Below are 130,193 nucleotides of genomic sequence, written 5' to 3'. Positions count from 1 at the left end.
CTTACAACCTTCCTTCAACATTTGAACTGCTCACTGGACTGCTAAACTATTGGATGATTGATGGTATAGAGCTGTCCTTACATGATGACTACCAAGCACCTTCAAGAAATACTCAAAATCCCAGCTGGTAAACGATGGCCTGTTATCTGTGACCAACACTTCCAGGAGTCTGCGTATTGCAAAAGATGCAGACAGGTTTTCCATCGTGTTTGACAACTGAACTCTATGCACGTCCAGCCACTTTGAGTGGGCGTCCACAATGACTAAGAACATTGAACCCACGAAAGGACCTGCATAGTCAACATGTAACTGAGTCCAGTATTTACCTGGCCATTCCAATGTATGTTGGGGACCTGATGGTAATTCTTGTTGTTGCTGGCACTCTGGGGACTGTCCCACCAACGCAGTTATGTCAGCATCCAATCCTGGCCACCAGACATAAGTTCTCACCAACATCTTCATCTTGGAAACCCTTGGATGATCCTGGTGAAGTGATTGCTTGGATAATCACTCTTGCTTCCCATAATAATATGCCAGCCTCCACTGTGATTTGGTCTCTCTGGTCCAGAAAGGCTTCTATATCTGGTGCCTCAGGGAAAGTTGGGTTCTCCCTAACCTGCACAATCTGGACTCTTGAGCATGACCAATCCATCTCACCTGCACATCTTTGGACTGTAGGAGGACACCCGTGTAGACATGGGGAGAACATGCAAACTCTACACAGACCATTGCCCAAGGCTGGAATCAAGCCTGGGCTCCTGGCACCGTGAGGCAGCAGTGCTGACCACTGAACCACTGTGTTGCCCCTCTATAAAATCTGTAGCTGACTTACTTAAGTGGAGACATGGCTTTACAAAGACTGCAGTAATGAAGGTTCAAAGAAATTGCTTTGGCGTTAGAGCTAAACGAGATGAAAAACCATTCCACGAACTCTGAAAGCCTGTAAAAGAACAGATATATCATCCCAAGGATGACTGGAGCCTAAAGACATTCTTTGGTTTCAATATATCTGGGAGTTCGCTGGGATGAAAGTGGGAAAGTGATTAAGCAAAAAAACAGGAGCAGTCCTTGGCAGTAACTAATAGTTCAGTACGGACGAGAGTGTAGTGAAGAAAGCTCACAATCAGTATTTACTTAATGCATCTGAGAAAGATTATAGCTTCGCTAAATTCAGTCACATCTCTGTGAAACTAGCTGCTTTCCAAAAGCTTAATTTCTGCTGACAGATAGGTGCTCAAAGGAGACCACATAGAATCCCTACAGTATGGAAACAGGCCCTTTGGCCCAACAAGTCCACACAGACTCTCCGCAGAGTGACCCACCCAGACCCATTCCCCTACCACGCTACATTTCTCATGACTACTGAACCTAAGCTACACATCCCTGAACACTATGGGCAATTTAGCATGGCCAATTCGCCTAACCCGCACATCTTTGGATTGTGAGAGGAAACCAGAGTACCCAGAGGAAATACATACAGACACGGGGAGAATATGCAAACTCCACACAGACACTCACCCAAGGCTGGAATCGACCCTGGATCTTTGGCACTGTGAGTCAGCAATGCTAACTACTGAGCCACCATGCCACCTGTGCAACTTAGCCTTGGAAGAAAAGATTGAAATATCAAGATATGGGCAGTTTGAAGCAGAAAGGGTGGGAGGGGGTTCTGAAGCCAGATCTTGATGTGAAGAATTCAAATCCCTTGTAAAAGTGACAAAGTCTTAATGAGATTTGGTGACCCACAGGGTCTGTCTTGACTGCACCAGCCAGTAAAGTGCAGTCTGTGGCGTGTTTAACCACCATTTGTTTATTAACATATTGTTACCCCATGTTAATGCTGGATGTTAAGAGTATTGCAAATTGTTTTATTGTTCTAACATTGTGTGATAAAGTTAGTTTTGTTTGTTCAGACCAGTGGAATCTTGTGAGTTTTATCCTCTAAGCATGTCCAATTTTGTCTACTTCATATGAAATTAAAGTTATCAGCCCAGAGACAAACTCTAACATAAATTGGGTGATCTCCTCAGAGGTTCTAACAATATTCCATTGCATTCGTAACTTGTGCTTGTAGACAGTAAGCAGGCTTTTATTACTTAGGAGGTGAGCTATTTTCTGCCGAGTTTCCACCCTCTGGCCTGTTCTTATTCTCATAGTTTTTGGGTGAAGCCAATGTTTTCTATCTAATGAAGCATAGCAAATCTCTCAAGGAAAGCCTGTTGGATTATCATTCAGTAATCAAAGGAAACCACAATTACCTTGTTCACAAAGATGTGGCTTCAAGTCTGGCTTGTGGTAAACATACCAAGGAAAGCATACCAAATGCCTTCTTCACTATCCTATCTATCTGAAACTCCACGTTCAATGAACAATGAACCTGCACTCCAAGGTCTCTTTGTTCAGCAACACTCCCCAGGACCTTACCATTAAGTGTATAAGTCCTGCCCTCGTTTGCCTTTCAAAAATACTGCATCTCATGTTTAGCCAAATTAGCATGACTTAACTTTCACATCAGAAACACACTGACGTGACATGGTCCACTTCCCACAGTCATCACCTGTTCAACTGCATGAGATAACCCATTTGCAACAACTAGTTCTATATTAAGGGCCATGTTGTATCTTATGTCAACAAGCCCAAAGAACCATTCTCTCTGACTATTCATGGTGTTCCATTGAAAACTAGCATGGGCTTTCACTTCTCAGGCTGGGATTCAAACCCAGTTTATAGGGAAATTGGAGGTTCGTATGCATGTAGAGTGAGACAAATAGATGGAGAAATCTTTAATGCTATCAGTCCACATTTAACCCAAAACTAGCATTGTAAAGTAAAATGGGTATCAAGGCCTACCAGAGAGCAAGTTGTCTGCTGGTTGGAAGCATACCTGACACATAGGAAAGTCATTGTGGTTGTTGGAGGTCAGTCCAGGACATCTTTGCAGGAGTTCCTCACGATAATGTCCTCAACCCAATCACCTTCAGCTGCCTAATCAATGACCTTCCCTTCTTCACAAGCTCAGAAGTGGGAATGTTTGCTGATGATTGTCCAATGTTCACCACCATTCACAATTCCTCAAATACTGAAGCAGTCTATGTTAAAATACAACAAGATCTCAGCAATATCCAGGCTTGGGCTGATAACATTTGTTCTACATAAATGGCAGGCAATGACCATTACCAATAAGAGACAATCTAACCACCATCCCCTTTGACATTCAGTGGTGTTATCATCACTGAATCCCCCACTATCAACATCCTTGGAGTTATCATTGACCAGAAGCTCAACTGCACTCACCATATAAACACAGTGGCTACAAGAGCAGGTCAGAGGCTAGGAATACTGCAATGAGTAACTCACTCCAAGAGCAAGTCCACCATCTACAGTGTGATGGAATATTCCAACTTGCTTGGATGGGTGCAGCCCCAACGACACTCAAGAAGCTTGACATCATCCAGGATAATGCAGCTCACTTGATTGGCAGCCCCTCCTTCCACCACCAATGCTCAGTAGCAGCAGTGTATACTATCTTCAAGAGGCACTGCAGAAATTCACATAAGAACCTTAGACAGCACCTTCCAAACCTGCAACCACTTCCATCTAGAAAAACAAAGACAGCAGATATATAGGAACACTACCACAGGCAAGTTCCCCTGCAACTCATTCCCATCCTGACTTGGAAAAATATTCAGAAGTCACACGACACCAGGTTATAGTCCAACAAGTTTATTTGGAATTACAAGCTTTTGGAGTGCTGCTCCTTTATCAGGTGAAGTCTGACCAAAGAGCAGCGCTCTGAAAGCTTGAAAAATGTTGCCAGTCCTTCCATAATGCCAAGTCAAAGTCCTGGGATTCACTCCGTAATTGTGGAGCTACCAACAGCACATAGACCAAGGTGGTTCAAAATGACACAACCACCTTCTCAAAGACAAGACGAAGGGGCAATGAATGCTGGCCAGCCAGCAATGCCCATGTCCTACAAGTGAATTGAAAAAAGTTAATTAGAAAGCTCATTGTACCATCCAATCTAACTGTGAACTTTGATGTAGAACAGACCATCAGTCTGGAGAAGTTACCCATCTAGATTGGCTATCTGCTGAAATGCATTAACCCCTTTTGATAGCCACCCAAACTCCTTTCAGTGCTGATGTACAGTAGCCGCAGTGAGTATCATTGACACTGTAGCAACTCACCAAGGCACCTTCAACAGCACTTCCAAAGCCTAGAAATCCAAGGGCATGGGAATACTAACTCTTGCAAATTCCCCAACCTGACTTGGAGCTGTTGCACTATTTATTCACTATTTATTCAAATTTCTGGGACTCACTTTTCAACAGCACTATGGATGTACCTAAGCATAAAGACTGCAGTGATTTAAGAAGACAGGATCATCTTCAGGGCAATTAGGGCTGGACTAGAAAGACTGGCCTAGTCTCATGAACATGAACAACAAGAAGAAAATTACATTTCACTGCGTCCTCCAAATATTTTTCAATCATTCTATTTCGGATAATAGCAGCTTGAAAATCAGGCAAATTGATTCCTGTGCCAATGCTGTATTGATACTCTGCCTTGTGACTTGTGAGTTGACACTGGATTTGTGTGCTCGATTATATGAAAACAATTGACACAGAATTAAATGGTGCAAAGTGTAACATAACAGCAATTGGTAATGTTTATGACAGGCTGTTGACTGGTTGCTTCCCAGTGAAGTACACCAATCTTTCAGGGAAAACCAGATGGCTGACACTCAGCAAAAATCATAACAATCCTTTTGCAAAGTTGTGGGTTCAAGTCTGGCTTCAGGAACTTCTGCACACAATCTATTTTTTTTTCGAGGAGATGTTAAACGACTGTGTGATCAACTCAGCATGAGACTTCCAACCCCATCTGAGAGAAGAGGATCTAGCTCCTAACTTTTCCAGCTCTCCCCATTCTCAATGGCGTCACCTGGAGAGGTGGTTACTTAGATTAGATTAGATTATTTACAGCTTAGATTATTTTAGATTACTTACAGTGTGGAAACAGGCCCTTCAGCCCAACAAGTCCACACCGCCCCGCCGAAGCGTAACCCACCCATACCCCTACATCTACATCTACCCCTTACCTAACACTACGGGCAATTTAGCATGGCCAATTCACCTGACCTGCACATCTTTGGACTGTGGGAGGAAACCGGAGCACCCGGAGGAAACCCATGCAGACACGGGGAGAACGTGCAAACTCCACACAGTCAGTCGCCTGAGGCGGGAATTGAACCCGGGTCTCTGGTGCTGTGAGGCAGCAGTGCAAACCACTGTGCCACCGTGAAGTGAGGTGGTGGGGGCATTGTTTCACTGCAGTCAGTCTGGCACTCCCCTGTGAGGAAAGAGGCAAGATGGTACGATAGGAGGGGCAGAGAGAGGAAACAAGGAAGGTTAGGCAGTGAGAGTAGCCTCTGTTTGACACAGGATGCCAGCCCAGGGCTCACTTTGGCATTGCCACCCTGCCATCCCTACTGTTGGAAAATGCAAGGAGTGGGAGGAGGTGGTACACCATTAAATAGCCACAGGAGGGCTTTGACTGATCCAAGAGCTGGCAGGCTCCAACGTCACTGGTAACTGTAACCACTGCACCACTGCCGAGCAAGACAGGCAACTGGCGTGGTACCCCTAATTTGCTGCCCAATTCTGTGCCTGCCACTCAATGCCTGCTAGCCCCCTGCTCCTGGGAACAGGGCAAAATAAAATTCTCAACTGGACTTCGAAAAGCAAAAGAAAACAAATTTCCCAGAAAGTAATTGGTAGCAAATTTCCCAGAATTGTTGGTCGAACAAGATGCGACCTACACTGTTGTGAAGCTTTATTGAATATAAAATAATGAATTTTAAAAAATTAATAAAAAGTATAACTATATACAGTGTCTGGATGGAGAGGGCATCATGTCCGGGCCCGAACAGACGCAGGCTCCAGCTCCAGTTCCTTTCACACCTGTTTATTATCCAGTTATGATGCCCTGTACTCTATTCCCTATGTTCTACTTATACTCCCTCCTCCCTATACAGTTAGAAGGGCAAGCCTACAGATAAGATCAAGTAAAATAGCATTTGTGCAAGTCCCTGTTAAATTTCCCAAGAAACAAATTCCTTCAGAATGAATACTCTGGCAACACTCACTATATCATAATGAGGGGTGACCATTTAATGAATAAAGCCAAATATTCCTCTTACAGGAAACAGAGAAGAATAAAGAGGCAAGAAACAACAGAGAGGTGACACCAAGTGTGCCCTGAAGGAGCCCTAGCCAGACAGGAATCAATGGGATTCACAGGTCAAACTCTCCACTAGCCCATATTGCACCAAGCCGCAGCATTGTGTGGTATGGTGGCTCAGTGGTTAGCACTGCTGTCTCACAGTGCCAGCAGCTTGGGTTTGATTCCACCCTTGGGCAACTGTCTGTGTGGAATTTGTACATTCCTCCTGTGTCTGCATGGATTCCCTCTGGGTGTAGTGGCTTCTCCCCATAGTCTAAAGATGTTCAGGTTAGATGGATTGGCCATGCTAAATTGCCCATAGTGTCCAGGGATGTGCAGGTTGGGTGGGTTAGCCATGGAAATACAAGGAAGGGGTGGATCTAGGTGGGATGCTCATAGGAGGGCTAGTGTGGACTTGATGAACTGAGTGGCCTGCTTCCATGCTGAAGATATTCTATGATTCTAGAACTTGCTTGTGAGTAGTTAGAATTCACAGCAACTGAGGATGTCAATGCTTATTACTTTCTATGGTTAAGCCTGAGATGAATGAAGTTTGGGACATTTACAGAATTAACAGGTATGGGAACAGGGTGAGAAAGTGGAGTTGTTGTAAAACACCAGGCATAATCTTGTTGATTGACAGGACCTATACAGTCCATACCTACTCTTACGAGAAGGATAACGGAAAATAAACAGAAGGAAGAACAACAGTGAGATTAATACCACAGGGCAGCGATTGATCCAGGTTGCATTGGAGGTACTGTCGCTCTCAAAGATTTCCTCTCACACAGAAAACTAACAGCATGACAAACAGCACAAGTTTTCCTACATTGCTCAGGAGACCAAAAATAAATTCAGAAAATATTCCAGCACCAAAAATACACTCCAAAAATAACCAGTTTGTCATAGAGTGGCAATCTACATTAGAAATCCAATATTTCAGGAAGGAACTGAAACTGAGAAAGCATCACTGTTGATATTGATTAGTAGAAGCAAAAGCAACTCTTAGCGATAACACACACTTATATTTCTCTAGTAAACATTCCACTGTCAATCATGAGCTTCATCATACCCAGTCAACCTGCCCTCTGCAGGCACTCCCTGGTATAACAGCCATTGGTTGTAAGTTTGCTCGCTGAGCTGGCAGATTTGTTTTCAGACATTTCGTCACCATAATAGGTAACATCATCAGTGAGCCTCCGGTGAAGTGCTGGTGGTATGTCTCGTTTTCAATTTATGTGCCTTGGTCTCTTAAGTTGGGTGATGTCATTTCTGCTTCTTTTTCTCAGAGAATGGTAGATGGGGTCCAAATCGATGTGTTTCTTGGTGGCGTTCCAGTTAGAATCCCAGACTCTAGCTGCATCATTCAAAGGGCCACAACACACTGCAGCGCCCAGGAACTGCAACCAGCAGAAGAAAAATACCTACACGGCATATTCAAGAAGAATGGGTACCCAATAAATACAGACTGCCGATTTTCTCAACAACAAACCCAAACAATGCCACGTTACCATTCATCAAAGCCACCTCTGAAATGACTTCCAGACTACTCAGACCCTTTGGCATCATGGTAACTCACAAACCTATCAACACACTTAAATAGCTACTGATGAACCTAAAAGACCCCATACAAGCAACCAGCAAAACAGATGTCATTTACAAAATACCATGCAAGGACTGTAACATTGGACAGACAGGCAGGAAACTAGCCACCAGGACAGATGAACACCAACTAGTCACAAAAAGACATCACCCACTATCACTAGTATCTTTATATACAGATGAAGAAGGTCACCACTTCAACTGGGCCAACACATCCATCCTAGGACAAGCTAAACAGAGACATCCATGGGAATTCCATGTATTCTGGGTAGTCTAATCAGAACCGGAATCAATATCGCCCACCTTAAGAGACCAAGACACATAAATAGAAAGTGGGACACAACACCAGTGCTTCACCGGAGGCTCACTGATGATGTTACCTTGCATGGTGACAAAACATCCCAGGGATTATCCCAGTTGTTGATGGCATCACCACCATAAATGTGCACAGTATCTGAGACTACGTGGCAAGTTTGTCACCCCAACAAGGAGTGACCTTCCTAGCAGAAGGATGTTGTGAAACTTGAAACAGCCGCCATGACCCAATGACCCTCCATCAAAGTCAAATTTTGAGGGACCGGTCAACAGAAAGGGTGGGAGGGGAGGGTGCAGGTGGTGTGCATTGAGAACTAACCCCTGCCCTTGCCTCACAATAGCCATTCTGTGAACAACCCTCCCAATGACTTTCCATTAAACAGCCAAGTCCTGTGCCTCTCATTCCATCAGCAGCCACAGCCTTCCCAGTGGCACTACTGAGCAGCCAAGCAGCCAGTCTAATTCGCCAACATCTCTCAATAGGCAAGACCTTTAGCCTAGGGATAAACTCAGTAGGAGCCTCACCACTGCCTGGTTGGACTACCCTGTAAAGATTAGATTCGATTCTCTACAGTTTGAAAACAGGCTCTTCGGCCCAACAAGTCCACACCGACCCTCCAAAGAGTAACCCACCTAGACCCATTGCCCTCCCCGATATTTACCCCTGATTAATGCACTTAACACTACGGGCAATTTAGCAAGGCCAATTCACCTGACCTGCACATCTTTGGATTGGACTGTGGGAGGAAACCGAAGCACCCAGAGGAAGCCCACGCAGACTTAGGGAGAATGTGCAAATTCCACACAGTCGCCCGAGGTGGGAATCAAACCCGGGTCCCTGGCACTGTGAGGCAGCAGTGCTAACCACTGAGCCACCATGCCACCCATTTGTGTTCAAAAACATGAAGGTTTTGATGATTGGACTATTTTGTAATGAGGCAGTGAGAGTTGTATGTCTCACCAACTCTCTGGTTAGCAGATGAGACCCCAAAATAGAATCCCTACACTGCGGAAGCTGGCCATTTGGCCCATTGAGTCCACGCTGAATCTCCAAAAAGCATCCCACCCAGAAACCCCTCCCCTCCGCCCCCCCCCACCAACATCCTATCCCTGCATTTCCCATGTCTAATCTGTCTAGCCTGCACATCTTTGGATTGTGAGAGGAAACCAGAGCAGTTGGAGGAAACCTACGCAGACAAATTGGAGAACGTGCAAACTTTGCATAGGCCTCCAAAGCTGGAATTGAATTTGAGTCCACGGCACTATGAGGCAGTAGTGCTACCCCCCCACCCATGTTACTGGGCCGCATTAATACCACAAAATTCCACCCAGCTAAGCCTAAACCCCTCAATGTATCTGATGAAATAAGCAAATTGCAAAATATTTGCTGAATTACATACATTTAGAGGGAAAACCAACAAGCTATAATTGGTAACGACTGATAACTAAATGACAATTGAATTACCAGGAAGGGAGAGATAACTGGGAGACGAAGCTCTTCATTTTTATACATGTTCTGGCACAGTCAGCAAGGTGTCCAGCGATGGGTCGGAAAGTCTCAGATTTTCCTGCAAACAAAATATACCCAGCGATCATCACAACCAAGCACCTGTTTTTAGCAGTAATTTAATAGAACTTGTAAACGGGATGAGTTAGGAGAAAAGGCAACTTGTCTGAGGGTGGTTGGTTATTCAGTGTGGAAGGATGTCGCCTGATTGTGGAAATGAGGCAGGAGTGGACCTTTCTATTGAAAGAATTTTGAAAGCAGTTTGAGAAGAGATTTACTCAAAAGCAGCCATGCCCAGACTGACAGATTTAAACTTGGATCCTGACAAATTTAACAGCAGGTGGAGAGATGTCTGACTTTAGGTTAGGTAGGGCTTCGAAACCACACCACAGTCAGGGAGTGGAGAAAAGAGGCAGAGTGATCAAAGACTGGCTGGGATGTATGGAGGGGATGAGGTGGGAAGGTCAATTGTTGGCAGCCTAAGGGATTCATGACACCTCCATTGGGGTAGAGGGAGCATGTTTTGGAGGCCACGATGGATTGATAGGGCAGGGTGTTCAGACAAGCAGTGCTATGAGATCAGGTGATGCCTTGGGTTATAGGTATAAGATAAGAGACTGCAGGCATCAAAATGCAAACTTACAAAATGACATCCTGGTTAGGAATGAAACATTACTGACCTGAAACATTAACTTTCTTTCTGTCTCCACAGAAGCTGCCAGACCTACTGATTTCCAGCAAGTTATTCCAACCTTCACATTATTTCCCTCTTTTGCTGATAGATTTTTGTCATGCAAGGGCATTCAGGGTTAGGGGAATAGGGCAGGTTTGTGGATTTAAGTGGCAGACCAACCATGACACAACTGAATAGCAGAATCAGATCAAAACTAACATGATTAAGGGAATCTGTCAATGGAAAACACAAATGATATTTTTTGTGTGTATATCCACCTTCAGGATGTTGTGGGATTTTAGCCTCAACCTTCTGTTGTTTTTAACAGCATTACCAGTTTCTACACATACACTGCATTCCTTCTAGAATCTCACGGAAAGTTCAAACATTCAATTTCAAGTGTGTTTCATGTTTCAAAATGGTCATTTGTAAGCCCTGCAATATTACCAGACATTTCTGAAAATGTCTTAAACAACCTCTTACCACTCAGGAAAGTGCTGGGGACGATTGTGTGGTGGTGGACAAACTGATAAGAAGAAGTCTAGAGTTTACCTTAAGATAAAAAAAATCTTAGGCTTTTGAGATTTTGGTGTTGATACATGATGTTCTACAGTTCTAAGACAAAAAGGAAATCTGGTTTTATTTTCCATTCATTGGGTGTGGGCATCACTGGCTAGGCCATCCCTAATTGCCCAGGAGTAGGAGATAGCGAGGCGCTTTTTGAAACTGCTGGGATGCAGTGACACATACCCACAATCCTTTTCAAGAGGAGGTTCTAAATGTTTGACAGAGTGACAGTGAAGAAGCAGTGAAATAGTTCCAAATCACCTCATAGTTACCTCATATTGCTTGATGGCTTTACCATTCAGGACGTATTGAGGTGTCGGCTGTGGCTCTGTGGATAGCACTGACAGTGTGTCAGACCCGTTCTAGGGTTTTAGCGCAGAATCTAAGCTTATGCTCCAGTGCAATACTGACCTAGGCTTCATTTGACCTCTCATATGTTAAAGATCTCGCAGCACTATTCACAATGCAAATGGAAACCCAGCGGTAATGTAGATTAGTGGATAAACTTTGAATGGTTATGGAAGGTGAAAGATGGGATGGGAGAGCATTAGTGTAATTGAGGTTGGAGTAACGAAGACAGATTGCAATGTACTTTAGAAAAAGAGCATTTGTGTGGAAGAAAGGATTTTAAAAAGTGAGATCGAGAAAAGAAAGCCATTTATAAAGTGGGATGAAATAGAGTTTGAAATGATTAAATTGTGTAGATAAAGACATGGATAGGGACTGAATGAGAAAAAAGGGAGAAAGCAAAAGGAAGGAGGTAAAATTCTCCTTTGAATTTGTTATTTGAGCCTTTATTTTGTGTTAATGTTATATGGGTGTTTGTGCCTCCGTGTGACCGTAGAAATTAGCTTCCCCAGGAAGACCGTCAGTGCCCTATGACCTTGGGCAGTTGAAGGGTTGCAGTTGTTGCCTGCTGTAATTCAGCATGAGGCCTTTCCACCTCAGAAAGGCAACAGCCGGTGTTGCTCATGCAGCTGGGTGCAGCACAGCAGCTGGTGCAGACTGGGGGCCGGGTGTGAATGTGGGACCGGGAGTATTGACAGAATGTTTCATCAGCTGTCATTGTAAGGCTTTGCCATGCGAGGTGAATCATGTAAACAGCTGCAGGAAACTTCAGAAAGAAACAAAGAATACATTCAATGCCAAGCCCCTGTGCAATGGAGGAATGCATCATTCGGAATACTTATAGCACTACAGTGGTGCAGAGAGGTTTTCTCTAAAGGAGTATAGCTAACAATGCACCCAGAAAAATTGAAATACTTGTGGAACTGGTGCTTTCTTCTTGAGATTTCATTCAGTAAAATCTTTATTCCTTATTCCTCTCCATAGCTGTGGTGGCTCTGTTCTAGCTGACAGTATCTCCATACTCTCTGTCATGGTGGTTATTGGAAGCTCAGAAGGGGAATGTCACAAGGCTGTTTTGCCATGAAAATTCTCTGGGAAGATAGGGAGGAGATGGCCAAGCCTTCGGCCTTGATCTTTGAGTCGTCATTGTCTACAGGTTTAGTACCAGTGAACTGGAGGGTTGCAACTGTTGTGCCCTTTTTTCAAGAAGGGAGGTAGAGGTGACTCAGGTAATTATAGACCAGTGAGCCTTACATCTGTTGTAGGAAAAGTTTTGGAAAGGATTATAAGAGGTAGGATTTATAATCATCTGGCGAGCAGCAATTTGATTGGAAATAGTCAACATGGAATCGTCAAGGGCAGGTCGTGTCCCACAAACCTCATTGAGTTTTTGAGAAAGGGACCAAGCATGTAGATGAGGGTAGGGCAGTTGACGTGGTATACATGGACTTCAGAAAAGCCCTTGATAAAGTTCCACATGGTAGGCTGTTGGAGAAAATGCAGAGGCCTGGGATTGAGGGTGATTTCGCAGTTTGGATTAGAAACTGGTTTTCTGCAAGAAGGCAGCAAGTGGTAGTTGATGGAATATATTCAGCCTGGAGTCCGGTTACTAGTGGTGTGCCACAAGGATCTGTTTTGGGACCACTGCTGTTTGTCATTTTTATAAATGACTCAGATGCAGGCATAGGTGAATGGGTCAGTAAGTTTGCAGATGATACTAAAGGCGGTGGAGTGGTGGACAGTGTGGAAGAATGTTGCAGGTTGCCGGTGGACATGGATAAACTGCAGAATTGGGCTGAAAGGTGGCAAATGGAGTTTAATGCAGCTAAATGTGAGGTGATTCACTTTGGGAAGAATAACAGGAAGGCAGAATACTGGGTCAATGGAAAGATTCTTGGTAGTGTGGATATGCAGAGGGATCTTGGTGTCCATGTACATAGATCCCTGAAAGTTGCCACCCAGGTTGATAGTGCTGTTAAGAAGGCATACAGTGTGTTAGGTTTTATTCATAGAGGGATTGAGTTCTGGAACTGTGATGTCAAGTTGCAACTGCACAAAATGCTAGTGCAGCCTCACCTGGAATATTGTGTGCAATTCTGGTCGCCCTATTACAGCAAGGATGTGGAAGCATTGGAAAAGGTGCAGAGGAAATTTACCTGGATGTTGCCTGGTCTGGAGTGAAGGTCTTATGAGGAAAGGCTGAGGGACATTGGACAGAAAAAGGCTAAGAGTGGATTTAATAGAGACATACAAGATGATCAGAGGATTAGATAAGATAAACAGTGGAAGTCTTTTTCCTAGGATGATGATATCTGCTTGTATGAAGGGTGATAGTGTTAAGACAGATGTCAAAGCATGTTCTTTACTCAGAGAGTGGTAAGGGTGTGGAATGACTTGCCTGCCAATGTAGTTAACTCAACCACATTAGGAGCATTTGAATTGTCCTTGGGTAAGCATATGGATGAAAATGGGATAGTGTTGGGTGATGGGCTTAAATTAGTTCACAGGTCGGCACAACATCGAGAGTTGAAGAGCCTGTTCTGCATTGTACTGTTCTATGTTCTATGAGAGCCATCACAGCTCAGTCTAGTCCTTCCTTCAGCTGCCAACAGCAGGGGCATGGCCTAGTGATCTAGATGACAGATCCCACCTGATATTACCCTGTACCACCCTGGGATTCTGGAGTCAATTGTACAGGCCTCATGCCCAATACAGATGAGGCCATCAAGTTCAGGACTATCCTGGTTTACTGATACCATTCACTATCAGTCACAGTGTATCCATCTCAGTGGTTACAGCTTCTAGTCCCAGCCCAGAGACTATAGCCCACATGTTCAGCAGAGACACCTGTGCAGTAATGAAGGAGGGCCGCACTGTTGGATGAAATGAGAGGCCCTGTCTACTTTCCCAGTTGAGCATGAAAGATCCCACAGTGCCAAACCAAACAGGACAGGTATGTTTTTCCTTGTGTCTTAGCCAAAACATAACCCTCATCCAGCATCGCTAACATAGAGGTCGTAATGGGACCTCGCCATGGGTAAATTGCCAGTGATAGTTTCTACTAAGCAACTGTGATGATAACTCAGCAAATGACTTCATTGATGGTGAAGTTTTTCCAGGCATTCAGAGTTGTGAAAGATGCTTGTTTTGTTTCACATTTACCCAAATCCAGAATTCAAGAGCATAGGTTTAAGGTGAGAGGAGAAGGATTTAAAAGAGACCTAAGGGGCAACCTTTTCACACAGAGAGTGGTGCGTGTATGGAATGAGCTGCCAGAGGAAGTGGTGGAGGCTGGTACAATTACAACATTTAAAAGGCATCTGAATGGGTATATGAATAGGAACGGTTTGAAGGGATATAGGCCAAGTGCTGACAAATGGGACCAGATTAATTTAGGATATCTAGTCAGCATGGACGAGTTAGATCAAAGGGTCTGTTTCCATGCTGTACAACTCTATGACTCTAATAATAAACTGGTGAAGCCTGCACTCTGTTACTAAAATCTTTAATCTAAAGTTCTGCTAGACATGGTATGTAGAGAGTTACAAAATGAAAACAGGTTCACAAGCCACATTGCTGCTTATTTCCTGTATGAGTCATTGGCCTAGACCAGTGGATTATTACATCCTAGTTCCTCCTTTTTATTCTGAAATGTTGATCTGAGAGAGGAAGCTTTTCTCCATGGCTAGCACAGTGGCATTGGAACTGCACAGAAATTGTGAAGGTATAGCTAGGGAAACCATTGCCAACATGTCTGTGCCTTTAACACACATAGCTGCAAGTCCTCTCCATTCCCAGCCTCATAGGGGCAACACAATGGCTGAGTGGTTAACGCTGCCTGCCTCACAGCACCAGGGACCAGGGTTCAATTCCAACCTTGGGTGACTGCCTGTGTGGAGTTTGTACATTCTCCCCATGTCTGCGTGGGTTTCCTCCTGGTGCCCCAGATTCCTCCCACAATCCATAGATGTGCAGGTTAATTGGCCAGGCTAAACTGCTTAGGTTAGGTGCGTTGGTCAGGGGTAAATGTAGGGGAACGGGTCTGGCTGGGTTACTCTTCAGAGCGTCAGTGTGGATGTATTGGGCCGAAGGGTCTGCTTCCACACTGTAGGGATTCTATACTAGGATCATTCGCTGCTGGGTTGCTGATTCTCGCTTGACCTCAGCACTCAGACATGATTCCATGGAGAAGAAATTCCGTTTGGGAAATGTAACACCAGTTTTAAAGAGACACAGCTGCAGCAGATTCAGCAGCAAACACAGAAGTGTCTGGGAACTGCATCCAGATCCTACGTATGTGTGTTCCATAAAATAACTGCTTTCATTGTGTCTGGGCAGCTTACTGAAAGGCTGAATTAATTAATCCTATTCCTTGGCCTTTTGCTTTGCATAGTCCCAAAACATTGTTCATTTAACTTACTCATACAGTCCCTTCTGAAAGCTCTTATTCAGATTACTTCCTACAGATTCCAGATCAAATCAACATGTCTCGTAAAATCACTTTGGTTTCTCTCTCATTCTTTTGCCAATTCTCCTAAATCAGTCTCGTCTGGCTCCTGAATCCATCACCAAGTGAAAAAGTTTCTCTCCTTTTACTCTATCAAGATGCCCTGCCCCAAAGAAATCTTGAACATCTCCTTTAAATCTCGCCGAAAGATCGTTGCTCCGGGGAGAAAAACACAATCCCTGTGTGGCAGCAGGCCATTCAGCCCGTCGAGGTCACACTGCCCCTCCGAAGAGCATCCAACACTGACCCCAACCCCATCCTTGTAACTCTGCATTTTCCCATGGCCAATCTACCCAGCCTAACCATCCCTGAACACTATGGGGCAATTTAGTAAGGCCAATTCACCTAGCATCTTTGGATTGTGGGAGGAAACCGGAACACCCGGAGGAAACCCACGCAGACTCAGGGAGAATGTGCAAACTCCACACAGTCAGTTGCTCGAGGCGGGAATCAAACCTGGGTCCCTGGTGCTGTGAGGCAGTAGTGCTAACCACTGAGCCACCATAATAATCTGAATAGTTTGAATAATCTGGTGTAGGTGTGGAATGTTTTGAAATCTGTCCATTAATTTGCTTCCCCATGATGACCCATCCCTGTGTCTTCTCTGGCTGATATCTGGGGGCTATTGTGACAGGAAATGTCAGTTAGCTCCTCATGCATAAGACGAAAGACAGAATTACTTTAATTTATAAATCTACTTGCACAACCACGGAACATCTCAAACAACTTGTTTTAAGTGTACAACACAGCAGTGTGTTCAACACAAGGGCTATATTGACAAGAAGCTGAAGATGTCTTTCCAAAGGGTGTGTGCCTCATGGTCGAGATCACATGACTACGGCAGAGGAGGACAGACATTTGTACCTGATTGCATTTCAATCCAAACAGCGGCTGACTGCCAATGAAGTTATTTTGAGGGAGAAACATTGTTAAAGTTTAGGAAACATGGTAGTCCCTTTGTACACAATGAGGTCCTTCCCCAACACCAAATAATGACCAGATAGTGTCTTGTAATACTGTTGTTGGTGTGATAAATAATAGGACCCTGGGCAGAACACCCATGCTTAAGGTTGTCTACTGCCATGGAATCTCTCACATACAACTGAGAGGGCAGAAGGGGGCCCCAGTTTAACATCTCACCAGAAACACTTCCAGTGGAAGTACACACAACCTTCTGATTTGTATTCAAATGTCAGCTTGGGTTAGGTACTCAAGTCTCTCGGCTTGGATCCAATAGTTTTCTGCCTAATGGTGCCAGGGCTACCCGCTGAGCCCTGGCAGAGCCTATGTCCATGGCAGTTGGGTGCCAGTCTGAAGACACTGCTGACTGCCTCAACTGGAAAGTAATCCTAGGCAACCCGGCCTCACCTCCAATATTCCATGGACACGGCACTCTGCAAACTGGTGTGGTTTGTGGGGTTGCATGCTGCTATTCTGAGGCAGTGGAGGCTCCTGGGCGGCTGAATCCTTGTCTTCCTCCATATCATCATCAGCGTTCTTCCTCCTGAACTGCCTCATTCTGCAGGAAGGGAAGGAGGAAACACGCCTCACTCTGGAAGGATGTTGGCATCACTAAGGCATTGCCAAACCCACCCATATCTTGGGAACGCCTCGGCTGGCACTGCCCCATGGATGGCATGGAGGAGGAGACAGTTTCAGTGGCACTCTGCTCTTTGGTGGGAAGCCTGCAAGTAGATACATAGCAGAGGAGTAAGGTCTGGTGCTGTTGAGAGGTTCATTATGGGTTGTACCACAATAGAGAAGAAGGAGCAGATGTGGCAGAGTGAGAGTGCGGAAAGGCAGCATTGGATATGTTGAGAGAGCCATGTAATCTTGTAGAGAGAGACAGAGAGTAGGAGACATTGTTCACTAGAGGGGACAGCAAAGGGTTCCTTGTGGGAGTTTTAAGAGGATTTGTTGACCCCTGGGGAAGACGGGAAAGACACGAGAGAGATGTACGGTTTATCACTAACATGCACATGGCAGATGGATCTCTGCTCTGCATGGGGTAAGGAAATGGGGGAGCTGGGAAGATCAGAAGTGATGCCACCTTCCTCTACACCAATTCTGAGCAATTATCTCAATTACTCTGAAGTTTATTGTTCTGCCCTCAAAACCCTCAACAACAGCATAATAAAAATGTCCCATGGCACCTCACCAATGTTCCCAATAAAAACTGACATTGAGCCACATTCAGGGATATCAAGGAAGCTGAGAAAAAGCTTGGGTCCAAGCAAAACGTTTCAAGGGGTGCCTTCAGTGAAGACAGTGAGTTAGAAACACAAAGAAGTTTAGGGAGAGAATTGCAGTGTTCAGGAACCAGGTATCTGAAGAGACATTCACTGGAGACAGAGGGATTAAAATCATTAATGTCAAAAAATAGGGCTAGAATTGGAAAAGTGGACAGGGTTGGGAGGCTGGAGGCAGGAAAACAGAGAGATCGTTGGGGGGTTTGAATGAAAGAATGAGAATTTTAAGGTTGGAAGTGGCTGACATGGGCTTGATATAGTGCTAGTTTGATGGGTGAATGGGTCTGGTTGCCAGTTGTATGGGGAACAGAGGAGGGTTTGAAGGGGTGAAGGTGGATTTTGTCCTGCTACCCTCTGGGCATAGATGGCATTTGAATGTCCATGATCCTGTCTGACTGCAATAAAAGGAATGGTAAGGCATACAGGGAGAAGTTAAATAGCCAAGAAATGTTTTGGCCTTACCTCCTTGTCTCCACCTGCTGAGAGATTTTCAATGCTTATGCCAATGGATATGAAAATAAACGTACCCAAGACTCCTATTTATGTCACACTCTCTAGAGGCTAGTGGTTGATGTACGTCTTTTTTTAAAGAGGCAACAATGATGTAAATCACCTCAAGGAACTTCTAGGTCAGGTCCTTGCTTCAATCATTTATCCACCTTACAGCCTGTGATTAAAAGATATTTCATTTCTCTGTCCTAATGATCAACTTTATGCCCAATATCCCAGAGCCCTCAATCATTGGAAATGACTTGGTTTCAACTACTTCCCAGATACAAACAGTCCTTATCAAGTCATGACGCAATCTGCTCCAGCCCTCGCTGGTACTTAGGATTCTGGGACAATTGAGCAACCTGCATTTTCCCCTGAAAGGAGACTTTTACCATGTAACTCTCGCATTGTTGCAGCCCAGTGACCTCATGAATAGATCGTGGCAAGCTGACTTACACATCCCATTCATGACATCATTGCCTTATGAGGGAATGTTCTCTGTAAAACCTGTAAACTATCTACTTCCAAACTGACCATTGCCAGGAACACAGCGTGATTAAAATGGATGACTGCAAAATCCCAGTAAGTGCATAAGCATCAGATGAAATGTTGAGAAAAGTCACCTGCCATTTATGCTCGACAAAATAAATGCCAAGTGCATCTGGTTGACCTTCTGACAGCCGACAATGCAATGATGATAAAACTGAAAGCTGATTCTAGCATCATTCTCCAACACTTAGCCCTGGTGCTGACCAGTATCCATAGATCAATTAATCATCCAATGATGGAAAGAAATCAGGATTGGGTGTGATAGATCCCTTAGTTGAACAGCTCAATGTTGTAAAGTGTGATGCTGGAAAAGCACGGCAGGTCAGGCTGCATCTGAGGAGCAGGAGAGTCGACATCTCAAGAATAAGACCTTCATCAGGAATGTTGAGGGGGAAGGGGGCTGAGAGATAACTAGGGGTGGTCGAGGTGGGGCTGAGGGGAAGGTAGCTGGGAAGGCAATAGGTATATGCAGGTGGGAGGTGATTGTGATAGGTCAGTGGAGAGGGTGGTACAGATAGATGGAAGGTAGATGGACAGGTAGGACAGGTTAAGAGTGCGGTGTCGAGTTGGAGGGTTGGTCTGGGATGAGGTGGAGGGAGGGGAGATTTGGAAACTAGTGAAGTTGATGTCACTGCTGTGTGGTTGAAGGGTCCTAAGCGGAAGATGAGGCGTGCTTTCTCCAGGCATCGGGTGACTTGGATTTGGCAGTGGAGGAGGCCCAGGACTTGAATGTTCTTGGCAGAGTGGGAGGGGAGTTGACCATGGGGTAGTGGGATTGTTTGATGTGTGTGTCCCAGAAATGTTCTCTGGAAAACTCTGTGAGTTGGCATCCTGTCTCCACGATGTAGAGGAGACCACATCGAGAGCAACGGACACAGTAGATGAGGTGGATGGATGTGCAGGAAAAACTCTGCCGGATGTGGAAGCATCCTTTGGGGCACTGAATGGAGGTGAGGGGGAAGGTGTGGGCGCCGGTTTTACACCTCATGTGGTGGCAAAGGATGGTGCCAGGGGTGGAGGGTGGGTTGGTGGTGAGGCGTGGAACTCACAAGAGAGTCATGGAGGAAATAATCTCTGCAGAATGCTGATAGGGGTGGGGTGGGAAATATATCTCTGGTGTTGGGGTTTGACTGTAGGTGGTGGAAATGGCAGACAATGATGCGTTGTATCTGGAGATTGATTGGGTGGAAGGTGAGGACGAGAATGCTCTATCCTTGTTGCGGTTGGAGGGGTTGGGTTCAAGGGCGGAGGTGTAGGAACTGGAGGTGATGTGCTGTAGGACATTGTTGATCACATGGGAGGGAGAATTATGGTCCTGGAAATTGGAGGGCACCTGGGATGTCCTGGAGTGGAATTGCTCCTCCTGGGAGCAGAAATACCAGAAGTGGAGGAATTGGGAGTAAGGGAACATGTTTTTACAGGAGAGTTGGGGGGAGAAGGTGTAGTCCAGGTAGCTGTGGGAGTCGATGGGTTTGAAATTTGTGTCCATGTGGAGTTGGTCACTGGAAATGGAGACGGAGAGGTCCAGGAAGGGGAGGGGAGGTGTCCGAGGTGGTCCATGTGAACTTAAGGTCAGGGTGGAAGGTGTGGGTGAAGTTGATGAACTGTTCAATCTCCTAGTGGGAGCACGAGGCGGCACCGATGCAGTCATCAATGTAGCGGAGGAAAAGATGGGGGATGGTACTGGTGTAAACTGCGGAAGATAGACTGTTCCACGTACCTGACGAAGAGCAGGCATAGCTGGGGCCCGTGCGGGTGCCCATGGCTACCCCTTTGGTCTGAATGACCCATGTAGAAAGGATCAGTGATGTAGAAAAGGGTGGCCCAGTGCAGGGCCAGTATTTTAGCAGGGTCCAGGGACTCAAGAGAGTTCAGAAGAATTCTATTATGATTTTTGTTCTGTTATGAATTTACTGTATTTTAGAAGAAACAAATTCAGGAGGTCAAGTTACGGCTATACAGGATATTGGTTAGGCCACTGTTGGAATATTTTATGCAATTCTGGTCTCCTTCCTATCGGAAAGATGTTGTGAAACTTGAAAGGGTTCAGAAAAGATTTACAAGCATGTTGCCAGGGTTGGAGGATCTGAGCTACAGGAAGAGGCTGAACAGGCTGGGGCTGTTTTCCCTGGAGCGTCGGAGGCTGAGGGGTGACCTTATAGAGGTTTACAAAATTATGAGGGGCATGGATAGGATAAATAGGCAAAGTCTTTTCCCTGGGGTCGGGGAGTCCAGAACTAGAGGGCATAGGTTTAGGGTGAGAGGGGAAAGATATAAAAGAGACCTAAGGGGCAACTTTTTCACACAGAGGGTGGTACGTGTATGGAATGACCTGCCAGAGGATGTGGTGGAGGCTGGTACAATTGCAACATTTAAAAGGCATTTGGATGGGTATATGAATAGGAAGGGTTTAGAGGGATATGGGCCGGATGCTGGCAGGTGGGACTAGATTGGGTTGGGATGTCTGGTCAGTGTGGACAGGTTGGACTGAAGGGTCTGTTTCCATGCTGTACATCTCTATGACTCTATTCGGGGCTATGTTACGAATGTAAGAGGTTTTAGGAACAAACAAGGCCTTTCATGTAAACAAACACATTTCACTTCAATGAATTACCTCTAGCTTCCCATTTCTCACTGTATATTAAACCTTTTCCTTTCCACAGTTTCTCTGTTCCCCTGAAGCTGCAGATGACCTGGTTTCTCTGCCCCCATTGGCATTTGTGAATAGCAGTGAGGAGGTGGGCACTGATTCCCTCCTTACTGCCAGCCATCTCCAGGAAAGATTGGCTCGTCCCCTCCTCTCCCTCCGGAGGTTCCCCCACTGTTGACCTATTTGGGCTTCAGTTTGGACCTTCAACAAGGAGAACGCAGGGTGCCATCGCTGAATCTGTTTATTCTTGCCACCTAGAATGCCAATGTCGCACATTGCTATCAGGGAGCAAGGTCTGCCTTTATATAGTGCCTGTCATGATCAGGGACAAAAAACTGCTTTGTAACCAACAGAGCGTTTTCACAGTCTTATTGTTGTGAGTACTGAGTTAGCTGTTCCTTTTAACTAGTTAATGTCACTTCCCAGAGCTTACCATCAATCTCCATGGGGTGGACCCTCAGACAAGTACAGAATGTTAGAGGCAATGGAAGTCTATCAGGCCTGTGTTCTCTCCTCCACCAACAGAAGGGTACAAAACCATTATTGAGAATTGAGTAGGCTGCAACCTCTCCAGTCTAGGCATTTAAATCTGGAAATATCGATTGTTTGGGATTGGTTTTGAGCACTCCCACAGTAGTCCAAGGTGTGAGTTGGTGAATGTGACTTCCTTCATGGCCATTCTAATGGTCCTGCTCCGACTATGGTGAAGAGTAACAGTCCTTGGCTCATTTGGGCCTAAGGGTGGCCAAAGTGGAAGACCAGCCCATCTCACGCACAACCCCACGGCCCACTGGGAAGGCCAGTCAAATTTATTGACAAAAATCCCACAAGACTTGGCAGGGGTGTGGGGGGGGGGGGGGTGGTTGGTGGTGGTGGGTGGATAAGGAGAAAGATTTTAAAAAGACACAAGGGTCATTGTTTTACACCGAGGGTGGTTTGCATGTGGAATGAACTTCCTGAGGAAGTCATGGATGTGAGAACAGTTACAATGTTTAAAATACACTTTGGTAAATACATTAATAGGAAAGGTTTGAAGGGATATGGGCCAGAGGCAGGTAGGTGGGACTAGTTTAGTTTGGGATTATGTTCAGCAACGACTGGTTGGACCAAAGAGTCTGTTTCTGTGCTATGTAACTCCATGATTCTATAAGCTTGGTCTCTGTCAGGATGGCCAATATGCCAGCAGAGGGCAGAGACTGTTATTTGGCCATGTAAGGGGTTCAATTGGTCTGCAAACAGGTGGCTCTTGTGCCATTTTTCCAGCCAATGGCAAGATGGCAAGGCTGCAGGAACACATTGGGTGAAGACACCCCCTCCAGCCTGACAACATACGTTTCACGCATTTCCCTATCTCCTAACCTGTCCCCAAAAGGCTTGTAAACTTCTGCTATTTGTGGCTAACACTAAGGAAGCTACTAGAGGCACCAAGAGACTGTAATTCCAGAGTTTAATATGCACACAGCCGAAGACCCGCCATTCACAGACCAAAGGAAGTCGAGTCAAGAGGCCGGTGTTGGTGGAACACAGAGGGTCATCCGAGTACCTAATGGGTGGACTTTTTTTTGGTGAATGCAATGCTAGACTGTTGCATTAACCTTAGCAAAAGCACAAAAGATTGCACCAATAACAACAAGTTATATTTTACATCACCTCTAATGTAGTAAATGTCCAAAGCTCCTGCTCAGAAATGATACAAAGCAAAGTGTAACACACCAAGACCCATTGGACAATATTAGGACAAATGACCAAAACAAGATAGGGCCTTTAGGGGGGTAGCGGAACAGAGGGACCTTGGAGTTCAGGTGCACAGTTCTCTGAACATGGAATCACAGATAGACAGGGCAAGGAAGAAGGATTTGGGCACACAGGCCTTCATCAGTCAGGACATTGAGTATAGAAGTTGGGAAGTTATGTTGCAGTTGTACAGGATGTTGGTGAGGCCACACTTGAGTATTGTGTTCAGTTTTTATCATCTTGCTATAGGAAGGATGTTATTAAACTGCGGCACAGTGGCACAGTGGTTAGCACTGCTGCCTCACAGCGCCAGAGATCAGGGTTCAATTCCCGCCTCAGGGGACTGTGTGGAGTTTGCACGTTCTCCCCGTGTCTGTGTGGGGTTCCTCCGGGTGCTCCAGTTTCCTCCCACAGTCCAAAGATGTGCAGGTCAGGTGAATTGGCCATGCGAAATTGCCCATAGTGTTAGGTTAGGGGTATGGGTGGGTTGCGCTTCGGCTGGGCGGTGTGGACTTGTTGGGCTGAAGGGCCTGTTTCCACACTGTAAGTAATCTAATCTAATCTAAAAAACTGGAAAGAGTGCAGAAAAAATTTACAAGAATGTTACCTGGGCTCAATAGTCTGAGTTATAGGGAGAGGTTGGACAAGTTAGGATTTTTTTGTTTAGAGCGTAGAAGACTGAGGGGCGACCTTATAGAAGGGTATAAGATCATGAGAGACATGGATAGGGCGAATGTACTCAGTTTTTTCCCAGGATTGGGGAATCAAGGATGAGGGGGCATCAGTTTAAGGTTAATGGGGAAAGAATAAAAGGGAACCTGAGGGGCAACATTTTTTACACAGAGACTGGTACACATATGGAACGAGCTACCAGCAGAAGTATTTGAGGCCGGTACATTATCAACATTTACAAGGAATTTGGATAAATACATGGATAGGAAAGGATTAGAAGGATATAGGTCAAGTGCAGGGAAGTAGTGCTAGCGTGGACGGACTTTTTGGTCGGCATATACCAGTTTAGTCAAAGGACTTGTCTCTGTGCCATAGGACTCTATGACTCAGATCAGTAAGTTTTGAAGCATTAATTCTTGGCAGAGGTCAAGAATCTGAGAGTTGTAGAGAGGGAGATCCAAGGCTAATTGCCAGATAGGAGGAAATGCGACATGGTGGAGTGAATAAAATTGGGGATACTCAAGAGGCCAGAATTGGAGGGATGGCTAGAGTGAGTTTTATGGGACAATTTGTGTTTATATCACACATTTAATCTAAGAACTATCCCCCCTGCACCTTGCAAGCGTGTTATCAAACAACAAAATAATTTCGGAAAGAGTCCAAGAAGCTTTGAGGAAAGAGTTGAGTTTTAAGAAGTTCCAAACAAAGTCAGTGAGGCAGACAGCTTGAGGGAGGGATTTCCAGAACTTGAGGCCTTGATGTTGGAAGGTTAGGCTGAATGGCACCTTGGTGTCCTATTGATGGGTCAGTTGGCCTCTCTCTTTGCTGGTGGATGTTGTGGAGAATAATGGAGTATAATGATTAATGTAAATGGTTAGCAACCTAATGCATAGGAAAAGGGTATCACATGATAACATAAAGGGCTGAAGTAAAAAAGGAGATATAACATGTGAACTTGGACATGATTCATTGAACATTAGAATATCTGGCAAGATATAACAGGAGAAACAACTGAGCATCATAGAAGTAGGTTTTAATATCTTTATATTAGAAGCGTAGGTTGTGTCAGATAGAGACTGCCACATCCGGATTCTGCAGGTCAAAGCTAACAAAGCAGTTACGTGGTCAGTCTAAATTGCAGGCTTGAGTAAAGAATTATGTGTACAAGCATGGGTACAATGTGGCTGTTTAAGCCGCTATTATTCTGGGAAAGTTGTGATGTGCAAAATTATCATATTTTAGGCCTCCATCTGACAGAGAAAATGATGTCTGTGATGTAACATTGCCATCTATTGGTGGAGCAGTATATGACGCGTAAGAAGAGCAGGATAATTATTCTGTGTATTTTCAATGCTTTTTGTTCTGCAGTCTTTAAAAGATCTGAATGAAGCTAGGCCTGAAGTGTGACTTCTTGCATTTTCTTTCTTGTGTTTTACAGCTAATGACATCATTATTGTGTTGCGGTCAGATTTAATTTCAGCAACTTGGCTAAGATTTTTGCTTGACATATAGGTATGTAGTTTTAAAATCTTTAGTTCACAATGGTAGAAACTGTTCGGCTGTGATGGACATCTTCTGGATTCTTCCATACACACAGCCTTCTTTTAAGTTATTGAAAAGGAAGTTCTGATATCACCAAATGATTCGACTGGTAAAATTTCAACCTACGTTGTGGTTCTTGTACCTAAACTAAATGTGACTGGATTTCTTTCTCAATCCCTCCCAATTGCATTTAGGTTATCCAGAATAATCATCATTTCACCTGACCTGAAATACTTCAGAATAATATTGATGTTAGAACAGAGCATTTTTGGGCTTTTATCGGAAATGATCTTGTGTTGGAAGATCAACCTGGCTCACTTTTCTTTTATCCCCTTGTGAGGCCTGAATGTCACTGGCTGGTCAGCATTTCTTATTGCTCCTCCCTCGTTGCCCTTTGTAAGGTGATGGTGAGCTGCCGTCTTGAACCAAGACAGCCCGCCTGTTGTGGATTCACCCTCAATACTCAAAGGGAGGGAATTCCAGGATTTTGACGTCGCGATGTGATAGATTTCCAATTCAGGATGATGAGTGGCTTGGAGTGGAACCTTCAGATGTTGCCACGTTTCTGCTGCACTTGTCCTTCCAGGTGGAAGTTGTCCTGGGTTTGGAAGGTGCTGTCTGGGGATCTTTGGTGAATTTCTGCAACGCATCTTGCACGCACTGCTGCTACTGAGTGTCAGTGGTGGAGGGAGTGGATGTGGTGTCAATCACACGGGCTGCTTTGTCCTGGATGCTGGATAAGCTTCTTGAGTGCTGCTTGAGCTGCACTCATCCAGACAAGTGACGAATATTCCCAGTATGGCCTGCTTGAGGGATTGGAATGCTCAACTTCTTGCTTCTTTACTTTTCTAATTTGCTCCTGAGATCCTGTACCTCGGCACCTTTCTACATAAGATGGTGGTGTCAGTGGTGACTTGTAAACTTTTCACTGTGCTCGTTTGAGTACACGTGACAATAAACCTAATTCTAATTCTAATCCTAATGGATGTAGGTTTGCTCACTGAGTTGGAAGGTTCATTTCCAGATGTTTGTCACCCTATTAGGTAACATCTTTTTTTCCTTAGGCCTAGGATGGATGTGTTCCAGCCAAACAAAGACATGCATGAGAATTCCTAGAAGCATGGCATTCCAACCGGAACTCTATCAACAAACACATCGAGTTAGACCCCATCTACTACCCCTGAAAGAGAGAAAGTGACCTCACCACAGGAAATGACATCCCCAACCAAAGAAACCCAACATATAAATAGAAAGCAGGAATTATGAGCAGTGCTTTGCCTGAGGCCCACTGAAGATGTCACCTAGTAGGGTGACGAAACATCTGGAATTGAACCTTCCAGCTCAGTGGGTAAACCTACATCCAGAACCTCAACCTGAGCTACAAAACTTCTCAAAACTCTCTAATCCTAATGCTCCCAACTTGTGTCTTGTAGATGTTGGACAGGCTTTGGGATGAGTTACTCACTGTAGTATTCCTACCCTCTGACCTGCTCTTGTAGCCACTGCGTTTACGGAACAGAATATCCTTTATTGTCATGAGTACTCAAGTACAGAAGTACAGTGAAAAGCTTTTACAATGACTGCCTCTTATGGTGCCATCTCAGGTACCAGTACCTCGATACAAATCTGAGATAGAAAAGAGGAATGAAAAATAAAAGTAATTGCATTACTTTGCAGTGTTTATAGAATAAGTTAGAAATAAGGCTCCGTTAAAGGATTGACATTACAGTCACATTCAAAAAAATTCAAACAAACATTACATTGCAGTAGCTCAGCGCAGGGCCCACCCCACGTGGACTGACCGCCCGTATCAGAGCCCAGTCCAACAACCATCCCCACTCCTCTCCGAGCCTCCAGTCTGCTCCGCACAGGCTCTCGGCTGCTCCAAGGTAAGTTTCCTCTCGGACCGCTTCCCCAGCAAAAGCCACAACTGCGGGATTCACCTCTGGGACTTGCCAGTTTCTCCACTCAAGGTGGGCAGAGAAAAGAAAAGGAAACGAAAGAGAAAGAACAGGCAGATCAGTGGAGCTCTGTTGGAGGGTCTTATTCTGCCACCATGTTGCCAGAATGGGGCGAGTCCAGTTGAGTTTCTGATCAATGGTAAGCCCAAGGATGTTAATAGTGGGCGATTCAGTGACGGTAACACCATTGAATGTTAAGGTGTGGTGTGTAGAGTGTTTCTTACTGGCGATGGTCATTGCCTGGCATTTGCGTGGTGCGAATGTTGTTTGCCACTTGTCAGCCAAAGCCTGGATATTGTCCAGATCTTACTGCATTTAAACATGGACTGCTTCAATATCTGAGAGGTTGCAAAAGGTGTTCAATATTTTGCAATCATCGACAAACATCCCCACTTCTGTCCTTATGATGGAGGGAAGAAGCAGCTGAAGGTGGTTGGGCCTAGGGCACAATGCTGAGGAACTCCTGCAGAGATGTCCTGGAGCTGAGATGACTGACCCCCAACAAAGACAACCAACCTCCTTTCTATCAGATATGACTCCAATCAGCAGGGAGTTTGCCCCCAATACCTATTAACCTGAGTTTTGCTAGGGCTCCTTGATGCTACACTCTGTTAAATGTGGCCTTGATGTTGAGAGCTGTTACTAATCGTTAAGATTAAAAAGCTTTCCTGTAACTCTGCTGTCAAGATTATGTAGGGCACGAGGCAGAAATGTATAACTGAGTTGACAATCTGCTTTCTCAAGTCAACAGCACACAACTTATGTTCCTCACTCCTGAATTAACTATCCCTCTGTTACCTTCCCAGTTTCACTCCAACTGGGCTCACTCACACAAGGAAATTCAATTGACAGCACCAGTGTAGAACAAGCGGGCAGATTTTTGTATCTCAGTTCAATCATTACAGAAGATGCTAAATGCAGCACTAAGAGAATCAGAGGAATTGAAATAGCAAGATAAGCTTTCCACCGAATGAGTTAGATTTAACAATGGAGAGGAGAATCCAATGTACAAGAAAACACTTGCTTAAATATTGTATTTGATCAATGTTTCACTGGGGCTATGGAATTGAGTGTGCAAGCAATCAACTGACCAAAAGACCCAAAGCCTTTGCAATGTACGGATATGGAAGAACGCTCAGGATATCTTGGAAAGAGAGAGTAAACATTGACAAGTCCAAAGACGTGCAGGTTGGGCGAATTAGTAAAGGTTAATTTGCCCATAGTGCCCAGTGATGTGTAGGTTAGGCGAATCAGTCATGGGAAATGCAGGATTACAGGGATAGAGTAGGTGGGTGGGGTTGATTTTGGAGGGCCAGTGTGGACTCAATGGACAGAATGGCCTGCATCCACACTGTAGGGATTCTATGACTCTATGATCCTGGGAAGGATGGAATCCAGAAAACGTACAAGAAACATCATGAAGAGTGGACAATTGCGTGATTTTGACCATGTGATTCAGTACATACATGGAGCACTGCTTTGAAGAGCCACATCAGTACTAAAAGGAGCTGAGGAAGACATGGAATTTCTAGGACGAGCTCCCTCATGGGCAATCAGGAGGCAATGGGAATTGATTACAGCTCAGCAATATGGCTCTGAACACTCAGCAAAGGGAACGAACCTGAAAATAAACTTAGGGATGACCAAGAAAAAACATTCCATATTGATCCAGAAAGGGGTTGTTTGTCTGAAGCTGTGGCAGAGACATGTTGTTAGGCCAAAATAGTATGAATTTCTTCTGTGATTGACTGTGTTAGATTGATTTTGGAATTATATTTTATTCCCCAGCACAGATACCTATCTCCTTAAGTAACAGAGACAGACAGAAATGAAAAGATGAACCAAATACCCATCAATTATCTTCTAATTGAATAATGGGATAGGTTCCTGCAACTGGGTGGTCCTGTGCCCACTCCTATGTCCCTAAAAGGAAGTACGTCTGTAACTGAGATTCAACAATGTATTTGAGTAATTCTGTTAAGTATTTTGGATAAAAGATTTTCAGGAAAGACAGGGAAGGATGAGGAGGGGGAGACTATGTCCCAGGAGGATCATGGAGTGAATCTCTTTCTCGAGACAACACAGCACTGGTAGACAATTGATTGTCCACTCACCAGAAAAGATATAGGGGAGCAAATCTGCAAGGATATTACAGAGAACTTTCGTGGAGTGACAATGCAGGATTGTAATTATCTGAACGTGGACCAAGATGGACTGAGATGGGAAAGGCGTGTGTGATGCACTAACATGGACTGAGTAAAATTGGACTGAATGATGTGCTAGGAGAAAGTGAGGACTGCAGATGCTGGAGATCAGAGCTGAAAATGTGTTGCTGGAAAAGCGCAGCAGGTCAGGCAGCATCCAAGGAACAGGAGAATCGACGTTTCGGGCATGAGCCCTTCTTCAGGAAGGTTTCCTGAAGAAGGGCTCATGCCCGAAACGTCGATTCTCCTGCTTAAACAAAGCACCGAGGACCGAATTGGGGCTGGTCTCTTCAGGAGATGAATGGATACACTTCACACGGTCTGTTTTAGATTAGATGACTTACAGCGTGGAAACAGGCCCTTCGGCCCAACAGCTCCACACCGACCCTCCGAAGAGCGACTCACCCAGACCCATTCCCCTACATCTAACACTACAGACAACTTAGCACGGCCAATTCCCCTAACCTGCACATTTTTGGACTGTGGGAGGAAACCGGAGCACCCGGGGAGAATGTGCAAACTCCACACAGACAGTTGCCTGAGGCGGGAATTGAACTCTGGTGCTATGAGGCAGCAGTGCTAGCCACCGTGCCACCGTGCCCCCTATGTTGTCTTCAGGATGGGAACTAAACCTAAATGGGGATTGTCATCTTCAGAAAACGGATACACAATAGGATGGGATTGAGAAAATAAATGGAGTAAAATAAACTTCAACATGTTAGATTTTATCACAATCTTCCTCTCATTTTTAAAGAGGAAAGCTAATTACAAAACCTGTCTTTCATTGACACTTGTTTCTGTAGAGGTTGCACTGTACCTGATCTTTTCTTGCAGTGTCTCCTGATCTGCAAATTCTCCGGCGTGCAATTAAGTTCCTTTTTGTACACCAGAAGCACATTGAGTCCTGGTAACAGATAGGGCAGTCCCATTGTACAGGAATCACATCTGATCTACTTCTAGCTGGTGAATGCCATCCCTTTACCGAACTCTGCAACAGTTTGCTTAGCTGAAACTTCCCAACATCACTAATTGTGATGCCATATCTGTAGTCACACAACACTGACTGTGCCATCATTATTTCTGTGAATGCACACTGTATACAGTCCTGTGTGAATTATACATGAGTGTACAATCCTTAAGCCAGTGCCATTTCACTGTAAAAAAATTACTCCTGTTGCTCCACTTCCAAAACCAAATTCGCCTGTGAATAAAGTAATTGAGGCATAAACAGATGGGACAGTAATATGGTCTCATTTAGCTCAGTTAACCATTCACTATGCTTCCTTCACTTACATTCATGGTTGGTATATTGAGCATTTATTTTTCATCTAAATCCACCCTGGGATAAGTTCAAGACTTGTTGTACTATCCCTAGTTGAACTCAAAAGTGTCCATCACCTATAGTAGTAGAACTCCTTACCTCCCTTAACCTCTATCCTTCCTTAAACCTGCAGGAATTTGAACCCAAGCTGGTCCTCACCAAAAGATAGCTTAATGATTTGCCTCAAATTCCTTCTAGCTTCATTTGGCCTGAATGGTGACATATCTTTGTAAATAAGGAAACAGTTCTATCTTTCTGGCTGAAGAACGGTATTAGGTAAGACTGGGAACCAGTCACTTAACTTCCCAATTGAATAAGAAATGGCATTGTGGTTAAGGCTATGAACTTAGCTCGGAAATAAAATGATATTATCTCTTTTTTTCATAGAAAATAGCTACAGAAATAGGTCGTTCAACACTTCAATCCTACTTTGCCAGTCAATATGACCACATTGGATTATGCAATGTTCTCACTTTCTCACCAATCCCTCTCACCCTAAGAACTATGTAGAAATATAGGAATGTGGAAAACATGTGCAAGAGTAGGCCATTCAGCCCTTTGAGCCAGCACCACCATTCAATATGATTATGGCTGATCATGCAATCTCAGTATCCCATTCCCACTTTCTCTCCATCCCCCCCCCAGTTCTAGACTTGCCCAACATTGGAACATTCTTCCCACATCTAGCCTGTCCAGTCCCATCAGGACTTTATGTGTTTCTATGAGATATCTCCGTCATTCTTCCAAATTTCCAGTGCGTACAAGCTCAGTCAATCCAGTCTTTCTTCATACGTCAGTCCTGCCATCCCAGGAATCAGTCTGATGACCCCCTCGCTGGACTCCCTCGATAGCAAGGACTCAGACTAAGAGACCAATACTGCACACAATACTCGAGGTGTGGCCTCACCAAGGCCCCGTAGAAGTGTAGCAAGATATCTAACTCATTCTTAAAAACCTTAAATGTTTTGGCCTCTGCCAATTTCGGTGGCAGAGAATTCCACAGGCTCAGCATTCTTTGGATGGAGAAGTTTCCCCTCACCTCTGTCCTAAATGGCCTATCCTCTATCCTTAGGCTGTGACTGTCACCCCTGGTCATCAGGAACATCAGTTTTGTCTTTACTCTGACTAGTCCTGTTAGAATCTTATAGAATCTTATTCTTCTAAATTCCTGTGAATATGGTCCTAATCAATTCAGGCTCTCTTCGATGTCAGTGCTTTCATCCCAGAATGGGATACGTACGTGAACACATGTGGTTACCCCAACACCCAAAAAAGAATTTTACATTTTCTTGCTAGCCCACATGTGTTACTTTTTTTTTGCTCTACCCCTCAAGTCCCTGTTGTTCGTGGATGAGAATAGATACCATCGAATTTTGATGCAACCAACTGAGCCATGTCGAAGCATCCATGAGAAAACACTTCCAGTATTGGGAGACAGGAACTGAGCTCACAGCACTTGGATAGAAGCTCACTTTATTAATAATCTGCCACTGTGGGAGATTTCTCCTTAATTTTATGAGGTCCCCATGGTTTTAGGAGGGTTTTTGATTGAGCCATAGAGACTCAATCTTTGCCAGCTACTCAGAAACTCAGTAGCATGAGGTGGAAATTGGGAAATTCAATGACTTGTTCTGAGTCTTACCTCATACCATTCTCCAGCCAGGGACATAGACGTCAGGCTCACCAGTCTATACTTCCTTGGCTTGTCCTTATCACCTTTCTTTAATAATGGCACCATATCAGCCAACCTCTGGTTTTCCAGCACCTCACTTGTGGCTATCGCTGATACAAGTATCTCAGCAAGGAGGCCAGCAATCACTTCCCCAGCTTCCCTCAAAGTTCTGGGATACGCCTGTTTGGATTCTGACAATTTACTTAGCTGTTTCCACACTGTAGGGAATCTAATCTTATGCATTTTAAGACATCCAGCACCTCCTCTTGTGTAATATGAATACTTTTCAAGATATCACTATTTATTTCCCCAAGTTCTACACACTAATGCAAAATACTTGTTTTGTATCTCCCCTATCTCCTATGGTTTCACACATAGATGGGCTTGTTGATCTTTAAGGGGCCCTATTCTCTCCCTAGTTACTCTTTTGTCCTTAATGTATTTATAGAATCTCTTTGGATTTTCCTTAAGCCTAGTTGCCAAAGCTATCTCACGTCCCCTTTTTGTCCTCCTAATTTCCCTCTTAGGCATATTCCTATTGCCTCTATACTCCTCTAGGGATTCGCTCGATCCCAGGTGTCTATACCTTACATTAGTCTCCTTTTTCTTGATTTCTCCAATCATCCAGCATTCCCTGCACCTACCAGCCTTGCCCTTTGCACTCGTAGCAACATACTGTCTCTGAACTCTCATTTTTGTGGGCCTCCAAGTTTCCATCTATTCCTTTACCTATGAATAGCCTCTCCCAATCAACTTGTGAAAGTTCCTGCCTAGTACCGTCAAAATTGGCCTCACTTCAATTTGGAAATCTAACTTGAGATCAGGCCTATCCTTTTCCATAAATATTTAAAAATTACGTTCACTGGTCCCAGAGTGCTCCCGCACTGCTGCCTCAGTCACCTGCCCTGCCTTATTTCCTCTGAGAAGGTCACATTTTGCTCCTTCTCTGGTAGGTACATCCACATACTGAATAAGAAACTTTTCTTGAACACTTTCAACAAGTTTTTCTCCATCCAAGCCTTTAACACTATGGCAGTCCCCAGTCTATGTTTGGAAAGTTAAAATCCCCTACCATTATAATCCTATTATTCTTACAGATGTCTGAGTTCTCTTTACACATTTGCTTCTCAATTTCCTGCTAATGATTGGGGGGGACGTAGAGTACAATCTCAATCAAGTGATCATCCCTTTATTATTTCACAGTTCTACCCATATGACTTTACTGGACATTGTCCAGGACATTATCCTCCCTCAGTACAGCCGCAATATTATCCTTAACGAGAAATGCTACTCCCTCTCCTCTCTTGCCCCACCCCCCCACCCTTTCTATCTTTCATATACATCTAAACACTGGAACATTTAACTGCCAGGCTTGTCCATCCTGGAGCCATGTTTTGTAATGGCTATGATATTCCAATCCCATGTTCTCAACCATTCTCTGAGTTCATCTGCCTTACATGAGAGGCCTCTTGCATTGAAATAAACACAGTTTAATTTATCAGTCTTATTTATCTCGTTTTCTGCCATGCTGACATGCCTTGACTACTTAACTTGCTCTTTTTCTCTACTGTATCAGCCTTAGACTTATATCTTTTCTCATTATCTCTTTGGGTTTGCCCACCTTACTAGTTTAAAGCCTGTTGAGCAGGTCTAGCAAATCTCCCTGCCAAGATATTGATCCACTTCCAACTCCTTTTATAGGTCATTTCTAGCCAGAAGAGTCAACCAAAGATCCAAAACTGTAAATCCCTGCCCTCGCTCCTCAGCCATGCATTCATCTGCTCTATCGTCCTATTCCTACCCTCTCTTGCTCATAACACCAGGAGTTATCCAGATGTTACTACCCTTGAGGACCTACATTTTAATTGTCTGCCTAACTTCCTATATCCTCTCTGCTGAACCTCATCCTTTTTTCTTCCTGTGTCATTGGTTCAACATGTATGACAACCTTCATAGAACCATAGAGTCCCTACAGTGTGGAAACAAGTCATTTGGCCCAACAAGTCCACACTGACCCTCTGAAGAGTAACCCACACATCCCTGAACACTACGGGCAATTTAGCATGGCCAATCCACCTAACCCGCACATCTTTGAATTGTGGGAGCAAACCAAGGCACCCAGAGGAAATCCACACCGACATAGGGAGAATGTGCAAACTTCACACAGACAGTCGTCCGAGGTGGGAATCGAACCCAGGTCCCTGGCACTCTGAGGCAGCAGTGCTAACCACTGAGCCACTCAGCCATCGTGCCACCCCTCTCGAAACATCCCACCAAGACACACCCCACTACCCTGTAACCCTGTATTCCCCATTGCTAACCCACTCAGCCTGGACACTGTTGGCAACTTAGCATGGCCAGTCCAGCTAACCTGCATATCTTTTGGCTGTGGGAGGAAACCAGAGCACCCAGAGGAAACCCATGAGACACGGGAGGACGTGCAAACTCCACACAGATAGCTGCCCAAGGCTGGAATCGAACCTGGATCCTTAGCGCTGTGAAGCAGCAGTGCTAACCACAGCCTTCTGCTGGTTACTCTTTCCATTGAGAATGTTCTGCACCCTCTCCTAGACATTCTCGACCCTGGCAATGGGAGGCAACACACCATTCTGATGTCTCGCTCTTGGTACAGAAAAGTCGATCTGTGCTGATTAGAGAGTCCCCAATCACAATCAAACACTTGGAACCTAACAAATCCCTTACTATAACAGAGCCAGCCTCAGTACCATAAACCTGGCTGTCAGTGCTATCTTGCCCTGTGAAGCTATCATCCTCTACAGTTACTTACCTGTTTGAGATGGGGATAGCCACAGAAGACTCCTGCACTATCTGCCTACCTCTCCTACCTTTCCTAATGGTAAACCATATACCTGACTATATCTGCAGTTTTTCTACTTTCCTGAAACTGCCATCCATCATACCCCCCGGCTCCTGTAAATTCCTCATTGTCTAACTGTTGCTCCAGCCCGTCAGTGCTATCCAGTAGGATTCACATCCAAACACACATTGTGCAAGGATAATCTCCAGGAACACTGAAATTCTCCCTAATCTCTCACATCTGACAGAAAGAGCACATCACTCTACTAAAAACCACCTCTGTTCCTTAAAACAATTACAGTCATAGAGTCATCGAGATGTACAGCACGGAAATAAATCCTCCAGTCCAACTCGTTCATGCCGACCAGATATCCTAACCTAATCTAGTCCCATTTGCCAGCACTTGGCCTGTGTCCCTTGAAACCCTTCCTATTCATATACCCATCCAGATGCCTTTTAAATGTTGTAATTGTACCAGCCTCCACCACTTCTTCTGGCAGCTCATTCCATACATGCACCACCATCTGCGTGAAAAAATGTCCCTTAGGTCCCTTTTAAATTTTTCCCCTCTCACCCCAAAACTATGCCCTCTAGTTCTGGATTCCCCCACCCTAGGGAAAAGACCTTGTCTATTTATCCTATCCATGCCCGTCATGATTTTATAAACCTCTATAAGGTCACCCCTCAGCTTCTGGTGCTCCAGGCAAGACAGCCCCAGCCTATTCAGTTCAAATCCTCCAACCCTGGCAACATCCTTGTAATTTTTTCAGAATACTTTTAAGTTTCACAACATCCTTCCAATAGGAGGGAGACCACAATTGCACAATGTCCTCTACAGCTGCAACATGACCTCCCAACACCTGTAATCAATGCTCTGACCAAGAAGGGAAACCAAATGCTTTCCTCTCTCTCTTACCTACCTGCGACTCCACTTTCAAGGAACAAAGAACCTACACTCCAAGGACTCTTTGTTCAGCAACACTCCCTGAAACCTTACAATTAAGTGTATAAGTCCTGCCCTGATTTGACTTTCCAAAATTCAGCACCTCGCATTTATCTAAATTAAACTCCATCGGCCACTCTTCAGCCCATTGGCCCATCTGATCAAGATCCCATTTTAACCTGAGGTAACCTTCGTCACTGTCCATGATACCTCCAATTTTGGTGTCATCTGCAAACTCCATAACTACACCTCCTATATTCAAATCCAAATCATTCATATAAATGACGAAAAGCAGGGGACCCAGCACTGATCCTTGTAGCACACCACTCATCACAGCCTCTGGTTTGGAAATCAACCCTCCACCACCACTCTCTGTTTTTTCATGGATGGTTCCCTCTCATGCTTAGAAAGCAATTTTTTGTTACAAGCGGATTGAAAATTTATTGACGAATGTCAAAATCCCACTGTTTCTGCAAAGTATGTAAAGAACTGGAATCCTGAGGGACAGGTATTTGGAAAGGCAAGGATTGATTAGGGATAGTCATCATGGCTTTGTGCGTGGGAAATCATGTCTCACAAACTTGATTGAGTTATTTGAAGAAGTGACAAAGAAGATTGATGAGGGCAGAGCAGTAGATGTAATCTATATGGACTTCAGTAAGGCGTTTGACAAGCTTCCCCATGGGAGACTGATTAGCAAGGTTAGATTTCACGGAATACAGGAAGAACTAGCCATTTGGATACAGAACTGGCTCAAAGGTAGAAGACAAAGGGTAGTGGTGGAGGGTTGTTTTTCAGACTGGAGGCCTGTGACCAGTGGAGTGCCACAAGGAGCGGTGTTGGGTCCTCTGCTTTTTGTCATTTACATAAATGATTTGGATGCAAGCATAAGAGGTACAGTTAGTAAGTTTGCAGATGACACCAAAATTGGAGGTGTAGTGGACAGCGAAGAGGGTTACCTCAGATTACAACAGGATCAGGACCAGATGGGCCAATGGGCTGAGAAGTGGCAGATGGAGTTTAATTCAAATAAATGTGAGGTGCTGCATTTTAGGAAAGCAAATCTTAGCAGGATTTATACACTTAATGGTAAGGTCCTAGGGAGTGCTGCTGAACAAAGAGACCTTGGAGTGCAGGTTCGTAGCTCCTTGAAAGTGAGGTCACAGGTTGATAGGATAGTGAAGAAGGTATTTGGTATACTTTCCTTTATTAGTCAGAATATTGAGTACAGGAGTTGGGAGGTCATGTTGTGGCTGTACAGGACATTGGTTAGGCCACTGTTGGAGTATTATGTGCAATTCTGGTCTCCTTCCTATTGGAAAGATGTTGTGAAACTTGAAAGGATTCAGAAAAGATTTACAAGGATGTTGCCAGGGTTGGAGGATTTGAGCTACAGGGAGAGGCTGAACAGGCTGGGGCTGTTTTCCCTGGAACATCGGTGGTTGAGGGGTGACCTTATAGAGGTTTACAAAATTATGAGGGGCATGGATAGGATAAATAGGCAAAGTCTTTTCCCTGGGGTCGGGGAGTCCAGAACTAGAGGGGCATAGGTTTAGAGTGAGAGGGGAAAGATAGAAAAGATACCTAAGGGGCAACTTTTTCACGCAGAGGGTGATACTTGTGTGGAATGAGCTGCCAGAGGAAGTGGTGGAGGCTGCTACAATTGCAACATTTAAGAGGCATTTAGATGGATATATGAATAGGAAGGGTTTGGAGGGATATGGGCCGGGTGCTGGCAGGTGGGACTAGTTTGGGTTGGGATATCTGGTTGGCATGGACGGGTTGGACCGAAGGGTCTGTTTCCATGCTGCACATCTCTATGACTCTAGAATTGTTTTCCACTTGTAGATAATTTATTAATGAAGTAAATATATATGATCTGCGGAGTCTGTAAAGAACTGTTGTAGATAATTTATTAATGAAGTTAAAAAATGTATACACCAGTGTACAGTACATGATAGTTTTAGGATTATACAGCTTTCTGCCGAGAGGAGGCGATAGCCAGGGAGAGAGGGACAGTCAGCCATTGTTTGTGCACCACCTTGCTGACATGCGCAGTGCGCTGGTGAAGGAGGAGGCGAGTGACGGTTGGTGAGTGCGCATGTGTGGGAAAGGGCGCGGAGTTTAAACGACGGGAGCGGTTGTTGGCGCTATCGACAGAAGCGGGTGAGGGTGAGTGAGCGAGCTCGGTCACCGGGAGGGGGAAGGACGGGGGCCGAAGAGGTGCTCGTTAACCGGGGCTGGTGGGGGAATCGCTGCTTTGCTTGTATTTCTTCTGGAGCGCGGCGGTTCGCTCGTGTCACGGCTTTTAATATGTTTGTTTTTTAAAAAAGTGTTTCCATTTCTGACAGTTGCCGAATCCTCGCCACCTTTTTTCCAGATAAAGGAAGTCCTGCTTATTGTATTTTTTTTTGTTGAAGTGCGGAATATGGTAAACGACTACCCCTTCCCCAAAAACATGATCAATCACGTTCTGAGGGAGAAACTCTGCAACAGAACATTAAGGCAGACGGCCAAAAACTTACTCCTTTCAGGGCAATTATTTTTGTTTAATCCTTAACCTTCTGTTGTTGTGATTTTCCTTTCCTTAACCTCCCTCTCTTTTTCTTCCCCCCCCCCCCCCCACCCCAAAAAAAAACGAAATTCTGCTGGAAACTGCATTTCTCATCTGGATGGAATTTGCCCAGTGGGAAGTTTGCCAGCTCCCACCCAGTTTGCACATTCCTGCATCAGCCAATCTGCTCGTTAGGCTCTGGGACAGGTTAAAATTAACAGCAACTGTCAGGCTGCTGTGGCCACTGTGCAATAATCTTTGCAGTCTTCAAAGGGTTTGTTTTTTGCACTTTCTTTTCAGTGACTGCAGTTCCAAGTGGCTTATGACTTTCATTATGCTCCTCTGTTCTCATTTTTCTGTGTTGTGACTGAGGCTTCAACCTGGCTGTGGAGCTGTTACAGTTTAGTTTCATCCTGTAATCTGACTTCTTGGTACACACTTGCAGCATGTATGATTAGGGACATTCCCCCCTACACAAGCTATGGGGTTGGTGTAATATGTTTATGGGTAGAGCACTTTTTAACATCTAGAAAAGAGGTAATAGAATAGTTGATGTCAGTGATTTCATTCTGCTTTTGAGACCCTTTATTTAAACTGCTAACTACTTGAGTGACTTGCTTCACCATTTCAATGGACACTTAAGAATTAACTCCAGATTCACAGTATTGTGGTTATCTGTAAGTCAGTCCAGGTGAGAGATCCTTCCCAAAAGATCATTAATAAACCATGTTAATTTTGACAATTGTTGAAATATTTTGGTCATTGTTAGACTTTCAGTTCCAGACTTTGAAAATTAAAATTGACTTTCTGCCATGGCTGAATTTGAATCCAGGTCTCTGAAGTATTAGTCAGAGATGTACAGCATGGGAACAGACCCTTTGGTCCAACCCACCCATGCTGACCAGATATCCCAACCCAATTTAATCCTACTTGTTTGTTTTAGAGCCAATATTCCTTTCATCATATCCCAAGGGTCTGTTTTTTTTCCACTTGTTTACCACATTGACAGCCTTCCAGTAAAAGGACGACTCTAACTGCAGCATTGTATATATTCAGTGTTCTCTGGGTGAAAATTTCCAAAATTAAAAGTCCCTAATTAGAAATTCCTCATCTGTTCTACAATATTATACTCTGTCTACCAACTTTTTGCCCATTCACTTTATCTGTCTACAGATGTTTAGCAGACTCTGTCACTTTCATAACTTGCTTTGCTATTTATCTTTATAATAGAAGCAAATTTGGCTGTAATAGAACAGTTGCCAACACTCATCATTAATAAAGATTGCAAATAGTTGGGTCTCAAATGTGGTTCCCTATGGAACCCCTGTCATTACAGTTTATCAAACAGAAAGTGATCAGTTTGTTTTTCTGACTAATTTGTCAGAAAGCATGTATGGCGAATTCTTGGGTACAGCTTTATCCACCCTTGATAAATCTTCAGAGGACTGTACTTCAGGCAATATTTCACTTTCGCATGAGCAGGATCAGCATGGATTTGTTTTCTGTAGGTACTACTACTGTTGCTAGTAGATGTTTGTATTTTTTTTTCAATGACTGCTAAGTTAACCGGCTTATAGTTTATCTGAATGATTCATTTGAGTATAGTTAAGCCTGAAATTAACAGGTCTCTTTGGGAATTTCAGAAAATCCATAGGTAAGGAATCTTAGATGGACTGGATGTGAAAGACCAGCTATCATTTTAGCAAATGGCAGAACAGTTGACCTAATGCTGCTTCTATTTTATTTTTGTTTTATAATTGACACCACATAACTTAATTTTCTTTGTGGTCTTGCTGTGTGCAAATGCTGTTGGATTTTCAGAAGTAATTAGTGATTTTATGTTGGTTTTTTGCGACATTGCTTTTGTTCTTTGTCTGTGGTGTTCACTACAACAGTGGAAAATGTTTTATTACTTTCATTGATTGGAAAACACCAAGTCAGCATAAGACTTGGAATGGGTATAAATCTTTAACATCCTCTCTTTCAAACCATTTAGAGTCATAGAGATGTACCGCATGGAAACAGACCCTTCTGTCCAACCTGTCCATACCAACCAGATATCCCAGCCCAATCTAGTCCCACCTGCCAGCACCCGGCCCATATCCCTCCAAACTCTTCCTATTCATATACTCATTCAAATGCCTCTTAAATGTTGCAATTGTACCAGCCTCCACCACATCTGGCAGCTCATTCCATACACACCACCCTCTGCATGAAAACATTGCCCCTTGGGTGTCTTTTATATCTTTCCCCCTCACCCTAAACCTATGCCCTCTAGTTCTGGACTCCCCGACTCCAGGGAAAAGACTTTGTCTATTTATCCTATCCATGCCCCTCATAATTGTGTAAACTTCAGTCTCTGCTCCAGGGAAAACAGCCCCAGCCTGTTCAGCCTCTCCCTGTAGCTCAGATCCTCCAACCCTGGCAACATCCTTGTAAATCTTTTCTGAGCCCTTTCAAGTTTCACAACATCTTTCTGATGGGAAGGAGACCAGAATTGCACGCAATATTCCAACAGTGGCCCAACCAATGTCCTGTACAGCCGCAACATGACCTCCCAACTCCTGTACTCAATACTCTGACCAATAAAGGAAAGTGTACCAAACGCCTTCCTCACTATCCTATCTCCCTTCGACTCCACTTTCAAGGAGCTATGAACCTGCACTCCAAGGTCTCTGTTCAGCAACACTCCCTAGGACCTTACCATTAAGTGTATACGTCCTGAGAAGATTTGCTTTCCCAAAATGCAGCATCTCGCATTTATCTGAATTAAACTCCATCTGTCACTTCTCAGCTCATTGGCCCATCTAGTCCTGATTCTGTTGTAATCTGAGGTAACCCTCTTTGCTGTCCACTACACCTCCAATTTTGGTGTCATCTGCAAACTTACTAACTGTATCTCTTATGCTCGCATCCAAATCATTTATGTAAATGACAAAAAAAAAGGGCCCAGCACCGATCCTTGTTGCACTCCACTGGTCACAGGCCTCCAGTCTGAAAAGCTACACTTAAATGCATTGTAATAGTTTGAAAAAAAAACAGGCCGTTTGAATACTAGGGCTTTTAGAAGAATAAATGTTGACCAGGACAATGGGATAAATTTCTGATTTTCAAAACAATGCCATAGTGCCTGTTTACATCTTCCTGAGAGAGCAGATGTTACTCCATGTAACGATTCATCTGAAAGGCAGTGCCTGTGTCCAACAGTGCAACTATTTATTTATGTCTCAAGTGCTAGGCAATAACCACCTCCAGCAAGAGACTGTCTAGCCATTGCCACATAACATTCAAAGGTGTTATCACACCTGAATCCCTCATCAACATCCTGAGTGTTGCCAGTACCCAGGAGCTACATGCTGGCTACAAGTGTGTCAGAAGCTAGGAATTCTGCAGCAAGTAATTCCCCTCTGTCTTCCCAAAACATGTCCACCACCCACAATCTACAGAGTTATGATGGAATAATATTTGCTTGTCAAGATGAGTACAACTCTCAGCACCACATGATGCTTTGTTTTGGATTATGTCAAGCTGCCTGCTTGATTTGAACTACCATTTTCAATATTGATTTCCTTCATCAATGGCAGTGGTGGTTACCATCTAGTGAAACTCTCTCTTCAGGGTTTCTTTTGACAACACCTTGCAAACCGGAGGCCTCTATCACCGAGAAGAGTAAGTGTAGCACATGCAAGGACATGAATGCCACCGCCTGCAAGTTCCTCTGCAAACTGCACACCGTTCTGATTTTGAACTGTTCCTTCATCATCACCAGGTCTAAATTGCTTTCTAATAGCATTGTAAGTAAGTCTCTACCCAGAGGTCTGCAGCTATTTAGGAAGGCAGCTTATAAGCATCTCCAAGGCAGTTAGGGATGGTCAATTTTTGCATCCCATGAATAATTTTTAAAAAGCCTTCAGTGCCACAGAAGGTCAATATAGATAGTCATGCTCAATCATCTAGTGTGGGGCTTATACCCACAAACTTTAGATTCAGGTGTCAATACTACCAAGTCAGTCATAACTGACTTGAAGGAAGACTGTTCTAGAGGTTTTGAAACTTTATTGCTGATGGATATTTGTAAATACAGTAGCTGTAAAAAGGATGTTTCCCTTGGTCCAGAACAATGGGAATAGTCTCAGGATAAAAGCTGAGCCATTTAGGACTGAGATAAGGAAGAACCTCTTCGCTTAAAGAACAGTGAACCTTTGGAATGCTTTACCGGAAAAACTGAAAACTCACTAAGTTTGAGAGATTTATAGGTTTCTACTTGTTAAAGACATCCAGGCATATGGGAGTAGGGAGTTGCTGTAGATGATCAGTCATGACTCTATGGTGTACTAGACTCCGGACTGAAGGGGACACTGGCTCCTAACACCTTTATAGATGGTTATACACTTGACACCTGTTTTTAAAATCTATGCTCTTGCATTTTGATACAAATTGTCAAAAGGTGTAAGCAGTGCTTGTTGCTACTAGAACCCAACCTGTTTGCTGTTTTGAACCTCATCACCACAACATCCTTTTTCCCCTTGGTCTAATTGGGGAAAGATTGCTCCAATCTCTTGGGTATAAATACAACAGTTCATTATTTATTTGCTGCTTCATTGTCTTTTAGGTTACAGACAGCAAATTGTCCAAAAGAGAAGGCTAAAGGAGGAAATGTCTCTTCACAGTGTGGAAGCAATGCTGCGAGGCCCTTTAAAACGCCTGAGACAGCAGCCTTCTGACAGTAATGGAAGTGACAATGGTGAGTTCATGTTAAACTACTAGCGGTTCCTCCCTGAAATTGCTCCCATTCATAAAACTGTACAGCACGGAAACACACCCTTTTGGTCTAACTCGTCCATGCTGACCAGATATCCTAAATTAATCTAGTTCCATTTGGCCCATATCCCCCTCGGCCCCTCCTATTCATACATCCGTACAGGTGCCTTTTAAATCTTGTAACTGTATCTGCCTCCACCACTACTTCTGGCAGATCATTCTATACACGTGCCACCCTCTGTGTAGAAAACGCCACCCCTTGGGTTGCTTTTAAATCTTTCTTTGCTCACCTTAAACCTATTCCTCTAAAGTTTTGGACTCTCCCACCCTGGGGAAAAGATTTGATGCTTCTGAGCTGTCCAAATTGGATGGAGAGAACCTTCTTGTGTGTTTTTGTCCACTCTCTCTTTGTGTGATGGAATTTATTTTACTCTACTGACATGGTGGGTCAGGTTGTCATTCAAAATTGAAATTTGTTTGGAATGTGAAAGAGCTGGTGTTTACAATATTCTGCATCCTCTTGAGGCACCACATACTGTTGTGGAGAAAATATAGAGAATCACTAGGAGACGCAGAGAATTCTTCAAGAAGTAGGTCTTTTATTTGCAATCAAAAAACCATGACACTGAAAGCAATTTCTTGAATGCCCACGAACCTCTAGGTCTGTGGATTTTTATATTTTTTTAAATCATGTTTCTGTTAGCTTATCAGCATGTCCAACTATATTAATCAAAGTACCTCACTCTAGCTACGCAATAAATCAGTGATGTTAATTCTCACTATCTCTTTAGAATAACATTAAGTAGAATGTACAACTAATGTCACGATTAGATATTTATTGCTAACTCTCTGCTACAGTGATCTTCTATTCCAGACTAACCTGTCTGGAATATGATAGATATTTTGCTATTCCATCTGTTACAATAGTCTCCTGAATCAAGCTGACTCTAACTACTAATTAGATATTTTAATGTCGTGTCCCAAATATTTATCGTCCCAATCCTGTCATGATAACACTTAACAGAGGAACTTGCTTTATGACTTGTTATCTCATCTCGCCATAGTGACCTTTCAGCCTTAACTGTATGCTGCTAATTGGTGTAAGAACATTCCACTCTTCTTATCCCATCCTGCCTTCTACAGATTGCCAGTGGTCTTCATGCTTTAACCCTTCCCATGCTTTAGTGTTCCTTATTTTCCATAATACTTGTGGAATTCTTCTGGGACTTTTTAAAGGAATTGTGTGTTTGTATAGGATACAGCAGTTGCTGGTTCATTCTAGACTCGTTGACGAGATTAGATTGTCACCATTCTACCTGCATGGGGTCCAGAATGAGGACTGCTTGAAGTAGTTTATAGCCACCAATCCTACTTTACCTGTACTTTGCCTGAGACCTATTTAATGATTGGTAGACAATACGCCATGTAGAGTCTTTAGAACAGGTACTGTTCTTAATATGGTTTATTGTATGATAGCAACAACTATAACTACTTTACAAGTCAGGCAATTTTAATGAGGATTATCTGAAGTTGTACTGAATACATCTGGTCTGTATAAAGGTGAGTGTAGGACTCTGAGCTCCAGAAATATCAATATTTCTGTCTGTCGGTGGAGACTATGTAATATTAGATCTATTATTACTTACCTGTTTTCTCTCCTGTAGTACATGCCCACTAATTAAGCTTATTAGTATACATTAGCACTCACTTGTCTAAAAGTTTATTGCTCCAGAACTGCAATCAATATTCTTGAAATCCAAGCACTTGCCACCTTTGCTACTTATCAAGTCACATTTTACACATGAGCCTGCTTATGGGTTGCTTAGTTGTAACTTGCAGCATAGATGTGTTACAATACTGTGGTTATAATAAGACCTAGTCCTCTTCTGCAGAAATAAAATTTTGATATTTTGTTTTCCAGCCTTCCAAAGTGATCAAAAAGATGTTTTGGTGATGAGCTGAATTTTCTAAACCAAAACATTTAATCTCTGCCAAGAGCCTTTCCTTGCTCCCTTTTCTGGATGCTTGCATTTCCCAACTTGACTTTTTATTCTAGGTCTAAATTTTCTGCTTGTACAAAAACTCCTTGATGGCTACACTACTTCCTTGCTTGTAAATATATTTAAATAAGTTATTTCATTCTCCTAACGTGTATCTCTGGTCAAATAGTTCATCCATGTGGCATATTCTAGTCCTTTCATAATCATTCAATTTCAAACAGTCCAGGCATCCCTGGATTTCCAAGTTAAATGCAGTAGGACAAAGCCGATCCACCTCAACAATCTGGTCTCATCAGCAAAGTGAAAGACGTCTGTCATACTACCAAGTGCCATTTACTCAGCCAATGACTTATTGACTGACATCTGTTTGGTCAGTGTCCTAGGCTGGCCAGCATCTTTACTGTAGACCTTGCCTACGGTCAGAAGTAAGGATATTTGTTGAATGCTGTGTTTGGTACTAACAATTCCTTGGGCAATGAGGCAGATTTTTGCACGTGTAGCAATAGCTAGGCAGCATTCAAACTTGGGCTAATATGTGGCAATTAACATCAACAAAAGAGTAAGCTACTTTTACTTGACATTCAACAACATTATCATAGTTGAATGTCCCACCATGAACATCCTAGGGTCCCATTCAATTGCATTAGCAAGTCATTCCTATAAATAGTGGTTGGAAGCCCTATAATAGGTTGGATGTTTGGCAAATACCAGTGTGCCCCCCCCAAAACCCCTCCACCCCCCACAAAACCCCCTCCACTAAGCCTGTTTACCACCTACAAGACACTAATTTGGAGTATGACAAAATATTCTCCACTGCCTGGATGAGTGCTTTTCCAGCAACATTGACTTCAAGACCAACCAACTCAAAGCAGGCCACTTGATTGTCACATGAACCACTGGTGCACAATAGCAGCAGTGTGCACTACTAACCACAAGATTCACTGCAGCAACTTGTCAAGGCACTTTTGATAGCAATTTCCATATTTACAACTTTTTTACCATTAGAACTAGCATGGAGCTCCAACACTTGCAACTCTTCCTTCAAATTGCATGTATCGTGACTTTAAGGTACACTTTTATTCCTTCATTATCAGGTGGTTAGAATCCTGGAATGGTCTGTATCAGATCACAATTGCCTCTTAAGCTACATCTAATCAAAGGCTGGTTTGCTATCATTTGCTTGGATAACTGGGGATAGAAAATGTTGGCCTTGCCAGCAAATCTCATATTTGTTTTAATTTTTTTTTGTGTATGTGGTGAGACCAGCATCTACAGTTGAACTGAATGACTTGCTGGGCTATGTCAGGGGATATTTCAGTCAACCACGTTGCTGTGGATCTGGCTCTCATAGGCCAAATAAGATATGAATAGATATAATCCTGTACCAGATATTGGTTAATTCCAACAACAGTCCAGTAGTTTCCTGATACTTAATGAGACATTTTCCTGTTTTTATTATTTTAGCTTAAATTGCGCAAGTTAAAATTTGTCACGTCATGGTATTTAGTAAATGTGCTGTGATCCAACTTGAATAAATCAGAGGTGCAAAAACAGATTGCCTGTGGTTTTGATGTCCAATATTTATCCTTTTTGGTTGTATTGCTCTCTACTTTACAATGTGACGTGTGCAATTTCCTACAAGCTACCACATTTATTGAGACTAACTCTTCCAAACTAGTGCCCTTCTTGCTATTTTAACAAATAACATTAATAGTTGACCAAAGATGAAATTTGTATTTATTTTAAGTTTTTCCACAAGTAATTTTATTATTTTGAGATTAAGTATATTCTGTGATTCATTAATAGAATTCTGATTTACAGTGCTACCACAAGCCTCTCTAAAGAGGCAGAAATCTTCCTTGGATGAAGAAAGAGAAAACATAAATCCTATGGACTCTGCTTTTACTTCCTCCAAGACATTTCGAGCCCTAGAGCAAGAGATCAAACCAGACACTCCTGTGGTTCCATCAGTAAAATCAAGGCTTCACAGACTTGCTGCAGAGAGGAAAGCTTGGGATTCTGATGGTATGATTTTTTTCTCGCATTATGATTCAAGTTTCCATGCTGTTTTTAAACTTAGTACAACCAGCTGATAGGGACATCACTGTAAGCAATAGCAGCCTTCTTGTAGCTTATGTAGCTGTGGTAGTGGGAAGTCTGGTTCTTCCTGGAGGCCAGTGGCTGCAACTTATTGTACCTGTAGCTGAAACAGCTGGGATGAACCGATAGCATAGAAACTAGGAATTTGAAATTTATGTAGCTTAATTCTGCATCATTATCTCACTGAATGAATTGCTTTTGTTATTTTTTAATTATTGGTTCACTTGCACTATTCCCTTGTGCATAACTGTCCCACACAAGCATTTAAATACTTTGGGAATCTAAACTTTACTGCTTGTACAAATTTGTTAGGGTGGCATTCTATCTTTACCTACACGTTAAATTCAAAATAAACAATGCTTAATGACACACAGGCACCAGTTAAAATTCTGAGATTAATATTTCCAGATCTATAAAGCAAATTATGGCAGCATCTGTCGAGAGAAATCTGAGTTAATGTTTTCTGGTCAAGCGACCTTTCTTCATAATGCTCAGTAAGGAATGAGAATGCTTTCAGTAATTAATGTTCTACCTCTTTAGAATTTTCTTCTGATATGCAAGTGTCTTTGAAAAATGGGCTGGTCCGTCCAGAAGCAACTGGATCTTGGAAGGATGAATTAGCCAGACCTGCTATTAAGAAGGTATATGAAGCTGCTCATGATCTGAGCCCTGACAAGAATGCTACTTTTGTATTGATCATACATGCCATGAAGAAGGAAGATTTTAGAACTTAAAATCACTTTTTTTTTTTTTTTTTGGCATTGTTTTGAATGCTTTCACCTACATCCTGTTCATTCTCATCAAACTGAGCCTTAAGCATATCTTTCTTGTTGTTTTCTTGGTGACGTGGTCCTGTGAAGTGTACTCAATGTCAGAAGTTAGTGATATTGTCTGAATGGTCTTATTTAACAGGGTTGAATCAGAGTGCTGGCTGTCAACAAAGTTCAATTTTCCTGACCTTTTTTTTTAAACTGCTCTTTTTGTCCAGTTATAGATGACAACTATACACTGAGCTGATCTCCAAAATGAATTTTGCGTTTCTCACTGCAAAGTTTACGCCAACATTTTCTACTGAAGGCTGAGTAGACCAACAAATGGGGGCAGCAAGGCTGTGTTGCAGTTATTAAACTAGTGTAAAGAAAATCTAAAGTGGAACTGCAGATGTTATGTATATCTCGATGGGGATTATTGCTGCTTTCACAGCATAGAACGTATATACATCTCAATTGTTCCCTCTGATCAAATCTTTCAATGCTGAAGACTTTTTTCATTTTGTCAAATTGCTGCAATGTTCTAGATCAACAGTTATTCCCATCTTTTCATCTATGTTCATATGCTGGCAGACTCTATCTATCTATCTATAAATGTGTTCAAAGTTAGAAATTACACAATCCCAAGTTATAGTCCAATAGTGCTGTTTAAAATCGTAAGCTTTTGGAGCACTGCTCTTTTTGTTAAGTGAAGTGGAGGGAGGTGCACCGGCACAGAATATATAGGCGGAAAGATAAGATAAATTCAGAAAATGGAGTGTTAACCAATAAGCACGTAGTGCGACAGGCTGAATAACAATGATGGGTTAACATATGAGCTGATTAATTAAAGCAGAGGGATAACTACAAATCAAAATTTAGATGATGTTAGAGACATTCCAAACAGCTAGAATAACAAGAGTCTCATAACGAGGGGCTCACAAAGTAACAGGTAGAGAGAGAATTAAGGTAACTGTCAAAACAGACCAGTAAGAATATTGTACAAGCACCGTACAGCATGTAGCATGACATGAACCAGCGATCACTGTTGAAGCCGTCCTTCAGTAAAGAGCTTGGCTATTTTCTGCTCGGCTGTTCTGCGTTGTTGTGTATCTTGAAGGACGCCTTCGAGGATGCTTACCTGAAGACCTAAGGCTGAATGTCCTTGATCACTGAAGTGTTACTCGACTGGGAACGAACATTCCCGCCTGGCAATCATTGCAGTGTCTGTTCATCCGTTGTCATAGCACCTGAATGGTCTCCTTGAGGTACCATGCCTTAGGACATCCTTTCCTGCAGTGTATGAGTTGGGAAAACATTGCCTGGGTTGCATGAGTATATATTATGTACCTGGTGGGTGGTTTTCCCACGTATGATGGTAGTACCCATGTCGTCCTGACATGTCTTGGAAAGTTTGCCATGGCAGTGTTGTAGTTGGTGTTCCCCTGAAGGCTGGGTAGCTCCACATAACAAGGGTGTTGTGATATTAACTGTGTAATAATTTAGTGTAACAGTTAGACGCTCAACTGGATAATGTTGGATAGAAATACAATTTAATTATTAAATTAACTCACTAGGCCACTTCAGAGGTGGTTAAATATCTAAATATTAATGATGAACAAAGGGGCAGATTTTGTACTGTCAAATGCACGTGGCTCATTAATATTTGTTAATGTTGTCAAATTTGAAACCATTTTCTGGAGGCAAAGCAGAAATTCTGCTCCTATGTCTTACCTTATTAATCCAGGCAATTGGAATTTTTGTTTCATAATACAACCATTACACTGCTGTATTGATATAATAATGAGACTCTTTGTGCATTTATACTATGGTGTTTCTCTAGTAAGCAAGTGGAAAACACCAGAATTCAATGTTTGAGATCTGTTGGAACTTGCAAATCTCTGTTAGAGAGCATTAGCCATGCTCCAAACTGTGCTATTCCTCACCAGCAGTCCTCCAATGAATTGAGTCTCCTTCATCCCTAATTTTACACGTTTTCTCCTTGAGCAGCACACTCATGTCAGTAATTTTTTTTTCTAGTCCCTACTGCTGGAATCTAGTATGGGCTGCAACTATGCATATCACTAAGATCCTAGAACCAATTCCTTGTTACATTAACGGTGGAGACATCCTCCTCTTCAGGAGGATAAAATTTAAGTTCGACTTGAAAGGATTGACAAGGATTGGAGGGTTTGAGCTAAGGAGAGGCTGGTTTGGTTGGGGTGCTTTTCCCTGGAGTGTCATAGGCTGAGGGGTGCCCTTTATAGAGGTTTGTAAAATCATGAGGGGCATGGAAAGGGTGAATAGCCAAGGTCTTCCCCTCAGGATAGGGGAGTCCAAAACTAGAGGGCATAGGTTTAAGGTGAAAAGGGAAAGATTACAAAAGGATCTGAGGGGCACCATTTTCACGCAGAGGGTGGTATGTGTATGCAATGAGCTGCCAAAGGAAGTGATGGGGGGGGGGGGGGGGGGGGGGGCTAGTACAATTTCAACTCTTAAAAGGATGGGTACATTAATAGGAAAGGTTTAAAGGGATATGGTAAATTGAACTAGATCAGTTTAAATATCTAGTCAGCAGGGATCATTTGTACTGAAGGGTCTGTTTCCCGGCTGTATAAATAACTAAGTTCTGACTGTCAGGTAAAACCTATTGAAAAATGATGCCATATGATTAAGATCCAGTGAGATCCACATCAATTTAAATACCTTGTTCTCTCTCCAGATACCTAGATGATTGCTAATCACTTGAAAGGTACTGAGCATAGTGTCTGAAAATTGTTCATCAAAGGGCAAAGACTGATCTTATTGGGACTGACTATTAATCCTTTCCTAATAAAATTTCATATGAGATGTCTTTTTGTGAGGGAGGAATCTGAGGTTGCTACAGGAGAGTTTCAGTATTTTTTTTTAAATTTCTGATCTATGCTTAATAGCTGACTTGTGTGTTACTTGCGTGTTGCATCATCCAACTTGGACCCCACAGTGAACAGCACTTGCTATATAAATTTTCCATTTTCTGTTGGAGCAGGCCAGACAGGAGACTGAAACAAGAACTAACTTGAGTTGCACAAAAGAGAAAACTATAACGATTTCTAGTAAGTGTAATCTGTATTAGTCTTTAATTCATGTGGTGATAGTTACTAATAATATGCACAATCAAAAGTACTCTGGTGTGACTGGGTAACTTTCTGAAACTATTGTAAACTAACTTATGTCAAATGCCAACATTAAGAAGGCAGTAGTTCTGCAATACGTCAAAATTGGTGTGAAAGGTATTGAATACTATGATTAACTTCCTATTACTCCCTTGCATTAATTCTTTTCCCTTGCTCACATGCTTGATCATTGTTTCCCTTCCTTTCAGAATGTTTTTCTTTTTGCCATCTGTTTTCTCTCCATTTTGCCTTGCATTTTCATTCTATTTTTGCTACCTTCCCATTTGTGAATTTCAGTTTTTGTAACATTTTTTAATATGCACAGTACATTACAGACCGGCATTACTGCAGTATTTGAGGATTGCTTTTATGTGATTTTAAGTCTTGCATTTTCAGTTTAAATCCAATATAAAAAAATGCAGATTTTGAGCATAGAAGTTAGGTGTGAAGAACATTAAACTATATAACTTTTCAATATTTCACAAGTCACCAATACATTTTGAAGGTTATTGTATTGAAACTATGTTGGCATTCTACCTTTTTTTTTCTCCTTGCTATTTCCTCTCTTTCTCTTTCTTTTCTTTGGCCCAGTGTTAATGTAAAATAGCATTTGAACTGTTTTGTTTTATTACCATTATTAAACTGTAAAAGTACTTGTACATTTATCCAAAATGCTCGGGACCAGCTGGCTTTCAACAGTCAGAATTTTTTGAATTTCAGAATAAGTTGCAATTTGGTGAAATTTTAAATCTTTCTGAAGAACAGACTACTTGTGAGTAAAACTGGCCCTGAAACAAAATTGAGGTCTGCCAGTGCTGGGCCACAGCCCCATATGTCATGAGTGACATGCATTGAGTGGGTGTGGACTTGGGTTAACTGTTTGCATGCCAAACTACCACCTTAAGGGGGGGCGGGGGGGGGATCTTCACAAAAAAAAAATCAGACTTTGGAGCTTTCCGAATTTTGGATAAAGGGTTGTCTACCTGTATCAGTCAAGCAATGCTCCGGATGTTCTGCTTGCAAATCTAATTATTACTTACTGAGAGGTACTCTCCCCAGTGAAGTATTCCACAAACTCTGAGAAGTGGCGACATTCAGTGGGTCAGAGCTCCTAAACAGAAACGTGAACTTTTTCTTATTAATATTCTGTCTAATTGGTCAAGACTGTGGTTTAAGCAAAAAAAAAACTAGGTAGATTCTTGGAATAAGAAATATGATTATGGTTGATCTGATCCTCCACTCCACTTTCCTGCCGTATGCCCAGAACTGTTAATTCCCTTAACAATTTAAAACTTTGTCCACCTCCGTATTGAATATGCTTAATGACCAAACCTATGTAGCATTCTGCAGTCCTGTCCTCCTGAAGAAATTGTTCCTCATTTCTGTCTTGGGTGGACAATCTCTTGTTGAATATCATTGGCAACACTTCAAAAAACATTATTTTTAGCATGAATAATTTGAGTTGAAGACATTTTAGAAATGTAACTGTAAACTTGTGAAGTTCTAGCTTTGGATTGTCACTTAACAGTTCAAAGAATGCAGATAAATTTCCTCTACTTGCGGCTGCTGATTTTTCTTTACTCCATGATTTATTCACTTCAAATTTGTCTAATTGTAATTGATACTATGGCTTGCTTACTTAAAAATGCAATAGGTGTTGTTGTGCAATCTGTTCGAGAGAAATTTGAAGAATTGAGTCATGAGAAACCGAACCAGGAGGAAAGGGGGAGCTGCTCTAAGATAACTGAAACAACCCAAAGTACAAAAGCCATCCAGGAAATGCTGCTTCAGAAGTCTACTGCCAGTGCATCTCATGTCATTTGGATAAAAAAGGTAAATTGCAGACAGCATTTTTTTTGAAATTGGGGACATGATGAACAGATGATAAATAGGAGCAGGAGTAAAGTGTTCACCTTAAACCTGCTCTGCCAGACTTTCTGAAACACTAATGTGGCTATTACATGTGTGTTATGATTGCCTTTGATAACTTTTACGGGTCAGGGTCAAACTGTGCAGGAATATTGTTGGAATTAGTACAGGTGAAATAGTCAAAGATGTGTATTTTTAGCAAGATTTTTGAAGTGGAGGAATAAAGCCAAGCAAATTGCATTGATTTGGATGAGTGGCTAGAAGATGGGTCATCAATAGCTGAAGAAAAAGGATTGCATATTGAACTAGAATTAGTGATTTGGGTATGAACAAGCCGATGGAACAGTGAGTGTTGCAGAATTGGGGTGAAGAGTTTTATACATGTGTTGAAGAATTGGGATTTGGCGTAGGTCAGCAAAGTTAGGGGTATTGATTGAATGCCAATTTGTATTGGAACCTTTTTTTTAAGTGAGGTACAGAATGGTTCAAAATGCTCAGTCAAATTGCGTTAAGGAAGAGGGTATTGGGAGATTTTTCTTAGTGGGGGTAAAATGAGAAATAACAGAAGGCTTCCGTTTACCCAGCGATGAAACATCTTTTAATAGTGAAGTTTAAGTTGGAGCTGTAAGGTCATAGATGCCCTTGGTAAGAGTGGTGGGTGTGTGGTAGAGTCAGAGACATTAGGAACATTTTAAGTGACTGCTGTCCAAGCATATGGGCAGCAGTAAGTTGAGGGGTGTTGAGGTAAGGTTGATCTTGCATTAAAATAAATGCTGAGAACTACATTGTGCTGAAGGGCCTATACTGGGCTGTACTATTTTGTTCTATTCTAGAATCTAATGTGACAATTTGAGCATGCACAAACTGAGGACTTGATTGTGTTTTTAAGACCGTATCATAGCCATAGGTTTAACTGTAATGAAGGCAAAAATGAGTATTGCTAAGTTTCAATTAACTATTGCTAAATTGAAATATGCAAAATGTTGGCATCTTTGACCAGAGTGATTCTAATTTTGTAGATAAAATAGAAGCCTGATTGCAAGGATCACTCCACATGGAATGGGTAATGTGGTGCCTTCTGGAATTTAGGATCTGGGGCTTAAAGGTCAAAGCAGCCAAAGTTCAATTTTTTAAAAATGGCTTTTTGAGGTTCTACATCATAGACTGGTCAGAAAAGTAAAAGACCACAGAATTCCAGGGAAAATGACAATTTTTGGATTCAAAGTTGAGGCAGAAAACAGATTATTGTTTGCATGTCTTTGTAAATGGAAGAACATTTTCCATGGGGCTTAGACCATTGACTAAAGTTTGGAGATGAGTTTTTTTTTAAAAAGTTGGGGCTGTGGTTAAATGCTGTTTGTAGGAAAGTTTCAATTAACTAGTCAGAGGTGAAACAGTGGCATAAGCAGTTCTCACCAGGCAGGAAGGCAAGCGAATAAATGGTAGGGTACTAGAGTGTAGAGGACCAGAGATGCCTGGTAATGAATATCCACAGATACCTGCAGATAGGTGATAAAGACAGACTGGGTGTGTGTTTTAATTGAAACATAGCATAGTATGACTGACGACATAATATTAGCACTTTGTGACCTCTTGAATACTGAAACAGTCCATTCTAAATGCAACAAGAACCAGAAAATATCTAGGTTTGGACAGGCAACAAGTAAATAACAACGCTCTCACCCCATAAGTGCAGGTAATGACCATCTCCATCAAGAGCAAATCTCATCGTTGCCCTATGATGTTTGGCATCACCATCACTGAATTCCTCACCATTAATATCTTGGCAGTTACCATTGACCAGAAACTGAGTGGACTAGACCAGAATATATAGGAGGTTACTCCCTGCAAGATTCCTAATGCTCCTCCTGACTTTCCAAAGCCTAAGCACCATCTGAGATGCGACTCAGTAATGTGATAGAATCACATCACTTGCCTGGATGAGTGTAGATCCAATAACACTCAGGATGGTCAAAACCATCCAGGACAAAGAAGCCTGCTTGATCAGCATCCCATCCATAAACTTTCAGTCCCCCCTCCAAAAACTCAATAACAGCAATGCACTGCAGAAATTCACCAAAGATCGTTGAAGTACACTATCTTCAAACCTATGATTGGTACCATCTAGATGGACCAAGACATCAGGGCAGCATGGTGGCTCAGTAGCAATGCTGCCTTAGTGCCAGGGACCTGGGCTCAATTCCAGCCTTTGGCAACTGTGCAAACTCCCACCATTTCCGTGTGGGTTTCCTCTGGGTGCTCTGGTTTCCTCCCACAGTCCAAAGATGTGCAGGTGAGGGTGAATTGGCCATGCTAAATTGCTCCATAGTGTTCAGGGTTGTATAGGTTAGGTGCATTAGTCATGGGTAAATGTAGATTAATAGGGTAGGGGTCTGGGTGGAATACTCTTTGGGGAGTCAGTGTGGTCTTGTTGGGACAAATGGTCTGTTTCCACACAAGGGATTCTGAGATACTTTGCAACATCAATACTGCAAGATCCCTCTCCAAATCTCTAACTTTCCAATTTGCGATCTATTGTCATTCCTTCAGTGTTGTTGAATCATAAAGCCTGGTACTCCCCATCCTAGTGGAATTGTAAGTGTACCTACCCCAAAATTCTTCAGCTGTTCAAGAGGCAGCTCTCATCACCTTGGGAGCAACTTGAGGTGGTTTATGTTGACTGAAATAGCCGGTGGTGGCCACATCCTGTGGAGTTTTTTAAAAGTTGTAAAATTATATTGGCACTATATAAGACCCATGTTATGCCGCAACTAGAATATATGTGCAGTTCTGGCCAGCACACTATACGAAAGTTGTGGATATCTGAGATTGATAGAACATTGCCTGAACTGGAGAATTTTGGTTAAAGAAAAATTGGATAGGCTTGCTACTACTTTTCTGTAGAACCGTGGAATCAGGATAGATTCAATTGAAGCTGAAAGAGGTTGTAAATGTCACTGCAGTGTTTTTCAACTAAGAATGGAGACTAGAATGGGAGCTAGGGATGGGTGAGAGGAGCTTCAGGATTAGAAGCAGATGTAGGGGAAAGCATTTGTGAGCCCGAAAGCAAATCACATTGACCTGGAACTCTGTATTAAATGGATATGTTAACACTACTTTATCAATGTTTAAACAAAGTAAGTCAATATTCAACAGAGCTTTGTATGAAATAGACAGGTCTAAATGGTGCTAATAGGAAAACAATATTCTTCGGTCGAGGAGCGCACAACTAGGGAGCATAGACTAGAGGCATGTGGTTTAGAGAAGTTTCGAGGAGATATGTGTTTACCCAGAGTAGAGATGTCGAGCTCACTGTCTGAAAGATGGACACCATTAAAAATGCATACCGTTTAAACTGTAATTGAATATTCAATTGAAATGCAGTAACCTGTAAGGCTACAGGCAAGGACCTAGAAAAATGAGATGAGGTTGGTGGCCACTTGAATCTGGTGCAGATATGTTGGGCTGAAGGGCCTTTTGCTGTAAATGTCAATGACTCTTTGAAATGATGTGAAGATGCTGGTGTTGGATTTGGGTGGACAAAGTCAGAAATCTGTCAACACCAAGTTATTGTCCAATAGGTTTATTTGAAAGTACAAGCTTTTAGTGCGCTGTTCCTTTGTCATATCCATTCACTGAAATGAATTAATCATTCCTGAAGAGACGTCAATGATCATGGAAATGTGAATAAAGTGTTGCAATATAAACATCGTTCATAATGGAAAGCTGGTTGCTAACCTTCCACATGAAGCATTGAATACATCAGTTGGACCACCTCAGTAAAAACTTCAAAAGTGAGTGTGTACTCTTGGAATGTCATGCTTCCAAGTTCCATCACATTACATTTGTGTTTAAATATGGTAGATTTTAGGGTGCTGAAATTTGAGGATTTTGGTTTCTAGTATTGACTCCTTTAGTAAGGTGAAAGGCACCTACTCTCTGCCCCTCCTGACAGCTGTGCCCACCCCCAGCTTCCTTTCACCTCTTTTGTTTCCAATGCTTGAGACTGTCACTGTTTTTGCAACAGTCCAATTGTATGCTTGAAGCATTTATGCTTTTTTTCCTTTGTTGCTTTCAAACATTGAACATTTGGGTGAATAGGTTGTTGTGCTATCCTATCCTTTAGTTTTGTGAAGGTCCATATTGTAAGTGGAAATGTCTGTATTAATAATGATCCCTGTAAATACTGAGGAAACCCTGCAGTCTTGAAGAGGTTAAGTGAATTACTACTTTTGCCAGCAGACATGTGATCTGGTAACTTGTTTTCTTGCTGAGCTTTCCAGTGGTGATGTCAGGAAACGACAAACTTGAAAATGCAGCTGTTGACATGTGGAAGGTTTGGAAACTGAAACACTCCTCTTCTCTCCACTATTTTCCACCCCCCCCCCCCCCCCACCCCAACAACATAGCTCCTGGCGAATGTTAGGAAGCTGAGCAAAACAAATGTCACCATTGAAATCACCCAGGTACTGTTTTATTCTAAGTAGTGAAAGCTACTGTAAGTGTACTCTAATTATATCTTTGTATCTAAATCTAGAGCACTGCTACTCAAGGTCACTCTTTCCATTCAGTGATCAATTCTATTTTTTTTTTGTTTTGCAGAATAATTTCCTTGGCACAATTCTGTATGCTTTTCCATCTATCACTTCTGATTCTGTGGAATAAGTGTGGCTGACTCCTATGAACTTTGTTATTGAGGAATGAGGATGAAATTCTTTATTCAAGTGCTATGTCAGCAAAATGTAGCATACAATGCAAATTTTTACTAAGTTATGCAAACTGTGAACTAAACATGCTACAGCCATCCGGATTAGACTATGGGATATGTTGTCATTTGGATCATGGTGAAGTAATTGTTCAGAATATTTAATTACATATGGTTTGTATTCATGTTTAAGGCTATTTAGATAGGAACAGCTGGTCAGGAGTGGGCTGGGTGTTCATGTTCTGGATTAGTGGTGCTGGAAGAGCACAGCAGTTCAGGCAGTATCCGAGGAGCAGTGAAATCGACATTTCGGGCAAAAGCCCTTCATCAGGAATAGGTTCATGTGCCAAGCATAACTGCTTAGACCAAGAAATCTCGCATACAGTCCAGTCATCTCTGCATCTATCTACTAATTGACACTTTTTTAGCTCTGAAATCATGTTGGATGAGGTAAACAATAGCCAGTTTATCGTACTGAAAACTGATTATAACCATAGATATGCAAAACTAAAGTCAAATTCCTTTGAGCATGCATGAATGCACTTTCAAATTGAACTTCATCTTGACAAAGGTATTGTTGAACACCATGGCAGGGTGTGCTGCTTTAGAAGCTTGGTATTTCCAATAATCTTGCGCTTTATGATGTCTCGTTTTTAAAATATATTTCCAAATTAAACCTGACAAAACTGGACATATCTTTCCAACTTACCCTGGGTTTGTTTTAATTCCAAGATTGAGGTTTGCTAACCATCAATTGAGGAGAAGAAAAATTTCTGATCTGTGATTAACTTCCTGTGTGATTAGCAGGTTGACTGAATGTTCTGCTTTTGCATCTCTAGGAGCGGGAGCTGGAGCTTGCGATGCTTCGAGGTAAGACTGAAGGAAACAATCCCTGGGTGGAAAAGAAGGCATTCAAATCAAGCACAGGACCAGAGGAATCCACTAGGGTAAAGCGGAACATTATTTCTCCCCTCTCAAATCACTTGGATAACACCATCTTGCAGAAAACTTGGCTTTCAGTTTAAAGATAGCTGATATCTCCTCTCTTCACCTTATATAGTCAGAATTAGTTTCTGGCATGGTAAAAACAATGACTGCAGATGCTAGAAACCAAATTCTGGATTAGTGGTGCTGGAAGAGCACAGCAGTTCAGGCTGCATTCAAGTAGCTTAGAAATCGACGTTTCGGGCAGAAGCCCTTCATCAGGAATAGGGCTTTTGCCCGAAAAGTCAATTTCGAAGCTTGGATGCTGCCTGAACTGCTGTGCTCTTCCAGCACCACTAATCCAGAATCAGTTTCTGGCATAACTGTCTTGAGTTGTGACCATTTTAATGAGTGCAATTTTGGCTCTGAGATATTTACTTGGAATAAATATTTTCTAAAATAGATTTTAAAAATGTTTTTCCTCTTCATACTGTCTCTGATAAATCAAGTTGAATTCCTGTTAACTTTAAAAATTTTAGATTTCCGAGATTATGAAAATCAAATCTTCCAACAACCAGATTGTGGCTATATCTAGTACTGACAAGAATCCTAGTGCTTTGGGCAGGAAAAACCTTTATTTAAAATGAGCAAGTTTTTTTTTGAAAAAGTAATTCACATTGTTTGTGCAAGTTTTTTTTCCTCGATTCTAATATCTAGGCTTTTTTAAACCAAGTGCTGCTTCTCCATTTCCAAAATCTAAGACCCACTGAAGAGCCCACCTGATATTACTGGGCAAGCCAGATCTCTGGCAGAAATTTGCTTAATTTTTTTTATAAGGAGTCATCTCTCACTGAAGCATAAGAACTGCGTATTAAAGACTTGGTTTTTAAGCAGTAAAACAGAAGTGTGTTTCTGGAAAAAAGAGAACCGAATGATTCAAGCTTTATACATAACACAGTTAAGGATTGCAAAATTCATGACAAAAATATAATCCCATTCATTCCAAAACATACTTTTTGATATCAAAGCTTTATCGTGCTCACACTAAGGGAATCTCATTCTGTGTCTCCTTATGTTTAATTTAACTGCGACTTCAACACCCAATCTGGGAAATCTGAGAGCCTCTCCTGAAGCCTTCATACAACTGAGTTTTTAAACTTTCTCAATTTCAAATGACACCTTAAGGGTTTTATCCATATACTTGTGGTGTACAGCTATTACTAAAGTCCTTACTCCTGAGATAATTACTTTATTAACAATTTAAACTAGCCCCTCCATTTTTCAGGAACAAAAGCATTAAATGTCCATCTTCAGTTAAGTACTCTGCCTTCAATAAGGGAATGTCTTCAAGTTGATGCTAGTTTATAGCGGTTGGGTGGATGCATTTGGTTCATCTGACTTTTGGGTTTTTAAGCACTCATTAAAACATTGAACTTGCTATTAATAATTGGACTACACAAATAAGCAGATTTGCAGGAAAAAGGTTCCTGCGTATTTTACATGGTGATAAATGCATTTTAATTTGGAAGTGAGCTGCATCTTGCTTGGTGAGGGTTTACCATAGAAAATACGCCAACACTTAATGCAGTGGAAGTGATATTGAGTGTGCTGAGTATGGCTTGTTGCAGGAAGCATCTAGGAAAACGTGCATAGGAACGAAGATCAGGGCAGGTCTGGGCCACGTCAGCATGCCAGTGGCAGAAGGGAACTCTGAGCAACTTCCAGATACCAATGAAATAGTCCCAGTAAGTTGATTTATGGATTTGAAAACTAGGTTGGAAATTATGCTTGTAATTGAAAACTATACCATTTTATTGATGCACCAATATTGAGACTAGCTGCTTTTGGGGTGTAATTTTAATTACTGACTGCATCTGCATGTTTGGTGCAAGTTGGTCATTTAAACTATCACTTCACTAAAGCAGAAATTTGTCATTGCTTTTAAGACTTGATTGAAACCTTTAAATTGTGCTGAATTAATAAGGGCTTTTTTTTCCCAGCCATGGTTATCAAGCAATTATCCTGATATTTTAAAATCTCCTTGTTTTTTGTAAGATGATTATATTAATTGATTTGCATATCATTTGTTTTGACCACCTAGTGGTGATTATGTAGATCAGCAGTAGATAAAAAGAATACCTTGCCACATGCGTACACAACTTGAAAGGGTGCAGATTAATTGATTCTGAATCAATGTTATTGTGCAGTTACAAATCTTGAACTTTCATTAATCCAGTTTGTAGCTGTGAACCTTCATTATGATAAAAGAAGCAGTAGTCTCCTAATATCCCAGTTCAACATCAATTTATGTAGTAACTTGAGTGTTCTTAACTGGGCTTCAAACTGATGGGTGAAATCACTACTTTATTTGCCCGAAACATTGGATTACAACCATGATTTGTTTTTTTTTCTTCTTCTAGCGTGTCCTGTGTTCTGTTGTAATTCTTTAATCGTGTTTTTTTTAAACAAATATGCCTTCACTAGCTGTCTCGTTTTGGCACTGGTTGCAGCATTTTTTGTGTCTATCTATTTTGTGAGCTTTGAAGGCCCAAAGGACAAAGAACAAAATATAAATATGCAAAAAAATGAACACTCTTGGAAAGGAGAGGAGTGTGAATCTACTTTGTGCATGCTTTAGACTTTGATTGTGTTAATCAGTTAAAAGCAGATGTTACTCCGACCTGGATTGCCTGGAGGTTATGAATTTTGATTCTGTAATCTTGCACTGCTTGTCACTGACAATGCTTTCATTCTTTTACAAATTCACCTTGTCAGATGCATCTTTTGAGATGCTAAATTGAACACCAATCTGTCCTTCAGGTGGGTCTCAGAACGGGGAGTTCCAACTCGTAGTCTAGCCTCAATTTACATATTGACTGCAGTTCAAGTAAAATATCTAGTTCCTTGTCTTTTTTTTTGTGTGTGAGACTCCTTTTTTGTAATGCACAAATTGACTAAGCATTTCTCTACACCATGACTCTCTACTCTTCAATAAAGTGGTGTCCTGTGGACATTAATATGGGGAACAAAAACTTTAGATTTTGATTCCCTGCTTAGATATGCCAATTTAGTTTCTGTAGTGAATTTTTAACTGCCTGCATCAGGTTCCCAAAAGTGTTTCATTCTCTACATGATCCAGGAGCAGCTGACGGGGAGTACAAAAGCTCAAGAGAATGCTATTGGTGACAAAAACACTATTACATATTCAGAACACAATGAAATGTATGAAGAGGTACTGCACATTACTGAAGGTAAAGGTCTGAATACTATGCATTCTTATCAATTATTGTCAGTAATAAGCTCCAGTCACAATTGTTCAATATACTGCTTGTAAGCTACTTGTTAAGAACTAATTCCTTATGCTGCTTTCATATTGCAAGAATATTTACCATCGCGAGGCCTCTGTCTTGCTACTTTGTGCTGTTAACATTGAGCTTCAAACTGAGATTTCATTCTATTGAGTGTTTTTTTTTAACCTTAGCTCAGATTTTTTTTTTGTCCTGAAATTTGGATTGGTGTTGGGAAGGTCATTGAAGATAAAGGACCTGAGTTTTCAGGTAGCAGTGTTCTTGTATATAAGCAAGGCTCTGCTTCTTTTACTGTTTTGAGTTAAATACACAACAGGAATGGAGCTAGATAGTCATATCTTTATTCTTCCTTCTCACTTTTACATTCCATCATAGAAAAATTTACGACTGACAGATGTGCATTGATAAAGTTCATAGTGATCGACCAAAGTGGAGAGAACTGATGTGTTATTGATTAATTTCAACACTGGTGTACTGTCTTAAAGCTGCAGGAAATGCAAAATTTATAACGAAAGATGCTGATAGATTTGCATGTATTCAATAATGTGCAACAATCGCGAAATATCTTCCCAAATTTAGATGATTGCAAGGTAGAAGCACCTTTGGATTGGTCGACTCCTCTCAGGAAGGTTACTTTTGCATTAGAACCGCAAACTATTCCATCGCCAGAGTATGTAGAAACTGAGAGCAATGAAAATGAGAAGTGCATCTCTGAGACGGGTATGAGAATTTTGTAATGCCCCTTGATTGTCAAGTTTTGTATAAATTTAAATACTGATTTGCAGTTGGACGAATGGACAGAAAGCTTGTCCCTGTTTTTTGTGTTGTTTGCAAATGAGAACTGTAGTGAGTTATCAAGAATTGCCCCTCCTAATTCTACCAATAACAAAGAAAAGCAGTTTGATTCCTCCCTTCTAGCTTGTCCTAGAGCAGTGTTAGCTATGTTCGGAATGGGTGGGTGGAGGCAGAAGAGGGAAAGTGGATGATTTTGATTTAATGAAGCAAACCTTTTCCTGAGCATAGTGTAGCATGTGTATACTTGTCTCTTTTGATTACAATCCTACTCCAGAAACACATTGCGGAATAAGTAGTGTAACCAACAAGTTGAGTTCAGTATGGTATTAATTGAATCTTTGGGAAATAAGTGACTTAAACTTGTTCTGGCAATTCCCACACTTCCTGAATATCTATGTTTGATATCATATTGGTATAAAAAGTTATTTAAATTAGGTTAATATTGAAGGCAGTCAAAAGTCACATGACACCAGGTTCTAGTCCAACAGGTTTCTTTGAAATTTCAAGCTTTTGGAGTACTGCTCCTTCCACATCAGGTGAAGTGGAGGGAAGCACACCCTCCACTTCTCCTGATGAGAGCAGCGCTCCAAAAGCTTGTGATTACAAAGAACCTGGTGGACTAGAACCTTGTGTTGTGTGACTTCTAACTTAAGATGAAATGTCACTGGACTACGTTGACAAAGAGGAGTTCAGTCATCCTGTGCTGATTGGCACACCATTCTGGCACTTTACCCTTTAAGTAGTTAGAAGTCAAGTTTACAGCCTCTGAACTTTTTTAAGAAGCCTCATGAATGCATGTCTGCTTTGCTTGAAATATGGTATGACTAATTTCCTAGAGTCCGACTGCTGCTAACAGTGCTGATTTTAAAATGATTGGGCTCGAACCACTTTCATTGTGCATGTCTTTGTTTGACTTCACTTTAAAAACAACAAACTTTTTGCTACTTTGAAAATAACTTTCCAATTTTGCAGAAATTAGCAAACAAAAGCCAGTCTCCATCTTTAGGAGCAAATTACTGTAAATGCTGGAATCTGTATTGAAAACAAAGTGCTGGAAGTTGCAGCAGATCAGGCAGCATCCATGGAGATGAGCAGGTTAACATTTTGAGTATAGGTGAGTCATCGTGACTCGATGTTAGTCTGCTGTGTCTCCATGGATACTGCCTGACTGGCTATGATTTCCAGCACTTTTTGTTTTCTCCATTTTTACTTTCTAGTCGGCATTTGCATAAGTCGGACCTTGTTTCATTGTTGCTGTCTATCTTCAAACTAGAATCAAGCTCCCAGGAAGAACTGAACAACTCTGAACTAATTGATAAGCTGTTTGAAGGTGTGCTTGATGCAGACAGGATGGAAGAAGGAATTGAACCTGAGGCTAAAGAACCAGCAGAAGCAGAATTGAAAACCTCTAAAGCTGAGGATCACAATGAGGAAGTGAAGTCTGAAGCTGAAGCAGAGTTGAACAACTCCAAAGCTGTGGATCAGTGTGATGAGATAAAGTCTAACGCTGAGGCAGAAGATCAAAAAGAGAATGATGAGCTGACTTTACCAAGCATCTCAGTATTGTCTCCTCTTGCTAAATCCATCAAGTTGGATGCTGCATCTCCTCTTGTGAGTGTGCTCTCCTGGATTTTCAATGGTGGTTATTCTGTTCAATAGAAGTCAAATCCAAATTTTTTGAAGTATATTTTAGCATGGTTGAGAAGGGATATGAGATTGTTAGATCACTGTACTATACAGTTTGTTTGCCAAGCTGGTAATTCACTAGAATAGGTACTGGATGTGGAAAGCTCCAACAGATATGGGAGTAAGCAATTCGGCCTGATTTACTATATAATACGATTATGGCTAATTGAATTGTTCAAAGTCTTTTACCTAGACTGTCCCCATAATACTTTAAACCATTAGTTTAATTATTAATACCTTAGGTATACTCAAAGACGAGCTTCCACAATCCTCTGGGGTAGAAAATTCCAAAACATTCACAACCTTCTAAGTAAATCAAATTCTTTTAATCCAAGATAGCACCCCCCTTATTGTTTAAATTGTGCCTGCTGGTTTTAGACTTCGCAATCAGTTGAAACATTTTATCTGCATCTGCCATGTGTAACCCTCAAGTATTTTGTAGATCGTCTCACTCTTTGAAACTCTAGAGAGCATAGGTATAGTTTTCCCAATCACTCTCCATAGGATAGTCCTGGGAACAAGCCAAGTGAAGCTTTGTGCTCCCTCTGTGGTGATATTACCCTTCCTGAGTTGAGGAAACCATGTAAGGTCTAACCAAACTTCTACTCAATTGAAGCAAGGCTTCACTGCTCATGTGCTCAAATCCTCTTGCAAGAAAGGCTGATGGAATGTTAGCCTTTGTTATGACAACGAGCCAGCCATATCAAATGAGCCACCCTGTCCCTATATTTGCTATACCATAAATTTACAGCATTTGATCACACTCTAAATAGCCCCAATGGCTCTAACCAGAGTTTTTGAAGAACTGGTGTCAGATGCCAAGTTTGTAATTTAAACTAAAATTAACTTCTTATTCCAGCAGCATTAACTGAGCAAAGTTAAACAACAAGGTGGTCTAATGATTGAAAACCAATCTTTGATTCTAACCTCTGGTCTCATGTGGACAGAAACAACTAAGTAATAAATTAGAAGAAAAATTGAGATATGTAACAAGCCAGTTCACTCAAGTGGTTTCCATGATGCATAGTATTACAGACACATGGGATTGTGTCTTGATTTCTGAAGACATCAACCAATGCAAATAGATTTCAGTAGGCTGAGGAATATTCGCTTAATTCTTACAGCTGAGATTCTAGTCTCGGAACTTTTGGTATTGGGAGGTTAACCAGAGAGCAATCAAACTTCGGTTCTGTGGCTTTAGCAACCACAATCCTGACCAAAAAGAACTAATTCAAACTTCAGTACCTCCTTTATTTTCCTCATTTTTCCGTTAGACTGGTATTGGCTTTCCTGTGATTGCCCCTGTTAATGTCTGCCAATGCTTGTGCATAACCAATCTCCAGGGCTGAAATGTCTATAAGCATTCTTTGAGCCAGAATCAACTTGCAGTGGACTTACAGGACTGGTCCTATAAACAAGTTTTTTTTAATATAAATGAAAACAAACTGCTGCTCTTAGTCCAAAAATAATCTTTTAATTCATAGCTTACTCTTTCAACTAAAACTGGTTTTAATTTTTAAAAACTGCACTGGTTATAGTACCGTTCTAATAGCATGCTGCAGCTGCAGGTCAGTCTTGACACATTGCATCGAGACTTGGCTACCACTTCCCATTTTGAAGGACTGTTTTGCAGGTTTGTTCCTTTTTACCATTGTGGATAATCTCATTTTTCTACATTTATATTCCATCTGCCAAGTTCTTGCCCATTCTTTAAGCTTGTCTAAATCCTCTTCCTCAACACCCATACCCGTTTAACTTTACTTTATCTGTAAATTTGAAGTACAGATAATGGTTTTTATTAACTGGCACATGTGGGACCTGGGGTGTGTCGGTTGATCAAATATTCCAGTTGATTGTCAGATCCATATGTTCAATGTAAAAGTGCAGTAATAGAAACGCAGTGCAGAGGGTATACGCACCACTGTTATACTTTAATTAAAGCATAAACCACTTGATGCAACTTTGTAAATAAACTTCGTCTTCTCATCCACACCCTCAGCTGGCTACTCAGACATCATGGAGATTGTGATAATATGGTAAACTTCTGGTATTTGATGAACAATTTTTTTTTTTTGCCAGTTTATCAAGAGTGCCAGTTTAAGGTACTGGTTAAAATAAACTTTGGTGAATTAGCTCTGGTTCACCCATTTGAACAGCTGGGATCCAAATACCGATCCTTGTGGTACATCACTCATCCCAGCCTGCCAATGCAAGACTGACCCGTTCATACCAATCTGTTCTCTGACTGTTAGCTAATACTTTAATCTACGACAGCACATTATTTCCTATTCTATGTGCTTTAATTTTGCTAACCAACATCCTATCTATCTCAGTCTTAAGTACACTCCATGACCTGGTCTCCACAACCTTCTGTAGAAGTGAATTCCATAGATTCACCACTCTGGCTGAAGAGGCTTATCCTTTATCAATGTTCTTAAAGTTTTCTCTTTATTCTAAGGCTATGCTCCCTGATCCTAATCTTTCCTACCAATGAAAGTCTCTTCCCCACATCTATTCTATCCAGGCCATTCAGTATTCTGTATGTTTCAATTAAACCCCCTTGCTGCCGTCTCCTAAGCTCAATTGAGTGCAGACCTAACATCCTTAAAACGTTCCTCATGTGTTAAGCTTTTAATTCCTGGAACCATTTTTGTGAACCTGCTCCAGGGCCAATACGTCCTTCCTGAGGTATGAGGCCCAGTACTGCGCACAATGCTCCAAATGTGGTCTGACCAGAGTCTTGGAACCTCGAAGTGCATCCCTGCTTTTGTATTCATATCTCCTCAAAATAAATGCCATATTTGCATTTGCCTTCCTAAGTACTGACTGAACCTGCAAGTTTATCTTGAGAGAATCCTGGACTGGAACTCCCAAGCCTCTTTGCACTTCAGACTTATGAATTTTCTTCCCATTTAGAAACTAGTCCATGTCTCTCTTCTTATCAAAATGCATGACCTCATACTTTCCCACATTGTACTCCATCTGCTGCTACTTTGCCCCCACTCCTAATCTGTCCAATCCTTCTGCAGCCTCTCTGTCTCAATGCTACCTTCTATGTATCTTTGTATCATCTGCAAACTTAGTCAGAATGCCCTCCATTCCCTCATCTAGATTGTTAATGTATAAAGTGAAAAGTTGTGGTCCCAATACTGAGACTTGTGGACCACTTGTCACCAGCTGCCATCCTGAGAAGGACCCATTTATCCCCACTTTCTGCTTTCTACCAGACAGCCAAGCTTCTATTCATGCTAGCACCTTGCCTCTGATACCATGAGCTCTTGCCTTACTCTGTAGTTTTCTGTGCGACAACCTGTCAAAGGCTGCCTTAAAGTCCAGGTCGATAACATCCAATGGTTCTCCTAGCTCTCTGCTCATTACTTTCTCAAAGAATTCAAGCAGATTTGTCAGACGTGACCTCTCCTTGATGAAACCATGCTGACTTTGTCCTATTTTACCACTTACTTCCAAGTATTCAGAAATCTCCTCCACAATAGACTCAAGGATCTTGCCCACAACAGAGGTTAGCCAAAAGGTCTGTAATTTTGTCTTTTGCCTTACTCCCTTTTTTAAACATGGGAAGCACATTAGCGTTTTTCCAGTCCTCGGGGGCCCTCCCTGATTCTAGCAATTCCTGAAAGATCACCACTAACGCCTTCGCTATATCTCCAGCTATCTCCCTTCGACTCCTGAGGTGTAGTCTGTCTGGTCCAGGTGACTCATCCATCTTTACGTCATTCAGTTTTTCTAGCACCTTCTCCTTGGTGATGGACTCAGCTCTGCCCTCTCTTGAATTTTTGGGATATTATTCATGTCTTCTACTGTGAAGACTGATGCAAATTAAGTCAGTTCCTCAGCCATTTTTTGTTCCTCACTACTATCTCTCCAGCGTAATTTTCCAGTGCCCAATGTCCACTTTTGCCTTTGATACCTCTAAACAAGCTCACGTATTATTGGCTAGCTTATCCTCCTATTTAATCTTCTCCATTCTTATTTCTTTTAACCTCTGGTCTTTGTAAGCTTCCCAATCCTCTGATTTCCTACTGCCCTTCCCCAAATTATGCTTTCTCTTTGCTTTTATGCTATCCCTGACTTCCCTTGTCAGCCATGGTTGCCTCATTCCTCCTGTTCCATGCAGCTTTTCTTTCAGGATGATTCTCTGCCTCTGAATTTTTCCCAGAAACCCCTACCATTGCTGTTCTGTTGTCTTTCTTGCTAGGCTCCTCTCCCAGTCAATTCCCACCCAGTTCTTCCCTCATGCCTCCGTAGTTGCCTTTATTCAGCTGTAATACCTTGCATCTGATTCGATCTTCTCCCTCTCAAATTACAGTGTAAATTCAATGCTATTATGATCACTGCTTCCTAAAAACTGTCGATCCAGATCATGCTTCAACTGGAGTTGGTTTTAGCTTTCTGTGCCTGTATAAACCATCTTTAGTAATGACATTTGCATTTTATTTCTTAATTCTTGACAAATATTTGCTCCAACCATCTTCCTAATAAGAGGGGTTTCATGAAACTCATTACATCTCTCCAACCTCCACTTTCTGACCCTGAGCCATGTCACTAACATAGTTAACAAAAAATTATTAAACTTTAATGAGCAATGTGTTAAAAATCTTAAGCCCAACCCATAAATGTTGTCTATCTGGGATGAGCTTTTAAAAGTTCAGAAATAGCTTACTTTCTGGTAATCTTAATTTTGAAAAGGAAACTGAACTCTAGGAAACAGTCAACAACAAATAAAATAGGAATGGGGAAGTGTCTTTCACATTTTTAAAGAATGGGTAAGGGGGACACAGCATTACTGCTTGACAGTGTCCACTTTTTATTAAAATAACGCTTGAGGGAGCAGGAAGCAAGGAGCAGTTGCCTATTGAACTGGATTATTAATGTAAAGTAGATTAGTCATTTTTTTTTAAATCAGTAAGCTTTTTTAATATATATATATTTTTTTAAAAAATAATTTCACCCTGGGCAGAAAAGTCTACTATAGTTCAACCATTTGTAAAAACGTTAGCCTTCGTGATGTGCTGTCAGGCTGCTTGTAGGTATATTCATTGACTTGGCCATTGATCCTGTTAGTTGAGTCTGTAAATTCAATAGTTGTTGGTTTTACATAATTTTAATATGCCTTTGACAATGCCCAATAAGTTGGGATACTCTCTTGTAACATGTCTTGAGCTTTTTTTTCTTGTATCTGGTAGGCTGCAGTAGTTGCATCACTAAATAATGGTCTGACTGAATCCTGCTGCTCACTCTATTCGTCACTCAAACTTAATACTCCTGGGCAGGACCAAGATCCAGCTGGAAGTCTTCTACGAGCAGTGGAAAATGCACCATTATACAGGTAACTTTATCCCTATGAACACTTGATTATTGATGTATCCTGATGAACAGCAATTTCAAAGGTTGAGCCCTTAAAATGTTTAATTTTTTTTTGTAACCGTTCCTGTTTTCAAAAAGGAATTGTGCAAGAAATCTCTTGATCTAGGTTGGTACCTGTTTGGTCAAGTTTTAAGAGTGATTTAGATTCCTTTTTAAAACTCATTTTGGACTTTGGTTGCTTCTTTTCAAAGTCATTTGGTTGTGCATAAGAACAGGATTAGGCCCCTGAGCCTGTTCTGCCATCCTTTTGCATTCGGGCTGACTGTATCTCAACTCCATCTACCCACTGTAGTTCCACATCATGTGAAACCCTTGAGCAAACATTCTATCACTTGGATTTAATTATTGGAGTCAGTATATTTTTGAGGGTGATTTTAGAATCCTATCATCCATTGTGGAAAGAGGAATTATGTTCCTGTTAGTGAAAGGTAAGGCTGGTAAGATTAGGAAACAATGGATGAATAAAGATATTGAGGTTCTAGTCAAGAATAAAATGGATCTCTTGAAGAGTATAAAGAGTATAGTGGCATTCTTAAGAGGGAAATCAGAAAGGCCAAGTGGGGATAGGGGACTGCCTTGGCAAATAAGGTTAAAGTTGATCCAAAGAGATTCTGCAAATAATTGAGTTAGCGAGCCACTGGAGGCAGAGTAGGGCCCCTTTAAAGGTCAATGAGGGCCAGCTTTGTGTTGAGCCTCAGGAGATGGGAGAGATGTGAAATGAATATTTTACATCAGTTTTTACGGTGGAGAAAGAAATGGAGGCGAGACAACTCTGGGGAAATAAATATTGATGTTTTGAAAACCGTTCACATTACAGAAGATGAAGTGCTGACTATTTCACTAACAGGTGGATAAATCTCCAGGACCCAATCAAATGTATCTCAGGATGTTGTAGGAAGTTAAGGAGGCAATTGTGGGGCCCCTAGCAGAAGTACTTGTAACATCTTTAACCATGGGTGAGGTGCAGGAGGACCTGAGGGTGGCTCATGTTGTGCCTTTAAGAAGAGATGTAAGGTGAAGCCTGGGAACTATAGACCGGTGAGTCTGACACCAATGGTGGGTAAGTCTTTGGGGATTCTGAAAAGTAGGAATTACATGTATTTGCAGAGGCAAGGCATGCAAGAAAAATTGTCAAACTTTTTTGAAGTAACCAAAAATATTGAGCGCAGAGCAGTAGGCATTGTTTACTTGGATTTTAGTCAAGCCTTTGATAAGGTTCAACATGGGAGACTAATTAGATCTAATTTACTAGGTCGATCACATGGGATTCGGATGAACTTTCCATTTGGATGCAAAATTAGCTTTACAGTAGAAGAGAATGGTCGCAGGTTTCTTTTTGTTGGACTACATATCTGTAATAGTGGTGTTCCACCAGGATTGCTACTGGGTTCACTTTTGTGTGTCATTTCTATATAGAGTCATAGTTGTACAGCACAAAAACAGATCCTTTTGGTCCAACTTGTCCATGCTGACCCGATATCCTAAATAAATTAATCAGTGCCGTTAACCAGTATTTGGCTCGTATCGCGCACTCAACCCTTTCTTTTCATACACCCATCCAGATGTCTTTTAAATGTTGTAGTTGTACCAGCCTCCTCCACTCTCTCTCTGGCAGCTCATTCTACGCATACATCACCCTCTGCATGAAAAGGTTGCCACTTAGGTGCCTTTTAAATCTTGTCACTCTCTCGTTTTAAACCTATGCCCCCTAGTTTTGAACTTTTTTTTTTCCCTGCACCCCCCACCACTACCATGGGGAAAAAGACCTTAGCGATTGATCCTATCCATTCCCCTCATGATTTTTATAAACCTCTACATGGTCACCCCTCGACGTCCAAAGATCTAGGGAAAATGGCCCCAGACTATATCAACTTCTCCCTTCCAACCTCCCAACCCCCCAACCCTGGCAACATCATTGTAAAGCTTTTCTGAACCCTTTCAAGTTTAACAATAGCTCTCCTATAGCAAGGAGACCAGAATTGAACACCGTATTCCAAAAGTGACCTAACCAATGTTCTGTGCAGCTACAACATCCCAACTCCTATTAATGCACTAACCAATAAAAGCAAGCATACCAAATGCCACCTTCATTACCCTGTCTATCTATGACTCCTTTTAAGGAAATATACACCTACACCCGAAAGGCTTAGGGTGAGAATGTAGAAGGTATGGTTAGTAAGCTTGTGGATGGCATCAAAATTGACAGTAATTGTTGTGGTTCTGTTCGCCGAGCTGGGAATTTGTGTTGCAGGTGTTTCGTCCCCTGTCTCGGTGACATCCTCAGTGCTTGGGACCCTCTGCTAAAGCGCTTCTGTGATCTTTCCTCCGGCATTTGTAGTGGTTTGAATCTGCCGCTTCCGGTTGTCAGTTCCACCTGTCCGTTGCGTGGCCGGTATATTGGGTCCAAGTCGATGTGCTTATTGATTGATTGAATCTGAATCTGTGGATGAGTGCCATGCCTCTAGGAATTCCCTGGCTGTTCCCTATTTGGCTTGTCCTATAATAGTGTTGTCCCAGTCGAATTCATGTTGCTTGTCATCTGCGTGTGTGGCTACTCAGGATAGCTGGTCGTGTCTTTCATGGCTAGTTGGTGTTCATGGATGCGGATTGTTAGCTATCTTCCTGTTTGTCCTATGTAGTGTTTTGTGCAGATATGTGGATGACACCTTTTGTAATCATTAAAAACACAGAAATAGAGAATACATACACCAGATCATCAACGCCACACTCGCAGGAATCCGATTCACTAGAGAGGAAGAAAAGGACAACCAACTCCCATTCCTAGACATGATGGTATGGAGAATTCACCACAAAGATATACAGGAAAGCCACACACAGACCAAGAACTGAACTACGAAGGCAACCACCCCAACACACACAAAAGAAGTTGCATCAAGACACTATTCGAAAGGGCCACAACACACTGCAGTACACCAGAACTGCAAAAAGAGGAAGAAGAACACCTCTACAATGTATTCGCCGAAAACGGATACCTGCGCAATTTCATCAACAGATGCCTAAGGGAAAGACAACGGAACGAGGACATGCCACAACCCAAAGGACTAGCCACACAACCATACATCAAGAGCATTTCCAAACTGATAGCCAGACTACTGCGACCACTAGGACTCCTAACAGCACACAAACCAACAGCCACTCTCAGACGACAACTCACCAGAACGAAGGACCTGATACCCAGCATGAGCAAAACCAATGTAGTGTACAAAATCCCATGCAAGGACTGCACATGAAGGGAAAATGAAGAAATAAGGAGGCCTTTATAAAATTCATTCACAGGATGAGGTTATCACTGGCTAGGCCAGCATTCATTGCCCATCCCTAATTGCCTGGGCAGGCACCTGAGATTCAACCACATTGCAATGGATCTGGAGTCACATGTAGGCCAGACTGGGTCAGCAAAATGCTATTGGCATTTATTGCAAGCTCCAGGGCAGCCATTGCTGCCTCTGAGCACTCAGTTCACTGGGAGATTGTTATAAATTTGTGAAGCCCTGTCCTGAACCATCAAACCAGCAAAAGTTTCTTTTCCCACCTATCAATTTCAATCAAACCACCTCCTAACTATATACAAGCCAGGGAATTGAAACCAATGCAACTGTTTAAGCTCTCATCTAATGTGAAGAGCCAGAACATTTGGAAGTGAGGTAACTATGGGCAGATTGAGATTAAATAAAAATGACCCAGTTTTGATCAGAGGTCCCTTTATTTTTCCCCTGAGGTTTAACAAATTAAATACCTTCCAAAAGTCATACAAATTGCATCCTTAGACATTCCCCTGACGACTGCTTCACTTAGTCATTTAGGTTTGTTGGATGTAATCCACTGAGATTGTGGATTAAAGGCTCCTTATGTAGTGTTATTATTTGAGAGCTTGGATTTTAAAGAGGAATAATGGGTTTTTGATTTTTGTTTTCTGACCATGTAATCTTTTTAAGAGGTCAGAAAATAAGTTTTTGAACAAAAGTGCTAAAGACAAACATTTCCAAGAAATCAAAATTTTGGCAAAATGACTGGCAAGCCCCCATGGAGATAATTGCTAAGATCTTTGCTGACTTGAGTTTGCGATCCAGCTGAAGAATTATTTGGACAGAAACCAGTTCAAAGTGGAGCAATTTTTAGCAGCCAAACAGTCAGTACTAGGAAAAGAAATTCCTGAGTTGCTTTGACGGCTGTGGAAGTTTTGAGAAAAAAACTCCCTACAAGGCTGCTAATGTTCATAGGTTTAAGGAGCCCATGTCCAATAGTATCGGAATTCAAGTTGTTTTAACTGAGTTTTTACTAACCTTTTCCCAACAGATGTTCATCTAAAGGGTCTGTAATTTGCTGTATTTTCATTCTCTTTTAAAAAGTGGCAATTTGCAAATGTAAATCAAAAAGGGTAATTCCTGTGGTTAAAAACAATAACTGCAGATGCTGGAAACCAAATACTGGATTAGTGGTGCTGGAAGAGCACAGCAGTTCAGGCAGCATCCAACGAGCAGCGAAATCGACGTTTCGGGCAAAAGCCCTTCATCAGGAATACCAATAGTTGAAGACTGTAGCTGAAGTATTTGCAATTTTCTCATGACTTTAAAAACCTGATGTGGAAAACCATTGTGCCTTGGTATTTGTCATCTTCTCGTACTATTATTTTGATTTGAGTTCTGATTTCTTTCTTGCACTCACTTTCATGAGTTGCAGTCCTTTGATTCCTTTCTAATTTTGGGAGTCATCTACAGGCCCCCAAACAGTAGTCTGGATGTCGGATGTAAGTTGAATCAGGAGTTGAAATTGGTCTGTCGCAAAGATGTTACTACAGTTGTTAAGGGGGATTTTAACATGCAGGTAGACTGGGAGAATCAGGATGGTATCGGACCTCAAGAAAGAGACTTTGTGGAGTGCCTCCGAGATGGATTCTTAGAGCAACTGGTGCTAGAGCCGACCAGGAAGAAGGCAATTCTGGATCTGGTATTGTGTAATGAACCAGAATTGGTCAGACACCTCTAAGTGAAGGAGCCATTGGGAAGTAGTGACCATAATACATTAAGCTTCAATCTGCAATTTGAGAGGGAGAGGGTACAGTCGGAGGTGACAGTACTTCTGTTGAATAAAGGGAACTTTAGAGCTATGAGGGAGGAGCTGGCCAAAGTTCAATGATGCAATACCTTAGCAAGAATAAATGTGGAGGAACAATGGCGGATATTTCTGTGTATAATGCAGAAGTTGCAGGATCAGTTCATTTCTAAAAGGAAGAAAGATCCCAGGAGGAGGCATGGGTGGCCGTGGCTGACGAGGGAAGTTAAGAAACATATAAAGTTAAAAGAGGAAAAAGTATAACATAGCAAAGATAAGTGGGAAAACTGAGGACTGGGAAGCTTTTAAAGAACAGAGGATTACTAAGAAGGAAATACGCAGAGGAAAAATGAGGTACCAAGGTAAACTGGCCAATAATATAAAGGAGGATAGTAAAAGCTTTAAGTATGTGCAAGGCAAAAAAATGGTTAGGACTAAAATTGGGCTCTTGAAGACAAACAGGGGAATATACTATAGGGAACAAAGAAATGGCAGAAGAATTAAATGGGTACTTCAGATCTGTGTTCACTGGGGAAGACACAAGCAATCTGCCTGAGGTAACAGTGACTGAAGGACCTGAACTGAAGGGAATCTGTATTTGCCAGGAATTGATGTTGAAGAGACTGTTCGGTCTGAAGGTTGATAAGTCTCCGGGGCCTGATGGTCTACATCCCAGGGTACTGGCTTGGGAAATCATGGATGCGTTGGTGTTTATTTTCCAGAGTTCGATAGATTTGGGGTCGGTTCCTGAGGATTGGAGGGTGGCTAATGTTATACCACTTTTTAAGAAAGGTGGGAGAGAGAAAGCAGGAAATTATAGACCAGTTAATCTGACCTCCGTGGTGGGAAAGATGCTGGAGTCTATTATAAAGGATGAAATTACGGCACATCTGGATAGTAGTAACAGGATAGGACAGTGTCAGCATGGATTTATGAAGGGGAAATCATGCTTGACTAATCTTCTTGAATTTTTTTGAGGGTGTAACTCTGAAGATGGACGAGGGAGATCCAGTAGATGTAGTGTACCTGGACTTTCAGAAAGCTTTTGATAAAGTCTCACACAGGAGGTTAGTGAGTAAAATTAGGGCGTGTGGTATTGGGGGCAAAGTACTAGATTGGATTGAAAATTGGTTGGCTGATAGGAAACAAAGAGTAGTGATAAACGGTGCCATTTCGGAATGGCAGGGTACCGCAGCGATCCGTGCTGGGACTGCAGCTTTTTACAATATATGTAAATGATATAGAAAATGGTATCAGCAATAACATTAGCAAATTTTGCTGATGATACAAAGCTGGGTGGCAGGGTGAAATGTGATGAGGATGTCAGGAGATTACAGGGTGACCTGGACAAGTTAGGTGAGTGGGCAGATGCATGGCAGATGCAGTTTAATGTGGATATATGTATGGTTATCCACTTTGGTGGCAAGAACAGGAAGGCAGGTTACTACCTCAATGGAATCAATTTAGGTAAAGGGGCATTACCGAGAGATCTGGGTGTTCTTGTACACCAGTCAATGAAGGCAAGCATGCAGGTACAGCAGGTAGTGAAGAAGGCTAATAGCATGCTGGCCTTCATAACAAGAGGGATTGAGTATAGAAGCAAAGAGGTTCTTCTGCAGCTGTACAGGGCCCTGGTGAGACCACACCTGGAGTACTGTGTGCGGTTCTGGTCTCCAAATTTGAGGAAAGACATTCTGGCTATTGAGGGAGTGCAGCGTAGGTTCACGAGGTCAATTCCTGGAATGGCGGGATTACCTGACACGGAAAGACTGGAGCGACTGGGCTTGTATACCCTTGAGTTTAGAAGGCTGAGAGGGGATCTTATTGTGACATAAGATTATTAAAGAATTGGACATTCTGGAGGCAGGAAACATGTTTCCGCTGATGGGTGAGTGCCGAACCAGAGGACACAGCTTAAAAATAAGGAGTAGGCCATTTAGGACAGAGATGAGGAGAACCTTCTTCACCCAGAGAGTGGTGGATGTGTGGAATGCTCTGCCCCAGAAGGCAGTGGAGGCCCAGTCTCTGGATTCATTTAAGAAAGAGTTGGATAGAGCTCTCAAAGATAGTGGAATCAAGGATTATTGAGATTAGGCAGGAAGAGGATACTGATTAGGAATGATCAGCTATGATCATTATTGAATGGCGGTGCAGGCTAGAAGGGCTGAATGGCCTACTCCTGTACCTATTGTCTATTGTTAGAATATCAGGTGCATAATCTTCCTTGACTGAAGAGTAATACAAATAGTTAAGATTTCCAATATTCATTTTGATATTACCACATGTTATCCTTTAATTTCCATTTAGAAAATGATTGAAAGAATTCTACAGCGCAGCTCTTTGGCCTTCGATGCTGTGCCAACCTGTGAAACCAATCTGAAGCCCATCTAACCTACACCATTCCATTCTTGTCCCTATGCCTATCCAATGACCATTTAAATGCCCTTAAGGCAGCCGAGTCTACTATTTCAGGCAATGCGTTCTACGCCCCTATTACTGAGTAAAGAAACTATCTGACATCTGTCCTATATCTACCATCCCTCAGTTTAAAGCTATGTCCCCCGAGCTAGCCATCGCCATCTGAGGAAAAAGGCTGTCACTGTCCACCTTATCTAACCCTCTGATCTTGTGTCTCAATTAAGTCACCTCTCGATCATCTTCTCTAACGTAAACAGCCTCCAGTCCCTCAGCCTTTCCTCATAAGACCTTCCTGCCATGCCAGGCAACATCCTAGTAAAACTCCTCTGAACCCTTTCCATAGCTTCTACATCCTTCCTATAATGCGGTAATCAGAACTGTACACAATACTCCTAGTGCAGCCACAGCAGGGTTTTGTACAGCTGCAGCATGACCTCATGGTTGCAAAACTCAATCCCTCTACCAATAAAAGCTAATGCATCGTATGCTGCCTTAACAACCTTTATCAATCTGGGTGGCAACTTTCAGTGATCTATGTACCAGGACACTGAGATCTACACTACTATGAATCACCTCACACTTTTCTGCATTTAAACCCCATTTGCCACCTCTCAACCCAACTCTGCAGCTTATCGATGTCCCTCTGTAATCTGCAACATCCTTCGTCACTATCCACAACTCTAGCAACCTTTTGTGTCATCTGCAAATTTACTAACCCATCTTCTATGCCCCCATCCAGGTCATTTATAAAAATGACAAACAGTAGTGGACCCAAAACACATCCTTGCGGTACACCACTAGTAAGTGAGCTCCAGGATGACTATTTCCCATCAACCACCACCTTCTGTCATCTTTCAGCTGGCCAACTTCTGCTCCAAACCGCTAAATTGCCCTCAATCCCATGCCTGTGCAATAACCTACTGTGGGGAACCTTGCCAAACACCTTACTGAAATCCATGTATGCCACGTCAATTGCTTTACCTTCATCCACCTGTTTGACCTTCTCAAAGAATTCAATATGGTTGATGCATGATCTACCTTTCACAAAACCGTGTTGACTATCCCTGATCAACTTATTCCTTTTCTAAATGATACATCCTATTTCTTATAACCCTTTCCAACACTCTGCCCACCGCCGAAGTAAGGTTCACCTGTCTCTACTCCCCCTCTTAATGTGCCTTGACGTTTTCCTGTTTCTGCAGCTTCCACTATCCTTTTTGTCTTTTTCATTCTTTTATTTTTCTCCCATTGTCTGAATTTGCACCTTTTTATGCTTTTCCTTTAGCTTGTTACCTTAACTATTTTGTCAAAGCTGACTTGTTTTGGCCTGTAAAGCATTTGCAACTTGGCATTATATATTCTTTCTCTCTTTAATAAACAAATCTAGTCTGTATATAGTTTTACCTGAAGTTTTGATCAGTTTATTGTCACTAGATTCTATTTCATCCTGTTAAAATTATCATTACCAAAATCATCTGGTGTATTTTAGCTAAGTTTCTCATTTCAAAGCCTTAACACTATGAAATTTGAACCTTTTTATTTGAAATTCGAATTCTGTCTACTGTCTTTCCAGTGTCAAAGCCTGTCTTGTTGCCTTCAAATCTAACGACAAACGTATTAAAATAACAACATTAAAATGAGAAATTGGAGCAAATTTTTTTGAAAATTCACTGCTGCATCCTCAGCATTTGTAAATTTACTTGGCTGCTGTTTAAACTAGTTTTTAAACTATGGTGGAGCTGTTTGACCGTGGCTTTAATAGAATAATTGGTTTGTTTTATTGATGTCCCTGGCAGCTTGCCTGAGGTTAAGCTGCCTCATCTGCAGTTACTTTGCTTGTGTTGTTTTTGAACAGAAGTGTTGCGTTAGGAAGCTTCCCATAGCTGGCACAGCTTCCATGCTCACTTGAAAAATTCTAGTCACAGCCTCCACTTCCTTTTGATTTCCCTCTGTTTTGAGAATCATGTCACTGAGACACCGGTGCCTTATTCAAAGCTACTGTTTACTATCATTTTAAAATTCATGTATAAATGTGCTTTCTGTGCTATCTAAGTACTGAAACCATCCAAACCTGAGTGAGTAATCCGTTTTCTCTCCAGTATTGACTTGTATCGAACTCAACGGCGTAGTGCTCGACTGCAAGGAAAGAAAAATGAAGGAGCCAATAAAGATGATAAGCAAAAATCAGTAGAAGGATCTTGGTTGGCAGCACAGCAAGTGACCACAAAAGAGAAAGTAAAGGTGTGGAGCAAGCTATTAAAACTTATGTTTCCAAAGGTTTTGTAAAATGCAGGAAAATTTATAAATGATTTTTTTTAAATGAACTTTTATTGCAAATGTTTTCAGTTTTACTTCATTAATTAAAAATATCAAAGGTAAAGTCTTGGAAACCAGGAAAATCTTTTTCTGACATTTTGAATATTGCTGTGTAGTATCGCTGTCTCACCATCTAAACGCCTTACTTAGGATATTGTGCTGCACCCTGTTGGAGTACCAATAATTAGACTTTACTGCCACATTGAGCTCATCTTCTGTTATAATTGAATTAAAAGGGCAATGAGGCATCTGGAACCTTTTGGTTCAGGACTACTGGTCCTGTTGTTCAATTTGATTCAAAGACTGGTAATGACAGCAATGGAAAAAACAGTTTCAAATTCCTTACAGAAAGGATGACAAATCTGGAAAGGGAAAGTAGTTTTTAAGTGCTTTTAATGTCTTCAGAGCAGTTCACTACGTAAAGAAATGAAACTGCTTTGTTTAAATTGTTCCTTTTGAGGCTGGAGAGCTGATTGGCATCACGTTTACAGTTCTTGGGTATCTAAAGCAGTCCTTGTCCATTTTAAAAACTTACTAGAAGCCAATTTAAAGTGCAAGTCTTGCATGTTCTTTAAAAATAGCAGTTATAGTATGAAACTATTTGCACAAAAAAGCAGTTGCAAAATTATACTTTTAAACTTCCAGATACTTAATGATGAGATTATCAAATTGAACAGCATCATGCATCAGGCCAGCCAGGCACTAAATTGCTGTACAGATGAAGAGCATGGCAAAGGCTCACGAGAGGAAGCAGAAGCAGAGCGTCACCTACTTATTGCTTGTGAGTAATAAGGGGATAGTGGGAAACCAACACTAGCAGAAGTGTGATTATAGGAGGTTACACTCTCCATAGTTTGGAACTAACCAGTGGTGGAATGACTTGATGTTTTAATGACCTGCAATAATAAGCTTCTACCTGATCGTGACAGAAATTGAGTCAATCACTCCTATTTTGATGCAAACCTTTTTTTGTTTGGTGACTGTTTTTTGAATTGATTACCTCAATGTCCATGCTACCAATTTGCGTCACATTAACTATGGTTGTTGCCGACAAGGCCACCATTTGTTGCCTGTCCCTAATTGTCTTGACAAAGTGATTAGTGAAATTCTGCAGTCAATAGTGCAGATCAACCCACAGTGCTGTTAGCTCGTCTACTATTCTCGATTACTCTGCAGGTCAAATGTTGTGTTATCTGAAACTTGCCTTTGTAATCCAGCTTTGTCTCCAGGGGTAAAGGATCCTAGTTTGTGCCAACGCCTATTGTTTTCAGTCAACCATGATGTGGGAGAATCCTCAGTTGAGGAAAAAGAGGATGTCTGAGGCATTCCAATGGAAGGTAGCATCATAAGAACAAACTGGAATGGAACCGTTGCAGGAAGCAGGGGATTCACACTTCTAACAATGGGTTTCTCTTGACCAGGTTTCTCTCCAAAACTCACCTGACAGTCTTGACGGATTTTATTTTAAAATTATCCTATAAAGCACTTTGAGTAATTTTACACTTGGAGATGTTTATATGAAAATTGCTGTTAACGATGTAAATTGGTTAAACTTGTAATGATTGTATTAATTTCATCTATGTCATTTAAGTGGAAATTCACATGGTATTGCACCGTCAATAAATATTTTTGTCCTTTTTTCTATTTTTAAAGCTGAGAAGCGTACTGCTTTGCTGACTGAACTCAACACTCTGAAAGTAGAGGGCAATGCTGGATCCCCGGGCAGGCCAACAAAGTCGACGCAAGAGCTTGAGCCATGTCGAGGCACCATCTCCATCTCTGAGCTCCGCCTTCCTTTGAAAGCTGAATTTGTATGTTCAGCCCTACATAATCAAGGTAGGGGAAGCTCAAGGTGGGCACATTATTACTGTGAAGAACCTGTTGCTCATGTCTTTGTTTAAATATTTGTGCATTGTCAGAGATGGGGCTCTAGGATCTATAACCAATGATGCAGAACTTCCTAGGTGGACAACTATTGTGCTGTTTTGTCAGTGCTTGAAGATGACGACAATTTGTATAATAAAATCCGTGAATAAACAACCGTAGCTTGTTTACTATTCTCGATTTACTCTACAGGTCAAATGTTGTGAGATTAAATTTGCCTTTGTAATCCAGCTTTGTCCCCAGAGGTATAAAACCCTAGTTTGAAAACAATAGATATTGCTACAATCATCAAACTACTGCCCTTTGACAGCAGTGGCCTCTCAGTCGTTAGAGTTAAGCTCTAAACTGAACCAAGTTCTCCATGTAACCAGAAACGAACAAAGTTGGGTGTATTTTGTATATAACACTTGGAGCAACGTTTGTGTGGAAAAGTCCACACCAATGGAGGTGTAATGTTTGTAATCTTCAACATTTGTCTCAACTTTTAAACTATTGACTGTAGCTCCAGTAAATGAGTGAGCCAAAAAATGCAATCAAAATTGGAAACACTGATTGTTAGAAAAGCTAGAGCAAATGTTATCTCAAGCTTAAACTCAAAACATTTTCCTTTTCCTTAAACCCATGGAATGCCCATCCTTTTGCAAAGTAATTTCTGTTTTGTTAATTGGCTAACTCCAGTGTGCTGTTTCTAAAACTTCTATTTTCCCGCCACATCAAAGCTGTCAGAATCATCATGACCTGTAACAGCACAGCTCTAATCACAGATTAAAATTCAAGTGAAATAAAAATTAAACAAGAAAAGGCACACTGCATTACAAAAACGGAAAAATGAACCTTCAGAACTACTTTCCTGTATCTCTAAACTGAGTGAATTGTGCAGTCAATATGTGACTCATACCTTTAAATTTTTGCTTGTATTAAGAAAAATATAAACCAAACATCCTAAAGCCATTGAATATATTTCAACAGGCAGAAGTTAATCACTTTTAAAAATAGAGACTGCAACTGTAATGCACAAAAAGTGGTCGTTACTGCAACTCTTCCTTGCTCTCCATGTGAACAAGATGATCTAACAATATTTACTCTACCCCTCACTATCCTTTATTCTCTTTCCTTCATGCCATTCCTACCTCCACTTCTCCAGCCAATATTCACTGTTTATGCCTCAACCACAAAAGCTGATTTCAATTTTGTACCAATGGCTCCTCCATTGTAGATCCTTCCTTCATTCGGTGGCTCCTCTTTTTGCTTCTATCTCCTCCCTCAATCAATGTCCTAATCCCTTCTAATTTTAAACACTTTCTGACATCTTGTTTAGTTGTGGTGGGGATTGGCTGTACATGGAAGCTCCCTTTTTTCCTGTCTTGTATTTCTACTATCTTTTCCCACATTGTACCTCCGTGAATATTTATACCTGATCTGAAGCTTCAATATCCTAAAGTTACATACACCTGTGAGCTCTGCATTTTCCCCATCTTCCGTGCTTGTCTGTCTTGGAAGAAACCTGAGATTTAGTCAACCATGTTCACCCCTTTTGAAGTTTATGGTAGCTATTTATGACCAGTTTATTTTTATAAACTGATGTTATAATATCATCATTTTAGACACTAATTCATTTAAAAAAGAAATTCATAGCACCCATTCTAGGCTGTCATTACCCAAAGTAACTTGTTAACAACCATTTTAAAAGGACAGTTTAGTAGACTGGGCCCCAGACCAACGCTTAAATCTCATTATGTGCATTTCTTCCATAAACATCAAATATTGTTGTATTTATTGATTTTTGTCGCAGGGCAGTAACTTGTGATGGACTACATCAATGTTTTGTTTCCAAAGTTTGTAGTAGATGCTGGTGTAATGTTAACTATTCTTAGTGCAGGAATTGAAATAATTCCTCAAGCTGGTGAGGTCAAAACACTAACATTTTTAAGATGTTACCTGATTGAAATAAATGCTAGTGTACTTGGTTTAGTGCATTAGTGTTCTGCTGGCAGCAGAATATCAGGTTAATGAAATGCAGATGGTCAGAGCCCACTGTTTAAGATTTGAAAAAAATCTAAGTTTGTTTTACAGCATTAAGATCAAAGCAGCTAAGGTTAGGGTTGATACGAACTGATACACGATTAAGACTTTCAGTTCCAGCCAGGAAAAGACAGCTTATATTAGGTTAACATTCGCTCTCGCTTCTGCAAAGCAGGCAAAATACTTTTTTCTTGAAATAAGACAGCATTAAAAGATTTGGCTAATTGTATACTAGATAAAATATATTTTTTAACCTTGGTCTTAATGATTAAAATCTAACCCACCATTCTCCCAGTTATGATCAACTACAAAATAAACTTCCTGTAATGAAATACTAGTTGACAATCTTCTACAGACACAGGATGCTGCGGTAAGGTGTACTCTTTGGATTGAAGCTGAGTTCAGTCATACTTCATATCGGTATGAGAGAGTTTGATACGCTATAACTGAACTCTGGGAAAACTTTCATTGCCAAACATTGGTGTCCTTCAATTTAAGTACTAGAAAAAAATGCAAGAAGGGACTTTTTCATTCAAATAATATCTGGAATGTAAACTATTTAAAAAATAATTAATTGTGTTGGAATGTTCCATACAGTTGGATGCAGAGCTGAAAATATCAGGAACTTTGTGTCAATTATCTTTTACCTTCATTTGCATTTTCTTGTTCTTCAGGAAAACCAAGTCACTATTTCTTACTGATGATCCGATATGGTCCACATAACATTGTGACGACTCCACTAGCAACAGCAGAAGATGCTCAACATGGTGATACCATTACTTTCCCAACCACCATCACACTGTGAGTTATCATCTCTTATGGACTACTGTTTCTGGAAATAATTTCAAAATTTAGGAAAATATCAACTAATTGCATTTGTTAAACTATTAAATAAATGATGCAGCCATCTAAGCCAGTCATTTTCCAACCTAGATATCAGAAGTGCGTGGTTTGATGCAATTTCAGCACAGGGAACAAGTGTTCGACCCATCAAAACTGTCATGTCACTTTTTAAACTGGAGCTCTCTGGTCTGAACCCTAATTTAATCTTCCTTTTTAAGTCTCTGCCTAAAGGATAATTTTAAGTTTCTGTCTAAATTGCAACATCTAGAAAACCAAATGATCATAAAGATCTTCTGCAGTTCCCAACTTCTTTTGACATCCTGTTATCTTTCTAATGAATATATCCTGACTGGAACAGACTGGTCTATGAAAGTAAATATTTATTCACCACTAAAATCTTAAGCTTTTTTAGTTTTTTTCCTGAAGCTATGGGAGGTAGGGCAGCTACATATTTTCAGCGCATCACAAATATAGCTTGTTAGATTTTATTTTTGTTTAACAGTTTTTTGCTGTATCCTTTCCAGAGCTTTGGTATGTTTCCAACAGTAGGGTGAACAGCACTAGGCATAGTATGCCAGCTATGACCTATCTAATGTCCTCTACAACTTGAAGTTGTTTCCTTTTATATAGTCTCTCTGGTATAAAGCCCAGAATCCATTTGTGTTTAATATCCTGCTTTACCTGTCAAGAGGAAGTGAAATAAATGCCAAAGATTCCTTGTATGACACTGTTTGCCTTAAAACCACAGTAGTACGCTCGACAAAATAAAATAACCTAAATCATAAAAAAAATAACTGATCTTGATCTTGCAATCTCTAGGCGTGATATTCATTACAAATTTGAAATTGATGTGGAAGTGTACAGCCTGGTAAGTTAATCTTCAACTTCTTTCATGTTTTGTTTTTAAAACTATTCCCTTTTCACAATTGCAGACCATTTTAATTTTGTTTTGTTCTTGCAGGCTCAGACGGCAAATGTAGCCACCTCTGAGAAGCGGAGAGTATCAAGATCTAAGGTGATTTGGTAATGTGCTTTTAAAGCATGTAATCTGATCTGCTAACTTGCGTGTGCAGTTGATTTTGATTTTTCTTCCACGATACTTTATGCTTTAATTTCTATTTGACAATCACTATTGGATTTGCTATTTCAAGTCTTGAGGTTGAAAGGTGAATGCTATCACTAAACTCTAGTATATCATCGGTCACTTCGCTGGCCTATCCACATCCTTCTGTAAATTTCGTCTCCAACATTTCCTGTTCCTCCACCTATCTGTCATCAGGGGAAGTGATGGCCCAGTGGTATTATAGCTAGAATATTAATCCAGAGATCCAGGTAACATTGTGGGGACCTGTGTTCAAATCAAATAGTTGAATTCAAAAAATGAACCTTCCAGCTCAGCGAGCAAACCTATATCCAGAATCTCAACCTGAACTACAAATCTTCTCCAAACCTTGCTCAATAAAGTTCTGCAATGAGTAAACTAATGACCGTGAAACTATTGTCAATCATTGGGAAAATCTACTTCATTATCCTTTTTCGGGAAGGAAACTACCATCAACTTAAAAAACCTTGCCAACAATGCCCTTGATTCCTTTCTGCAGACGGTTAATGTATTACACGATTAGTAACTCTAGTCCTAATGCTGACCCCTGCGGAACTCCGCTAGTCACTGGCTGCTATCCTGAAAGACCCCTTTTCCCACCTGCTTTCTGCCAGTCAGCCAATCCTCTCCAGCCAATACAATGTTGTCATGCCCCTAATACCAACAGCTTTTCATGGCTAATTGGTGCTCGTGTATCCTGATGGCTAGTTTCCTGCCCCATCTGTCCAATGTAGTGTTTGTTGCTGTCCTTGCAGGGTATTTTGTAAATAGTTTTTCTAGCTGTTGGTATAGGGTCCTTTAGGTTAGAGTAGTCAGGTAATCATCGCCAATGTCTTTGACATATGGTAATGTGGCTAGAGTCTCTGGGCATATTGTCATCTTGCTTGGTTTGTTGTTTAAGAATCAGCGGACTATATTCATTGGTTACCAGTTGTTCTTTAATACACTGCATAGGTATTTTCCTTCTGCTCTTAGTTCCTGTGTGAGGCCTGTATTAAATTTGTCCTGATGAGGTCTGTTTGTGGGTTGCTCCTGTAGTTAAGTATCTGGCTGCTTTCCTTTAGATGCTGGTCTGCAGTTCTCCACTCCACTCCATTCCATTCCACTGTCCCATCTAGGAAGGGGAGTCTGTTCTCTTCTCTTCCTCTGTAGTGAAACTTGTGCCAGTAAGGGTGTTGGTAATATTTGTAGGTTTCCTCTAATTTGTTCCATTTCATGTTAACAAAAGTATCATCCACAGAGTGGACCCAAAGCTTGGGTTGGATCGCGGGCAGGGCTGTTTGTTCTTAGTCATTGCTTCCAAGAATCCTAATTATTGATCCCATGGGTGGCCAGAGACTCTAGCTACGTTACCATACATCAAAGACATCTGAGATGACAACCAGACTACTCCAACCCTTTGGCATCAAGGTAGCTCACAAACCTACCAACACTGAAACAGCTACTGATAAACCTAAAGGACTCTGTACCAACAACCAGCAAAATAGATGTCATTTACAAAATACCATGCAAGGACTGTAACAAACACTACATCAGACAGGCAGGAAACTAGTCACCAAAAGACATGACCAGCTACCACTAGAATCCTTTTCATACAGATGAAGGACACCACTTTGACTGGGACAACACATCCTTCCTAGGACAGGCTAAACAGACGTGCTCGGCAATACCCGGAGGCCTAGCATTCTAACCAGAACTCTTATCAATAAACACGTCGACTTGTACCCCATTTACCAGCCTCTGAGAAAAAGAACCAGAAATGATATCTCCCACCTTAAAAGACTCATGAATAGAAAGTGGGACGCAACGCCAGTGCTTCGCTGGAGGCTCACTGTCACCATGCTAGGTAACAAAATGTCTTGAGAACCAGTCTACCAGTTCAGTGAGCAAGCTTACAACCTGAACTACAAATCTTCTCAAATTGCAAACTATCTTCCCATTCTGCCTTTGTTCTCATACTAACAGTGCAATTCTTTGGTCAGGTGCCAAAGTCTACTACTTTGCCCACTCCATCACAACAAGACAAACCCAGTGTATGGGATTTTACCACAATCCACTTATTCCCCATTAATGGGGAATAAATAAAAAATTATAGTTATAAAATTTAACTTTTTTAATACAACAATTTTAAAAAAAAAGTAAATAATGCATTCTGTGTGTGTGTGGCACATGTGAGAGCACGAGTAAGCATTGGCTTATTGCTTTGGATAATTCAACTGGGTTGAATGGTGGAAAGTTATCCAAATTTTAATTGTGCTTTATAGCACTACTTTAATGAAAATACACGGCTGCAGTGATATCAAATTTCTCTTGTCCTGCGTCTTACTTTCTTTTCTTCTTGCTAATGATCCGTATGTTAAAAGCAATGAAGGATTAATCTTGCTTTTGTACTACTGCACAGGTCATAACTCCAAAGAAATTGCTGAACTCCATTACTGTAAGTGTTTTCTTTTTAAGCGATGGTCTGAAATGCTGCAAATATTAGGTTACCACTATTAATTGTACTTGGCCAAATAGCTCCTAGACCAGTTTGGCAATCTTGCAGTTGATTTAAGAGCCATATTTAAATTGGGTTGAGATGTCATGATGTGCATTGAAAGGAGCTTTGTGAGTGATTGCACAGGAATCTAATTGAGATTTGTTTTTAGGATATACAAGAAGAAAATAGATCACTTGTTCTTTTTTTATTTCCCCTTTTCAGAAATCAAGCCTACAGTCGCCTGGTGAGTTAATACAAACCTCCTTTTCACTTTTTTTTATCAAGAACCCTTTTTAAAGAAAAATGTCAAGCATATTACTTATAGTGTACTACCAGATGCTGAATGTGGCTTTTGTGCTGCTACTCGCACAACAGCTGTTGTCTTTCTGGAGGCACCCTAATTGTCAAGTAAGGTTTACACACAAGAATACATATCTGTTGTGGTTCTGTTTGCCAAGCTGGGAATTTGTGTTGCAGACGTTTCGTCCCCTGTCTAGGTGACATCCTCAGTGCTTGGGAGGTTCCTGTGAAGCGCTTCTGTGATCTTTCCTCCGACATTTGTAGTGGTTTGAATCTACCGATTCCGGTTGTCAGTTCTAGCTGTCCGTTGCAGTGGTCGGTATATTGGGTCCAGGTCGATGTGCTTATTGATTTGATTCTGTTGTGCGCTTATCAGATTCAATCAATAAGCGCATCCATCTGGATCCAATATGCCGACCACTGCAACGGACAGCTGGAACTGACTACTGGAAGCGGCAGATTCAAACCACTACAAATGTCGGAGGAAAGATCACAGAAGCGCTTCATCAGAGGCTCCCAAGCACTGAGGATGTCACCTAGACGGAACGAAACGTCTGCAACACAAATTCCCAGCTTGGCAAACAGAACCACAACAATGAGCACCCGAGCTACAAATCTTCTTTCAAAATTAGAATACATATTTATTCAAATCCAAATTTAGAAGCACGCACACGAAAGGGGCAGTTCTCCTCTTCTGCCATTTTTCTGCTTTCTGTTCTAACTTTGCACATTTTGTTCCTATAAAATAAGTCTAATTCCCTTATGCCTTGATTGAATTTGTCTTCTCCACATTTGGTCAGTCCATTTAAACCTGAACTACTGTGAAAGAAGTTTTTCTCATGTTGGCGTACTTCTGGAGGACGTTCATGAGAATATGTATGGAGAAGTTATTTAAGTGGAACTGGGAATTAGGAAAGGGATCACGTTATTGGGATTGTACTATAAACCCCTCAATAGTAAGTACGAAATTGAGAAACCAATTTGTAAGAACATCTGTTATTTGTAAGAACAATAGGGTGGTTATGGTAGGGGATTTTAACTTTCCAAACATAGACTGGCACTGCCATAGTGTTAAGGGTTTAGTTGGAGAGGAATTTGTGTGTACAAAATTTTGATGTAGATGTACCTACTAGAGAAGGTGCAAAACTTGACCTTCTCTTAGGAAATGAGGCAGGGCAAGTGACTGAGATGGTGGGAGCACTTTGGGGGCCAGTGATCATAATTATATCAGTTTTAAAATAGTGATGGCAACCAACGAAAACATCATGAAGCTAGTGGACCTGTGCCTCACCACCCACTTCACCTTCAACATAATCTACAAACAAACCAACGGCACACCCATGGGATCGCCGCGATCAGGATTCATAGCAGAAGCGGTAATGCAATGACTAGAACAAACAGCCCGACCAACCATCAAATCAAAAATCTGGGTCCGCTACATAGATGGCACCTTTTGTCATCACAAAACAAGATAGAGACCTTTAACATCATCAACAACACCCTCATAAAGTTCACAGAGGAAGAAACCGACAACAACCTCGCATTCCTGGACATCAGTCAAAAGAACGGACAACGGAGAACTACAAACCTGCGTATACAGAAAACCGACAAACACTGACCAAATACTTAACTACACCAGCAACCATCCCAACACACACACAAAGCTGTATCAGAACACTGTTCCAACGAGCCACATCACACTGCAGCACAGACAAACTTCGGAAAACCGAGGAGGACCACCTATACAATGTATTCAAGAAGAACGAATACTCAAAAAATACAGTCCGCAGATTCCTCAAGAACAAACCACAACAAGCAGACCAGACACAGCCAGAAACCCTAACCATCTTACCATATATCAAAGAAGTTTCCGAAATGACAGCCAGACTACTAAGACCCCTCTGAATCCTAGTAGCACACAAACCCACCAACACTAACAAACTTAAAAGACCCAGTACATCCAATGGACAAAACCAACGTCATCTACAAAATTCCATGCAAGGACTGCCAGAAACACTACGTAGGACAAACAAGAAGAAAGTTAGCCACCAGGATACACGAACACCAGCTAGCCACAAAAATGCATGACCCTCTCTCCCTCCTAGCCATACACACAGGAAAAAAACCACCATTTCGACTGGGACAACACATCTATCTGGGACAGGCTAAGCAAAGACCTGCCAGAGAATTCCTAGAGGCCTGGCACACCAACCACAACACCATAAACAAACATACAGATCTAGATACCATCTATCAACCCCTCAGAAAACGAACAGGAAATGACATCACCACAAACCCCAGGAACCCTGTCCAGGACAAACATATAAATAGAAAGTGGGAGACAACAACTTCGCTTCACCTGGAGGTCGCCACTGATGTTACCTAGCCAGGTAATGAAACATCTGGATATCAAACCTACAGCTCAGCAAGCAAACCTACACCCTAAACCTCAACCTGAGCTACAAACCTTGCAAAAAAGACTGGAGGTTGGCTAAAGTGGTGCCACTATTTAAGAAGGGTGGTTCGGCAAAGCCAGGGAACTATAGACTGGTGAGCCTGGCGTTGATGGGCAGGTTGTTGAAGGGAATCCTGAAGGTCAGGATTTACATGGATTTGGATTGGTATGGACTGATTAGAGATTGTCAACATGGCTTTGTGCATGGGAAATCATGTCTCTCAAACTTGATTGAAGTAACAAAGAGGATCGATGAGGACAGAGTGGTGAATGAGATCTATATGGACTTTAGTAAGGCATTTGACAAGGTTCCCTGTGAAAGACTGGTTAGCAATGTTATTTCTCATGGAATACAGGGAGAACTGGTTCGAAGGTAGAAGACAGAGGGTGGTAGTGAAGGGTTGCTTTTCTGACTGGAGGCCTGTCTGGTGTACCACAATGATAGGTGCTGGGTGCACTGCTTTTGGTCACCTTATATAAATGATTTTATATGTGATCACAGACAGACATAGTAAGTTTGCAGATTACACCAAAATTGGAGATGTAGTGGACAATGAAGAAGTTTACCTCAGTGCAACGGGATCTTTATCAGAATGGCCGGTGGGCCAAGGAGTGGCAGATGGAATTCAATTTACATAAATGTGAGATGCTGCTTTTTGGAAAGGTAAGTCTGAGCAGGATTTATACACCTTTTTTAATAGTAAGGTCCTGGGGCATGTTGCTGAACAAATACCTTGGAGTGCAAGTTCAAAGCTCCTTGAAAGTAGAGTCACAGGTAGATAGGATAGTGAAGGAGGTGTTCGGTATGCTTTTCTTTTAATGGTCAGAGCATTGAGTATAGGAGTTGAGCAGTCATGTTGCAATTGTATAGGACATTGGTTAGACCATTGTTGGAATATTGCATGCAATTCTGGTCTCCCTCCTATAGGAGAAAATTGAAAAGATTCAGAAACTATTTACAAGAATATTGCCAGGGTTGGGGAGTTTGAGCTGTCAGGGCAGGTTGAACAGGCTGGGGCTGTTTGCTCTGGAGCATTAGGAGCTGAGGGGTGATCTTTGAGACTTATAAAATCGTCAGAGACATTGATAGGATAAACAGGCCAAGTATTTTCCCTGGGGTGGGCAAGTCCAGAACTTGAGGGCATAGATTTAGGATGAGGGGGGAAAGATTTAAAAAACACCTAAGGGTCAACTTTTTCACGCAGAGGCCAGTGACCTATGGAATGAGCTCCAAATGAAGTGGTGGAAGCTGGTACAATTGCAATATTTTGAAAAGCATCTAGATGAGTATGTGAATAAGAAGGGTTCCGAGGGATATGGGCCAACTGCTGGCAAATGGGATTAGATTAATTTTGCATATGAGTGGCATGGGCAAGTTGGACCAAAGTGTCTGTACATCTCTCTGACTCTGTCACTGCTGTTTTTGTCAGTCAGTTTAAATCTGTGCCCCCTCCTTCTCCATTCCTTGTGGGGAAATGTTTTCTCTGTCCAGGCAGCTCAGGATTTCAAAGCTCCTTTCTGACTTCCAGGAAGAGAGTCCCAAACGATGTTCATAACTAACTGGTTCCAAGGATGAATAATTTCATTCTCCTAGATCTTTTCTGCATCCTGCCCAACACCTTCAAATGCTTTAGTGTGGTGCCTGCAAATGACTGAGGCTCCAAATCAAACTAATATCTTGTACATTGTTCTCTTCACCATTTAGAGTGCTCTCAAGGTCTGTATCATAAACATTTTGGAATGATGCACCAATGTCTTTTAATGTATATGGCAAAGCAAGATTCTTTTGTTTTGCTGTAGACCTCCACTGAGGTTTTGAGCTGGGATTCAATTTGGCATGGTGAATCTTTAGCTGTATTAATGGGGTGTGCCACTGTAGCTTTCATAAGTATAATACTTCAATTTAGTGTGTTTTAAATAAAATTAGAAAAAATACAACCAATTTGGTATTCCCATTAACTAATGAAAATGTACCCATTATACTAATGTTAAAAAAAAGTTTTAGTCTTTTGGCTTAATGAATGCAACAAATTTCCATCCTTTATGGCTTTCTGATAATTTGCTTGTATGTATGTGCTCTTGAATGGGGAGTCCCTCCAATCCAATTCCCTAGACCTTGATAGATGTGAACTTGGAGTCTATGCCAGAACATGTACTACAGGACTTTTAAAAACTATAATAGTAATGTAACATAACCCAAGATGAAATAAATTCTTTGACCTCCTGACTGGGTTCTGAACTTTACATGAACAGTGATTTCCCTGACCCCCCCCCCCCCCCCCCCAATCTAAAGCCATGTTATCCACTTAAATTGTCAGGTGCAATAACAGGAGGAGTGGGAGTCAGTCATTCACTCCCATAAGTCTGTCGTACCTTGAAATTGGATCATGGCTAGTCCATAGCCATATATTCAGCTTGGTTCCAAATTGTTTGAATAATGTTTGATTTTATACTTTGCAGCTGCCAGTCCTGCTGTTAGTAATTCTGTACGCAGCAGTAAATTTGTATTGGTTGGGTCACATAAAATCACCTTGGCATCCTTGGGAAAAGACAAGTTTCCACTTGACAAAGTAAGTCTTGGAATTTTAATAAATTGTTCATAGTCTATCTAATTGCTTCTAAAGTTTGTGATGATGTGGTGGCAGACTAATGGTGAACTTTAGCTTCCACTTGAAGTTAACTCTAATCCGTTCATCCACAGAATGGTTGCAGCACAGAAGGAGGCTATTTAATGTGCCAAATCTGAGCAGGCTCATGTAAGGAGTAGTTCCCTTGTTTTCTACTCCTCCTCACCCTGCGCGCACACTCTCTTGTTTTCAAATGATCCAAATGCTCTTGGATGCATCAGTTGAAACTGTCTCCACCATATCTTCTCAGGCAGTGTCTTTCTAATTGTGAAAAGGTTTCTCCTTTTTGCTGCTATGGCTTCTCTTGCCAATTACCTAAAGCCTCCTCTCTGGTTCTTGATCCATCCTTCCACCAGGAAAAGCTTCTACCTATTGATTGATTGATTTTGGTTGAATACCTCTATCTAGTATTCTCCAGAATAGCCTTCCTCAAAAGATACCATAGTTGAGAACTATTTGCCCTAACAAATCAATGCAGGTTTTCCAAATGATCATTAATTTTGTCCCTTTTATGGAAGTTACTGGACTCTGCAGGATAATTTGACTGGTTTGTAGTTGCTGGACTTATCTTCTACATCACGTTTTTAAACAAGACTGTTGTTACAATTCCCCAATTCTGACACCATGCCTGAGTCTATTATGCTGGAAAATTAACATCAATGCACTGCAGTGAATTCAGTAGGTCAAAAACAATCGACTGGAGCTAAGGAACAAAAAGGTGCATTTACAACTCTCTTCCTTTCATATCCTTCGATGAATCTTATCTTATCTGGCCCTGGTGCCTTAACAACTTTTTAAGTATAGGTAGTCTTTCCAATAACCCCTTTCTATTAATTTTTAAACCACTGCGTCTCTACTGCTTTTTTTCACCATGACTTTGACAGCATTTTCCCTGAAAAACCAGTTCAGAGTATTAATTTGCTTTTAATTAAGCCATGCCCTTGCCTCAGTACAAAATTCCCCTTTTTGGGCTGTCTATATTTTAGCCTGATTGTTGGTTACATTACATTACATTTTGGTGTCTGTCAGGAGTGCTCTTTTTTTTTTCTCTAATCTCCATCTCATCATCCAGCGAGTTCAGGATTTGTTTGTCTACCTTTTTCCCCTTTGTGGAAATATCTGTTGACTATCTAAAAAGCAGAAACCTCTAAATGCAGCCCATTGTTCAGTTATGATTTTTCTGCCTCCCTTTGGACCTGAACTCAGATAAATTTAGAATCATTGGTCTAGTAATCATTGAGCTCCTTTTTATTGGACTACTGTCCCAGTCTGTGTTTAGAAATTCAAGTTCCCAAAAATTTTATAAATTGCAAGATTGCTATTCTATGTTTCTTCCCCCCCCCCCCCCCCCCCACTATTTTAAATCTAAAGACTACACCAAGAAATGTAATTGCGTCATTTTTGTTCCTTGGCTTTAACCCAATTGATTTCTGTTCTTTACCCTTCTGGGACATCTTTTTCCAGCATAGCAATGTTCTCCTTAATCCGTTACCCCCTCCCTTTCTTTCTTTTTTTTTGGCCTTTTCTTTTTCTCCTGAACACCTTGTATCCAGGTCCCGCTGCTGCCTCTCTCTGAGCCAGGTTTCCATTATCGCCACAACATCATTATTTCCTTGTAGCTCAACCTGAGCTACAAATCTTCTCAAAACTCGCTATTATTTCCTTGTGCCTATCTATACACTCAGCTCCTCAATCTTATTTCTCACATTATGTGGATTCACATAATTTTCACAATAATCCTGTTTGAGACTTTTACTTTCTCCCTTTATTCTGATCCTCCCTTTTATCATTTTCTTCTCCGTATTTCAGTTTATTTTTGTTTCTTACTCATCTTTTCAAACTCCAGTAGGGCCTGGTCTGCACTCTTTTCTCCTGTGCTCTCTGGAGTTCAGAAGAACAAAAGGTGAACTTATTGAAATATCCAAATTTCTGAATTGGGCTTGATACACAGAAGCTATCTCATGGCTGTGGAGTCTAAAATGTGGGGCACAACTTTTAACCCCAAAGGATTTCATAGCCTTCAATTTACCCAAAAATGGAGCAAAGATGTGCAGATTTGGTGTTGCAGAGAATCGCGGGATATTAGGCCAGGCGGGAGAGTGAGTTCAATGCAAAGATTGCCTGTTTTGTCACTCAATGAAATTGCAGCCACAATTTGGTGCGACTACACTTGTTTAATCTATGTGCTTTCCTGCAAAAGGAGATATTCTCTCAAACCTTCTCATGATTTATGAGGTGACTTCTGTGAAATGAACTTTGCCAATTTTGTCTGTTCTCACTTCATTTTAATGTTGAATCTTTGGACTTTTGAATAGTGAACTGGACTGTTGAGGTAGAGGAAGGTAATGAGGGTCTTGAAGATACAATGTACTTATTGTACTGAGGGCACAGTAATCTAATTGAACATTGTGAAATATTCATTCAAAGAATGGCACAAAGTTTGTGAACTCCCAACACTTGTTACTTGTGCCACCTTGTGAACAAGTGTCAGCTGCAATTTCCTCTTCAGTAAACAGAATACAGTACTGAACAGGTAGTGGTTCTGATTAACTGGCATTTTTACAAATGTTTTGATGATGTGTACCTATACCTTTTTTGTGGTGGGATTATGGTTTTTGAAGTGCAGTCTACAACATGCCAACGCAGTGATTAAACACCACTGCTCATACTGAGTTGTTTGACTGCTTGAAATCTTGGTCATTTTTGGATTAAAGTAATTGAATGAAACAATAGATTACCAGGAGTTTGTTCTTGAATCACATTTAGGCTGCATAAAATACTCTCTCGACATTTTTGAGACTTCACTGATGACTTTATTCCTAAGAAATGGAGTATTTTGAAATAACAACTAGGCTTCACCTGAATGTTCAGGTTTTTTTGTGCTCCACATCTATAATCATATCCCTACAGTGTGGAAACAGGCCAATTTGGCACAGCAGGTCCACACTTACACTCTGAAGAGTAACCCACCCAGAGCCATTACTCTCTATTTACCTCTGACTAATGCACCTAACCCACACGTTCCTGATCTTTGTATAAAGGAGATCGTGTTGAACAAGGTAAGTAGTTTCATTCATGGTACAGTGTGAATTTGGACTTAAAGCACTAATTAAGTAGGATTCATAAGCGGTTTAAATTTGTTCAGTATTCCCATTTTCTGAACATGATCCAATTTATGGAATTTAACTCCCAAATTTAGAATTGGGAGCTAACAATGTTCTGAGCACATGAAAAAAATGAAACATTTAAGTAAAAGTGAAATTTTGGTCCTACAATTGCTTTGTTCCTGGTGAAAATGACCCCTGTCCATAAGCCACTGTTCATCATGGAAGCATAGGCAATTAGCTTCAGGACATACCCACTGCTCAGCCTAATCACACAACAATTGTTTTTGAGTTGTAGGTCGATCAATGAAGTTTCCAGAATCTGTTATTTTAATACTTAAACTTAAATATGTATTAATTTTAACTTGTTTTTACTGTAGATGAAGTTTGATGGAAAAGTCAGGCAACTACTTGGAGATGAGTTTCAGGACAAGGTTTATATAGTTCACTAATGCCTCTATAAAACTAAATCATTTCTCAGCTTTAGTTTGGAACTAGAAAACAGTACTTCTGCAATGTCCAGTTGGAAATGGATGCTCTTGAGTTACATTATTTCTTTGAGTGAAGAAATCTTTGCTCCAGAGATTGATTCAAGCAAGTACTGCAGTGGTGGTTAAACCAGTCAAAAGTTTGCAGAACTTTTCATGTTGTTACGTGTTACATAAGAACGCAAAATCTAGGAGCAGGTACAGGCCATCTGACCCCTAGAACCTGCTCTGTTATTTCAATAAGATAATGGCTGATGTTTTCATGGCCTCGGCTCCATTTAACTGTGCTCTCACAGTAATCCTTAATTCATTCTTTGTTCAATAAAATATTGACCTTAGCTGTAAAACATTACTGAAGTAGTATCAATTACTTCCCTGGGCAAGGAATTCCATAAATTTATGACCCTCTGGGTGAAGACTTTTCTTCCCAGTTCAGTCCTAAATCTGCTCCCCCTAATTTTGAAGCAATGCCCTCTTGTCCTAGTTTCACCTGCCAGTGGAAAAATCCTCTCTGCCTATCTTGTCTATTCCCTTCATAATTTTATATCTTTTCTATAAGATTCTAACTCCACCCCTCCAATTCTTCTAAATTCCAATGAATATAATCCCAGTCTACTCAGTCTCTCATCATAAGTCATCAACCTAGTGAACCTCCTCAGCACCCCCTCCAGTGCCAGTACATCCTTTCTCAAGTAAGGAGACCAAATCTGCGCACACTACTCCAGGTGTGGCCTCAACAGCATCCTGTACAGCAGCAATATAATCTCCCTGCTTTTAAACTCCATCCTTTTTAGCAAAGGAAGCCAAATCCAATTCTTGTACCTTCAAATTACCTGTTGTACCTGCAGACCAACCTTCTGTGATTCATGCACAAGGACACCCAGGTTCCTCTGCATAGCAGCATGCTGCAACTTTTTACCATTCAAGTCGGGGTTTTTTTTTTTGTTTACTGGTTCTCCTACCAAAAGGGGTGACTTCACATTAACATTGTACTCCCATCTGCCTGACCATTGGCCACTCACTTAAAATATGTTTTTCTGCAAAATTTCAGCCCTCTGCACACTTTGTCTGCCATTCATCTTAATGTCACCTGCAAACTTAGACATGCTACACTTGGCCCCCCAACTCCAAATCATCTACATTAAATTGATGTGATTGCATTTTGAAGTTTGGTATGTGTTCCACGCAACCATATTCTCTAGTCCAAACTACAGCTTTATGTAGTTTAATTAGTTGATGCATAAGGCTCGCTGACTTTTTTAACTTTTAGCTTGCTCTTTGCATGGTTCTGCCTATTAGTGCTTAACATTATAACAAACTTTGTAGTGTAGAAATGCTTGCTGCAGGCACATCTTAAATTATCTATTGGCTTTCTAATTCTTGATGCTCATGGGGATAAGCTTTACAAATTTGTAAGTTTTGCCAATTTGAATCCCTGCTCTGCATTTATAACTATCACACCTGATTTACTAGAATAAAGTTTTATTATTATTATTATTATTATTATTATTATTATTATTATTATTATTATTATTATTATTATTATTATTATCCTAGTATCTGGAACTTCTCCTGTGAAATTATTTCCTTGGTAGTATTAATGCATTTTTCTTTTTGACCAACTTTAGGTTCCTTTCCTATCTCCTCTTGAAGGTGCCATCTATCTGAAACTCCAGTGCCATTTTCACTCCTCGGCTCAGCATTCCGGATTCTTGGTATTTGTCCCTTTTTCTTTTGTCATACAATTGGTTCTTAGCGATTGAATTATGTGATAATTATCTTCCTCGTGCATATCATTTGTGCACAGAACTTGCACAACTTAGTTGCATTGTTGGCCAAACACTTGTACTAATGTACATAAATAGGTTTTCAAAAACTTTCTATTTGACCTCAATATTCTGGCTAGGTTAAGAATTCTGGTTCTGTTTTTGCAGACTATGTTTGAGGATGTGAGTGGATTTGGTGCATGGCACCGTCGCTGGTTTGTATTGTCTGGCAATATCCTTTCCTATTGGACCTATCCCAACGAAGAGAAGCACAAGGTAAATTAACAATATGCAATTTCACGATTTGACTTCATTATACAAATGGACATATTTTGCTTAAACTTTTGTAGCCAATTACAAGCTTATGTATTTAAAAAATTTATGTTCTGCTGAAAGCTAACACTTAATATGTGGGTTCCTGGTTTACTCACATCAGCTTTTATCAAGTTAGTTGAATCTGTCTGTTAAAACCTGCAGACAAAATTTAAATGTTGTGGCTAAGATTCTAATTTGAATTTTAGTATTGTCTATACTCGAGTTAACATGGAAACTAGCAGTAGGTCATTTGACCCTTCAAGCCTGCTCCACCATTCAATTCAACTGTTTTATATCAATGCCATATTCCTGCTTCCTGTCCACATCCCTTGATGCTTTTTCAAATCTAAATGTTATCTTGCTCTTTCTTGAACAAAGTCAGTGACTTGACCTTTTACAACCTATTGCGACAGAATTTCACAGGTTCACTACCCTTTTGAGTGAAGAAATATTTCCTTATCCCAGTCCTAAATGGCATTCTCCATATCCTAAGACTTTGAGCTGCACTTTAGCAAAGGTTACAGTCAAAGTACTAGAACTGCACAATAACTTGTCCATTTTGAAATTCTTAACACACACTCCATGACAATCCGTACATCCAACCATGGAGGTAATTGTTGTACAGCGTGGTCTCCTCTTCTTATCTGTACATTCCAAACTAGTTGGATGGGAAGTGATCCATACAGGATCCCCAGCAGATTTAAATTTCAAGTCCACTGACCCCAAGGGTAATTGTAGATTGTTAGAAGCAAAATTGTGCAGATTTTGGAAATTTGGAATGGAAACAAGAAATACTCAGCTGGTCTAGCAACATCTGTGAAGAGTGGAGTTAATTTATTGCATCAAATGAGTTGTTAACACTAATGATTGGTTCCCTCTGATATGAACCAATGCTACACTTTTCTGTAAGGAATTGATTTGTGATTTTCTACATCTTGTGTTAATGAAAGATGTCGGTCACATTTCCTATACATTGTCCATAATTTTAAGTGCTAGTGCTTGTCAAGACATTTGCATTTAGAGAAAACCTACAAATGGTACAATATGTATCTTTTCACTAAAACTTTGTCTAAAATACTATTGAAGGACAGACTAAGTTTTATTGCCTGCAGTCCCAACTCAAATTTCACTTTTTTTTTTAACAACACTATTTATATCATTTCTTTTTATGCATGATATGATTTTATTTCAGAAAGCCTGGTGGTGACTAGGTTCTGACCACTTTCAAAACCTAGTGTTAATGCACTAACTCTTCTTTGTTCAGAAGCCTATTGGGTATATTGACTTGGCCAGCTGCAGTAAAGACAAGGTTGAACCTGCCAGCCGGGAATTCTGTTCCCGGCCCAAAACATTTGAGCTGATTACAATACGACCACAGAAGGAATCCGATTCTGACACACTTGTTGTTCAGTGTAGAAACAAAATGTGCTTTACCAAGTAAGTCTCATTTAATCTGTTACTTTCAAATAGATTTGAAAATGTGGATTAAGCTTCTTCATTTAAGTGTGTCGATGTGCTTGTTTATCCCCACTTCTCTTGGTGGTAGAGTAGGGGCCAACTCTTCCAAATTCTGACCGCTTTCAAGTTACTGTCCTTAAATTGATCTGGTTATTAGTAAGAGTCAGATGTACAGCATGGAAACAGATCCTTCCGTCTGACTCATCCTCCAATGCTCCAGGGAAAATAGCCCTAGCCTAGTCAACCTCTCCCTAAAGCTCAAATCCTTCAACCCTGGCAACATTGTTGTAAATCTTTTCTGAACCCTTTTCTGTTGATGTCTCTTCAATCACCAAGTCCTTTAACATTGGCACATGGTTAAGTGATTAGGCTTCTGCCATTGGTTTCTGATTTTTCAACTCTGCAATGTTGTTTGTTAATAGAAGAAAAAGAGACTTTTCATATTGCATGTCTTCAACATCTTTGAATTACTTTTGGCTAATAGTTTGGCTTGGGTGATAGCATGCTGGTTTGAGTTGGATGATGCGTTCAGATTTGAGCAGCATAATGTAGGCTATCACTCCATTGTTCGACGGTTCCATCTTTTTAAACTCAAATTTTAAACTGAGGCCTCCCCTGACCTCTGGTAATACTTGATGGTGTAATGAGTTCTTTGGGTGCCAAAGGAAAACATTTTTGCCCCTCAACTGATGCTACCAAGTAAAAATTGTAAAATTGCTATTTAACCTCCAAACCAAAAACTATTTGAAATTGGTTGTAAAATCTTTAGGGAATTCTGATTGACATATTATAAACGCAAAATATTTTACTTGTCTTATTTATTAATTTAGTGATACTTAGATGCAGTCAAATGCCACAATTATTTTGTATGCTCATCTCATCTGTTTTTTTTTGCTGGTTTTGATTGTTAACCCAAGACCTTAGAATTGTCTGCTCTTTAAAACAATCCTTTCAACTAATTAACCATTCATTTGAGACTGAAGCAGACTGTTCAGCACTTGGAGTGAAGTTTCAATTTGTAACAGTCTGACCATTTTACTAAAGCAAAACATTGTGCATGCTGGAAATAGGCTAAGTATTTACAGTATTTTCTGTCATTACTGTAAAAGTACATCAATGGGAAGTTATCAAGTATCACTCATGCAAACTATATAATCTATTGAGCATCAAGTGAACCAATGCCAAATTCTACATGGCTGTTGCTATACCATTTTGAAGGCACAAGAACCGGAAATTTAAGGTGTTCTTGATACAAACAGTCTATATACAATTAAATGGTTTTAATCATAAAATTTTTAATACATCTGATTTCAGCAAACATCAAACTGGGAAAAAGTGATTGTTAATGTTATACTTGTCAATTATTTTGTAGGAATTGGCTGTCAGCTGACACACAAGAAGAGAGAAACCTGTGGATGGAAAAACTTAATCAGGTTCTGCTCAATCTCAGAACCTGGCAACTAACAGCACACTCCTCCACCTCCAAGGATGGAATCTGAAGTTGACTTTTCAAAAGTCAAATGCCTCCGTGCAGCTTCTCATTTTGAGAAGGTAGTTTTTGATACAAGTGCCTTGCAAGTAGTTCATTATATATACAACCATTTTGAATTGCTGCTAAACATAACCCTTGCCTAACAAATCATCTTCCAAATAGAAGGATCAAGTAGTTATTTTTATTAAATTTCCCCTTCTCCCCATTTTTCATTTCTAAGTATAAACTTCTGCTGGAGTTAGTCTTTGCCCTATTGACATTTGTTAATAGAAAGCAATCCCAACTAAAGTCTACAAATTGGGTTTCATCCTTCCTGTTTTACAGGATGGACTCTTTTTTTTCTTGTAGCAAATTCACTTGGATCTCATTACTCTTTACATTTTTAATCCTGATAAGAGCCTGGTACTTGTGTTGGGTGTTTACAAGATTCCGAAATGTTATCTTGCTCTATCGTTGCCCTAGGAGAGGGAAAAGGAGCCATTCCTCAAAGTGGCTATATAACTACCCTTTAATTCCACACTCTTATCTAACCTAATTCTAAAGTCATATTTTATTTCTGTACCTTTTTGTATCAAGTCAAAATTACAAAGGGCTTATCTTGCACATTTTATATTTATAGTCTGTGTACACTATATCACTGTCTTGTACTCTGAAACTAGTTCAAAGAATAAACATTTAAATAATTGCTTGGTTTTTTTTATTGCATGTATCAGAAACACAAACAAGGGTGTTTTACCATGCTGACAGAAGTTCAGCACATCATGAAAATCAATTGAAGACTGACTACTTTGTTCTCAAATTGTTACATGAAAATTAAAGCCATTGTTCATAAGTTTTGTTCAGGTATCCTAATCCACTCATTTGTCTGGCTTTTGATAGTCCCAGTATCAAATGTCACTCTCCAGTCAATTTTATCATATAGCATGAATATCAAGAAACTGAAGGATACTGGATACACTGTGCTCTTGTTACTGAGTTTCAAGAACTCTCTAGGCATGGCACAAAAATATGACCTCTACAGAATTCAACTTGTATGATTTGCAGTCTTTATTCTGAAGTCAAATATTGTTTTACAATGCAGTGCAATATCAGTCAAGGTGAAATTAAGTGGAAACAGGCATAAACTTTTAAAGCAAGCTTTATGTAAAATAAATACAATATTACAAAGTAAAAAGATTGCTTAATTTATGGTTGAGTAAGACTAGATTGGAACCCTGCACAAGCACATTTAGGCTCTAATTCAAATTCAGCAATATTCTGCAGAACCAGTCCATGGCTTTTCAGAACATTCCTTTCAGCAACTGGCAAACTTTCACCCACAGATGAGTTTTCATTATTGTATCTGAATGACAGTTCTGTAATCTGAAAGAAAGAATGAAACCAGTCAACATTTTTTTCAAATGATCATTCTTTCCTAGCACATGAGATGAGTTAGTAGCTCAGGTTGAGGTTCTGGATGTAGATTTGCTGGAAGGTTCATTTCCAGATATTTTGTCACCCTACTTGGGCCTCCAGGCAACTGTTTGGGTTTCTTTGGGTTGGTGTTATCATTTCCTGTTCTTTTTCTAAAGGGGGGAGTAGATAGTTCTGGTTAGAATTCCATGCTTAAGAATTGTGTGTCTGTTTGCCCAATCTACCACCCCCTGTGAAAAAGAACAGGAAATGATATCAACCCAAAGAAACCTAAACATAAATAGAAAGCAAGAATCAGCAGCAGGGCTTCACCTAGAGGCCCACTGAAGAGATTACTTAGGGTGACAAAGCATCTGGAAATGAACCTTCCAGCACAGTGAGCAAACTTACATGCAGGTCATTCTTTCCTCTTAATAGACATTTCATTATTTGGCACAAATGTTAATGACTGTGGATCTTTGCAAAGCTGCTACTAAGAAATTATTCAGCTGGATTCCTAATTTTAGGACTTAATTACTGGGCCTGTTACCAAATCTCACCTGGCAGGTCACTTGACCTGTTTCATTACAGATGTACCCAAGTCAAGCAGGGTACATTCCAATAGTGAAACCATAATGATTCATGTACAGTATGGAAACAACTTTGTCCATATCCCAACCTAATCTGGCACATATTCCTCCAACCCTCATTCATTTACCCATCCAGATGCCTTTTAAATATTGCAATTGTACCAGCAGCTTATTCCATACATATACCACCTTCTGTGTGGATAAAGTTGCCCCTTATAGGTCCCTTTTTAAATCTTTCTCCTCTCACCCTAAACCTATGCCCTCTAGTTCTGTACTTCCCCCACCCCAGGGAAAAGACTTTGTCTATTTATCTTATCTTATCCATGCCCCTCCTTTAAATCTTTTCTGAATCCTTTCAAGTTTCACTATCACAATATGAAAATATCTGCTTCACCAGTGACACTGTTCAACCCAGAAAGTTATTATGTTCATCAGACTGAATGTTATCCCATACCTCCTAGTTTTAAGTGGTAAAGTTAATGGTTCTTGCTTCATCTCTGCTTTCATTCTGTGCATATCCTCTTGCAGCAGCTGTAAAATCAGCAGAACAAAGATGATCTAAAGCTCTGAGTAACTTTAATGCTTGCCACTGGCTGTTCAGATAATACATGCAATACTGGACACAGGAGGGGGTACTGCCTAGGTTAGATTTAGAACTTATTTTCATAAATATCTAAGTAGACATGAGCACCTATTAAAATACAATACAAGCAATCTATTAATGGTTATTTTCAAGTCTCATCTGTTAAATGAATATGTTCTTGTCTGCTTTAACCAGCACACTGGCAGAAAAAACAAAGCCCTATAATGTGGTAAATTAATGTCTGAACGCCATCGTTCTCCACATTCTGTCCCATCTCACTGTCTTCAAGTTCACCTTTTCCATGACGCCCATCTCATTCCTTCAACTTATTCTGACTTAATTACCCAACATAAATTTATGTTCATCCAAGTCTCTGCTGCTTGTAACTTAACTCACTCCAAACATCATTTCAGAACAGAATCATATGGCTTCCAGTCAAAAAGCCTCAATTACATAATCACCATCCTAATTTTCAAATCTCTCTATGGCTTAGTTCCTTTCTAATTGTGTGACCTCCACCAAATCCACACTCCTCCCAAGATATCTGTAGTCCTCTAATTCCAGCCTCTTGAGCATCAATTTTAGCTACTCTTCAGAGTCAGATGTACAGCATGGAAACAGACCCTTCGGTCCAACTTGTCTATGCTAACCAAGTTCTCCCTCCTCCAAAAATACTTTATAACTTATTTCTGACCAAGTTTGTGGTCTTCTGTCCTGACACCTTTATGTTGCTCAGTGACAAAAATTGCATGTTAAGCACATGATATTAGCTAAATTGAAAGTACACTACAACTGCTGCTATTTGTCAGCAGGTTCCTGCTATGACAAGACTTCAAACTGTTGCTCAAAGTTTCTAGAATAGAGACAATATTGCACCTGAAGTCACTGCCTGCCTCCCCTTAGGTTTCAATTGATTTTTTTCATCCGTTATTTTTTTTACATTTCAAACAATTATCTTCACCTTCAGACCGTAAGGTTCTTCTCTCAAGTCTGTAGTCAGGATGGTCTACTGTTTGGAGACAAAATAATAGAGAAGGTTAATGAGACAGCTAGAGATTAGATATTGGGACCAGGAAGATACTCAAACCAACATCACCAAAGAAATCTGTCAAAAAGCCGGAGGTCAGTGTATCAACAGTCAGTCAGTGTTTGATAAAGCAAAGAAGGAGACAACTCAACCCATTATGTGTGCAGATCTTTTTGTTTTTAAGTGGTAACCATTGCTTCTACTCTCCTGCTGTTTCATTGTGGGTATATATAATTTCCCATTTGGAAGTCTGCACATATATTTTCCCCCCCACCATGCTGCTTCTGGTTCATTCGGCAAATACCTTACAACATATACTACTTCCACCTGATATCAAATGAAAGCTGATCTGATATGGTAGGCCCAACGTCAATGGCCACTGAATGGAGACTGTCCAATCTCATTTATTCTTCCAGCAACTTTCTAGCCATTTATCTGTTCTGGATTTACCACAGGTTCTTGGAATGACAAATGATTAAATGCACTGCACAATCCACTTGACCATTATCACAAAATACTATGTATTACAAAAATCTCCACGCACTTGCCAATCAATTACTTGGAGAAAAAATGACTTATGCAGGATTATCCTCACAAAACGATCCATTTTGCTGGCATTCATTGACAGATAACTGTTAAACCAAGATCAGGATAGATCCTGAAGTATCAGCCCAGACTAAGTGTGCTAGCTCTGGGGTGGAGCTCAAATCCACAAACCTTGGAGACAGAATCTAGTCACAGAAAATGACATCATGCCATATCCATCTCTAAACTGGCAACTACTTCCCCTCAGTAGGCCAACAGGTAAGAAAAACAAAAACCTGTATTACATTTGAGAGCTTTCCAATTTTAGTTGTGAATAAAACAGCAATAGATGTCTTTCTACCTTGCAGCTTTATTAGAGTGACTTTACTATTTTTATTGTACAGGATAACATGACCTATGAACAGATTCCACAGACTGAAAAAATATATCCTAAACACATTTAAATCTACAGTCAGTGCTTGTTCCCTCTCAACTACATAAGCCTTTCACATAGTTCATTTAACACCAGTACAACCATTAACCTCCCGACCAATCCCCAATGGCTTCACCAGAGAGTACTGTTATAAATTCAGTTTCCTTTCATTTTAAGTGGAAGCTCGCTCAGATAGATTATGACCCAAGATAAGGCTACACAAACCCTTTCTTGAAACAGCCAACCACAGTGCAAAGAATCCTAAAAACAGAATATCCACACTTGCACAATGCTACATCCAAGAGGACACTGCCTCCTTCTGTGAAATCTGTATAACTAATCTGTGAAAGATTTTTATCCCGCTCCCAGCTCAGTATTCATACTTATTAACCATAACATATGATAACATCTGATATGGTCAACTCTGAGGCTAAATATTTCCAGGGTGAACAAACACCAAAACTGCCTTTATCGGTCTGTTAGGCTCTGTGGTCATGCTGACGTATAGGTACGCTCACTCTTATCAAAACCTCCACGTCTGCATGTGATGCCTGAATAACAGCATGAGCAAATGTACAGGAGTATTCAAAAAATATCTTGAAATATGAGCTGCATTTGTAGATGTGACAGAATATCTTTAATTGTACGATGGATGGGTAATTGAGACATCAAAAGTGGATCTAAATTTACATCATCCAACAGTACCTTTGGTACAGTATTACAAAAATTATAAAACTACTACAAAAAATGAACTAATGCAAACTACAGTTATGCTGTGTGGTGCCATCATGAAAAATTTAAGTAAACTAATTTGTTTAAAATGTGGAGTTGGGGAAGTGGCAAAGGAGGATTCTATTGTGGATTTTTCATGACTACAAGTAAACTCGATTTAAGTTATCCAAAACATATTCCTAACATCATAGGAGAATAAAGAGGAAACTTTTCCTCTATTAGACAGTCACTCGGTTTATAGCAACTGTGGCACAAGTGCTAAGCAGCTTTACTTCAGATTAGCCGAAAGGATTTGAGGCGTAAATTCCAGATTTGCAACCCAATTTCACCTCACTACCAGAAATTCCTCCATCCTGCAGACTGCTGGCTTGCATTACAGCATCTGAGCAATACAGTGTCAAACCACACTCCACTGACAGTATTAATGGAATGTACATACTATTAACGATACTGGTCTTTTAAACAAAGGTCTAGCGATGAATTTAAACCATCCCTTAGAGCATTTTCAGACATCCATATTTGCAGTGAAACCACTTCTTTTAATAATAAAAAGCCTGCTCACTGACTAGGAGAGTGAACATCCCACGCGATATTGCTCAACCCAAATAGGGTTTTTATATATATAGCAGATTGCTGGATAAATCAATAGCTGCAGCACATGACTATTACCTGGTCAAGTACACTGAAAAATGGCATGGCAGAAATAATCAAGAACTATTACAACAGTATTATGAACACGTCAAAACTCTATTAGACAACATGTATGTACAATTGGATAAAAGGAAGGGAAAACCCAAGCTCTCAGAATAATTTTAATGTTCGTCACAGTATTCAGATAATACATGCAACACTATTCATCACTGAATGTTGGGGAGGAAGTAAGAGAAGGAAAGAAGGCATAACCCAGGGAAAATTCAGAAAGCTAGTTTTAGTAATGGAGCAATGAGCTCATCATCTGAAAGGCGCATTTACACTAAATCTCTATTTTAATACATTATCTATTATACTGGTATTTAATATGGCCAATCTGTCAACCAGAGTAGCTTTTCAAATGTAATAAGCAGGGCACTAAATGATTAACTAAAACTTAGGAAGATATTCATATGAAACACCATCTGCTATTTATTCTGAAAGTTTGCTGCTTTGACAAAATCACAAACTGTTGTTCAAAGTTTCAATACAGATAGAAATGTACCTCCAATAAATGTGCCTGCAGCTCCCAGTACTTCTTCCTATATTAACTGGCTCAGTTATCATTCTCAATTCTTCACTTCAAACAGCTTCACAAAATGAGACTAAGAAACTCCTCCCAAACAAAGTCTCAGACTGATGCCAACACGGTGCACTGTTCAGAGGCAAAGAAAGAAACATTAACAGCTCAACATACATCAGTGTTTAAGTCGATGTTTGGGCTGCAAGCCCTGGCTAATTTCATCAAACACCCCGGAACGTAATTGGGAAAGGTTCTGAGCCATCTCTGCATCGATTTAATGGCAGCCTTCACAACAGTGAATTATAAAATGAAACAACACACGTTATAAAGTTATCCAGCCCATTACATCCACATTACCTATTTTAAAGAGTTATTGAATTAGTCCCAGATTCCTAATCTTCCATAGTATCAGTTCAAACATACGGAGGTTAGGTGGATTCGCTATTTGAAATTACCCAGAGTGTACGGGGATGGATTCGCCATGGTAACGTGTGGAGTTGTGGGGCTGCATGGGATGCTCTTTGGGGGTCAGTGGAGACTTGATGGGCCTAAAAGCCTCTTTCCACAACCAAGGATTCTATGATCCGAACACATTTGCCTTTCGATTATTGATCAAATCCTAAATTTTGAATTATTCAATAATTATTTCAGAATGTACATTCCAGATCATAACTGGCTTCATATAATTCTTCCCTTTCAGTCTACTTTGGGTTCTTCTGCCAACTCCCTTTAATAAACTCCCCATGGGGTATCCTGTAGGTTGACTGAGTGGCAGTCCTAATTGGGACGATATGAGAGTTAACCTTGTGTCATAGACCTAAATCCATAATTCACTGAGAGGAGGCGATGCAAACACATTGCTTTTGGCCATGTTTTAGCCATCCTTCTGGACTAGATTGAAAGTAGGCATCAAGATGGCAAGATCAATTCTTCAGTACTGTGCCAACAATCCACCAAAAATAGCATGCTGACATGGTGCATGCAGCTGTTTCCATTGTGATTGACATAAAATTAATTTGAAAAATAATTACAAACAGCCAAATAGAGAAATTTGTTGACACAAAGATATCAAACACCAATCTAGTTAAGTGACAAAGATCAATTACTGAAGTGGAAGTCTACACTGAGTTACAATCCTGGAGTAAAGATCATACTTATAGCCTCTAGACTCACTAATGAGGGGCATGGGTTATGAAAGGGATATTGAAACCTATCCAGCTCTTGTATTGGTAACTATTCCTGTTGAAATAATATTAGTTTGGGCCTAATTTTATTTAATCCCATTATATTCAAAAGGGAGAAGGTTATACAGAACAGAAGCCTATGAAAATGAAAATACCTGTAACCTCAGAGACTAAGGCAAAGCTGAGTTTATCCTGAGGGTCACCACACCTCAGGCAAGGAGAGGGGCTGGGAATACTTTTCATCAGTACACACATTGACTAGAAAAAGTCAATGTTGTCAAGGAGAATACTGAAATACAGGCTACTAGGCTAGATGAGATTGAGATTTACAAGATGTTAGCAATTCTGGAAAATGTAAAAGTAGATAAGTCCCCTGGGCCGGATGGCATTTATCCTAGGATTCTCTGGGAAGCCAGAGAGAAGATTGCAGAGCCTTTGACTTTGATTATGTCATCATTGTACACAAGACTAGTGCCAGAAGACTGGAGGATAGCAAATGTTGTCCCCTTGTTCAAGAATGGAGTGTAGTAGAGACTACCCTGGTAATTATAAACCTTACTTCGGCTGTGGGTACACTGTTGGAAAGGGTTATAAGAAATAGGATGGATCATCATCTAGAAAGGAATAAGTTGATTAGGGATAGTCAACATGGCTTTGTGAAGGGTAGGTCATGCCTCACAAACCTTATTGAGTTCTTTGAGATGGTGAGCAAACAGCTGGATGAGGTTAAAGCAGTTGATGTGGTATAAATGGATTTCAGAAAGGTGATTGATCAGGTTCCCCACGGTAAGCTATTGCACAAAATACAGAGGCATGGGATTGAGGGTGATTTAGTTGTTTGGATCAGAAGTTGGCTAGCTGAAAGATGACAGAGGGTGGTGGTTGATGGGAAATATTCATCCTGGAGCTCACTTACTAGTGTATCGCAAGGATCTGTTTTGGGTCCACCGCTGTTTGTCATTTTTATAAATGACCTGGATGATGGCATAGAAGGATGGGTTAGTAAATTTATAGATGACACAAAGGTCAGTAGAGTTGAGGAGAATGACAAAGTATTTTGTAGCTTACAGAGGTGCTGAAGTTGGCCAATGGAGTTTAATTCAGAGCATGAGGTGATTCACTTTGGAAGGAATAAAAGAGTACTGGGATAATGGTAAGATTCTTGGTAGTGTAGATGAACAGAGAGATCTGAGTGTCCAGGTACTTAGATCCCTGAAAATTGCCACACAGATTGATAAGGTTGTTACGGCTGCATACAGTGCGTTACCTTTCATTGGTGGAGTGATTGAGTTTCGAAAACATTAGGTCATGTCGCAGTTGTGGTGAGGCCACATTTGTAGTATTGCGTACAGGTCTGGTCACTGCATCATAGAAAGGATGTTGAAGCTTTGGAAAGGGTCCAGAGGAGTTTTACGAGGATGTTGCCTGGTATGGAGGGAAGGTCTTATGAGGAAAGGCTGAGGGACTTGAGGCTGTTTTCGTTAGACAGAAGATGACTTAATTGAGACATATAAGACAATCAGAGGGTTAGATAGGATGGACCGTGACAGCCTTTTTCCTCGAATGGCAATGGCTACCATGAGGAGATGTAGCTTTAAATAGAGGGGTGATAGAAATCAGACAGATGTCAGAGTAATAGGAGCATCGAACGCACTGCTTCCAACAGTAGTGGACTCGCCAACTTTAAGGGCAATTAAATGGTCATTAGATAGGCATATGGACAAGAATGGAACGGTGTAGGTTAGATGGCCTACAGATTGGTTCCACAGGTCGGCACAACATCGAGGGCTGAAGGGACTGTACTGCGCTGGAATGTTCTAGGTTCTATTAAAGCAGAACCTTCACGGTGACCCCAGCCAATGTGAGAACTGACCCCATACTGTTGGTCTTGCACTGCATCACAAACCAGCAGTCCAGCCAACTGAGCTAACCAACCAATACTAATTTTAGGGCTTTCACTTTTAGCAAATGAACAAAAAGGGGAGTAGGCAGACGTATTTGCTCTTTATTGCATTATTAGACACTACTGCTTGATATTATACATACATGAACTGTTCATAGGATAATATGACCCATGAAGAAATTCCACAAACTGGAAGGAAATATCCTAAAATCTTGGAGTTATGAGTTGAACTGACATCATTACTGCTTAGTTAATAGACACAAAATAATCTTCATTATGGAACCAGAGTGGAAATGTTATCCTAATAACATAGCAGCATACAAAATATTCTAATGATAGTTTCAGGCGACTAACTGGGTATAAACATTTTATCTTAGCTTTATACGTTGCTATTTTAAATGTCATGTCACCATTTATATCTATTTTTCCCTTTATACTCTGTACACTTCTCACCCTGTTGCTCTAACAGTTTAACTGGGCATCTTCACAACGTGAGTTGAGAATAATTCCCCCAAACCATTTCCCAAAGATGTCACCAATTGACAATGTTAAAGGTAAAGAAAGTTAAAGTTCGAAATGAATTTTCAACCAGTGGGATTTCGATATGAGGGATAAATTGGTGCAAAGAGTTTATGGAAAATCATTCAAATTTCAGATATCAACGTATTTTTTTTAAAATGCTGCAATCAACTAGGGCACAATCATGAAAAAGGACACTGGCCTTTTCTGTTCCAGTTTGATGAGACCTGCCAATAGCCCCAAAGTTATCATGGATATACATTCAACGCCCCAAAATATTTTTAATTGGCACAGTTTTCCTGTATGGACAAAGCAAGTTTGTAAAGCAGATATATTATCAAAACCTCCCCTGTCCAAATAAAATGATCGACAGTCAGATTCAGCAAAGGAACAAGAATGTTTCAAAAATCTCTTTCGACAGTTAAAAATCACACAACACCAGGTCATAGTCCAACAGGTTTAATTGGAAGCACACTAGCTTTCGGAGCGACGCTCCTTCATCAGGTGACAATCACCTGATGAAGGAGCGTCGCTCCGAAAGCTAGTGTGGTTCCAATTAAACCTGTTGGACTATAACCTGTTTTGTGATTTTTAACTTTGTACACCCCAGTCCAACACCGGCATCTCCGAATCATGACTCTTTAGACAAGACCACTTCACTAGAAATCTGCTCTGCAGTTACAGATCGGATTGGATTGGATTATCTGCTGTATGAAATCCTGGCTCCATGGATGAGTAAGAGAAACAAGCTGAGAAAATAATGTGTTGTATGAAGTCTATGACCATTGTGAGAGTATTATAAATACCATACTACCCCTATTAGGTAATGTACACAGAATCAACATAAGAGTACGGCCCAAGCTCTCAGAATAATTTAATGCTCGTCACCTGCAGTTCAGATAATACATGCAAATATCATTCATCACTGAACTTGAGCACTGTGGGAGAAGAGGATTTTCCAAGACAGACTTCAAAATTTAATTTTGACCAAAAGAAATTGTTACACATAATTACATTCATATTATCTAAAAGTGCACTAACTCTTTCTTTAGATCATTTTAAAACAGTGATTAATCAGTCAGCAAGTGCTTAATACAATTCACCTGTTAACTGGGTAACCTTAAAACTTTCCCAGTGCATTAATCAGAAGAACCGAAAGTCCGTGATGCTCTGATACATTATATAATCTCTATTTATTCAGAAAAATTGCGACTTTGACAGGTTTGCAAGTTTTGTTCAAAATTCCAATATACAGAATTGTACATACACTTCTCACTTGCACCTCAGTTATCAATTGTTCTTCGACTCTTCATTTCAAAGAAGGATCCTCACATGATGGAATTAAGAAACTCCCAGCCAATCTTGCAAATGAGGTGGAATAGTGCACTGTTCACAGACAAAGAAAAAGACAATAAGGGTCACAGAGATGTACATCAAGGAAACAGACCCTTCAGTCCAACTCGTGCATGCCAACCAGATATCCTAAATAAATCTAATCCCATACCCCTCTGAACCCTTCCTATTCATGGACCCAACCAGATGTCTTTTAAATGTTGTAATTGTACCAGGCTCCACCACTTCATCTGGCAGCTCATTCCATACACACACCATCCTAAGTGAAAGGTTGTCCCCTAGATCCCTTTTAAACCTTTCCCCTCTCAACTTAAACCTGTACCCTCTGGTTTTGGACTCCCCCACCTCCAGGAAAAGATCTTGGTTATTCATCGTATCCATGCCCTTCATGACTTTATAAACTTCTAATGTCAAAGAAATATTACTGAATTAGTCAAAAGGATGGTCTGACTGTAAACAGCAAGCCCTTTGTTTATCAAACTCCCACTGCACAACTTTGGAAAAGATTTTGATCTAATTATGTATTAATAAAATGACAGCCAACACACTAAAATTATGAAGTAGTACACAAAAATACTTGCCCTATCATATCCAGATCATAACTTACTGCACATATTTTCTCCCTTCATGTTGCCTTTTTGCTTGCAAATTCCCTGAAATAAAATGGACTCTTTTGCATGAGGGTGCAAATCATGCCATGTGTGCAAGCATATTTTGCACTAAATGAAAAACACCCAAATGTATTATTCTATATCAATCACTTCTGACCATCCATCTGGGCTGGACTAAATTCAGACTCAAACAGGGAATGGAACATCAAAACATACAAGAATTATACAGCACAAAAGTGGCCCACGAGCCCATTCTCTCTGCACGTCATCAAGCACTCGATTTCCTACAGGGCATCGATCAGATCATTACTACAGTCACATTTATAGTTTTGATCTCTTTATTTACAAATTGAGATAACAGAATTGAAGCATTTCAGAGAAGGTTCACTCAACTGATTCCTGGGATGAGGGGTTCTCTTATTAGAAATTGGACATGTTGGACTTGTTTCCATTCACATTCAGAGAGATGATCTTATTGAAATATACAAGATCCCGAGTGGACTTGACAGGAAATTATACTTTGCTTTGTGGAAGGAAGTAGAAAAGAACACAAATTTTTAGAAGTGACTCCCATTTAAGACAGAGACAAGGAATATTTCTCTCTGTTAAAGTATCTTTCAGATACTTGCTCCCCAAAGAGAGGAGGCAGGGTCAGTGAGTATTTGTAAGGAAGAAGTAAAGATATTCTTGCCTAACAAGAGCATTGAGGTATATTAGGGTTGGGAGGAAAGTGACGGTTGAGGGCACAATAAAATCACTTTATTAAATAGCAGAGCAGGTTTGAGGACCAACTCATGCTTCCAATTCATACACTCCTTTATAAATGGCAAGATCATAGCTTAAATACAATGTGCTACTCAAACGACCATGAAGAGCCCGCTGACAGGATGCATTTGCACCTCCATATAACATCTTTATTTCTATACAGCACCATGTGCTCAGAACACAATTTACTTTGCGAAAAAGTGACAGCTTTTTGACACAGGATGATCTCATCATTGATCTCTCTTTTTGTCATCTGCTGAAAGACTAATGTTGGCTAAAAAGCAATAACAGGCCTGAGTGTCACTCTAGTCCTAGTTGAGGAACTGAAACTCATTCAACAACAGAAGTGACAATGGGCCTATCCTGCTCTAAATTGGTGATTCAATCCCTTTAAAGCACACAAAAGCTGTGGTTCATTTCAACAAAAGTACAGAGATTCAGTAGGGAGATGGTTAGGAGAAACAAAAGCTCATTTGGGAGCTCAGTTTTAATAAACAAAATGGATTGCAGACATTGTTAAAGCTTTCCTTTACAGTATCATTCAACATTCATGCACATAAAATTGCGAATACTTTTACTGTTCAGAATTACATGATCTACAAAACAGATTTACAAACTGGAAGGAAATATCCTGAACTCTCCGACTTATCAGCTTAACAGTCATCATTTCAGTTTATGTATGCCAAATATCACATTACAGAACTAGGAATCACACTGGAAAACTAACAGTATTTACAAACTATGAGAAAAACCCTTTTAAATTGAGTTTATACCCATAATTGCTATTTCCATCATGGTTTTAAACACTGTTCAGTACTCAGTTCAAACCTATAGTGTGCTGAACAGTGTTTAAAACCATGATGAAAATAACAATTATGGGTATGCTGATCATCCCCTAATATCTGTACCCTTCTCACTTGATTCCTTTAATACCTAATGTTCGATGCTTTGTTTCAACTGGATACCTTACACAAACCTTCAGAACATTTCAAAGCAATTCCTTAATATCACACCAGAGGGCAATGTTCAAACTAAAGAAAGTTGAATTTTTGCTCAGGAGTTTGAGATAAAAGGTCCACACAGTACAATAAATCATTTCTTTGGAAGGCTATTCTCAACTCAAATATTGCTGCATTAGAAAAATACTCTGTCCTCTTTCACGCAATTCACCAAAAATGCTCTCCTTTTTAAGGATCTTTCCTGCTTCAATTTGGTGCTAATACCTCCTATGATCAATGCTGAGACAATAGATTCCACAGAGTAACAAAAACTTAGTTTGAATTGCATGACTGTGCTGTCTCTTAACAAAGTGACTTGATTACTGATCAGAAAAATGTCAACTGTCCAAATGTGATACTTGGTGAACAGACTTGGCAAATATTATAGGAGTATTCCAAACATCTTATGAAACAAGACCACTTTGATGAAAATTTATTTTACATTTAAATATAATTGCACATTGTATGAAGTCCAACTCCATAGTAGGCAGAGATGGCAAACCTTTGGTCTTACATATGGGCAGTACGGTGGCACAGTGGTTAGCACTGCTGCCTCATAGCGCAAGAGACCCAGGTTCAATTCCCGCCTCGGGCAAATGTCTGTGTGGAGTTTGCACATTCCCCTTGTATCTGCAGGGGTTTCCTCCGAGTGCTCCAGTTTCTTCCCACAGTCTAAAGATGTGCAGGTCAGGTGAATTGGCCATGCTAAATTGCCCAAAGTGTTAGGTGAAGGGGTAAATGTAGGGGAACGGGTCTGGGTGGGTTTCTCTTCGGAGGGTCGGTGTGGACTTGTTGGGCCGAAGGGCCTGTTTCCACACTGAGTAATCTAATCTAAATATGCAATTCAGCATTACAGAAAATCAAGAAGGGAAGATCCCAAGTTATCAGAATGATTTCAAAATTCGTCACTGACAGTTCAGATAATACATGCAAACATCATTCATCATTCAACTTGGGCATGGGGCAGAAGAAAGGAAATAAAGAAGAACTTTGAGGAAAAATTAAAAATATTGCATGCTACAATAAGTATTATTCAACTACAAATAAAACTAGATAGTTAAATTTTCTAAAATAAGCCCTCATATTAAGTCTTTTGCACAGTATTTTTATACAGTTTTTAAAGAATTAATTAATGTAGTTAACCCATTAACTGGATAGCTGACTGCCATAAGCAATTCATTCATAAAGGAACACAATACCAATGATATTGCCAAAGTGAAATAGCTATTTATTCCAGAAGGTTAGAACTTTGGTAAACTTACAAATCATTGTTCAAAACTCCAAAAGAAAGGACTGTACCTTACGTTGCTGTGCCTGCATCTGACATTTGCTCCTTAGATCAACAAGTTCATCAGCATCCTCACTGATTCATCATTTCAAACCAGTATCTTCTCATGACAGGACTAAGAAAATCTCACAACCAGTCTCATGATTACATCGAATAGTGCACTGTTCAGAGACAAAAAAAAAGGACAAATGCTGTCAGTGAATAAACTAATGTTTGGACTGAAAAGAAAGTGATAGTGAAGACCGTCTTTATCAAAACCCCTATGCAAAGTTATTGGGAAAGTCTTCTGTGCATCAGCATAATGATGACCTCCACATCATAGAATGATGTAGTGCAGAATAAATCAATGGAGCCCATGGATTTATGTGGTCCAGTTAGATGCACTTCCCTGATCTTTCAGGTTAAGTTTTACAAATGTTCCACTTTCTGGGTACTGATTCACTTTCCAGTTCACAGTTATTAAGTTGCTTCCACCACCATTTCAGGCAGTGTTCTCCAGATCATTATAACTAACCAGGCTCTCAGTAAATTGTTAAATACTTGCAAAAGCAAAACTTGACAGGGTATGGAGAAAGGCAAACATATTAGAGTGAATGGCTTCATTGTGCAGTGCCAAGAAGTCGCTCACTTGCTGAGTCAGAGGCTTCTTGGTCTGAGGTCCACAGGAGAGCTGCAAAGATATAAATCTAGACTGACAATTCAGTAAAGTATTGAAATAGTACTGTCAGATGGAAGGACTGCAGATGTTGGAGATCAAGTTGAAAAGTGTAGCGCTGGAAAAGCACAACAGGTTAGGCAGCATCCAAGGAGCAGGAGAATAAGACGTTTCGGGCATAAGCCCTCCCTCAGGAATGTGGATGTGGGAAGGAGGCTGGGAGTTAAATAGGAGGATGAGATGGGGGGGGGGGGGGGGGGGCTAGCAGGTAGGTAATAGGTTCATGCAGGTGGTGGTGATGGTGATACTTCAGAGGGAAGGGTGGAGTGGACAAGTGGGAAGGAAGGTAGACATGTTGGACACTTCAAGAGGGCGGTGCAAAATTGGAGGGTTGGATCTGGGATGAGGTGGCGTAAGGGCAGATTTGGAAACTGATGAAGCCAGTGTTGATGCCATGTGGTTGAACAGTCGCAAGGTGGAAGATGAGGTGCTCTTCTTCCAGGCATCAGGTGGCTTGGATTTGGCGGTGGAGGCCGCCCAAAACTTGCATGCCCTTGGCAGAGTGGAAGGGGAAGTTGAAGTGGTTGGCCATAGGGCGGTGCAATTGTCTGGTGAGCGTACCAGAAATGTCCCCTGAAACGTTCAGCAAGTTGGTATTCTGTCTCCCTATTGTAAAGACGACCATGTCGAGAGCAACGGACACAGATGAGGTGTCTGATGTACCATCTTTTGAATGAAATGTTAAACTAAGATTCCCGTACCCTCTCAGATGGATATAACAACTTGCGGTGTTATTTTGAAGAAATCCCTTCAGTGTCCTCACCTGTATTTATTGGTCAACCAACATTTAAAAAAGACTAGCTATTCATTTACCTCAAATGTGGTCTCTTGATGCATCAAAGTTGCTTCCTACAGTACAACAACCATTTTAAATACATTTAATTGGCCATAAAGCACTATGGGCTGTCCTAAAATCATAAACTCACTGGGAAAAAAAAAAGTTGTTTTTGTACTGGAAAACTCTATGACTCTGCATTAAAAACCATCAGAAAAAAGCATTTACTTACCACTTACTTAGACCATGTGAGGACATTCAACTTCAGAATCAAAGATTTCAAGCCCTGAGAATAACAAATTTAAGATCACATCAGACCACTACTAATGGGCACTTACAAGAATAGGACCGTAAAATCAGAACAGGAGTCACAGTTAAAATATTACTTAACTTACATAACATTTGAATTGCAACTGATCTTCCAATCTCACAATCCGAATAATAATTTACTTTTCTTCAACACCTGTTCTTATAATAAAATTCAAAAACTGATCAGGGATGCACTAAATAAAACCCGAATTTTGAAGAGGTTAAACGGTCTTGCACAAAACAGGAGAACTTTACCCCTCACCAGATTTTAAAACGGCATAAAAATATGCCCAAATCAGTTAGTTATTGCAGCTAATTAATATTTAGATGTGATTCCAAAGTGGCGCCGATCATTAATTTCCAGATATCCAGCTCCACGTGTCCAGCCCACCAGGCTGCCCTCAAACAGTACCTTTACACCTCCTGGATCATTGTCCTGTACAGTTTACCACCTCGTTATTTCCCAATGCCAGTAAAAACACAGTTTTGAGGATTGTATTGGATTGTATTGGACATGATGATCAAACTGAGTTGGGAAAGCCCAGTCAATGCCCCGGCTCCAGTCACAGGCCCAGGCCCAAGCTTAAGTTCGCCTGATTTTAACGGCCCAGCTCTTACAAACTCCCCGCCGCTCACCGGAATCGGAACAGGCCGCCGCACTATCCTTTCGCATTAATGACTCGGTTCCTCACAGTTTCACCGACTCGCGGCAGCGGGAGCGGGAAGCGGGAAGCGGGAGCAGCCGCCTCTCCCTCCTGCCCCAACCGCCGCCACGCGCTCCAAGCAGCCTGCACACACGCGCATGCGTGGCGCGCGGTGCACTCTGGGGGCTGTAGTCCCTCGGGCGGCGCTCTCTATCTTCCCCCGAAATTGGAGAGATGGAAACTACAACTCCCGGGAGGCTTACGTACGCACGCGCGCGGTCTGGGAAGGCAGACAGACAATCAGCGCCTCAAGCGAGCTTTAGGCTGCGATTAACCAGCGTCATCCAGACGGGGACAGAAGCTGACTCGCCAGGATTAAATTAGAACCACGTGGCGGGAAGGGGGGGGGAGGTAGAAAATGGTTAAAACTCGGACGGACGAACCGCTGCTCGGCTCAAGCTGAACGCGTGCTCAACGGCGAACGCGGTAACAGTCACGTGCCCGCCCAAATAAGGATGGGGGACGTTAGTCTGGTCCCTGACTGGAGAATCCGGCACCGAGCAACTTGACGTCAACGTCTTTGATTGGATGGAGGGGGACCGCGCCACCGGAAGTTGTGTCACATCCGGGGGAAGAGGCGCGCTGGTGAGCCGTTGCTAGGAGGCGGAGTGAAGACAAGACAATAGAGCGATTGGCCACTGGGTAATGTGAGGGTGCAGTATTAACTTAGCAGAGGGTTGGCTACTTGTGGCTGTTCCTTGGGTGTTGGTGCTGTATATTTGGGAATATAGTGAGTTGTCTGAGCTGAAGTGCCTTCTGCACCTCCAGGTAGACACAGGAACCAGAGTTTGGCGTCCCTGGCAAAAACCAGTCTTACTGTTCTGACCTACTTCCTCACTCCATAAATAGGAAACGTTCAGCCCGAGAGGGGGGTGGGGTGCCCAAAGTGGAAGGAGCTAAACTGAATAATCCTCAAAAGCACAACTTTTAAAGTCAGTGGTGCTCTTTATAAGGTGGTGACTCCAGGGAGCTCTGACTGGAGAGGATTTCTCCATCAATATGTGACTGAGAAGTGACCAAAATATGGTGAATGTCCTGGAAAGGCTGGTACTCGGTCTGGGACTCACAGGGAAGGTTTTTCTTTTGGAAGTCTTGCTAAGGATAACGTGAGGAATGGGAACTTTTTAAAGTTGCAGAAGGCTGTAGCAATCAGCTGAAGAACAGGACAGGACAGAACTAAAATCATTTCAATAGGTTTAATTGGAAGCACTAGCTTTCAGAGCGCTGCTCCTTTGGGTGGTTGTGGAGGACACAATTGTAAGGTGATTTATAGCAAAATTATAGCAATTTTTGCTATAAATTGCCTTACAGTTGTGTCCTCCACAACCACTTGATGAAGGAGCAATGCTCTGAAAGCTAGTGCTTCTAATTAAACATGTTGGACTATAACCTGGTGTTGTGATTTTTAACTTTGTACATCCCAGTCCAACGCCAGCATCTCCAAATTAGGCCAGGGCAGGGCAGAAAACCTACAGGAAATGCTGAACCTGCGAGCTGAGATAGATGACCTTAAGACATAAGCGGGCTTGCAGAAAAAAGTTTTTCACCCGTGTGAGAAATTCGAAAAGGACAAAAATAAACGAGGCATTTAAACAAAATCACGAAGTGGAAAAAGGTGTTGGAAAAAGCAATTCAATGATTTCAAGACTGCTATGAATGTGTATATAAAACTTCTCCAGGGAAGAAACTCACAACTGACCAACATTGTCAAATTTGTGGGTATGTCAGATCACGAATAGTCCCCTGGAGTTGTTCGCAAAGACAAACTCCTAGAGACTGAGAGATTAATTTCTTCCCCTCCTCCTTGTCTATTGTCAATATGCCTACACCCACGTGGCCCTACCCAGAGGAAGATGGACAGAGAGCCCTCATTAAGTTAAAGGAGGCTGTTGTTGTGGTTCTGTTCGTCAAGCTGGGAATTTGTGTTGCAAACGTTTCGTCCCCTGTCTAGGTGACATCCTCAGTGCTTGGGAGCCTCCTGTGAAGCGTTTCTGTGATGTTTCCTCGGGCATTTATAGTGGCTTGTCTCTGCCGCTTCCGGTTGTCAGTTCCAGCTGTCCGCTGCAGTGGCCGGTATATTGGGTCCAGGTCGATGTTCCTATTGATGGAATCTGTGGAGGAGTGCCATGCCTCTAGGAATTCCCTGGCTGTTCTGTTTGGCTTGTCCTATAATAGTACTGTTGTCCCAGTCAAATTCATGTTGCTTGTCATCTGCGTGTGTGGCTACTAAGGATAGCTGGTCGTGTCGTTTCGTGGCTAGTTGGTGTTCGTGGATGCGGATCGTTAGCGGTCTTCCTGTTTGTCCTATGTAGTGTTTTGTGCAGTCCTTGCATGGGAATTTGTACACTACATTACCCAGCATGAGCAAAACCAATGTAGTGTACGAAATCCCATGCAAGGACTGCACAAAACACTACATAGGACAAACAGGAAGACAGCTAACGATCCTCATCCATGAACACCAACTAACCAAGAAACGACACGACCAGCTATCCTTAGTACCACACACGCAGATGATAAGCAACATGAATTCGACTGGGACAACAGTTATATTATAGGACAAGCCAAACAGAGAACAGCCAGGGAATTCCTAGACGCATGGCACTCCTCCACAGATTCCATCAATAAGCACATCGACCTGGACCCAATATACCGGCCACTGCAGCAGACAGCTCGAACTGACAACCGGAAGCGGCAGAGACAAGCCACTATAAATGCCTGAGGAAACATCACAGAAGCGCGACTGAGGATGTCATCTAGACAGGGGACGAAACGTTTGCAACACAAATTCCCAGCTCTGCGAACAGAACCACGACAACAAGCACCCGAGCTACAAATCTTCTCCCAAACTTTAAAGGAGGCTGTTTTAACAGCCGTGGGAGCTAATAGAATCCTATGGAATCATTAAGTGCTGGCAGAAGAGGGAACACCTGATAGCTTTTGCCCCCCTTGCTCTGATCAGAGCGTTTCGGAATATTTAGGAGCTGGACTTAGATCGACAGATTCTACAAGAGTGAAACACTATGGTTACGGACTTTTAGTATCACGGAGGACTCCAAAAAAAAGCTTGTGTTTGACCTGACAGAGGCCACAGGAAAGCATGGATAAAAAGGCGGATGACAAGAACATTGAAATGGGAAGGGGAAATTCAAATAAGACTAACATGACAATCGCATTGGCTAACAGGGCTGTGGGGTCCTAGAAAAATGAAGGTAAAGAAAACATGCCGATGGTCCAACCCCTCTGTATCAGATTGGGGGGGGGGGGTCGAGACAGGTACAGGGGAAGGGCACATCCACTCGCTGCAGTTGGCAGTGGACGAACCATGGGAAGTGATCATCGGTGTTATATCTGAGGGAGTGGGCCATTACGCTGGAGAATGGTCTCACCTTTGCGAGGGGTGAAACAATCAAACGCAGACCTGAACCTTGCCACTAGGGGGATCCCAGCTCATTCCACAAAACAATGAGCAGGTTGCACCCCAGCTGAGTGACTATATCAGGCCTCCAACTTGGATGTGTGATGCTAGGAGGGATGGAATGGGTAGCTCCTTGGTGGATGGTAAGGTTGGAGGCTGTCCTATTACTTTTTTCTTTGGGATACAAGGGGATCTGGAACCACCGTAAACATCCACTTTACTTCAATTTACCTGGAAAACAGAAGAAGACATTATTCTAATTGTGTTTACGGGACATTCACAAATTGGGCTGGTAACTAGTCCATTAGTCTTGCAGCAATGGATGGCCCTACTAGAACCACCCCAGGAGCAGCATGAGAGTTGGTCTTTGTTTTGACCCAGTAAACTGTATGATCTGGCAAATGCCAGGGATGAGTGAGGAACATTCTGTTGCTAAAGTATGAGTTAGTTCATACAGGGAATGAGTGTGCACGTGGGAGACATGTGGGTCAGTCCTACAGATGAGTTGGGATCCAAAAGCCTAGGCAATACTAACAGAATAAAAATGCTTTCACCAAAACCAAACACAGTTGTGGGAGGATGTAGGGGAAAGCTTGCATCCAAGGACCAGACTCAAAGCCACAGAAACAACGTGAGTTTCCCAAACAAACTGAAGGAGACATTAAGAAAGTAATTCAGAGTCTAGTCACTTGGAGCACTGCAATGTTGCCTCCACCAATAATTCTCCAATTTGGCCAGTTAAAAAGCCAGGTGGGAGCTGGCAATTAACCAATGACTGCAGGGAACTAAATAAAAGGTCATGCCTCTGGCAGCCCCTAAAGTGGCTGCTAGTCCCAAAATTATGATTAAACAAAGCAAGTTAGCACAATAGTTTACAGTATTAGGCATCAGCAATAGATTTAGCTTAATCCCTTTGCCTGAGGAGTGTCAGTATAAATTTGCGTTTACCTCTTAAAGGGCAGCAATATACGTGGACAGCTTTGCCACAGGGATTCCACAGTATCCTATCAATGGTTAAGCAATGGATTATGGAGTTTTTCTAGGCCAGACTGTCTGATATAATAAGGTTGATGATTTACTCTTACAAACTGGAACCGAACAGGAGCAATCTCAGCTCCTGAATGCGGTGTTGCAACTATTAAAGGAACCCTGGTTGAAAATGAATCTGAAAAAGGTTCAGATAATGAGGTAAGAAGTGAATTATTTAGGAACGGTGATAACGAGAGGAAAAAAAAACAAATAGACAATCAACAAATTGGAGCAGCAGCTAGACTTCCCGTCACCACAGATGTGAACAGATTAAGATCGTTTTGGGGCTTAATGACATTATTAAAGAAAAATTTCTATGGGAATGGAAGCCAGAACACATGAAGCGATAATAGCTTCGCAATAGGGCTTGGACAGGGCTTGATGAGTGCTCCTGACCTAAAAATCCCAAACTCAGCTGTGCTACTCCCCTTGTGGTGGCTGCAACACATTCCACAATATTAGCAGCCTTGTTACAAGAGATACATGGTCAGTTGAGACCAGTAGCCTAGGCCTTGCACATGTTCACGTCAGTAGAGCAGGAGTATATAATGTGTGATAGGCATCTATTGGTGGTCTGGGTAGTTCAACATTTTACTTGTGTTGTAGAATTGGACCCGTTGACAATTTTGTCAGAGTGCACCCTTTTGGATGGAATTATTAATAATGGCACAGTGAGCCAGGATAAGACTGCCAGATAGATGTTGCTGTTACAAGGGAGGAACATAGCGGTGAAAGTGGTTTGAAGTGCCACCATGTTAGCAGACAATTTAATTTACCATGGGACACTCCCTGAGTGTCACGTGGTGGTAGCAAATGATTGCAAGGAATCTTTGGTATCAAAATACAAAGGAGGGATTTACTGGTAAAGCGAACACAAAATGAAAAATCACCCTTTCAAAAATTGTTGCTGGCTCTTCATCTGTACAGATGGGAAACGGAGGACAGAATGTGACCTGCATGTAGAGAAGAATAATGGACAGGAAATATATATAGCCCTATAACTGCCAAAGACCATGAGTATGTATGCCATGGCTGCCAACTCAGCTGCTGGAGTAGTGAGCCGCCCAGAGAAATTTCCTCCAGGATCTGTTATCTACTCAGTATGTATATGTGCAACAGCTGATAGAATATATCACTTTACAGGAGGCAAGAGGGTTTGTCAGCAGATGGAAAGGTCCTACTGTCCACCCCATTACTGAAAAGACGAAGAGGAAAGATTGTGGAGTGATGAAAGGTCATCCTAAGTTTTAATCAAACAGAAAAGCAGAAGAATTGATTAAACAAGGGGCAATAGCAAGAGAAGAATGGGTGCTGCAGGTTGAGGAAATAGGCGCACAAAAAGAGAAAAAGATCCCGCAGACTTAGGAGACAGAGGAAGGATATGGAATAACAAAAGCTTTTCTAAAAGGAGAGAAATTACCTTATGGTGAACATAAGGGACTACATGCAACAGATGGAGCTGCCCTGTGCGATAGCAAGTTTGTAGTACCTGAGGAGATAAAGCACCACTTGATGTACTGGTATCATGACATTCATGAGCACCAAGAGACAGAATACCCTGAAAAGACTTAAGTGTCCTTGTGGATGCACATGAAAGGAGATGTTGAATGTTCAATCAAGAACTGATTGATACGTGCACAACATAACCTTGATAGGAATGTTAAGGAAGGAGCTTGAAACATACTAGGCTCACTGAAGGACCTTGTACAAACTTGCAGATAGATCTTGAGTCCACTGTCTCCAACTACTGGAGAATATAAGCATATCCTGTTCATAGTGGGTACCTTCACCAAATAGGTAGAGTATTCTCCACTCTAACTGATACCGTTAATTTTATGGCCAAGGTCCAGTTAGACAAATTCTTTTTACATTGGAGTTTACCAAGGAATATTGATTCAGATCGTGGCCCTAGTGATGCAGAATGTCAGGTCATTACTTGGGATAAAACAAAGGTTCCACATGACCAAAGGCCCCAATCCAGTACAATAGTTGAAAAGATCAGTCAAACTTTGCGGAATATGTTGGGCAAAATGGTGCAGCAACATAAGACCCCTTGATGACAGTGCTTCCTTATGTCCTGGTGATGGTAAACACAGTCTTTCTCCACTGGATTTACCCCTTACACCAAGGTCCTTCAGTGAGCCCAGTACGTTTCAAGCTCCTTTCTTAACATTCCTATCAAGGTTATGTTGTGCACGTATCAATCAGTTCTTGATATAATGTTCAACATCTCCTTTCATGTGCACCCACAAACACACTTAAGTCTTTTTAGGGTGTTCTGTTTCCTGGTATAATTAGAGCCCTTGCTAAGGTTGGATCTCTCGGAACTGGAAGTTGATAACATAACAAGGGATGAGTGGGTTCAAAGGTTAATCGAAAGGATAAAGGAGGCTAATTAGGTCGCAGCTAATAACATGGGAAAAAAGGAATTAACAAAGTAAAACACATTTGGATTTGAAGGCAAAGACAGTCGAGTTACCCTTCTGTAAACAAGTTTCTAACAGCCTCTAACAAGAGTGGGTGGTATCGTATAAATCAATTAAAACCCTTTTGGTGGGGTGGGAGGTAACCAATGCGATATGGATCACTATTATCAGCACGTTATGTTAGAATCCTTTGGAGTTGAAGGAATTTCTGGATGGGAAGATCCCCCAGGGGGCTGGTTTTGGGAAGGTATTTGGGAAGACTGGGACAAGATGAGGTCGAGAGAGGTGCCCAAGTATCCTGAGATGCAGGATCTGTCATTGGAGTAAAATCATTTTGAGTATAAATAAGAACAGATTGTTTGTTTGTTTTATAGGAAGAAGAATCACCAGGAGAACATGGAGAATCATTATTGGCGTTTTTCTGAAATGGCAGCACCTTCTGCGGTGAATAGCATGATACTTTTTTTTATAAATGGGAGGGGATAATATCAGTTGCTTGAGCAGGTCATATTACACAACTAAACCAGTGTCATGGTAATGGTTGCATGCGGGGGGCGGGATGTGGGTTTTTATCACGATGGCCTATCCCTGAGCAGTTTCAACCCTACTTTCTAGTTTTTACCCCAGCAACCAAGAAGGAAGAATTATCCGGAACAGAGTCTGAGACAAAACTAATCCTTGGAGGACCTGTTCAAGGAAAAATTCCCTAAGGGGCTGAGATTGTCTGTAATTGCGAATTTGATAGAATATAGGTCTAGGACTCTCCCAAAGTTCAGAAAGAACGAGGACAATTTAGGTTTGAATCCAGTGACAGGACCAGATTTCATGCTTCATAGGGCAGATCCATCCACAACTACAATTGGGCAACGCGGTGGCTCAGTGGTTAGCGCTGCTGCCTCGCAACACCAAGGGCTGGGTTCGATTCCACCCTTGGGCAACTGTCTGCGTGGAGTTTACACACTGTCCCCATGTCAGCATGGGTTTCCTCCCACAATCCAAAGGTGTAAAGTTGAGATGAATTGGCTGTAGTGTACAGGCTGTGTGGATTAACAATGGGAAATGCAAGGTTACAGGGCAGAGGAGTGAGTCTGGGTGGGATGCTCTTTGGAGGGTCAGTATGGATGCGATGGGCTGAATGGCCTGCATCCGCACTTGGGGGGGGTTCTATGACCGCTCGACCTACTATCACCATGGCCCCGGTACCACTTCAGAGCCACAATGTAGTGAGTCCCAGAGAGATTTGGGGGAATTGGTCAGTTCTGGAAGAAACTGTTACTCTGGTACCAGGATATAAACACAGTATTTAACCTGGTGGATGCACAGATACCATCTTGGTGTGATAGTACAGTCTGGCAGCTCTTTGATCACCTTCTCCAGACAGTGTGATTTGTCAAAGTGGATTTACTTGGAAGCAGAAAGGAAAAGGAGGAAGACAACATTGATTGAATTAACAGGAGAAGGCTATGCAGCAGGCACAGTCACTATCAAAACCCTTGACATAGCAGAATTGGGTGTACAGGGTCTTCACTGTAGGAGAAGATAAAGATAATAGTGGGCCCAGGAATACAAGAATCAAGACAAAACAAGTAAGAGGAGGCAGCATTGGTACTCAATGCAATCCATGTGTTGAAACCCCTTCAAAATATCTCTACTATGTTCATAGACAGTTTGGCCAATGAGACAACACATACTATAGGTTCCTGTCTATGGTCAGTACAAACATGCTACAGTTAGACTCAGTACCAGACTGGGTGTCAGATGAGCAACTAAGGACATGGGTAGAGGCAGAATCACCTCTGCCACCTCAGAAATCTTATCCTCACTAATCAGGTTTTGAATACTTGCGATAAAGGTCTTCTGTACGCTGGAGTGGTCCTTCGTATACACAGACATGGGGATAATCTGACTTCTAATGCATGTTCATACTGTGGGTAAATGTGAAGGGACTTGGGTGTCATTGAACCAATCCACACTAAAATTTTTGAAGTGGGGGGATGAGGGTGGATTTGTCCCAATGCCACCTGGGAGGAACTGCTGGGCACATCTGAAGGAATGATCAGAGAAGACTTGCTTGAGGCGGATTTGCCTTTTAGGAAGTCTGTTCATAATCTATTTTACCAGTGAATAACAAACCTTTTTAAGTATGCCCTAGGAGGGCACAATTATTACGTTGCCATGCCAGCCTTAGGAAATCAAAAGAGATGGAAATAGTGTACTTTGGACATTCATGACTTTCTTCTGATTTAGCCATTGGCCACCAAATTTTAAACCTGAACCTAATAAGAAATTGTATGTAACTGTCCATTGGTCAAAATGACAAATATGAAGATTTGCGACAGTTTGTAGCCACAGAACATCTACCCATCCCACTACAGCCTGGATAAAGATTATTGAAGAAGCCAAGGAAGTTCTTCATGAATGGTCCGTACACGAGAAACCAATCAAAGCCCTTGCAGAAGACCAGCAAGATGTTGCAGACTCCAAGGCTCGAATAAACTTTGGAACTGGGGAATGAATGCTCTGGTCTCTCGTGGGTCAGGAGTGTGTCTATATGATTGTTATATTACAATTTGTTATACTTATTGTGGTAATAGTTTTATCTTGGTGCTAAGATGGAAAGCTAAGAAATGGAAAGGAATGGGAATGGATCAGATACCAAAGAATATTGCGAATAGGAAAAAGTTTATGATGGTATTATGAACTATGCATTTACTGGACCAGTAATGTTTTTGAATTCATGTAAGGTATTAAAATGACATTTTAAATAATGCACTAACATGTGAGTGGAAATTATTTACTGATGCTTTTTAACAGAGAACTAACAGTTGCCACGCAGCGGCTTAGTATTGTGCTGAAGAGTAGCATGATGATCCTCAGATAAATCTTTGGATCAAAAAGGCAGACATGTTGGCCAGGGTTGGAACTTGTTAAAACTCTGGAGAAACTGAGAGTTTCACAAGTTGAACAAGTGTTAAAAGATAAATGTGTTTACCGTTATGTATACAGTGGCTGCTA

The 130,193-nt window shown here is 41.3% G+C and overlaps 1 protein-coding gene and 2 long non-coding RNA genes across 10 annotated transcripts; 2 read left to right on the top strand and 1 right to left on the bottom strand.

Moving 5' to 3' along the window:
- The first annotated feature begins 38,640 nt into the window (after positions 1-38,640).
- Positions 38,641-103,371, top strand: LOC140453179 (anillin-like). Of its 4 annotated transcripts, none has more exons than XM_072547668.1 (26): positions 38,641-38,725; positions 43,720-43,851; positions 47,690-47,893; positions 48,509-48,609; positions 51,746-51,812; positions 53,527-53,705; positions 59,286-59,393; positions 60,999-61,115; positions 62,510-62,621; positions 63,258-63,398; positions 64,747-65,084; positions 70,364-70,506; positions 80,135-80,276; positions 80,997-81,132; positions 82,005-82,187; positions 84,932-85,058; positions 85,920-85,968; positions 86,062-86,115; positions 88,604-88,639; positions 88,904-88,925; positions 93,897-94,006; positions 97,548-97,601; positions 99,284-99,370; positions 99,590-99,697; positions 101,001-101,173; positions 102,567-103,371. In XM_072547668.1, exons 2-26 carry the CDS (start codon positions 43,764-43,766, stop codon positions 102,691-102,693), a joined length of 3,006 nt encoding a protein of 1,001 aa, XP_072403769.1. In that variant the 5' UTR covers positions 38,641-38,725; positions 43,720-43,763; the 3' UTR covers positions 102,694-103,371. The 4 variants fall into 4 exon arrangements, with proteins under 4 accessions (XP_072403769.1, XP_072403773.1, XP_072403771.1 ...); XM_072547669.1 differs by having other exon boundaries at positions 38,701-38,719; XM_072547672.1 differs by lacking the exon at positions 63,258-63,398.
- A 338-nt stretch (positions 103,372-103,709) lies between these two features.
- On the bottom strand, positions 103,710-120,752 carry LOC140453180 (uncharacterized). 5 transcript variants are annotated; one of them, XR_011952317.1, is made up of 8 exons: positions 120,689-120,752; positions 119,525-119,578; positions 117,814-117,963; positions 114,055-114,173; positions 109,164-109,313; positions 106,213-106,260; positions 105,123-105,199; positions 103,710-104,048 (listed from the first exon to the last, which is right to left on the bottom strand). It is a non-coding gene; the product is annotated as an uncharacterized lncRNA (long non-coding RNA). The 5 variants fall into 5 exon arrangements; XR_011952319.1 differs by lacking the exon at positions 120,689-120,752 and adding an exon at positions 120,513-120,644; XR_011952316.1 differs by lacking the exon at positions 120,689-120,752 and adding an exon at positions 120,238-120,446.
- On the top strand, positions 120,530-129,950 carry LOC140453181 (uncharacterized). The gene is made up of 2 exons (XR_011952321.1): positions 120,530-120,947; positions 127,553-129,950. It is a non-coding gene; the product is annotated as an uncharacterized lncRNA (long non-coding RNA).
- Positions 129,951-130,193: the final 243 nt, after the last annotated feature.

This window comes from Chiloscyllium punctatum, chromosome 26 (genome assembly GCF_047496795.1).
Source record: "Chiloscyllium punctatum isolate Juve2018m chromosome 26, sChiPun1.3, whole genome shotgun sequence".
NCBI classification, from domain to species: domain Eukaryota; kingdom Metazoa; phylum Chordata; class Chondrichthyes; order Orectolobiformes; family Hemiscylliidae; genus Chiloscyllium; species Chiloscyllium punctatum.
This window is presented reverse-complemented; position numbering and strand designations above follow the sequence as displayed.

Coding starts and splice junctions, on each gene's coding strand:
- LOC140453179 (XM_072547668.1), top strand. CDS start 43,764: ATGTCTCTTCACAGTGTGGAAGCAATGCTGCGAGGCCCTTTAAAACGC. Junction 43,852..47,689: donor CAGTAATGGAAGTGACAATG/GTGAGTTCATGT, acceptor TCTGATTTACAG/TGCTACCACAAGCCTCTCTA. Junction 85,969..86,061: donor ATGTGGAAGTGTACAGCCTG/GTAAGTTAATCT, acceptor TTGTTCTTGCAG/GCTCAGACGGCAAATGTAGC.